At 32.3% G+C, this 144,179-nt stretch overlaps 1 protein-coding gene and 1 long non-coding RNA gene across 2 annotated transcripts; both read right to left on the minus strand.

Annotated features, from left to right (window-relative positions):
- Positions 1–18,445: 18,445 nt before the first annotated feature.
- On the minus strand, positions 18,446–99,652 carry LOC126892818 (uncharacterized). The gene is made up of 2 exons (XM_050662553.1): positions 98,849–99,652; positions 18,446–20,548 (listed from the first exon to the last, which is right to left on the minus strand). Exon 2 carries the CDS (start codon positions 19,700–19,702, stop codon positions 18,512–18,514), a length of 1,191 nt encoding a protein of 396 aa, XP_050518510.1. The 5' UTR covers positions 19,703–20,548; positions 98,849–99,652; the 3' UTR covers positions 18,446–18,511.
- A 6,986-nt stretch (positions 99,653–106,638) lies between these two features.
- LOC126892819 (uncharacterized) lies at positions 106,639–109,464 on the minus strand. Its single transcript, XR_007701012.1, has 3 exons — positions 108,997–109,464; positions 108,705–108,862; positions 106,639–107,461 (listed from the first exon to the last, which is right to left on the minus strand). It is a non-coding gene; the product is annotated as an uncharacterized LOC126892819 (long non-coding RNA).
- Between the last annotated feature and the right edge of the window lie 34,715 nt (positions 109,465–144,179).

The following is a 144,179-nucleotide window of genomic DNA, read 5'->3' on the forward strand; positions in this document are numbered from 1 at the left end:
TAAATCTACGCCCAACCTGAAAATGACAGTCTCAAGTTTTAATTCCCTAATTACTTTAGAGTAAGTAAGATAATGTTTATGAAAAAACAAAAGATGTAGATCTTTGAAACACACTCAGTGATCAAAAGATCCACAGGTACTGGTTTAACGACCACTCGTACGAAATCAAACAAATGAAATAGAGAATGTGGAAAAATCCCCTTACGAATAACTCACACATCCACTATTTCTGGCTGGGAAAAATTTTTCGAATAGAATCAAAGATCCAAACACCAGTTCTTAGAAATGTGTTTCGCCCTCTTCAACCTCCGTGGGCTCGTCGGTAAAGATGAGAGGTTGAATATCTTTAGACACATTCCATCAAAAAACAACATCCGAGACATAGACATAACAGGAGCGTAAATCTACGCCCAACCTGAAAATGACAGTCTCAAGTTTTAATTCCCTAATTACTTTAGAGTAAGTAAGATAATGTTTATGAAAAAACAAAAGATGTAGATCTTTGAAACACACTCAGTGATCAAAAGATCCACAGGTACTGGTTTAACGACCACTCGTACGAAATCAAACAAATGAAATAGAGAATGTGGAAAAATCCCCTTACGAATAACTCACACATCCACTATTTCTGGCTGGGAAAAATTTTTCGAATAGAATCAAAGATCCAAACACCAGTTCTTAGAAATGTGTTTCGCCCTCTTCAACCTCCGTGGGCTCGTCGGTAAAGATGATATATATATATATATATATATATATATATATATATATATATATATATGAAACCAGAACTGCTAAATCACCAATAATAAAAGGACAGCGTAAGCAAGCTTCACCTCGACCACACCTCGGCGTCACCGAGCTTATAAATAAACTTTTTGCATTGCATAGCGTCACTCTTATTTTGCATTTAACTGTAGTAAGTAGTCCCTTGTCAATAAAGTTCTTTTTAAAAACGTTGTTCTTTGACTTAGAAACTTCACTGGCGCAGTCAGTAGGATTTTTCGGGAATTACGTCGCAAAATTACGTTACAAAAATCGAACGATTTCGCGAGTAGTTTTTCGTTTTAACGATTTACCGGAAAACCGAACTTTTTGTGAAAGTGTCCAAGATCAGCTTTAGACAAGGTATCACCAAGACCTGGGGAGAGAACAAGAATCGTCGAACCCTAGAGGCAGTAGATTTAAGCAGTAGTTCAACGAGACCTAAGAGAAGAACAAAATCGTCGAATCCTATAGGCAGAAATGTTGAAATTCTACATTTTAATGTAAGTGTTTCCTATTTTTTCCATTTTATTATTCCATTTTATATTTTCCTATACATATTTGAGAATACTTATAGTCAGAGAGCTAACGACAGTAAATGATTTTCTTAAGATTTTATGATTTTACAAAGATTTTTATTTTAAATAAGAAAAAGAATATTATTATATTATATTATTATATTTTTGAAAATATTTGATTATATTGAAGTGAAACATATTTAATATTTTATAACCTGATATATTATTTGAATAAAAAGAATAAATATTTAATGAGTGAAACTGATAGTAAATTAGATTTAAGTAGCCTTGTAACAGAATTAAATTCAATTTTAGAACCAAATAGTAATCAAGATAACGAAATGGCTCAAACAAACTACCAATTGTTAAAACTATACTTAGATTCTATCCCAGCATATGATGGTAATCCACATACTTTAACCATATTTATTGAAAATTGTGAAAATTTAATAACTAATTTTGCTAGCCAAACAGATGGCACTTTGAATACATTTTTACTTCGAGCTATATTAGGTAAATTAAATGGAAGAGCTCAAATGTTAATAGGCTCTAGGACAGAATTAAATACATGGCAACTTGTAAAGGATGCCCTTAATCTTAGTTTTGGAGATCAGAGAGATCTCGATTGCCTTATCCAAGACCTGATAACGTTGAGGCCTTTCAAAAATGAAACCCCTTATAATTTTGGCATGCGTTGCCAAGAAACACGTAGTTTAGTAGCACAAAAATTAAATACCCTTAATATTAAAGCACCAGAAAAATTAATTAGAATACAAAGTTACGATGACTTATGTTTAAAAACTTACATTAGAGGCTTACCCTTATCGTTACAAACAAATATTAGATTGAGAAACCCAGACAGTTTACAGAAAGCTATGTGCTTCGTTATCGAAGAAGAGAATTTTCTATATTCGTTACAAAGCGGAAATAATTTAAACTCACAAAATTCTTTTAGACCCTCATCGAGACATACTCCTATGAGAAACAATAATACTAATTTAACTTTTATTCCTAGAAATAATTTTCAACAAAATCGCCCTAATATGAGATTTCCACCTTACCAATATCAAAATATCAGACCGCAATACCAGAATAATAATTTTAATCCTAACAATACTTTTCAACCACACCAAAATCATTTCCGAAATTTCAATAATTATAATACTAACTTCAACCCAAGAAATTTCGACAATAATAATTCTAATTTTCGACCAAGATACTTCCATAATAATAATCCTAATTTTCAACAAAGAAATGTTAATAATCAACCCCAAAATCAAAATCAATACCAGCCAGAACCGATGGATACAAATTCACGAAATACTTCTTTAAGATCTAAACCACATTTTACTTCCACGCAATTATTTAATCAACAAATAAATAACGATCAAATACAATTCGAAAATCCCTTTGAAAATAATAATATTCCCACTGATTACGAATATCCGACTCAAAGTTCATTACCCTATTCATTACCGCCTTACGAGAACAATTATGAAACTCAATCCAGTCCTTATCAAACTCAAGACAACACAAATAAAAGATCATATCACAGTCCAACTCAAAATGTTGAAAACGTAAATTTTTGCATGACCCAAGAAAATTACAATCCGACATAATATACTTAAATACAACGATAGCAGATTTACCACATATTATTATACCAGAACTCAATGCCAGATTTTTATTAGATACAGGGTCTTCCAAAAGTTTAATCTCTCCACAGTTAGCGCATAAATATTATAAAAATTTTATTTCTTATGAAAATTTTAATATACAGACGGCTCACGGAATTTCCATGCACAATGAAATAATTAATATTCCAGCTTTTAACATTTTTAAAGTAAACCAATATAATAAGTTTTATGTTTTTAAATTTAGCGAAAATTTTGATGGATTAATTGGTATAGATTTATTACAAAAATTAAAAGCTTCAATTAATGTCAACACGAGACAAATGAGAACGCCTTATGTAACTATACCCATAATTTTTGAACCCAGTAAAAAGAATATATTATATCCCAAACCAACTTTTAATCATACAATAATTATTCCCCCTAGAACTAAGCAAATAGTCAAAATACCGGTAAAATTAAAGGAAGGATTAGGTATACTAGAATATAAAAATTTCGGTAAAGGAATCGAAATGCCCAAAGCAGTAGTTAACGTAAAAAATAATTTTGCTATAACCACTATTACGAATATGAGCGAATATAAGACAACGTTAAGTAATATTGAACCCTTAGATATAGAACCATTAGATATAGTAAATACTAATTTTATAAGAAAGATGGAAACTGACGAAGAAACGTCTATTAATGATGATAATATGTTAAAAAGGAATTTAAAAAATATAAGGATAAATCATTGCAACAAAGAAGAAAAAGAATTACTAAAAAATCTTTGTTTCCAATATAGAGACATATTTTATTGTGAAGGCATACCCTTAAGTTTTACTAATAGTATTAAACATAAAATTAAAGTTACTGATGATTCTGCAATATATACAAAATCATATCGTTTCCCGGAAGTTCACCGAGAAGAAGTTAAATCCCAAATAAATAAGATGTTAGCAGAAGGTATAATAGAAGATAGCAATTCAGCGTTTTCGAGTCCCATTTGGGTGGTCCCGAAAAAACAAGATGCTACAGGAAAAAGAAAATGGCGTCTAGTAATAGATTACAGAAAATTAAACGAGAGAACCGTAGATGATAAATACCCATTACCAAACATAACAGAAATTTTAGATAAATTAGGAAGAGCAAATTATTTTTCGACACTAGATCTTGCAAGTGGCTTCCACCAAATAGAAGTAGACCCACAAGATGTTGAAAAAACAGCCTTTAGTACCCCACAAGGTCACTTTCAATTTAAAAGAATGCCTTTTGGTTTGAAAAATGCACCCTCAACTTTTCAGAGAGTAATAGACAATGTTTTAAGAGGATTAACAGACGAAACATGTATAGTATATTTAGACGATATTTTAATTTATAGCACATCTTTACAAGAGCACCTTGAAAAATTAAAAATAGTTTTTGAAAGACTTAGAAAGAGTAACTTAAAAGTACAATTAGACAAGTCAGAATTTTTACAAAAAACAGTTATGTATTTAGGTCATGTAATTACCCCTCAAGGCGTAAAACCAAACCCTGATAAAATCGCAGCTATAAAAAGATTTCCCATTCCAAAAACCCAAACTGAAATAAAAAGCTTTTTAGGATTACTAGGTTACTATAGACGATTTATAAAAGATTTTGCAAAAATTACTAAACCAATGACCAAATGTTTGAAAAAAGGTTCTAAAGTAAACCACGATAAAGATTTTATTGACTGTTTTGAAACTTGTAAACAAATATTAACAAATGACCCTATTTTACAATATCCAAATTTTAGCGAACCATTTATATTAACGACAGATGCTAGCAATTATGCAATTGGAGCCGTATTATCACAAGGAAATGTACCAAATGATCGACCCGTTGCATACGCCTCAAGAACACTAAATAAATCAGAGACAAATTATTCAACTATAGAAAAGGAGCTATTAGCAATTGTATGGGCCTGTAAACATTTTAGACCATACCTTTACGGAAGAAAATTTTTCATATACACGGATCACAAACCATTATCTTGGCTTTTTAGTCTAAAGGAGCCAAACTCAAAATTAATACGTTGGCGTCTAAAACTAGAAGAATACGATTATAAAATTATTTATAAAAAAGGAAAACATAATACAAACGCAGACTGTTTATCTCGAATTACAATTAACGCATTAGAAGATGAATCAATAGTAAATAATCCTGGAGACGTAGACGAAGATATTCTAAAGTACCTCCAAAATTTTGCAGAGAATCCATTAGACCAACAACCTTCAACAAGTAACAATAACGACTCAAGAAAAATTAACATTATTTCTGATATAAGAATACCTCCAGACAAAATAAATACACAAGACGAAAGCTCAGACGAATCTACACAACATACAACCGCAAACGAAACAACGAATCAAGGAATACCCATTTTAGACGAAATAATAAATAACAAAGTTCACCAAATCTTAGTATACCCTAACGTTTACCCAAAAACCGATATAACTCATGAAACTTATCAAAACCATAAAATAATTAAAGTAAAAATCCCTGAAACTGATAATGAAAAAGATATTTTTGAATTTCTTATGGCATACACAGACCTTAACACTACATTTTATTTGTACTTCAGTAAAGACAACCTGTATAATGATTTTAATAAATATTACCTAAAACATTTTTCTGAAAATGGTCCGAAACTAATTAAATGCACTAGATTAATTAATACAGTAGCAAACGAAGAGGAACAAATAATTTTATTAAAAAACTACCACGAAGGAAAAACTAACCATAGAGGAATTAACGAAACATTTGAAAAATTACGTCAAAATTATTACTGGAAAAATATGAAGACAACTATTACTAACTACATTAACGAATGTTCTATTTGCAAAAAAAATAAATATGGTAGACACACCCCTTATGTCCCACTAATGCTTACGGAAACCGCCAGCAAACCTTTTCAAATTATTCATATAGATATTTTTACATATGACGGTAACAAATATTTGACCCTCACAGACGCATTTACTAAATTTGCTCAAGCTTATTCTATTCCAGGTAAAAACGCAATTCACATTACGAAATCCTTAATAAAATACTTCACTTCTTTCGGCATTCCCCAATTAATAGTAGCAGACAAAGGTAGAGAATTTAATAATGAAGTAATAAAAGATTTATTAGCAATTCACAAAATCAAAGTTCATTTTACTACTCCTGGCCACCATGAATCGAATTCAATAGCTGAACGAATACACTCTACACTAATCGAACATTTAAGACTTCTAAAACAAACGTATCCTAACGAAGATGACCTAATGGACTATGCTCTTATAGCTTACAATAATTCTATTCATAGTTCCACAAAATTTACCCCATTTGAACTAACTTTCGGACATACAGACTCTAGAAACCCCAACGAACTATTTCTTTCTCAAAATTTCTATTCAGAGTATATAAATAATCATAAAGACAAATTAAAACACGTTTACCAAAATGTACATGAAAATCTAACACAAAATAAAACTAAAGTAATTGATAAACGAAACGATCAAGGAGAAATAAATTTAGAATTTAAAATTGGACTAGTAGTTTATAAAGTTAATACCCAGAAACGTAACAAAAAACATCAACCATACTTAGGTCCCTACAAAACAACCAAAATTATACATATTAAAGAACTAAAGAAACCTCCCGTTGCAGGTTCACCCTCTGGACAACAAACGTCGACGCAAGACGAGACACATCCAAATTCCATAACTTAAACGACAATCCCGGACTTTTACCCCTTCATTTAGGCACAGCCCGAATTCAGACAGATGTTTGGACTTTTATACATATCTATGACATTACAAACATTACTACAAATTTCCTTACTCTACAAAATCAATATAATTCCATGATAAATACCCTTTCAAATACTTCCCAAATTCTAAGCTTTAATAAAGAATTTCAAGACTCCTATCATTTAATCCAAATTTTAGAAAACAAAATTTATCTCGAATTAAGACAATTAAATCCCTTTTGGAATACCAGATCTAAAAGATCTCTATTTGATGGTGTAGGTTCCGCAATAAAATTTATAACCGGAAACCTAGACCAAAACGATGCAAAACGCTACGACGACGCTATATCAACTTTAACAAATAATCAAAATAATATTAAAACTATAGTTAAAAACCAAATCACCTTATTAAGATCTTCAATAAAGAATTTTGAAAATAATACAAAAATCTTAGCCCATAACCAGTTAATTTTAAGTTCACGAATAACAGAAGTTCAAAACTTAATTAAAGATATAAAGATAGAAAAAGTTGAGAAATTTCATTATTTTGCACTAAAAAGACTTGTATCGCAATTTTACAATAGTTTCCAAATTATTTATGATCTTCTAGAAAAAATCGAAGTTGCTATCAGCTTTTCAAAACTAAATACATTTCATAATTCGATAGCTGACCCAGATGAACTATTTCTCGAAATTTTAAACGTTAGTAAATTCCTTAAAAATAACAAACTCCCTTTTGAATTACCCACCCATACCAACCGCTACTTGCATGGCAACTCTCATCACCCACCTTCTCAAATTAATTCAGTCATTAATACTCTTGTCTCCAGATCAATCCGTCTTTCCGATGATGCAAGTAGATCTACTGAACTCTCTTCTTTAAAACAAGCCCTCATCCAAAACGGTTACCGCGAAAATCACATCGATAGGAGCATCCATAAACTTCAATCTCCCGCTCAATCACAACCCAAAGAGTCAGATCCTGATCATACGAAAGCTTTTCTTCCCTATATCAAAGGTGTTACTGACAAAATCGACAGAATTCTTAAACCACGAGGAATAAAAACAGTATTTACCCCCCAACAAAAACTTTCATCCCTTGTCCGATCCGTCAAAGACAACATTCCAAATGAACAACACGGAGTTTATGAAATTCCTTGTGCAGACTGCCCCCGATCTTACATAGGACAAACCAATCGTAGAATCCAAAATAGGATTTATGAACATTCCATATCTGTTCGCAATTCCGATTCAGTTTCAGCCCTAGGCCAACACCATCTTCATACAGGTCACAAAATTGACTTTGAACACTCCAGAACCATAGCCCCCATCCGCTTCTATAAACAAAGGATTATCCGAGAAGCCATAGAAATCGAAAAACGGCCAAATTGTCTCAATAAAAGAGATAACGGCATCCGTTTACCTTCGACTTGGAGACCCCTCCTAAAGAAAACATCGTCCGCTCCATCTACAAATACAATTCCCGCCGTCAAAAATCTTCGCGCCACTCCAAATAGTCTTCGCGCTAATTCCCACTCGGCCACGTCATCGACAGCCACGTCACTCACATCAGTCCACGGTATAAATGACCGCCCCAGCGTCAGCAACAACAGTATTGCAGTGAGTAGTGAAGTAGTGAGTAGTGAGTGTAGTGTCTGGAGCCTCAGGAGACTGAGACCCCGGAAGCCCTGAAGATGACGTCAGAGAGGACGTCGAAAGCTCGGCCTAGAAACCAACGACGCGGTTCAACCCGGAAGCCTGGTGAGTTTAATTTTAATATTAATTCTTTTGTTGATATTGATTTTAGCTTTAAGTTTCATATATATATATATATATATATATATATATATATATATATATATATATATATATATATATATATATATATATATATATATATATATATATCTGTACTTCGCAAGGATACAACACTATGTCCATTTTCGTAACTTTACAGGAGAGCAGTTTTAAACTTTTTTTCAACAAAAAGTGTTATTGCTGCAGCTATTTATTGAGATATTGAAACAATATTTTAATAGAACATTCTATCTATTATAGTTTACATAATACATATGTTATAATAAAAAAAAAAATTTTCTGTGTTTTTTAAACCTTTTGTGGACATGGTGTTGTATTCCTCTAACAAAGTTATTGTACTGTATGTCTTAGTATGGGGTATTCAATAACAACTACAATACTATTTGATTTACAAAATTTATTTAACCAAACAATTCACCTTTACAAAACTACAAATAATACATCTATGTATTTATAGTCCAGGGTAATAAGGTTTTTTCATGACACTCGAGCAGCCAGGGTACTGAAGCGTTTTTTCGACAGGTAATACCTATAAGAGCAAATTGTAACTATTTCCTGCGTAGGATCTGGCGGCCATTTTTATTTATAAACAATTAAGTGTCAAAAAATGGCATTTTTCCCTTGTTTTTCAAATCAATGGAAAACAGTGAAACTTATGGTTTTTTTAGTACAAATATCTTCGAGATTATGGAAAAAGCTTTAAAATGACGTATTACAAAGTTTGATATATTCATTTATTGTTAATATAATTGAGAAAAAAGGTCGGAATTGCAAAAAAAAATTAATTTCGCAATATCTATTATAAAAATTAGTGTACAGCTTTGAAATTTTTGTCACATAAGGGTTCTTTGGTGCTTAATATGTGATAAAAATTTCAAAGCGATTCATTCAATTGTTTAAATTTTATTCAAATTGTTTATCCCAGAGAGCATTTTTTTTTGCAATAACGTAAGTCAGAAAAAAATGACGTTAGAACCATTCCACAGGTGTCAAATGAAAGAGCATGAGCTATGTTTTCAACTTGGTTTAAAAAAAGCGAATAAAAAATGCATTTATTAGTAATAAATAATTATGCAAAAGTATCGTAAATCTTTCCTTATAAACTTTTTATTTTGTTATATAAGAAATTATATATATTTATTACAAATTTTAATCAATTATGATATAAATAACATTACTTGGTAGTTGTGCACTTAAAACAGGGTAAAAAAAGTTAATTTTTTTGGAAAAAGTTATTCAAAAAGTTTATAAGGGAAGATTTACATACTTTTGCATAATTATTTATTACTAATAAATGCATTTTTTATTCGCTTTCTCTAAACCAAGTTGAAAATATAGCTCATGCTCTTCCATTTGACACCTGTGGAATGGTTCTAACGTCATTTTTTTCTGACTTATGTTATTGCAAAAAAAATGCTTTCTGAGATAAACAATTCGAATAAAATTTAAACAATTGAATGAATCGCTTTGAAATTTTTATCACATATTAAGCACAAAAGAACCCTCATTTGACAAAAATTTCAGACCTGTACACTAATTTTTACAGCAGTTATTGCGAAAATAATTTTTTTTTGCAATTCCGACCTTTTTTCTCAATTATATTAACAATAAATGAGTATATCAAACTTTGTAATATGTCATTTTAAAGCTTTTTCCATAATCTCAAAGATATTTGTACTAAAGAAATCATAAGTTTCACTGTTTTCCATTGATTTGAAAAACAAGGGGAAAATGCCATTTTTTGACACTTGTTTATAAATAAAAATGGCCGCCAGATCCTACGCAGGAAATAGTTACAATTTGTTCCTATGGGTATTACTTGTCGAAAAAACGCTTCAGTACCCTGGCTGCTGAAGTGTCACGAACAGGGTATATTTTTGTCTTATTACCCTGGCCTATTAACGAAAATGGTATTTTAGGTACAAACCACTCAGTCGTCCTTAAGTGAGTCTCCTTCTGGATAGTCACTATTGGTACTATCACTAGTGTGCTTTAAGTTTTTATAAAAATCATGGCAAAACGTAGGTACATATGGCAGTAATGCCAATAAATATGCAGATCATTGTACTTTTGTTGTGATATAGGTATTGGAGTTTGTGATACCAGTTGCAAATCTTTTGGCAATGTAAGGTGTCGCCTTGGAAACCTAACAAAATCAATTTCCTGGTTTTCATCATTAAAATTACTTTTCAAAAATAGAGTTCCCATGCTGTTTTGTTTTACTTGCAGTTGAACACAGTTTGACAGAAGAACTTGTTGTTTATTGATGTCTCTCTTTCTATTAATAAAAGGAGGATTTTGAGATATTTTGATATGGTACAAAGACCTAAAATTTTTAAAATCTTCTAATTCCATATTATGTACGGTATATTTCATTGATGTTTGTCTGACTAACTGCTGCCAATCCCAGGGTGTTTAAATAGACATGTTGTTAAGTTTTTTTCTCTTTCGCTCTATCAGCGCATGGACAGTGTCCGCCTCCATGTGGGTGTGACCCTTTAGTAGAAACTTCTGGGTGATCATTTTTACTTGTGGATACTTATTGAGTATCCAAAAGAAACACATAATAAGGCTAACATTTTTATTCTGGCCGTAACAATTGTCTGACCATAGTATGATTTCTTCTATTTCACTGCCAGGAATGACGGTATCTGCCTTGCTTTTCAAATCATACCTTAATTTAGATTCATCCAGATGTCTATAATGTTCTTCTTCAACAGATTTTTTTTCATCTGGCGTCAAATTATTTTTTAGTTTTGCTTGAAAAAATTCACATGCGTCTATTTCTGGTGGTTTGAAAGTCAACTTAAATTTTTTGTTGAACACATCATAGTAGAACCATTGTTTAGCTCTTAACATAGGGTTGAAATCATTGTTATTACAATGCTCTATATACAGTTCATACATTTTCTCTACATTCAGGTGCGTACCCAAATACGTACCGTAAATAACTTTAAACACACCGTAAATGGCAAAAGTACTACCTATTAGATCACTAATAATCTACTACTTGTCATCATAAAGAAATGCAACCGTGTGCAACACTATGTGTGGCGGTAATTCAAATGCGTAGAGGGATAAAACATTAAGTCCACATGGTGTTCTATCCCTCTAAGTAAAAATGGACTTGATCTTGTTTTAAAGGTCGCTATCTCCGTTAGCAAATGGTTTAGACCATAGTGCTCTATTACTCTAAATAAAGTGATAAAAGTTGATTATTAATATGTGAAAATGTCAAAACTGAAAAAAATGGACTTAGTGTTGTATCCTTCCGAGGTACAGATATAAAATGATGTTAGATAATCGAGTACAAATATAAAAATAAATAAGTAAAATCATTGGCTAATACTCGTAAAGTGAATGTGAATTTAGTTGGAAATATATAAAATGATGAAGGGTCATCATTCCATACATTTCTGTGCAACTATATTATAGTATTATATATATATATATAGGGGAAATCTGCAAAGCAAAACTCAATGCGTATCAATTGTACGGCCTAACGTTTTCGTGAATGATTATTCACTTCTTCAGGGCTGACATAAAGAAAATGTTAATTAGCCATATATATTCCATGCAAAATGTTAGTTTTCATTACCAATACGTAGAATTGTAGAGTTACGGTGTTAAGTAATAAAAAAGACGATATGTATAAAAACATATCTCTTTTTGTTTGAAGTAAAAAGAAAACACAACACTTCAACTTGGAAAACTATGGCTATATGGTTACAATCAATGAATTATTTACTCAAGGAACCAATTACACTAGCATATAACTACATTTTATGTTGGAAGTAACTTTACATGTAGATGAGAACAATGAATGTTTAAATATGTCCTTCTTTTTTTGAACTTTCCCGTTCGGTGTTAACTATATTGAGCGCATGCTCATGAATAGACATGTAGGTTCATTTGACCTACGCATAGAAGTACCAAACACCCAATCGGTACGGACAAAAGGTATTATTAAACAAAAATATATTAAGGTTTATTTATCTAAATATTACAAGAGGATGTACCGCAACATAAGTGTCATGTTACATAATTACATATTCTATTTATTTAAAGGTTTTTTTTTAAATTTTTTAAAATTATTGTTGATTATTGGCAAACAAAAATTACTTTTTATTCTAAGAACTATTAATATTGACAATTACGTATTATCAGTCAAGTTGGAGTCATGCAAATTCGATCTATGGCTGGTATCTGATCTGAGTAAAAGATGATAAATATCACTCAGATTTTTGAAGTCACCTTTAACATTAATAGAGGAATCATTAAGGAAGATATAGGACATTTCAATAAATTCCCTTTTAAATTTATTGTTCTCTTGATGAAGAACGAGGGTGTTTTCAAAATCCATGGAATGACCTGTGGTATGGACGTGTTTAGCCAATGCACAACGGTCGGGCTGAAGACGTGAATCACTTTTGTGTAAAGTGATCCTAAATTTAAGAAGTTGAGAAGTTTGACCAATGTACGATTTGTTACAAGAAGAACAGGGAACTTTGTAGACAATATTACTAAGCTTACCTATTTCTGTTTTATCCTTAACTTTTGAAAAAAGGTTGTTAATTGTTAAAGCTGATCTGAAAGCCACATTGATTTTAAAATGATTATCATTGTTGTTATTGTTACTTTCTAAATTATTAAATATCCTAGTCAACCCCGGAGTAATATCTTTGATATAAGGTATTGAAAAATATCTATTTAAAGTTGGAGTATTAGAGACCCTGTCATTGCCTAAGCCATCAAGGTCAACATTGTTAGTCGCGGGGGAAGGTGTTAAGTCTTCATTATGGACTGTGTTAAACAAGATCTTATTTATTAGTGTGGTTGGATAAGAATTTGAGATGAACAATTTAGTTAGTATTTGCAGGTTTTTGTTATGGAAGGAAGGATCTGATAATTTGATGACTCTGCTTTTCATCTGTTTTACTAAATTAACTTTGGTGGAATGTTTGTGATATGAATGGTAGTTTAAATACCTGCCCGAATGAGTAGGTTTCTGATACCAATCAATTTTAATTATATTGTTTGCATCCCTTATCATTCTGATGTCTAGAAAGGGTACTGAAAAGTTAGTATCCTCTTTCTCTATAGTAAATTGGATATTTGGGATGAAACTGTTGAAGGTGTTTAATAATTCATCAGTTTTATCAGATGGCACAGCCAAGATTATGTCATCAACATATTTTTTGATGAAGGGAATGTTGAAGGATAAGACAGGAATGACAGTGTCTAACACATAATCCATAACATAAGCAGCAATAATAGGATATGTTATGGATTATGTGTTAGACACTGTCATTCCTGTCTTATCCTTCAACATTCCCTTCATCAAAAAATATGTTGATGACATAATCTTGGCTGTGCCATCTGATAAAACTGATGAATTATTAAACACCTTCAACAGTTTCATCCCAAATATCCAATTTACTATAGAGAAAGAGGATACTAACTTTTCAGTACCCTTTCTAGACATCAGAATGATAAGGGATGCAAACAATATAATTAAAATTGATTGGTATCAGAAACCTACTCATTCGGGCAGGTATTTAAACTACCATTCATATCACAAACATTCCACCAAAGTTAATTTAGTAAAACAGATGAAAAGCAGAGTCATCAAATTATCAGATCCTTCCTTCCATAACAAAAACCTGCAAATACTAACTAAATTGTTCATCTCAAATTCTTATCCAACCACACTAATAAATAAGATCTTGTTTAACACAGTCCATAATGAAGACTTAACACCTTCCCCCGCGACTAACAATGTTGACCTTGATGGCTTAGGCAATGACAGGGTCTCTAATACTCCAACTTTAAATAGATATTTTTCAATACCTTATATCAAAGATATTACTCCGGGGTTGACTAGGATATTTAATAATTTAGAAAGTAACAATAACAACAATGATAATCATTTTAAAATCAATGTGGCTTTCAGATCAGCTTTAACAATTAACAACCTTTTTTCAAAAGTTAAGGATAAAACAGAAATAGGTAAGCTTAGTAATATTGTCTACAAAGTTCCCTGTTCTTCTTGTAACAAATCGTACATTGGTCAAACTTCTCAACTTCTTAAATTTAGGATCACTTTACACAAAAGTGATTCACGTCTTCAGCCCGACCGTTGTGCATTGGCTAAACACGTCCATACCACAGGTCATTCCATGGATTTTGAAAACACCCTCGTTCTTCATCAAGAGAACAATAAATTTAAAAGGGAATTTATTGAAATGTCCTATATCTTCCTTAATGATTCCTCTATTAATGTTAAAGGTGACTTCAAAAATCTGAGTGATATTTATCATCTTTTACTCAGATCAGATACCAGCCATAGATCGAATTTGCATGACTCCAACTTGACTGATAATACGTAATTGTCAATATTAATAGTTCTTAGAATAAAAAGTAATTTTTCTTTGCCAATAATCAACAATAATTTTAAAAAATTTAAAAAAAAAACCTTTAAATAAATAGAATATGTAATTATGTAACATGACACTTATGTTGCGGTACATCCTCTTGTAATATTTAGATAAATAAACCTTAATATTTTTGTTTAATAATACCTTTTGTCCGTACCGATTGGGTGTTTGGTACTTCTATGCGTAGGTCAAATGAACCTACATGTCTATTCATGAGCATGCGCTCAATATAGTTAACACCGAACGGGAAAGTTCAAAAAAAGAAGGACATATTTAAACATTCATTGTTCTCATCTACATGTAAAGTTACTTCCAACATAAAATGTAGTTATATGCTAGTGTAATTGGTTCCTTGAGTAAATAATTCATTGATTGTAACCATATAGCCATAGTTTTCCAAGTTGAAGTGTTGTGTTTTCTTTTTACTTCAAACAAAAAGAGATATGTTTTTATACATATCGTCTTTTTTATTACTTAACACCGTAACTCTACAATTCTACGTATTGGTAATGAAAACTAACATTTTGCATGGAATATATATGGCTAATTAACATTTTCTTTATTTCAGCCCTGAAGAAGTGAATAATCATTCACGAAAACGTTAGGCCGTACAATTGATACGCATTGAGTTTTGCTTTGCAGATTTCCCCAATATTCAAAACTTTACTGTTTAACTTATCTGCAAAGATTAATCTTTCTTTCTTTTTCTTTATATATATATATATATATATATATATATATATATATATATATATATATATATATATATATATATATATATATATATATATATATATATATATATATATATGATATATATATATACATCCTACTATCAATTTGGCATCGATACATTATGCATTTACCATCGATTTGGCATCGTCTTGCAAAGTGGCATCTGTATATCGATGCCACTTTACACTACCTTAATAACTTTTTTCCTGCACTTGTTACCAGAAGTCTAATCAACTCAGTAGTTAGAGATTTGATTTCTTGATGTTACTTTAATATATCAGCTTTCTGTGTTTATCCCTTACTAAGTTATATAAGTTTATTCCATAAAATGTTTGAGTCCAAAATGATGGTACAGTGAAAATATTATATACATTTAGTTCAGTGTTTTACCGTTTTGTCGCTGCCGCTATATACATGAAAACGTATATCCCACTTTCATTATCAATCATTTTGGCATCAGAAATTTGGCATCACTGTTGAATACAATATTATCCACACCGAAAAATAGGCAATTTGAGAATGTATATATTATTTTCATCAACAAATCATTCTGGCATCATGTTGTTTTCACCCAATTTTGAAAAAATGTGAAAATTTTGTATTATCCACGTCCGTCTGTCTGTAATCACAACTCCTCCGTCAATATACCAGCTAGAATGACAAATGAGGTGTCAACGGAAAGCTGATAATACAAGGATGGTACTAAAGGTGAGATATTTGACCTTGGCGGTCTGTCCGACCGCGAATATACCTCCTCCATCATTATACCAGGTAGAATGACAAATGAGGTGTCAAATGAAAGCTTATATTCCAAGGATGGTACTAAAGGTGAGATATTTGACCTAGGCTGTCTTTCCGTCGGTCCGTACGACCGCGAATATAACTCCTCCGTCATTATACCAGGTAGAATGACAAATGAGGTGTCAAATGAAAGCTTATAATCCAAGGATGGTACTCAAGGTGAGATATTTGACCTAGGCTGTCTTTCCGTCGGTCCGTCCGACCGCGAATATATCTCCTCCATCATTATACCAGCTAGAATAATAAATGAGGCGTCAAATGAAAGCTTATGATCCAAGGATGGTACTAAAGGTGAGATATTTGACCTAGGCTGTCTTTCCGTCGGTCCGTACGACCGCGAATATAACTTCTCCGTCATTATACCAGGTAAAATGACAAATGAGGTGTCAAATGAAAGCTTATGATTCAAGGATGGTACTAAAGTTGAGATCTTTGACCTAGGTTGTTTTTCCGTCGGTCCGTACGACCGCGAATATAACTTCTCCGTCATTATACCAGGTAGAATGACAAATGAGGTGTCAAATGAAAGCTGATAATCCAAGGATGGTACTGAAGGTGAGATATTTGACCTAGGCTGTCTTTCCGTCGGTCCGTCCGACCGCGAATATAACTCCTCCATCATTATACCAGCTAAAATAATAAATGAGGCGTCAAATGAAAGCTTATGATCCAAGGATGGTACTAAAGATGAGATATTTGACCTAGGCTGTTTTTCCGTCGGTCCGTACGACCGCGAATATAACTCCTCCGTCATTATACCAGGTAGAATGACAAATGAGGTGTCAAATGAAAGCCTATAATCCAAGGATGGTACTCAAGGTGAGATATTTGACCTAGGCTGTCTTTCCGTCGGTCCGTCCGACCGCGAATATAACTCCTCCATCATTATACCAGCTAGAATAATAAATGAGGCGTCAAATGAAAGCTTATGATCCAAGGATGGTACTAAAGGTGAGATATTTGACCTAGGCTGTCTTTCCGTCGGTCCGTACGACCGCGAGTATAACTTCTCCGTCATTATACCAGGTAGAATGACAAATGAGGTGTCAAATGAAAGCTTATGATTCAAGGATGGTACTAAAGGTGAGATCTTTGACCTAGGTTGTTTTTCCGTCGGTCCGTACGACCGCGAATTTAACTTCTCCGTCATTATACCAGGTAGAATGACAAATGAGGTGTCAAATGAAAGCTGATAATCCAGGGATGGTACTGAAGGTGAGATATTTGACCTAGGCTGTCTTTCCGTCGGTCCGTCCGACCGCGAATATAACTCCTCCATCATTATACCAGCTAGAATAATAAATGAGGCGTCAAATGAAAGCTTATGATCCAAGGATGGTAATAAAGGTGAGATATTTGACCTAGGCTGTTTTTCCGTCGGTCCGTACGACCGCGAATATAACTTCTCCGTCATTATACCAGGTAGAATGACAAATGAGGTGTCAAATGAAAGCTTATGATTCAAGGATGGTACTAAAGGTGAGATCTTTGACCTAGGCTGTCTTTCCGTCGCACAGTGGTGAATTTCGCCGAAAACATGGCCAAAATCTTTTTCTCCATAACTACCAAACGGATTTTTAAAATTTATATACTGTTTGAAAGCTAATTTAATGCAGATTAAGTAAAGGTACGATGCATTGTGTTTTTGAAATATCTGCAGTATACAGAGCGTCCCAAACTTTTGTTCTTGTCTAATTACTGAATCTGTTTTTGTGTTTGCAAAGTATTATATTATATTATATATTATGTACCTATTATATATATATATATATATATATATATATATATATATATATATATATATATATATATATATATATATATATATAGTACCTACCTAGTATAGATATATACCTTCATAAAAGAATATTCTTTTAGTTTTGAAAATGTATATATACAGAATGTCCCGTTTTTATATTTCATTTGAAATTTACTTTGAACATAATATTATTATTACAGTTTTGTAGGGATTTTTAAATAATTAAAAATTACCTATTTTTAATGTATCAAATAAATTTTAATTTTTTGAAATTACAGTGTTAATATCATGCTCAAACAAATGTTTATTTACTGTGTGTCAGAAGTGGATGTTTCATCTGCAAGTTCCCGGTTAACATCAGGCTCTTCCAAGAAATGTATTACTTCAGCAGGATATTTACTAAATTCCTTGGGGATTAGTTTTCTTAAGTTAGAAATATAGGGATCTGAGGATATCAAAAGGCGATGGAAAACATCCTCCATATTTTTCTGTCTAGAAAATTTTCTAGAGAAGCTCTCTCGATACCTTTTAATATCCTTGTTGCGTGCTTCTTGGGCTTCCTCTCCAAATTGGCCAATCGGTAAAATGGCATATGAAATAATTTCAGCACTATGAATCAATATTTTGTGAACTGCGGTTGGCATATTATACCAGGGATACAGTTCCGTAAATCTTGTAGCAGTGTCCAGACAGTAAATTTTAAATGGTTCTACTTTTATCTTGTGCCTAGAAGAAATTGTTGCTAAAATCACTTTAAAACGGGAAATAAGATCCTTGTTGACCCCAGTGATTTTTGAAGAAGTTTCGGGATCACCAAAAAATCGTCGAGCAGTATTGCCATCATTTGAGCTGCCATATCCTGGTTTTGGTTTATCAACCAATAAACCCATTTCCTGTCTAAATGCTTCTTGAATCTTTTTCTTATTTTCAGCAACCTTTTGTTTATCTTCTTTGCCACGAGCTTGCCATTTACGAATGACAAGTTTGTAAGCCAAATGGAGAATACACTCGAAGAAGCGAATCCAAGCATGTAACGAGGATAATCCAAATTGTAGATGTTCTTTATTTATTACTTGAGTTTTCATAACTAACTCAATGTTATTAAAATTTTTTGATGAAAGACCACACAAATAACACTTTTGTGTTGATGAATTTTCAGATACTGCATTGCACACCTTCCCATCTATCATTGTAAATACTCGTTCATGGTTAACAATTATCTTACAGTTGTTGATCGTAACTGATGTGGGTTGTAGCCGCGATATTTGGTTTTCAATATATTTCATTTCTTGAATTGTAGAGTATGTCGTTTCATGAAGAAATTGCACGCGGATTGGCCTACAGTATCTTGGAGATGATGGACGAGGGTTGTGCCATAAAACAACATTTCCTTTTATTTTAGGATTACCTGATATTAATTGTATAGGAACAATAGAAGTGAGAAAAATATTACTATCAGATACATTGGGATCTGAAAATTTTTGCTTGTATTCACTCATACCAGAACTTCCATCACAACCCCATTTTGTGATAAGGTAAAGGGTTTTCAATACCTTAGGCTTAAATATTCAGTAACTTCCTCAATACTAAGAAATAGTCGAGACACTGTATGATCTAATAAGTTTTGCAAAGAAACTTCAGCAACGGATTCAGTGATATGTAGATTATCAGGATAGCACTTAGTTTTGGCTGATATAATTGCCTCATAATTGGGGTACATATTACTGTTGTGCTCTCTGGCGGTATTTCTAATGAGGTTATACTGAGATTTTGTTAATTTCCCCTCAACCACCATCGATAACGCCTCATCTGAAGTCAATATTTTAATGTTTTGTTTAGCATTACTGTAAGCTTCTTTATATTTCTTTGCCCGAGTTGGACTAGTAAAAGCAATATCTTTCATTACAATTGCTGTATCTACCTCACCTTTAGCTCTAAACTGCATTTGGGCTGCATATGTTAGTTCTTGGGAACTCAATTTGGAACGAACATTTTCTGTTTTCCTTCTTTTTGATCGTTCACTTGATGAAGAAAAATCTAGCTGTGGTCTCCCATGAGAAGTTTTACTGATATTCGCAGAGAATTCCAGAGTAGTTTCTAGCCAAGTTTGATTTTTTTTACAGAATCTCTGATAAGATCTCGATGATAAATCCCACTTAGTTTTATACTGCTTAATAAAATATTCCAATTTTTTCATCGAATCTTCAGATAGTTCGTCACTTTTCATGGATATATTCACTTTTTGGCACAGGTAATCATATTTGCCTTTAAAACTTTTAAATGGACAATTTCTTAGAAATTCAACCATTTCATTTCTGGTAAAAACAATATGCGTCATTTTAAACCTGCAATAAATAATTATAATTAATCGGATCCATTTACAAAAAATTAGATGTATTAAAAGTTGACCTAGCAATTTTTGGGTTCTTAATACAAAGTTTCGTTTATGCATGTAATTTTTTAAAAAAGTCTCACACGACCAAAATTATTAAAAAATAATATACATAAGAATGCAAACAGATAGGCCTATACATAACGGAAAATGACTGAAAGATTAAGAAAAAGGAGAAGAAAGCAAAAAAAAAACTAAAAAAAAACGGCGGCTCTTGTTTAAAAAGAACTGTACATTTACTGGATAAGATGCTTCATATTTTGTTCTTACTTTATTAACTAACCATAACATTAAAGTCTCTTAATGTAGAAAGTCTGAAGCATGTTATATTTTTTTTGAATGAAAAATTCCGCTAAGGTTGCAACTTGCTGCAGATGATTTTGTTGGGGATTATTTATATACATATTGAACTATTTATTACGCAAAAAATCTTTTCTGACCAAGGCTGACTTTTTTACTTTTCCCTTTTTAAAACTTGGAAAACAGAAAAATATTGAAAATTCTTGCCACTATTTTGTAAATACGTTGTAAATAAAGTTTACTTTAGGAAAAAAAATCTAAAAAGTATATTAAAATACTCCACTTACCCCCAGAAATAGTATCCACTATAAAATAACAAAATAATACACGTCTATAGTTTTAAATAAAATCCGAACAATACCTCAATTGTATAACACACTTAAATTTTATTCGGTCCGTTGTCGTTCAATCCCAACTTTGCACTAATGTAAATATGTGACTGCTTTTATTGTTCTACCGTAACGGCCGTTTATGATACTCAGAAACCTACTAAACAAGGTTCATATAAAATTTCCGGGAATATATAAACTTAAATTTTTGCATTTTGGCCAGGTTTTCGGCGAAATTCACCACTGTGCGTCGGTCCGTACGACCGCGAATATAACTTCTCCGTCATTATACCAGGTAGAATGACAAATAAGGTGTCAAATGAAAGCTTATAATCCAAGGATGGTACTAAAGGTGAGATATTTGACCTAGGCTGTCTTTCCGTCGGTCCAAACGACCGCGTATATAACTCCTCCATCATTATACCAGCTTGAATGATAAATGATGTGTCAAATGAAAGCTTATGATCCAAGGATGGTACTAAAGGTGAGATATTTGACCTAGGCTGTCTTTCCGTCGGTCCGTACGACCGCGAATATAACTTCTCTGTCATTATACCAGGTAGAATGACAAAGGAGGTGTCAAATGAAAGCTGATAATCCAAGGATGGTACTAAAGGTGAGATATTTGACCTAGGCGGTCTGTCCGTCGGTCCGTCCGACCGCGAATATAACTCCTCCATCATTATGCCAGCTAGAATGATAAATGAGGCGTCAAATGAAAGCTTATGATCCAAGGATGGTACTTAAGGTGAGATATTTGACCTAGGCTGTCTTTCCGTCGGTCCGTACGACCGCGAATATAACTTCTACGTCTTTATACCAGGTAGAATGACAAATGAGGTGTCAAATGAAAGCTTATAATCCAAGGATGGTACTAAAGGTGAAATATTTGACCTAGGCTGTCTTTCCGTCGGTCCGTACGACCGCGAATATAACTCCTCCATCATTATACCAGCTTCACTGATAAATGAGGTGTCAAATGAAAGCTGATGATCCAAGGATGGTACTAAAGGTGAGATATTTGACCTAGGCTGTCTTTCCGTCGGTCCGTACGACCACGAATATAACTTCTCTGTCATTATACCAGGTAGAATGACAAATGACGTTTCCAATGAAAGCTAAAAATCCAAGGATGGTACTAAAGGTGAGATCTTTGACCTTGGCGGTCTGTCCGTTGGTCTGTCCGACCGCGAATATAACTCCTCCATCATTATACCAGCTTGAATGATAAATGAGGTGTCAAATGAAAGCTTATGATCCAAGGATGGTACTAAAGGTGAGATATTTGACCTAGTCTGTCTTTCCGTCGGTCCGTACGACCGCGAATATAACTTCTCCGTCATTATACCAGGTAGAATGACAAATGAGGTGTCAAATGAAAGCTGATAATCCAAGGATGGTACTAAAGGTGAGATATTTGACCTAGGCGGTCTGTCCGTCGGTCCGTCCGACCGCGAATATAACTCTTCCATCATTATACCAGCTAGAATGATAAATGAGGTGTCAAATGAAAGCTTATAATCCAAGGATGGTACTAAAGGTGAGATATTTGACCTAGGCAATCTTTCTGTCGGTCCGTACGACCGCCAATATAACTCCTCCGCCATTATACCGGGTAGAATTACAAATGAGGTGACAAATGTGAAAGTTTAGTAAAAATGACTCAAAATTAGTAAATTCGTATATCAATCCACGCAAAGTTACACGTAAAATTCAAATATTGTCTTCCAGTTCTACTTTCTATTACTTTGGGTGAAAACCTAGGACTTACGAAGTCCAATTACTTGTTTTATTTAAAAATAAGGCATATCATAGACATGCCTTAGGCATCATAGAAGACAATGACACAGAAAAATCAAACACAGCAGCATGTCAAAAGGGCCTTGGTTATGTATATTCGGTCCTGTTAGTCCAATCGTGATGTATAGCACCTCAAATGATAGGATTTGACAAACAGAATACAATGACATAGAAAAATCAAATACAACAGCATGTAAAAAGGGCCTTAGTAGCGTATGTTCGATCCTATTAGTCCAATCGTGACGTATGGCATCTTAAGTAATAGGACTTGACCAATAGAATCAAATTTGACACAAACAAATCAAATACAGCAACAAGTCAAAAGGGCCTTTTTTATGTATCTTCGGTCCTATTGGTCCAATCGTGACATACAGCACCTCAAATGATAGGGTTTAACGAACAGAATACAATGACACAGAATAATCAAATACAGCAACATGCCAAAAGGGCCTTATTTACGTATCTTCGCTCCTATTGGTCCAATCGTGGAGTACAGCACCTCAAATAACTGGATTTGTCAAATAGAATACAATGACATAGAAAAATCAAGTACAGCAGCATGTCAAAAGGGCCTTAGTCTTGTATCTACGGTCCTATTGGTCCAATCTTGATGTACAGCACCTCAAATAATAGTATTTGACAAATAATATAAAATGGCACAGAAAAATAAAATACAGCAACATGTTAAAAGGGCCTTAGTCATGCAGCTTCGCTACAATTGATCCAATCGTGACGTACAGCGCCTCAAACGATGGGATTTAACGGGCAGAATGCGACTGTAGACAAATCAAAATGGCGGCATGTAATAGCACCTTAAAATTGTAGAAATAAAATGGATTAACGCACAGAGGTGTATGACATATTATGTGACAGTATTTAACAAATTGAATACGATTACATACGTCCAGTTTTTGACAGGTGACTTCTCTACATGATAAACGCGAAAAGGCCCCCTTCGTTCACTGTTCGACATAGGCCTCCCGTTCACTGCATATATCCACTTCTTCCTGAAGCCGTGACATAAGAGGATAGAATTTAACGAGTTAAACGACAAAGAAGACTAAACAAGGCAGCGTGCGGGAAAAACAGGACCATCCTTTGTATACTCCACAGGAAAGCATTATATATTCAACGTTAGAATTATGTTATAGTATAAGGGTATATATTTTTAAATGATAAATATATTTTTTTATTTAGTACATTCCGTACGTTTTTTAAACATGATCAGGAGAATTTGTTGCCTGAAGTCTATAAAAGAATTTCCTAACAATCCTTGCGTTATGGATTATTTTTGAGAATGTGTTTAAAAGGTAGCTTACAGGCTTATTGTTCAATGGTCTTATCACTTTTAAGCGCTTGTCTTTTTGTAGGGCTATTAATTGTGATTTCAACCATTCTTGCGGGACAATGCCTTTTCAGTAAATGAAGTGAATATTGTTATACATTTAATTTTTTTCACTCAATTAATTGGATGCCCCCTACTGGTGTTTAGTCTAAACTTACAGCTTTTCCCCATTTAAGCTATTTTATAACTAATTATAATTAGGGGTACGGAATTTTCGCAAATAAAAAACATGAATTTCGCATTTACTTTTTTTATAATTACAAAATTTCGCATTTATTTTTAACTACGAGTAAAACAACAGAAAACATTAATTAAAAGCTAACATCGTTGTAATTTCGACATTCGACTCTTTAAGAGCTGTTCTTCGATCTGTCACTGTCATTACAATATTATATGTGCTGAAGAATCGTTCTGCGTCTACGCTGTTCGTTGGACTCCAAATGCTTTGTAATGCTGCTTTAGCAAATGACGAAAAACTGGACTGTGTAGCAATTATGTCTTGTGTCACACAGATATAGGTCATCTGTTGCAAATTCTTTGACTCGATCACTCAAAATTGTTTTAGGGCGTCCCATTTTAGGGGATATTTTAAGTAACTTTATGTTACTATGAAAACTTTTTTGATAGACCATGTTCTTAGTAAAAATTGACGGAATGAGCACTGATTGTCCTGTTTGACTAATTTATATGTTTAGAAAATAATAATTAGCCGACTTTTATTCCTACTTAGATTTTTACCAATACAAAAGACCGAAATGCAGATAACAACAGTCGGATTATTTATATTTCTCAAAGAATCAACATTGAAAAATATCAATTCCTTATCTTATCTTTATCTATTTAATGATGAACAATGAAAGTTCCTTCTGTTTCAACACGTGTTAGAAAAATAAACACCTTTTAAAAATTATGTACAATAGAAAACTTTCCGACTTCCGTAAAATCTTTCCATACCTTATTTACTACGTGACTAAGTACCTACTTATTTACGGACGAGTTGAGCACCTGCAGGTACTTCGCGGAAATAAACAAAAACTCCATATTTCACATTTATCTCATTTTTGTTAAAAATTTCGCCGAAATTCGCATCTATTCCGTACCCCTAATTATAATAAAACAGTTGGTCCAGAATCATTATCTCGTTGACTTTTTCTTGTTTATCGTTGATAATTCTGCCGTTTGAACCTTCTGATAATCCATATATTTTCTCTATCTGCTCTTAAAGTGTGTTTATTATATTATTTTCTTTCTCATTTAATTTACACCGATCCAGAGTATAGCTCCATATAACAGTTCTAGTTCTGCAGTAACGAATCAATACTTTTATTTAGCACATTAATTTTTGTTTTTTTTTTGTCTTCGGGTCTTGCAGTGTTTCTCGCAATTTTTAATTATCCATTTATTACTCTACTTATCTTATTTTTTTGAATATACGACTTGAATAAAGACTTTAATGTTTTGCCAGTCGTTATTGTTTAGTAGACCGGAATATTGACATATTAATTCTTTACATTACATATTTGTCTTTCGGTGATTTTCTATTATTAATATGAAGCTGGAAGTGTTAGGTTACACTGGTTTATGATATTTGGTCCAGAGTTCCCTCTCAATTCTTTTGTCGGATTTCTCTTTAATATTATCGCAGCTGCATGTACTGGTACTAGGTTCTGAGTGCTCAGGTGACCTTTGAAGGACTCCCAATTACTCTATTTCGTCCACTTCTTCTGAGGTGGGTTCAGAAGTGGATATCAACTTCTATTCCATATCTATTTATATGCCATCTAATGATTTTACTTTAAATTTAGCTGCTTGATCTTCTTCATGAGTAATAAAATTTTTGTTATTTTTGCTATTTAGCAAACAGCATTAGAAAGTCTGTAAGCTTTTTTTATGAACTGCTGAAGTGTGTCCTATAAAAGTAGATATATTTTCATGAAAAACATGTTTTCATGAAAATTCCTTAATTTTATTCAATATGTTCAATACAGCGATTTTAACGGTTTTACAAATTTTTTATGTCGATGCCGTGCGCATAATACGATTCTGGAAACTCTGAAAAATAGTTATTTTTTTCTTCAATTATCTCAGCTGATTTTTTTATTTACGAGTCATTTCTTCAGATTTGGGAACACTTAATAATCGGAGGGGGCCAAGTCAGGAGAGTAAGCCGCATGAGAAAGTAATTCGAACCCCAACACGAATTTCTGCTACTGTCACAACGCTCTTGTGAGTCGATGTATTGCCTTAGGTTTTGAGAACACTTTAAAGAACACTTTTTTCTTCTGCTTATGGAGTCGTTTTTCATTCATCACATACTGGAACTCACCACATAAATTTTGAAGACCCTGACATCAAAACTGTATTAAATTATATGTGATCTAAGTAAGTTATAGAAAAAGTCAGAATAGATAGAGTAGAACACTTATAAAAAAATTGTAACAAGCAATTGGACATCGTAAGTTCTAATTTTTCACCCAAAGTGACCGGAAGTTGAACCGGCAGTCGATATTTGAACTCTTCGTGTAACTTTTTGTCAGTTGATATGACGGATGAATTTTGTTCACCGACAGACATGGACGAACAGACAGGCATGAAACCGGAAGTATGTATTTGTTCTGGTCTTTCTTAGTCGCGTTGAATAATAGTTTGTACTATTTCGACGAATTTAAAACAGTACTTTTGGTTGCAACTCTGGAACAGGCAGTCCGAGGTCAAACTTCTCACATGTAATATCATATTTTGGTTATAGGCTTTCATTTGACACCTTATTTGTCATTCTTTCTGTCCTACTAACAGAGGAGTTGTGTTTATTGACACACAGACATGGATAATTCTAGGTTTTCACATTTAATGATAAAAACAATAATTATATAATTCAGTTAACCTGACTATGTCATTGTGATAATGACTTCTTATCTAAAAGTGATAACGGCAATTATTCCATTCACTCACGGTAAAATATCGCAAAACCTCCAGATTTTAAAGAACCGCTTGGATTGACATGAAATTTGGCACACACGTAGCTAAAATGCCAAAGAAAAAAGTGAGATTATGCCGATATGTTCTCTTGTCCTGGATGTGACTTTCACCCCTTCTTGGGGGTGAAAAAACATACGTTCAAAATAAGTCCGGGAGTGGATAAACTAACTAATTCTAATTCTAAGCAAATTTTGTTCTATAAAAGTTTTAAACGGCTGAAAATGTTATAAGAATTTTTTGCTCTACATTGTGCTTTCTATCTGTACCTTTAAGGAACGCACTATTTTCGGGGACACCCTGTATATGATCTGTTAGTTGCATTGGTTAAAAATGCTTATTTTTGAAAGGGGGTTTGTTGAAAGGGCTCGTACGAATCACTAGTCACGAGTATGTATATGCAAATTTTAAACAGCCATATCTTAACCAATTTTTGTCTTCCAGAAAATCAAAAAATCCCAAATATTTAAAAAAGCAAAACCTACATTTTTTACTCTTTAAGATATTTGGTATCACTAATAATTTTTAAGTTATTTTGAAAAAAGTCTTTTTTTTCAAAATTAAAGATTTAAAATTTACTTTAAAACCAAATTTTTTCACAAATAAGCACTTTGAACTGATGAAACTTACAAACACAAACAATACATAAAGTTACTTGTGAAGTGGTAACGATTAATTCCATTTGGGCTGTTAATTAGAGGGAGATTTTTACGATATTTTTAACCAAAACAAAAGAAACAACTGTATTTTGAGCGTAACTTGCTTACTCTTGCTGCTAGAATCTTTTTAAAAAAATAAAAATAAACGTTTTCTTAAACACTTCAAAAAAGTTGTAATAAGTTTTCCTAGAAAAGTGTTTCATTTTTTTTATTTCACGTTAAAATATTCGATTTGGAATTTGACATATAAGAGGTTATTTTTAACTATAGTCTGTTTTTAAACTAAGAGTAATTCAAATTTCCCGCGCCGTAAACCTTGTTTGTAATTGGTACAACCTCAGGCAATTTTACTCATATCAAATTTTGACAATAATGACATTTATCAAATTTTAACACTATTGGCATTTCATAGGTTAGTTTATTTATTTTATCAGCGATTTTTGTATTTTCTGCGTTATTCCTTTTAGTTTTAGATTTTTAGTCAATATTACCGTCAAAGGCCGATATGATCAACCAAAAAAGAAGATGTATCTGAAGATATTTCTAGTGACTTTCTTGGGTGTGAATCTGTCTTTTTAGTTTACCTACTCCTCTTGGTTTTAAAACAAAGCTTAGCAATAACTCTGCTTCTACTGGGTCTACAGACCTGACACATATACCATTTTTTCACTTTTCTATAAGCTATATTTGCTATTTGCTAATTTTTTTTTCAATAAAGTAGGTACCTACTTTTTGAGTTATTTGCGAAAAACCGTCTAAAAACGTGTTTTTTTTTGTTGAAAAATGAACATATTCACTCGAAAATATCTCTAAAATTATTGACTTAGTGAAAAAACTCTATAAAATAGAAGTTGTTTAGAATTAGTCAGTTTATCCAATTCCGGACTTATTTGAACGTATTTGTTTTCATCCCCGATAACGGACGAAACTCACCTCCAGATCAAAAGCACATATCGGCACAATATCACTTTTTTTCTTTAACATATTAGCTATGCGTGTCCCAAATTTTATGTCAAACCAAGCGTTTCTTCAAAATTCTGAACAAAAACCGTAAGTAAATTAAACGAAAATGTAAAAGGTACATTCCATGTCAAATCACTCAGGCGAAAAAATTTGGATCTCCGATTTGTCTGAAAATTGGTATATAGCTTCTGCGGGACGTAAAAAGAAGATATTTAAGGTCAAAAAATCTTCTTCTTTTTTCTCAAAATGTTATTTTATGCGATTTTACAGTGATTTGGTGTTTATTTAAACAAATTTGCATTTTCTGTCGTAAAGTATCAATGAAAAACATAATATTTTAATAGAAATGACTCAAAAATGTCATTATATGGCATTATAACAAGTTATTTTGAATCAAAGCAAGTTTTTGATCAAATTATATAGTGTAAAAAACGTTAAAATACCGTTTTTTACATTTTCCTCCATTCCCAAAATACATCATCATCGATTTGGCTAAAAATTTGCCCGCAGATAGCTAAAAGATAGGACTTTAAGTGGTTAGAAGGATTTGAAATATATTATAATACCAAAAAAGTTACATGCAGTAATATCATACTCAAAAGTATATATTAGTCCAGTCGGGATAGCATTTGACCTTGAATGCCAAGCTGCACAAAAATTTATTTTTATGATCTTTAGGGGAGTCAATAGTAGCCTAAATTTAAAATCGCGAATGAATTCCTCCGTTACGTTAGCGGCCATCTTGATTTTAAAGGAGAACCTGTTTTGCTCAATATCTCCGCCATTTTTAACTTTTCGACAAAAATGGAAGGAACTGAAATTGTTCCAAATAAATCGTATTTACAATTATTACAATTTCTTTTTAACAATTTTTGTCGTGAGGTCGATATTTTCGAGTTAATTTTACTTACAGTAGACGCCTATATTTTTGACTATAATATTGCATGTAACTTTTTGGGTATTGTAATATAATTTAAATCCTTATGACCACTTAAAGTCCTATGTTTTGTCTATCTGTGGGCAAATTTTCAGCCAAATCGATTATGATGCATTTTGGGAATGGAGAAAAATGTAAAAAAAACGGTATGTTAACGTTTTCTATACTATAAAATTTGATCAAAAGCTTGTTTTGAATCAAAGTAACTTGTTATAATGCCATATAATGACATTTTTGAGTCCCTTCTATTAAAATATTATGTTTTCCATTGATACTTTACGAGAGAAAATGGAAATTTGTATAAATAAACACCAAATCACTGTAAAATCGAATAAAATAACATTTTGAGAAAAAAAGAAGAAGAAGATTTTTTGACCTTAAATATCTTATTTTTACGTCCCGCAGAAGCTATATACCAATTTTCAGACAAATCGGAGGTCCAAATTTTTTTTGCTCCAAAATTGAGTGATTTGAAATGGAATGACCCAAAATTAATTTTTCAAACAAATATTTTAAGTCGTTATGAGAAAATTATAATTTAGCAGATGAAATAAAATAAACACAATTCAACTCATAAAATATTTGGACCCTTATCAGCCGAACCAGCCGAACAGGTAAAGAACCCACCTTTTATGTAGTTTATAATATACCTTTTCTACCTGGCCTCAAACGATTGATATTTTTAACTCGTGGCAACATCGATTGACGGTAAATACACCGCAAATACACATTTTTATGTGGTGGAAGTCAAAATGGCTGTGAAGTGTAAAAATTTTTGTATATAATTTAAATTTTTAAAATCAACATTTTAGAAAACTGAGAACGATACAGGGCATTAAAAAATGCGCTCAACAAACATACACGAATTAAAATTCGAAAATTATAGTATTTCTTAGTGATGCCAAATGACTGCAACATGAAAAGATGACATAATGATAGCGGGATGTATATATATATATATATATATATATATATATATATATATATATATATATATATATATATATATATATATATATAAATATATATCAAACAAATGAAATAGAGAATGTGGAAAAATCCCCTTACGAACAATTCACACATCCACCATTTATTATTTATTATTATATATTATATATTATTTATTATGTTCGTAAGGGGATTTTTCCACATTCTCTATTTCATTTGTTTGATTTAGTTACGTTTGGTCGGTAAACCAATAACTTAGATCTTTTGATCACTGAGTGTGTTTCAAAGATTTACATCTTTTGTTTTTTTGTTTTTCATATATATATATATATATATATATATATATATATATATATATATATATATATATATATATATATATATATATATTTACATCCTACTATTCTTAATGACTCAATCCATACCGCAACCGTACAGCCTCTCCTATTTAGAGGTGTATATAATATTTTAATAATCGAATATATTGAATCTAGTGACAAAACATTCTTAATGCCCAAATTTCTATTTTGATAAGACGAAAATTAATATATACTTGTCTTTTTGGTTCCGTTATCATTATAAACTCATTACGATTTCTTACTTTTGCAGCCTCATGAGTATAATTTTAAACAGTATTGTGGTGTTGCGGCCTCATATACACAACATTATAGACTCAAACAGTGTTGTCAATTTGCTCACTGCGTATTTAGTTAATTTGGGGTTTCCCCTTTGTGATTTCAACGAAGTTATTTCCTATTTCGTGATTGTTTAAGTAATGGGATACATGAAATCGGAACATATGGTTTTAAAATCGACAAAAGTATAATAATTTAATAGTCTGTATTTTTAAACAAACGCTTATAACTTTACTGGTAAAATATTTTAATGACTTCTAAAAATAATCTGAACACGATAATATGTATTTAAAGAAATATAATAATTTTGGTTGGGTCAATGTAATACTTTTTTAATATTTAACGTTGTTCATTCGTTTAATTTCTCAACGATAATACATAAATATATAGAATCTAACTTTATATTAGATAATTAGGTAATATAGAACATAATTAGATTCGTAGTTAATATACACCTAGAAAGCAAATTTCTTGAATTTTTATTAAATTTATTTTTTATACAGGGTGTCCCAAAAAGATTGGTCATACATTATACCACAGATTCTGGGGTCAAAAATAGGTTGATTGAACCTCACTTACCTATATAAATAAAGCACACACAAAAAGTTACAGCCCTTTGAAGTTACAAAATGAAAATAAATTTTTTTTCATATATCGAAAACTCTTAGAGATTTTTCATTGAAAATGGACATGTGGCATTCTTATGGCAGCAGCATCTTAAATAAAAAAATATAGTAAAATTTGTGTACTCCATAAAAATTTTATGAGGGGTTTGTTCCCCTAAACCCCCCAAACTTTTGTGTACGTTCCAATTATTAGTGTGGAACCATTAGTTAAACAAACTGTTTTTAAAAAATTTTTGCCTCTTAAGACTTTTTTGATAATCCAGTGTTTATCGAGATATTTTGAATATTTATCGAATCCACCACATATTTGTATATGGCTAAGTACGATTATAGAGACCTGTTAATAATCTGAAAATTTGTTAGTAACCTATTTATAATTTACATTTTTAGGTATATTTTAAAAAAGAAGCCACATCTCGATAAAAGGTGACTTATCAAAAAAAGACTAAGGGCAAAAAAGTTTTAAAAACACTGTGTTTAACTAATGGTACCACAATAATAGTTTAATTGGAACGTACACAAACATTTGGGGGGTTTAAAGGTACAAAACTCCCATAAAATATTTATGTAAATACATTAAAAAGAAGCCGCATCTCGATAAAAACTCGCTTATCGAAAAAATACTAAGAGGCAAAAAACGTTTTAAAAACGTTGTGTTTAACTAATAATGAATTAATTGGAACGTACACAGAAGTTTGGGGGGCCGTTTAAGGGATCAAAACCCCCATAAAATTTTAATGGGGTGGACAAATCTCACTATAATTTTGTTTTAAGATGATCCTGCCATAAGAATGATACATGTCCACTTTCAATAAAAAATCTTTAATAGTTTTCGATATATTGAAAAAAATCGATTTTCATTTTGTAACTCGTACTTTGTAAAAACTCAAAACTTTTATTTACTTTTTTAAATTTTTCCTTTCTTATGACTAACACTTTTTAATATAATTTTTAAAAAAAGCATTTTTTTTCAACATTTCGAAGTTTGTTTTTTTATTTTATCAGTAACCACTTTCTTTTCAAAAATAAGCACTTTGAACCGGTGGGTGAAACTTAAAGATCATACATGTTTCGACGAGTAGTCAAATCTAAGTATTCAAGCTTAAATAACGGGAAAACGATGCAATGTATAAAATATACCTGCTAAATATTTGTCAAAGTACTTCGCAATACCTATCAAATGAGCTTAAGAATAAGTTAATAGCGTCAAAATTAAGCAAGTTATTATGAAAATAAGAGAACCCCTTGGAATTTAAAAAAAAAAATTCCATTTCCACAAAAATTAAAATTTATAATAATCCTTACAAGAACTTCTTTATATTAGCATAAGTAATGATTTCAATAATTTTGACCGGTTTAGAATGCATATTTTTGAAAAAAAGATATAATTTAAAAAAATCATAATTTTTCAAATTATTGTAATTTTCATATTCTTTTGATAATAACTCCAAAAATAATCAAAATACGTAAAAAATTATATAGAACCAAATTTTAGTTTTTTCTGTCAAATATTTTACTATTTCTATATGGTAAAAAATATTCGAGATAGAAACGTTTAAATCTTGTGTGTGTGTGTGTGTCATCGAATTTCCTGACTGTGGACTTAATCCATTAGCCGAACTTATTTTTGCTCTACAGATATTTATCTCACATATTACTATTAAAATAAGATTTTGTATTTTAAAGATATACCTAGATTCTATAACAATAAATGGATAATTTAATCTTTAGCTACAATCATACAATATTACACATTTATATACATATATCTATATCATAAATATATTCTAGTATTATTCAATATTATTCTTTATTATGTTTTTTTTTTATTATTATTTTCTTTTTTTTTTTTTTTATTTTTTATTTTTATATATATTTTTTTTCTTTCTTTTTTTCCTTTCTTTTTTTTTCTTTCTTTTTTTTTTCTCTTTTTTTATTATTATTTTTTTTTGTTTTTTTTTTAATTGTATTATAAGGAATGTCAACAAGGAGTACTTCTGCTCAGGGGTCTTTCAGAGCAATGCACACACACAAGACTAGACCACGGAAAGGTAGGTAGACAAATGGGATAAACACAGGTATTATAGTTTACAATTTTAATTTTATACTAAGTATGTGTTTAATTAGGATCTCATATACACGTTCGTCTAAACTAGATAATATTGTTATTAGATTAAAAGGTCTTGTAATATTGGTTTCTCTATATACTTGATTCATGAAATGATTTATTTCGATTATCTTTAGTCTACAGTTTAGTATCATGTGTTCTGCAGATCCTAACTCACCACATTCACAAAGATTACTATCACTAAGACCTATTTTAAATTTGTGTTCTGGAATTAGACAGTGTCCAAATCTAAGTCTGCATATATATGAAACAACGATTTTTTCGCCGTGATAATGATTAAACCAGGATTTAGCTGGAATATTTAATTGTATGTTTTTATAGAATAGCCCTTTTGTTGAGTTGTTATACCATTGTTGCCAGGTTTTGGTTTTATTGCTAGTAATATTAGCGTAAATATCATTTAATGTTAATTTATATTCACTTTCAATTTCTTGTTCGGTAGCCTTCTTAGCTAAAGTATCTACTATTTCATTGTGTTTAAGATTAGAGTGGGCTTTTACCCAACAAAATGATATTTGTTTGCCCTTATCCTTAAGTGCGATATATGCCTTAATAATATCAATATATATGTAGTTTGATATGTCCTTCAAACTTTCCAGTTTAAGTAAAGCACTTTTGCTGTCTGTAAGGATTAGGAATTTCTCTTCATTATTGTTTATACTGCTTATATACTGCAATGCTCTCAGTATTGCAATAAGTTCTGCTGAAAATGTTGTAAAATTTTCATTAAGTCGTATACCCTCTTTATACCTTGTCCTAGGGTCCCACACGGCAGCGGCCACCCTCGAATTCATTTTTGAGGCATCGGTATAAATTTGGTAATGTCCCGGAAATAAAGTTTATATATCCACATTAAACATGGCATTCCTTAAGTAGACTGGAAATTTCGAGTAATCTCTCATGTAGGTTGGTTGTATGTTTGGTATATTGTTTAGATTTATCTGAAACATAGATGGCAGAGTTGATGTATGTAGTTTATTTTTAAATTGTCTTAATCTATTGTAACTTTCAGCAAGTAGTAATGTTGTCTTTTTCCTCCAGTATTCTGTGGTTAGGTCATTTATACAAAGTTTGTGGCAGTTGTTACATATTATGCTTTCTTTAGTTATCATTTTAGTTATAAATTTTTCACACAGAATTTTCCTTCTTAACCATAACGGTGGTTCATTACATTCTACGCTTAGGTTTGATATTGGAGTACTCATCAAAGCTCCTATACATAATCTGAGACATTTATTTGAAAGGATGTCTATTTTTTGAAGATGGGTTTTGGCGGCTTGATTGTAAAAGTAACATCCGTAATCTAATATTGACCTTATATATGACCTATACATTAGTAATGCTATGTTGGGATCTGCTCCCCAGGTTGTATAGTTTACTGCTCGTAACGCATTGTACCCTTTGTCAGCTCTTGCTACGATATACTCAATATGATCTTTCCAAATCATTTTCCTATCCAGTATAATACCCAAATATTTAACTTTAGGTTGAACTTTAAACGAGACATTTTGCAACTCCACTACTTCTGGAATGTTTCGTTTTCGGGAGAATATACAAGCTTGTGTTTTTTTTGTTGATATGTTTAATGCTATTTGATCTAGGTCTTCTTGTAGATGTTTAAATACTGTATTTATTTTTCTACTGCCTTGTTCTATTTCCAATTGGTCTACATATATGCATATATCATCTGCGAATTGTAATATTTTACCTTGTTTGCTAGTAATTATGCTTTGACCTATATGCGCTGTATAAATAGTGTATAATATTGGACTTAAGATGCTCCCTTGGGGTAACCCGATGTTTGAAACTCTGGGTCCTATTAGTTTGTTATTGATTTGAAGATAAAGAGTTCTATTGATGTAAAGTTGATGAAGTTTCCAGCAGAGTGTATCTGGCAGTCCTATTTCCTTCATTTTGTGGTATAGACGTTGTAGGTTCACATTGTCATATGCGTTTTCTATGTCTATGAATGTAGCAAATACCGACTTGTTGGCGGAAAATGAGTTATATATATCCAGTATTAAGTGCGTTAAATTTTCCATCGTAGAACATGATTTTCTAAAGCCGAATTGTGTTGCAGGTATTTTAGAATTTTTTTCTAACCATAATTCTAGTCTACATTTAATCATTCTTTCCATTGTTTTTAACACACATGATGATAGTGAAATGCCTCTATACGAATCCGGACAGTTTGGTGATTTGTGTGGCTTAAGAATTGGAACTATGATGTACTCTTTCCATGCACGTGGTATATCCATACTCATCCAGATATTGTTTATTACGTTTAGTAGTTGAACTTTCTTATGTATGGGTAAATTATACAACATACTATAGTGTATACCATCTAATCCTGGAGCTGAATTATTATGTCTTTTTAGGCAGTTCTTTATTTCTTCCAGACTAAATGCTTCAGTGAGAAACATGTTGTCTTCGTTTGCTTCGTCATTGTCATGTCTATTATCCGTTGGGTTCCTGTGATTAATTTCTCCTTCTGTAACCCAAGGTCTAGCAATTTTATTAAAAAATATATCTGTCCACTCATTTTCAACTATCGGATTATTGGGAGGATTATAAACGTTTTTTAATTTTCTGATTTCATTCCATATTTTGCTAATAGGTGTATTTTTATTTAAACTACTACAAAAGTTTTTCCAAGAAGCTCTTTTGCTGCCTAAAATAATTCTTTTTTTATAAGCTTCTGCTTGTTGATATTTTAAGTAATTATCGTAATTAGATAGTCTTTTAAACTGCAAAAAAGCTTCTTTTTGTTGTCTTATAGCGTCCCTACAATCATCATTCCACCATGGTTTATTAAATTTTGCATTGGGCCCTCTCTTCCTCTCTGGAATAGAGCTTTTACTAGCTAAATTGATTGAGTCACAAAATGTGGAATATTCTTGCTCTGAACCATCTGATATATTATTATTCTTTTCATTGTTTAAGAGATAGGTAAAGAAAGCCCAGTCTGCCTTTTTAATATCCCATGTAATTCTAGATCTAGATATATCATTAGTGTCAATGACAGCATTACTATTAGTAACGTTACTATCAGTATTATGGTTAAATTCTATTACTATTGGGTAGTGATCAGAACCCAGACTCAAAGTTTCTGTGTGCCAATAAAATTTGTAATAAATATCCCTAGAGCAAATTGTTAAGTCTATAGCAGATCTATTTAAATGCATAGGTTTACGAATTAATGTTTCTGACCCATCATTTAGGAAATTAAGTCCACATTGCTCCATAGCCTCAAAAAGATAAATACCTTCTTGATCGGTGACATCACACCCCCACATTTTATTATGGCAGTTGAAATCTCCCCCTATTAAAAAAGGTTTGTGTAAACTATTGAAAAATTTAACCCATTCGTTTTTTGACACACATAATTTGGGTTTTGCATAAATGGAATATAAGTTTAAGTTTTTATTATTTATCTTAATCTGTACTGCAACGCACATGACATTATTTATTTTATAAAAATTTAAATTGTTCTGAAAATTGATATTTTTTCTTAATAATATCGCTACTCCTGCATAACCATCTGATCTATCTTCACGGAAGATGTTATATTGGGAAAAGCTTATCTTTGAATTTGGTTTTAACCAAGTTTCACTTAAAAGAATAGCTAAGAATTTATTTTCGAAAATGTACTTTTCAAAATGGCCTTTATTGTTCACTATTGATCGTGAATTCCATTGTAAAATCTTATTATTTACTAGGGCCATTTAAAACTTTTTCTATATTACTTTTAATGTCGTCTAAAATTTGTTTGTTTGCTATTGGAATTAAGTTTTTGTCTAAGAAATTTTTAAATATTGTTACTATATTATCAGTAATTTGTTTACTAGTTAGTGAGTTTTGTTGGACTATTTTTGTTTGATTTTGATATAATGGGTTGTTTATAACTGGTAGCGACGGGTAAGCAGAAGCGCTTGCAGTGTCCAGTATATTTTCGTGTTCTTTTGAATAAGGATAAACTGATTTATTTTGAGCTCCTTCGCTCCATTTTCTTTTGGTTGTCACTGTGTACCTATTTCCTGTGTTTGTTGAATTTAGGACTGTTCTATAGCTATTGCTGTATTTTAATTTTGCTTCTTCAAAAGGTAAATTTTCATTTGCCATTATATATTTAATACCCTTTTGTTTTTCAAACTCAGCGCATTTGTTTCGATCTAATGCTGAATGGTTTCCAAAACATAATATACAAGTGGGATCTGTTAAATCACATACATCTGAATCATGTTCCTGTCCGCACTTGCTGCATCTTTTCTTACCACGACATTGTGACGTAACGTGCCCGTACCTAATGCAATTAAGGCATTGTATTACTCTTGGAACATAAGGTTCCACTTGATATATCATTCGCTCAATGATTACTTGTTTTGGAATCATTTGGCCTCTGAAAGACACCACTATCGTACCCGTCTCCACCAGTTGATCATTTTCTTTTCGCTTTATTCTTTTAACGTTTATTACTTTAAAATTGCCGTATCTTGGAACAATAATACCTTTTAATTCGTTTTCTGAAATATTTTTGTCTACCCCTTTAATTACCCCACTCTTTTGAGTAAAAAAATTTGGAATATATAAATCGTAATTTCTTTCTATTAACTTTTTACATTCCACTAAAATATTAGCGCTTTTATATGTGTTACATTCAATTTTAATTTTATTTTTTCCTATAATATTAATATTAACAATATTATCTTTAATTGCAGGTACTGCACCTAAAATTAACCGAGCTGTCGCGATACGATGCAATCGGCCGATGTTCCCTTCCTTATTCTGCATAAAAACAAAATAAGGACCTTGGTCACCTTGACTGTATTTATTTTTCACCTCTGACATTATGGACTGGCCTATATTATTATTTGTTTTATTGCTTACCTGATAATCTGGTAAAAATTTTTTTGGATTTGTTATCGGTACCTGTTTTGATTGTGTATTAATATTAATATTTATAATTTCCTCAGACTGTTTTTGTTTTTCATTAACTTCATAATCCATATTACTAGCAACATCGTCAATCCTTCCTCTGTCAGGTGGATTTCCTCTGCCATCTGAATTTAATTCCATTTTTTGGTAAAAACAACAACAACTCTAATAATTAGCACTTCGATCACACAGAGAACTATTCGCTTCCGCTGCTACAATCGAACTGTCCGTTTAAATCTTGAATTAACCTTTTATTTTTAAAAAAGTAAGAGGTATAAAAGTTTAAGTTTTACGTGGTGAAATAGCCCTTCAAACTAACTTTCAAACGGTTTTTAGGTGAACATGATATCGTAAAAGTGGACGGAGGTATTAAAAAAAACAACATTTTTTGGAAACATTTTTAAAAGATAAATTTTGAAAAAATTTTGGAGCATAAATTTTAATGCCATCAACATGTTCGGGGCTCATTTGATAGATATTTTTAAGTACTTTGACAAATGTTTAATAAGTTTATGTTATAAAATGCATCATTTTTCCGTTATTTCAGCTTGAACACTTAGATTTTTTACTCGCCGAAAAAAATATACATTCAATTACCTATAACTCACTTTTAGTTAACACTAAAAGGTTTTTCTAGTAAGGAGTTTATTCCGTTTTTTATTAGCTTCAATATTGGTAATAATAACTTTTTTGTAAAATCTTATAGTTTTTGAGCTATTGATGAAAAATCGGTTAAAAACCTGTATTTTTCTCAAGAAAAATTAAAATCTATGATCTTTAATAACTCAAAAAGTTTACATTTATTTTAATAACTTTATATAACAAATCTTGCTTAGAATTTGTTCCTCTATCGAATTATGGGGTTATTTTGAATAAAACAATTTTCACCCCCGAGAACGGGTGACATCCACCCCAGGGTAAAAGCGCAAGTTGGCACCATGTCACCTTTGTTCCTTGAGATATCCTCTAACTACTCACAAATTTTCATACAAATCGATGGAGGTTCAACGAAATCGGAGGTAATAACTCATATCCACCTTCAGTGACTCCACTAAAAGGGAACAACTTTATTTTGAGCGTCGCGTCACTTGCTTAATTTTGGTGCTAAAAACTGTTATAAAAATCAAAAACAAAGCTTTTATTAAACACTTTAAAAAAATTTTGATGACTTTTCCCTGAAAAGTCCTTAATTTTTTGGTTATTTAACGTTGACATGTTCAATTTGGAATTTGACGACTAAGAACCTACTTTTCATAACTCTGCTTCTACGGGGTTTACAGACTTAATTCATATTCTATTTTTTCATGTTTTTATAAGCTACATTTTTGCTAAGAATATTTTTTTGGATAAAATACTTACTTTTTGAGTTATTTGTGAAAAACCGTCTATAAATTTGTGTTTTTTTTTGTTGAAACATGGACAGTTTCACTCGCAAATAACTCAAAAAGTATTATCTTAAACGTGAAAAGATCCAATAAAACAAAAGTTGCTTAGAATTAGTCAGTTTATCCATTTTTGAGAAGGGGTGGCTTTCACCCTTCAAGTAAAAGCAACGCTGGGCTCACGTCCAAAACTGAAGTAAAGGGGAAAAGGAACCTAAATCCATATTTTCAAGCAAATCCGTCATTTACCTAATAGGCAAAATGCCTGTTTTTCTTCGGCTGTGCCTCCTACTCAAATGAAATATTATCATCTCGTCTCTTTCGTGGTAGATATGTGCTTCTTTTTGAAATGCTATTTATCCCGTATTATTCTAACTATTCTGTCTTCTTACATTTTACTGGTAAGCCTATTCCATTCTCTTCTTCTTTTTTGCCCTCATTCTTTGATGTTGTTTATTCTGCATATGTGTCTAATCTCATTACTCATTTATCTGTCCAATAGTGTTTTTGCGATTATTCTTCTTACTATTCAAAACAAGTAATTGGAATTCGTAAATCCTAGGTTTTCATCCAAAGTGACCGAAAGTAGAACCGGAAGTCGATATTTGAACTATTCGTGTAACTTTGCGTCCGTCGATTGATATACGATTTCACTAATTTTGAGTAATTTTTACTAAACTTTCGGTCATAACTGTTTAACCTGAAATGACTTCCAAACCTGAACTAAAAATTCATGCTCGACTTTTCAATAAGCTTCGATTGCTATGTCACAATGTACTATTTCTGCAACTATAATATGGCACTTTCCGGTTAGAATTATTTAATCGGAAACGATGTAAGAATCAAAAATATACATTTCTTTTCATCTTGCTAAGGCACGCCGAATAATATATCGCTTATACTATTTAGGTGACTTTAAAATGGTACTTCCGCTTGCAACTCTAAATCCGAAAGTCGGGCGTCAAATTTCTCATCTTTAATACCACCCTTGGGTTACAAGCTTTCATTCGATATCTCATTTGTCATTCTATCGGTATTAATAACGGAAGAGTTATATTCGCGGACAGAGAGTCACGAAACCGGAAATATATATTTGTTCTCGTCTTACTAAGGCGCGTCGAATAATATATCGCTTGTACTATTCTGACGATGTTAAAGTAGTATTTTCGGTTTCATTTCTAAAACCAGAAATCCTTGGTCAAATTTCTACCCCCTTTAGTACCTTCCTTGGTTATAAACTTTCTTTTGACACCTCATTTGTCATTCTACCTAGTATAATGACGAAGAAGTTGTGTTTACGGACGGACAAACATGCATGAAACCGGACGTATATATTAGTTTTCGTCTTGCTAAGGCCTGTCAACTAATATTTCGCTTGTACTATTTCAGCGATTTTAAAACAATATTTCCGGTTTCGACTGTAAAACCGGAAGTCGGAAATCAAATTTCTAATATACCTCTAATAAAATTTTTGGGTTAGAAATTCCCATTCGACACCTCATTTGTCACTCTATTTATTTTAATAACGGAGGAGTTATATTCGCCGACAGACAGACTGACGGACGGACAGGCATGAAACCGGAAGTATATATTCATTTGTTCTCATCTTGCTAAGGTGCGTCGAATAATATATCGCGTGGACTATTTCGGCGACTTTATAACAGTACTTCCGGTTGTAACTATAAAACCGGAAGTGCAAGGGCAAATTTACCACGTTTAATACTATCCACACAGAGGCGATTAGGCCTTACATGGGCAGCATTTTGCAAAGTAAGCCATATTCTAAAAAGCTCAATTCCTAGGTGTATTAAGCGAAAGGTTTATAACCAATGTGTTTTGCCAGTACAAACTTATGAAGCAGAGACTTTAGCACTGACGCAAAAATCAGCAAATAACATCAGAGTCACACAACGAGCCATGGAACGTGCAATGCTGAACGTGAGCCTTCGAGACCACATAACAAACCAACAAATCAGGCAAAGATCAGGAGTTCAAGACGTCATCGAAAACGATACGACGCTTAAGTGGAACTGGGCAGGGCACTTAGCTAGAACACAAGATGGACGGTGGACACAACGAATCATGGAATGGAGGCACAGAAACTATAAAAGAAGCCGAGGACGACCACCGACTAGATGGACCGACGACATAGCAGGAAACTGGCTACAAGAGGCCCAGTGTAGAGAATACTGTAAAGAACTGAGGGAGGCCTACGTCCAGCAGTGGACGCGATTGGCTGATTGATTGATTGATTGATTAATACCATCCTTAGGTTATAAGCTTTCATTAAACATTGCATTTAGCCTCATTTATTATCCTTCTATCTGGTCTAATGACGGGAAGAAGTTGTGTTTATAGACAGACAGACAGACATGCATAAATTCAACGTTTTCACATTTTTTTAGAATGGGCGAAAACAATATTTATTTTTATTTATGTAACAGCGATAGTTATATTCTGAATTACAAACATATATACATACCTACCTTAATACATGTGTTAATGAAAATTTAAAGAATTGTGGAAAATTACAAAATATCCTCGCGTATGACTATTAATAAAATATACCTAATGCAATTCAATACATTTTCTAACACATAAAAATGAACAATACCAGTAAATCACCTGTAAGCAAGACGATTGTAAAATATGCGGGATAGAATGATTCAATATTCGAGCAACAGTGTTGCCAGCTAAGTCGAGGCCATAATGTCGTATTATAGTTTAACACATGAAGGATATACACACTGAATATACACATAAAAGCGACCTCCAACGGCAAATGGCTGAACTATAAGCGACGTTACGGACTCATTTTGTTTTAAGATTTACAGGAATTCTAAGACACCAACAAGATTTGTAACATTTTTGTTTGGTAGGTAGAGGTCTCTAGTTTCTCATTCAACAAAACTTTGGTAGAAAATGACAACCAGTTAAAAGAAATACATGAAAAAAATTACGGACTCCGTATATTGAGGCCGTAAATCGCTCGAGTCCGTTGTGTATGGTCAAAACCTTAATACCGAGTCCGCAATGTTAAGAGGATATATATATATATATATATATATATATATATATATATATATATATATATATATATATATAGAACAAAGGAGGAGGAGAAAGAACAAAGTGTGCCCTTTTTAGACACTAAGGTGATAAGAACCACAGAGAACAAGATAATTTTGGATTGGTATCAGAAACCAACTGACTCTGGAAGATATATAAATTATTTCTCTCAGCACTCAAAAAGCCAAAAACACAACACTGTTGTGGCAATGAAAAACAGAATTTTACACATCAGCAATGACCTGTTCACACAAAAGAATTTAAAAATACTCTATAACGTATTCTTGAACAACGGCTATCCAAGTAAAATTCTTAAGCAACTGATATATAACTCAGACTTATACGACGGGCAACGTGACAACAGACCATCAGATCCCGTGATTTACAAAAAGTTGCCCTTCATAAATGGCTTAACCAACAATATAATCAAGCTGCTGAACGGAATTCCGAAAATCAAAATAGCGAAATACAATAGCATATCCAACTATAGCTTATTTTCGAAGCTTAAAAACCAGACACCGCTTCTAAATCAGAGTCATATCATCTATCAACTTTCTTGTCTCGAATGTGATGGGCAATATATAGGACAAACATCGCAATGGTTGAAACAAAGAATAACGCAGCACAAAAGTGATTGCAAAACACACAAAAATACTTGTGCAGCAGCACACCATTCCATAACAACAGGACACCAATTTAATTTGTCAGATATCAAGATCCTAGATTCAGAAAGCAATTATAAGAAAAGATTGTTCCTCGAGATGTACCACATAAACAGTAATAAACGTTCAATTAATTACAAATCAGACACAAGTAGATTAAGCGAAATTTACTGCAATGTTTTAAAATTCTAAAAATAGCAGAATATTAAACAGATGGCTCGATATTGGAACTTTTGGCCCTTAACACATGTGAGAAAAGATACCTGATTCAGTGCCGCCCTCGACGTTCTCGTGAAACGACATGCATAGCTTTAAGTTAAATTGCTTTATATAACATACCTACAACAATTCGTAAGTTATATCATTGTAATATTATGTTTGTACCTAACTGTTAGTTAATTTTGTAGTTTGTTCCTGATGAAGATGAAAAATTAATAAATACTCATCGAAATATCGAATTCAACAGAATTAAATGTAGTTTCAATCTAAGCCACAGACCGCATTTCCCGATAATTTCAACACTGTTTTATAGTGTTATAGAATATACTTGCACGGTCGATAAATACATCGGATTTCGAATCCAGTTCTGTATATATATATATATATATATATATATATATATATATATATATATATATATATATATATATATATATATATATATATATATATATATATATATTGATACATGTATCCATGTGACTTCCAAAGTAGATTCTCGTAATACGTTGTTACTTCATATATACCGTTATGACTTCCGATTTCGGAAGTCACAACGTTTTGCCTATATTTTTACGAATTTGGCTACTAGATGGTATCAGAAGGCTTATATTAAAAATTTCGCTGGAAGTCATATCGTATCTAACATACTCATAAGATCAGATTTTAGTTCGACGGTATATCACCAGCGCTAGTTTCGCTCCCGTGCTACTATACAGGTTATGTACACAACGCGTAGCGTCTTCCGTATACCACACCGCTCGGTGTGACTTCCGTTTTTTGGCAACTCTGTGTAACGGTTTCCAGACATTTATCTGTTGTAGATTCGCGGTCCTAATCGTACTTAGTGTTTTGTGTGCCTTTTGTTTTTAAACATGAATAATAGCAGATCTGCTTTACTTTTAAAGTTAGCCTTAAATGAAGGTACAATAAGTGATTATATATCTCTATAATTATATATTTTCTGTACTTATTTTAATCTATAATATTTACTTACCTATTTACTTATATAAATTCATTTTTCTCGTGTTTTTGTTTACTTCCTTTTTTACAATGAACTTCTAATTTAATCTACACTCACCGGCACGAAAAACGGGCACCCCAAAAAAATGGGTAATTTTTGATGGCTCGTATCTCCCAAACCTGTTGTCCGATTTAAGTAATTTTTTTAATATGTTATAGCCTTATTCTTTAACAATATAGCTATGATAATATTGTTGATAGACAGGTAAATTTTCATTGTATACCGGGTGTACCAATCAAACTGGGGTTTTTTCTCAATTTTCACAACACCCTGTGGAATATTCTAGCCTTTATAAAATATTTAAATTAAAGCCTAACTATAGCTCCAGGTTTTATTAACATTCTGTTTTTTTATTCATTCCCTTACGTTGGATAATAAAAAAGTTAAGGACTTTAACAACTAGCCATGTTCTTTATCGATATAGGTGTTTCTAAATATAAGTGCGACAAACTTTAAGGGGTAATTTCTGCATGAAAAAATAATGATCGTTTGGCAAAATAATTTTATATTTGCAAGCATTTGCGGACATAGCTTTATCAAGTAAACGATCATTATTTTTTCATGCAGAATTACCCCTTAAAGTTTGTCGCACTTATTTAGAAACACCATGTATTGATAAAGAACAGATAAAGAACATGTTTAGTTGTTAAAGTCCCTAACTTTTTTATTATCCAACATAAGCGAATGAATAACAAACAGAACGTTAAGAAAACCTATAGTTGGGTTTTAATTTCAATATTGTATAAAGGCTAGAATATTCCACAGGGTGTTGTGAACATTTAAAAAAAAAACCAGTTTGATTGGTACGCCCAGTATACAATGATAATTTACCTGTCTAGAAACAATATTATTACAGCGATATAGTTAAAGAATAAGGCTATAACATATTAAAGAAATACTTAAATCGGAGAATAGGTTTAGGAGATACGAGCCATCAAAAATGACCCATTTTTTGGGGTGCCCGTTTTTCGTGCCGGTGAATGTATCTATTAAATAATCTAAATTATTTTTAAAAATCTTATTAAAAGCTTAAATACAAGAAATGTAGGTAAATGTTCTCATTTAACGAAATTTCCGAAAATTGCGTATTTTTTTGACCCAAGTAGGCTGAAAAATCGATTTTATAGTTATTGTTATTTCGAAAGTAATAAAACGTGTAAAAATATACAAAAAAATTGAATGTACAATTACAATATAATGGAATTAAATACACGAAAAAAGAGCGATAAAAAGTTTAAAGTAATAAATTCTAGTAATAATATGAAATACAGTAAACTCTCTCTTAAGGGGGTAGGCGCAAAATCTCGGTCCAATGCTATTTAAATGCATTCATTTTTTACGAATTCTGAGAAAACTAATAAATACTTTTTAAAACTTACACCCAGAATAAAAGATTATTATTCCGGAGGACCGAAAGTCCCTTAGAATAAACAAAAAGTTTCTTGATAATGAAATATTCGAAATTAAAAATCACACTAACTTTTCTCTTGTTTTTTTATCCCGTTATCTTATTAAAATAAACATTATATAAGTTTTCAGGGACTTTCGGCCCTCGGTAATAATGTAATATTCAATTCTGCGTTTAAATTTTTCAAAAATACTTATTAGTCTTCTCAGAATTCGAAAAAAATTAGTGCATTTAATTAGCATTTTACCAAGATTTTGCGCCTATCTCCTTAACGGACACCTCCTCTATACGGACGGTATTTAAGACAAAACTCATTTGCCGATAATATTGAACCTGTACTCTTCAACGGACACTCCCTTAAAATGATGTGTAAATGAAAAAAAATACATAGGTATTTTTTCCAAATATTTTAGAATACAAAACTACATATATTTTATTATTTAAAATTAATACAGAGATGTCAACGAGTGATATTTGATACTGTTTAATTTATCAGCATTGATGTTTCTACTACATTCTCAACTGTTTAGCAAAATGTGGGATCCGTAATTAAAATATAATATGTGTGTCGGTCATTAAAAGAAACGTGACACCGTACCATTCATATGTTGTGACTAAAAATTCTGCTTGAACGGAAATGTCTGCTTGAACATATCCAATTAAAATTTTATTTTCTTTTAAAAATGTTTGGGATTCAAGGGCGACTTTATGATAAAACAATAAATATACAAACAAAACTTGTAATTATCAAGATTTTTGCTGTAAACTCGTGGAGAAATACATCAAATACTTAAAAAGACCTTAAATTATACAAAAAACAGTTGAATAATTGAAATATGCACTAAAATATTATGCTTTTATACATTTATAAAAAACGCAATGATTATTGGTGTATTGAAAGTAGGTATTTTATTTTACCTAGTCCAGGTTGTATCTTAGTCGATAGGAAAAATATTCTGATTCGTTTTTTACGATCTTACCGAAATACATTCGAACCCGCTTATCTTATTGGAATAGCCTTCGTGCCAATCAAAAGTATTCCTATAACCGGGATATTTTAATAACCGATCATTGGTCGCTAGTAGAAACGTTTCCGGACCGCAAATTTCTATTCCTTAAACCGGGATATTCCTTTAAAAGGTATTCTAATAAGCGGGTTTGACTGCAGTATAGTTCATTAACGGTTTTTGCTCCAAATTTTAAAGAACGGATTGACGTGAAATTTAGCATACACATAGGTAACATGTCAAAGAAAAAAGTGAAAAGAAAACTTTGCCCTGGGGGTTGAGTTTCTCCTCTTCTCGGAGGGGAAAAATATACGTTCAAAATAAGTTCGGAAATGGATAAACTGACTAATTCTAAGCAACTTTTGTTATATAGAATTTTTGTTATATAGAGTTATTTGCGAGTCAATATGGCAATTTATCATCAAAAAAACACTTTTATACGGTTTTTTTGCCAATAACTCACTCAAAAAGTAAGTATGTTATCGGGAAAAACATTAAAAATATAGCTTATAAAGTAAAAAAATTGATGTACGTATGAACTTTTTAGAATCAGTAGAAGCAAAGTTGTAGCTAATGTAAAACAGGAAACAGGTTCATATTCGTCAAATCTAAAAACGAATAATTTCACGTGAAATAACCAAAAAATGATAGCAACCAAAAAATGATGCACTGTTCTGAGACAACTTATTACAACTTTTAGTTAAAGTAGGTCCTATTTTTGTTAAAAAAATTCGAAACAGCACCCCTTAATTGGAATCTCATATGAAATTAATACTTACCGCTTCACAAGTTACTTAACTTATATAATATTTATATGATCTGTATATCTTATATGATCGGCTCAAAGGGCTAATTTTTGAAAAAAATTGGTTTTAAAGTAAAATTTTTTGCAGAAAAAAATGCTGTTTCAAAATGACATAAAATTTATTAGTGACACTAAAAATTACGAATAGTAAAAAATGTAGGTTTTGCTTTTCTAAATATTTAGGATTATGTGTTTTTCTTTGAGACAAATATTGGTTAAGATATGGCTGTTCAAAATTGGCTTACACAGTTGGTTAGTGACTAGTTCAATCCCTTTCAATTACATCCCCTTAAAATAAGCATTTTGAACCGATGAAGCTTACAGATCATATTTATAAACAATACATACACGAGTAAATCAACTTCTGAAGTGGTGACTATTCATTTCATTTCGGATGCTAATTAGGGGGTGAATTTTATAATTTTTTACAAAAAAAAAGGATCTTCATTTTGAGCGTAACTTCCTTAATTTAATGCTAAAACTGTTTTAACCTTTTTTTAAACACTACAAAAAAGTTGTAATGAGTGTTCCTCATAAGTGCTTTAGTTTTTGACAGTTCACGTTGAAATATTCAATTTGGAATTTGGCGTGTATGAACCTATTTTTCATTAGTTACAACTCTTCTCTTACTGGGTCTAGGGATCTCATTCATAAGCACACCATTTTTTTTTACTTTTTTATGGGCTATATTTTTCCTAAGAATGGTTTTTTCGATAAAATACTTACTTTTTGAGTTAATTGCCAAAAAAAACCGTTAAAAAATGTTTTTTTTTGTTGAAAAATAAACATATTTACTCGCAAATAACTCGAAAAGTAACTAAGTGAAAAAATGCTATAGAACAAAAGTTGCCTAGAATTAGTCAGTTAATCCATTTCCGGACTTATTTTGAACGTATATTTTTTCATCCCGAGACGAGGTAAAAGTCACCCCCATGGCAAAAGCACACATCGGCACAATATCAATGTGTTTCTTTGACATGTTACCTATGTGTATGCCAAATTTCATGTCAATCTAAGCGGTTTCTTAAAATTTATGGGTTTAGCAATATTTTACCGTCAGCGAACGGACTAATAGTAGAGAATCCGATATAAGGCCGATCTGCATCGATCTATTTAATGGATAACGTGTGCGTGAAGTAACAATGTATTTTAAACGGGATTTACTTTTTCGCACTGTTTTTGACACACTTTCATATAATCAAATATCCTTAACTTTAGCGTTGTCATGGTGATGACATAATGAGCAATAAATTACAAAAAAAAATTTGACAGTTTTGTGGTTTGAAAGAAATTAGAATGTTTAAATAAGTTCTAAAAATTGTAGAATAGGAATGAATTCCAGTGATGGAGAGTTACAGTTATTTTATTTGTTTATCGTAGATAAAATATTGTATGAAACTGTGCGTGAAGTACTTTTTGCGAACTTACGCGATGTATAGCACTCGCTCCATATAGCACTCGCTCCGTTGTCGCTCGTGCTCTAAACATCACGTGCATTCATAAAAAGCATACTTCACGAACTGTTTCATAAATAACTATTTTCATATATTAAAAAAAATGTTTCGACCCGGGTAGATATTATTCCAGATTTTCAGATTTCAGCACAGTGTTAGATGGTTGGGGCATATATGGAGAGCAGGTAGCGTAACAACTATAAACTCAATTTTACAATGGAAACCCGGAGTTAGAAGGAGACGCGGAGGAACTAGAATAAATGGTTACAGGAAGTAAAGGAAAATTTATATAGGGCAGGAATTAGAGACTAGCAGAAAAAGACAGAGGATAGAAAGAAATGGAGAAGCACAGTCAATAGTATCGAGTAGCAGACTGGGACTAATCTGCTCTAAAAAGATGGATCTAGATAGCTTTTTAGCGGCTCAACCCCACCTGGTGTATTTAGCCATTTAATTTTCTTATTACACATTATTATTGGTCCATCAAAAATTAAAAGGACGGTGCCTGTAATAAAATCTAAAATTCAAAATTTAATCAAGAAAAATAATAAATATTAAAATTTCCTATAAGTTCAAATTTATTTATTAAAATTTTTGATATAATTTTCATAAATAAATTACTTACTAATAACACTTTTTTAATTAATTCCAAAAAATCCATTTTGCAACAATAATAAAATATTAGTATTTGTAAAATAAATATCAATCATATCATAAATAACACAGGTTTACAAAAAAAAACTAAATTTCGGACTATTTGAAGAAACCATATTACAAGGGGTTTTTTGGGGTGGCTGATCACGAATCCGGGGTCCGCTCACCCCTTTCACGCCAGGTAAAGGTCATTTCAAGGTCAAATCAAGATAAATCAACAGTCGCTCTGAGAAAGTATATTAGGGCGTTTTTGGTGTCGCTGATGACGAATCAGGAGTCCGCTGACCTCTATCACGTCTAGTTCAAGGTCAAATCAACATAAATCGACACAATCGCTCTGAAAATATAGGGGTTTTGGAGTCACTGATCATGAAAACTGCGGTCCGTTGAGCTCTACCACGTAAGGTAAAGGTCATTTCAAGGCCAAATCAGGACAAGTCCACAAAACTGATTTGACCTTGAAATGACCTTTACCTTACGTGGTAGAGCTCAACGGACCCCAGTTTTGTGATCAGCGACCCCAAAAACCCCCTAATATACTTTTTCAGAGCGATCGTGTCGATTTATCTTGATTTGACCTCGAAATGACCTTGAGCTAGACGTGATAGAGGTCAGCGGACACAAAATTCGTCATCAGCGACCACAAAAACCCCCTAATATACTTTTTCAGAGCGACTGTCGGTTTATCTTGATTTGACCTTGAGATGACCATTACCTGACGTGATAGAGGTCAGCGGACCCCGGATTCGTGACCAGCGAACCCAAAAACCCCCTAGTCACATGGTTTCGTCAAATATTCCGAAATGTATTTTTTTTGTAAACATGTTTAATCAAAAGAATATCAATCTTTTAAATTAAATAGACAACTGTAAAACATAGAACTGCATTCACAACTGTATTCACAGTAAAAGTTTCAAAATATCACACATTACGCTTAAAGTAAGAGGTAAATCAGCAGACGAGTCGTTGTGACTTCCAAAATATGACAACACCGCTGGAAGTGACAACGCACCTTGAACTACCCTATATATGGAAGCCATAACGTATGCTGTACGCTTCGGTATATACATATATATATACAAAATTTATTTTGGTAAATCCTTTCCCCTCAATAGGTAGACCCATTTTATAAGCCCCCCTTTTGCCAAATACACAATTTATAAAAAATAATTCCTAGTAGAAAAGGTGGAAGTCGGACAGCCTCTTCTGTATACCGGAAGTCACAACTTAACGTGCATCAATATATATATATATATATATATATATATATATATATATATATATATATATATATATATATATATATATATATATATATATATATATATTGATACATGTATCCATGTGACTTCCAAAGTAGATTCTCGTAATACGTTGTTACTTCATATATACCGTTATGACTTCCGATTTCGGAAGTCACAACGTTTTGCCTATATTTTTACGAATTTGGCTACTAGATGGTATCAGAAGGCTTATATTAAAAATTTCGCTGGAAGTCATATCGTATCTAACATACTCATAAGATCAGATTTTAGTTCGACGGTATTATATCACCAGCGCTAGTGTCCCTCCCGTGCTACTATACAGGTTATGTACACAACGCGTAGCGTCTTCCGTATACCACACCGCTCGGTGTGACTTCCGTTTTTTGGCAACCCTGTGTAACGGTTTCCAGACATTTATCTGTTGTAGATTCGCGGTCCTAATCGTACTTAGTGTTTTGTGTGCCTTTTGTTTTTAAACATGAATAATAGCAGATCTGCTTTACTTTTAAAGTTAGCCTTAAATGAAGGTACAATAAGTGATTATATATCTCTATAATTATATATTTTCTGTACTTATTTCAATCTATAATATTTACTTACCTATTTACTTATATAAATTCATTTTTCTCGTGTTTTTGTTTACTTCCTTTTTTACAATGAACTTCTAATTTAATCTACACTCACCGGCACGAAAAACGGGCACCCTAAAAAATGGGTAATTTTTGATGTCTCGTATCTCCCAAACCTTTGGTCCGATTTAAGTAATGTTTTTAATATGTTATAGCCTTATTATTTAACAATATAGCTATGATAACATTGTTGATAGACAGGTAAATTTTCATTGTATACCGGGTGTACCAATCAAACTGGGTTTTTTTCTCAATTTTCACAACACCCTGTGGAATATTCTAGCCTTTATAAAATATTTAAATTAAAGCCTAACTATAGCTCCAGGCTTTATTAACATTCTGTTTTTTTATTCATTCGCTTACGTTGGATAATAAAAAAGTTAAGGACTTTAACAACTAGCCATGTTCTTTATCGATACAGGTGTTTCTAAATATAAGTGCGACAAATTTTAAGGGGTAATTTCTGCATGAAAAAATAATGATCGTGTGGCAAAATAATTTTATATTTGCAAGCATTTGCGGACATACCTTTATCAAGTAAACGATCATTATTTTTTCATGCAGAATTACCCCTTAAAGTTTGTCGCACTTATTTAGAAACACCATGTATTGATAAAGAACATATTTAATTGTTAAAGTCCCTAACATTTTTATTATCCAACATAAGCGAATGAATAACAAACAGAACATTAAGAAAACCTGGGGCTATAGTTGGGTTTTAATTTCAATATTGTATAAAGGCTAGAATATTCCACAGAGTGTTGTGAAAATTGAAAAAAAAAACCAGTTTGATTGGTACGCCCAGTATACAATGATAATTTACCTGTCTAGAAACAATATTATTACAGCGATATAGTTAAAGAATAAGGCTATAACATATTAAAGAAATACTTAAATCGGAGAATAGGTTTAGGAGATACGAGCCATCAAAAATGACCCATTTTTTGGGGTGCCCGTTTTTCGTGCCGGTGAATGTATCTATTAAATAATCTAAATTATTTTTAAAAATCTTATTAAAAGCTTAAATACAAGAAATGTAAGTAAATGTTCTCATTTAACGAAATTTCCGAAAATTGTGTATTTTTTTGACCCAAGTAGGCTGAAAAATCGATTTTATAGTTATTGTTATTTCGAAAGTAATAAAACGTGTAAAAATTACAAAAAAATTGAATGTACAATTACAATTGAATGGAATTAAATACACGATAAAATGAATCAAGAGCGATAAAAAGTTTAAAGTAATAAATTCTAGTAATAATATAAAATGCAGTAAACTCTCTCTTAAGGGGGTAGGCGCAAAATCTCTGTCCAATGCTATTTAAATACATTTATTTTTTTCGAATCCTGAGAAAACTAATAAATATTTTTTAAAACATACACCCAGAATGAAAGATAACATTATTACGGGGGACCGAAAGTCCCTTAGAATAAAAAAAAGTTTCTTTTGAATGAAATATTCGAAATTAAAAATCACACTAACTTTTCTCTTGTTTTTTCATCCCATTATCTTTATTAAAATAAACATATATTAGGTATATAAGTTATTAAAATAAACATTATATAAGTTTTCAGGGACTTTCTGCCCTCGGTAATAATGTAAGCTTCCATTCTGCGTTTAAATTTTTCAAAAATACTTATTAGTTTTCTCAGAATTCGAAAAAAATTAATGCATTTAATTAGCACTGGACTAAGATTTTGCGCCTATCCCCAACGAGCACCTCCTCTATACGGACGGTATTTAAAACAAAATTCATTTGCCGATATATTGAGCCTGTACTCTTCCGGACAATCCCTTAAAATGATGTGTACCTAAATGAAAAAAAAAATACATAGATATTTTTTCCAAATATTTTAGAATACAAAACTACAATATTTATATTTTATTATTTCAAATTAACACAGAGATGACAACGAGTGATATTTAATAACTCTTTACCTTATCAGCAGTAGGTAATAAAAATCTGGTTCTAGTGTGGGATCCGCCATTAAAATATTTTGTGTGTCGGTCATTAAAAGAAATGTGACACCATAACGCGTTGCTCTAATAATACTTTAACATTGCTATTATGTTGTGACTAAAAATGTTAACGGAATGTCTGCTTGGCAAAAGAAAACATCGGCACAATATCAATTTTCTTCTTTGATATGTTACCTATGTGTATGCCAAATTTCATGTCAATCTTAAGTGGTTTTTTAAAATTTATGGGTTTTGCAATATTTTACCGTCAGCGAACGGACTAATAGAAGAGGATCCGATATAAGGCCGATCTGCATCGATCTATTTAATGGATAACAATAATTATTGGATATGTAATTTAGTATGTTAACAATTATAAAAAACAAGGGGTGCATGATCTAATTTTCTTCTGACTATAATCAATTAATAATTAATAAATGACTTTTATCTACTCTATGTCATATTATAATTGATAAATTTTTAGTTCGTGAAAACTGTCATTATAGATAGCAGTGCTTTAAAGTAAGCATGAAGTAACAATGTATTTTAAATGGGATTTACTTTTTCTCACTGTTTTTGACACACTTTCATATAATTAAATATTCTTTCTTAACTTTCGCGTTTCATGGTGATGACATCTTCTTTTTCTTCAAGTGCCATCTCCGCGAAGGAGGTCGGCAATCATCATAGCTATTCGGACCTTGGAGACGGCTGCTCTGAAAAGTTCGTTTGATGTACATCCGTACCATTCTCTCAGGTTGCGCAACCACGATATTCTGCGTCTCCCTATGCTTCTTTTTCCTTGAATCTTTCCCTGCATAATGAGTTGGAGCAAGTTGTATCTCTCTCCACGTGTAATATGACCGAGATATTCCAATTTTCTGGTTTTAATTGTATTTAAGACTTCCATTTCTTTATTCACCTTTCTCAGAACCTCTTTGTTTGTGACGTGTTCTGTCCATGATATTTTTAGAATTCTTCTATATACCCACATCTCGAATGATTCCAGTTTTTTCATTGATGCCGCATTCAAGGTCCAAGCTTCCATTCCGTAAAACAGAGTCGAGAAAACGTAGTACCTAGCCCACCTTATTCTTAGCTCTAACCTTAGATCTCTTGTGCAGAGCACAAGAGAGGTGATGACATAATGAGCAATAAATTACAAAAAAAAATTTGACAGTTTTGTGGTTGGAAAGAAATTAGAATTTTTATATGTCACAGTTCTAAGAATTGTAGAATAGAAATGAATTCCAGTGACGAAGAGTTACAGTATTTTTATTTGTTTATCGTAGATAAAATATTGTATGAAATTGTGCGTGAAGTACTTTTTGCGAACTTACGCGATGTATAGCACTCACTCCGTTTCATAAATAACTATTTTCATATATTAAAAAAAAATGTTTCGACCCGGGTAGATATTATTCCAGATTTTCTGATTTGGGCACAGAGTTGGATTGTTGGGGCATATATGGAGAGCAGGTAGCGCAACAACTATAAACTCAATTTTACAATGGAGACCAGGAGTTAGAAGGAGACGCGGAGGAACTAGAATAAATGGTTACAGGAATTAAAGGAAGATTTATATAGGGCAGGAATTAGAGACTAGCAGAAAAACAAAAGAGGATAGAAAGAAATGGAGAAGCATAGTCAATAGTATCGAGTAGCAGATTGGGAAAAATCTGCTCGAAAAAGATGGATCTAGATAGCTTTTTAGCGGGTAATCCCCACCTGGAGGGTTTAGCCATTTAATTTTTTATTACATATTATTATTGGTACATCAAAAATTAAAAGGACGGTGCCTGTAATAAAATCTAAAATATTAAAATTTTCTATAAGTTCAAATTTATTTATTAACATTTTTGATATAATTTTCGTAAATAAATGACTTACTATTAACACTTTTTTAATTAATTCCAATAAATCCATTTTACAGCAATAATAATATATTAGTATTTTTGTAAAATAAATATCAATTGTCCTTCACATAACATTTCGAACATTTGTACTTATGGTAGTGGTCTTTTCGGGCCGCTGATCACAGTTTAAAGAAGCAGAAGAAGAAAAAGAAGATTATTAAGCTTCTTGACAAGTGACGTCCGCGCATCACTGTTTTTTTTCTGTGCGTGTACTGATCACAAGTGCTTTCCAAATAGTTTTATAAAAATTATTAGACAGTGTTTAAAATACCACAAAAGTCATCAGAGAATAATTGTGTATCCCGAAAGAGGCGGAAATATGAAAATTTGCAACATAAACTGGTAGAGTTAAGGTATTTATATGATATTTTTGGGTTTTATCCCAAAAGACCGATTTATTTATAAGATATTTTTGAATCATTTTATGTTAGATAAATTAAATTATGTGTGAATAGATCGAACTATAAATATTTAATATTTACGAAATGACAATTTTAACCAAATTCAAACTTGGGGTCCTTTTTTGTTGTTATCAATATATTTTCTCTGTTGTCATAGTTACTATATCTCGCCTTCTTCCCTATTCGAAATACTCAAAACGTCAATAGTATTTGTCAAAACATTTAATGGACTTGCTTACTTGGCACCTACCTTTCACTCAGAAGATCGGGGTTCAAATCCTGGCGCGGAAAATTCTTTTCAGAACAAAATAAAGGGTTTACCAATAAAATTAGAGCAGGGGTGCTTTTAAGCAGCCCAAAAAATCTTTATGATTATTTGACCTGCCTCTATTTTTCAGAGGTACTCTACAGTAGTCCAGAAGTTTAGAATAGAACAAAATATATTAGTTTAACTGCTTTTGTAAATTTTACTTCGATTTCACGTTACAAGCAAGTTTACTTGCACTAAATTATTTGTTTGGTTTTGTGTTCAAACAATAAAACTAGAGCAGAGGTATTTTTTAGTAGCCTAGACAATCTTTATGATCATTTTATCTGCTTCTATTTCTCAGAGGTATTTTTACAGTAGCCCAGCAGTTTGGAATACAATAGAATTATATTTATTTCACTACTTTTGTAAATTCTACTTCGATTTAAGATTACAAGCAAGTTTAATTACATCAAGCTTTTTGTTTGGTTTGTCTTCAAACAATAAAATTACAGCAGAGGGTACTTTTTAGCAGCCCAGACAATCTTTATGATTATTTTATCTGCTTCTATTTCTCCGAGGTACTTTAATGTAGCCCAGAAGTTTAGAATACAATAAAATGTATTTATTCAACTACTTTGTGCACATTTTGCCTAGATTTCATATTACGAGGGTAGTAAGTTTACTGCTTACATTAAATGTTTGTTTGGTTTGTCCTCAAACAATAAAACTAGAAGAGGGTACTTTTTTTAGTAGCCCAGAAAATCTTTATTTTGAGCTACTCCTATTTCGCAGAGTTACTTATAGTAGCCCAGAAGTTTAGAATAGAATAAAATATATTTAACTATTTTGCACATTCTGCATTGATTTTTATCGTCTACCTTAATATTACAAAGTTAGTAAGTGTACGTACAATAATTTTTTGTTTGGTTTTGTCAAAAATATTAAACAAAGATACAAAATCAGCTTTATTAAGTCATCTCGAAGTCATTACGAAGCCACAAAAGACCACTGTTTATCCAAAGACTATACCACAAAGCCAAGCTGCTGTTTCCACTCAGCATCCATCAAGAGTTCTTTCAGAATCTAGCAACTTTAATCAGCAGCGTTTGAACTTCAATCCAACCTTGAGCAGACCAATAATTGGACAAAGTCAGTACTCAAATCACCCTCTACTAGCATCGAGATGCAAACAATCGAACAGACAGCAGTACCAAAAGCAAATGAGGACAACCAGGATGTCATACTAAATGTCAATAAAAATTAATAGGGTAATATGGCTAACTGTATTAAAATATGGAAAGGGATTACTTCAGATAAGAAATTTTTAAGTTTGGTCTAAGGTTTTAATATTTTATTTAAAACAACGCCCTCTGAAGAGAGAGCACCAAAAGTTCTCATAGACCCAAACTGGTCGTATGACAAAAAAAAAAAAAAAAAATTACTTGAAAAGTAATTAAAAATTACTATTTCTCCTTCTTCACATACAAAAGGACAATTTATTTTTCGTAGTTTTTTGTGCATAAAAAGACGGAAATCAGAGATTTTGTTTTGAATTTAAAACAATTGAATTGCTTTATAGAAGCCACATATTTTAAGCTGGAAGACTATAATAGGTCAGTCCTCAAGCTCATTTTCAAGGGTTATGGCAAAAATAGATTTAAAAGTTGTCTATTTTGCTATTCCTGTTCATTAAAATTCTAAAAAATATTTAAAATTGAAGTACAGAACTTTTTTATATTAATTAAACTGTTTACCGTTTGGTTTGAATAATATCTCGGCTTTTATATTTACAAAAACTTTAAAACCAGCCCTAAATAATCTAATAACAGGAGGCTTTACTTTTGTCAATTTTTTAGAGGACCATTTACCAATTTCAAAATCATATTTAAAATGTAAAGAAAATATTGTTTAAACATTTTCTATGTTTCTTCTGCTTGGGATTTACTATAAATAAAAAAAAAGGAAAAGTATACTTTCACCCCCACAAAATATAACTTTTCTTGGTTTTACGTTTGATTCGAACCTGATATATTTTGCACCTGCTGACAAAAAAAAATCTAATAGTATTCAGAACATCAAAAATAAAAGTACATGTAAAATAAGATCATTTGCAGCCTTAATCGGTCAGTTTGTAACAGTTCGTCCATTTATGGAAGTTAAATATGGAAAATTATACTAAAAAAAAAACAATATATAAATAAATACAAAAGAAAAGTAGCCTCTTTCTTAAACTAATAGTTATAACACTAAAATGACCATACCTAAATACTTAAAAATGATTACAATTGGTGGTTAAATAACATACCAATTAGTGAGCAAAATATAAAATAATCCAATTATGTACTTGAAATATTTTGCGATGCATATATCTTTTAGCATGGCGGGTATGCTGCATTGATAACAAAACTCATAGTTTTTGGAGTCATGAACAACAACTACATATAAATGTACTTCAATTACTAGCAGCATATAGTGGCTTGAAATCCTTTTTCAACGAATATAGGAATTGTAACATTTTGCTAGGAATAAATAACGCAACAGCTGTGTCTTGCATTAACAAGATGGGTAGGGTACAGTACTCAACATTTGCAGATAAGTTTAATAATTCTGTGAAAATAGGAATTTAAAAATTATTTTTGCATCTGTAACAGTAAAAAAAAATGCTTTTGCCTGACTCGGAATCAAGATCTTTAAAAATAGAAACAGAATAGGTATTCTTTAAGTGATAATTGTGTTACTATAATTTTTGAGCAGCTTCTTATTCCAGAAATCGATATGTTTGCCACATATCCTAAAAAAAAATGTGCAAGGTATGTAATTTTGAACCCTGACCCCGGATCAGAGAAAGCCAATGCCTTTACTCTAGATTGGCATGGATTTAAATTTTATATTTTTCAGCCTTGGTACACAACCTTTGACCACCATACCGTACACAACCAAAAAGATAATTATGGACCTGATAAAAATTTAATCTATAATTTTTTTTGGGGTTTTATATCCAGGACATCCTTTGGGTTTCCATATTCTTGTCAGGCAAGCTTTTTAAGAAAAGGCATTCCTGAGGATTCCATCCCATCTATTACAACAAATCACTAAATCTGTATGATACAGTTTTCAAGAGATGGTGACGGTTTAGTATAAAATAATAACCATTTTGCTTATGAATTATCAAATTTTAATTTTATTAAATCTATCGTAGAACAGGATTATAATTATAGCTCGTATTAACATTCACAGTGCTGCATTGGCGTTGATAGAAGATATCCTAGAATATTATAAAAACATTTTTAAATTTTTTTTTACAAATGTATATATAACCTCAAACCTTAATTGCCCAAATATTAATTAACTTGGGACCCTCTACCAGTATTACTTTATTTAGAAACATTATTTCGTCTCACAAGCCTTTCCCTGAAAGATCTTACTTACAAACTTTTAATGTTGATTGCACTCACTTCAGTTCAGAGGTTGCAAACCCTGTACCTAATAAAAATTCAGAATATTTTCATGGATTAAGATAAAATTGACATTTTGATATAACATAGGATAAAGACTTCCCCAAAAAATAATAATAATAATAATAAATAAACAAATATCAACCTATTTAAAACAAAAAACACAGTTGAGAGTGTTTAGAGATTTCTAAAACATTCGTCCTCAATGGGAAGACAATTTGTTTATAACTAAAAACAAAAAAAAAAAGAGACGTATAAAGCAACATCTACCCAGGCGTTGAGTAGATAGATATAACATTTTTTTAAATTAAAAATATAGACACTAATATTTTTAAAGTGTATAGTGTCAGACATGCATCTACCTCAGCGGGAGTTAGAACTGGATTATAGAAGATATTAGAGAGACGGCGAGATGGACAGAAAATTCTCAAGTATTCAATATTTTTTATAATAAACCTCTAGCAAAAGATTACGGACTCTTTGCAAAACCGTATTGTCTGGTGAGTCCATGTAATTGTATGTAATTGTAATTATATTACATGTGTAGGTTACTAATATTAGTAAGAACATTAATTTTCTTATTATGTTTATTTGTACCTGGTTGAAAGTACACATCTCATATAATTAAAATATAAACATGAATCTTAATTAATAATTGCTCTAATATATTAGTTAGGTATACATATGTATATATTTTGTGTAAAGTTTCTAAAAAAAAAAAATTGCTAAGTACTATTCATTTTTGGATTGCAATGTACTTTTGTTTATTTATCGCACAATATTGTTTAATCTTCAGCCTACCATAAGTACAAATGTTCGAAATGTTATGTGAAGGACAATTAATTGATTGGTTGACTTACCTGTTAAGGAGGGACAATCATAATTGTCCTATCTTACATTTCGAACATTTGTACGCTCCCCCCCATTGAGTCTTTTGAACCCACCCATGTCTTGTGCGATAAAAATAAAATAAAAAAAAAAACAGTGATGCGCGGACGTCACTTGTCAAGAAGCTTAATAATCTTCTTTTTCTTCTTCTGCTTCTTTAAACTGTGATCAGCGGCCCGAAAAGACCACTACCATAAGTACAAATGTTCGAAATGTAAGATAGGACAATTATGATTGTCCCTCCTTAACAGGTAAGTCAACCAATCAATTAATGATATTATCATAAATAACACAGGTTTACAAAAAAAACTAAATTTCGGACAATTTGACGAAACCATATGACAAGGGGATTTTTGGAGTGGCTGATCACAAATCCGGGGTCTGCTCACCTCTATCGCGTCAGGTAAAGGTCATTTCAAGGTCAAATAAGGATAAATCGACAGTCGCTCTGAAAAAGTATATTAGGGGGTTCTTGGGGTCGCTGAAGATGAATCCGGAGTCCGCTGACCTCTATCTCGTCTAGTTCAACGTCATTTTAAGGTCAAATCAACATAAATTGACACAATTGCTCTGAAAGTATAGGGAGTTTTGCGGTCGCTGATCATGAAAACTGCGGTCCGTTGAGCTCTACTACGTCATGTAAAGGTCATTTCAAGTTCAAATCAGGAGGAGTTAACAAAATTGATTTGACCTTAAATGGCCTTTACCTGACGTGGTTGAGCTCAACGGGCCCCAGTTTTGTGATCAGAGACCCCAAAAACACCCTAATATACTTTTTCACAGCGATTGTGTTGATTTATCTTGATTTGACCTCGAAATGACCTTCAGCTAGACGTGATAGAGGTCAGTGGATCCTGGATTCGTTATAAGCGACCCCAAAACCCTCCTAATATACTTTTTCAGAGCGACTGTCGATTTATCTTGGTTTGTCCTTGAAATAACCTTTACCTGACGTGATAGAGGTTAGCGAACCTCGGATTCGTAACCAGCGACCCCAAAAACCCCCCTAGTCATATGGTTTCGTCAAATAGTCCGAAATGTATTTTTTTGTAAACCTGTATAATCAAAAGAATATCAATATTTTAATTTAAATAGACAACTTTAAAACACAGACAACTGTATTCACAGTAAAAGTTTCAAAAGATCACACATTACGCTCAAAATAGGAGGTACATCTAGCAGACGAGTCGTTGTGACTTCCAAAATATGACAACACCGCTGGAAGTGACAACGCGCCTTGAACTACCCTATATATGGAAGCCATAACGTATGCTGTACGCTTCGGTATATACGTATATATATACAAAATTTATTTTGGTAAATCCTTTCCCCTCAATAGGTAGACCCATTTTATAAGCCCCCCTTTTACCAAATACACAATTTTTAAAAAATAATTCCTAGTAGAAAAGGTGGACGTCGGACAGCCTCTTCTGTATACCGGAAGTCACAACTTAACGTGCATCAATATATATATATATATATATATATATATATATATATATATATATATATATATATATATATATAGTGGTTTGAAGTTTCAGCAATTCGGTCATGTGAAATAAAAGTCTATTTGTTATTTCTCAATATTTCGTCACACTTTTATGACTTCTTCAGGAGAAAACTGTAAATTTATTAAGATTAGAAATTAACAAAAGCTAAATATTTAATTACTTACAACTATAAGAGTATTAATTTAGATTTTTTTAACATATCGTAAGGGACATTGACTTAATTTTGATTTTGACATTTATTATTTCGGAGTTATGGTAACTGCAATAAACTTTATATTCATAGAATATTGTCTGATATTTAAAATTCTTTTTTTAATAATAAATAGGTCAAAGTAAACCAAAGAAAATATTAAGATTAGATTTAGATTTTTTTAACATATCGTAAGGGACATTGACTTAATTTTGATTTTGACATTTATTATTTCGGAGTTATGGTAACTGCAATAAACTTTATATTCATAGAATATTGTCTGATATTTAAAATTCTTTTTTTAATAATAAATAGGTCAAAGTAAACCAAAGAAAATATTAACGGAATTTTAAGGTGGAAAGGTATGATTAATAGTAGAAAAATTTTAGAAAGAGACTAGAGTATATTAAATTGATCTATAAAATGTAAGTGATGGTACATAGTGAGTTAGTATAAGGCTGATATTTTTCGAAATTAAATAAAAATTAAGATGGATTAATTATTAGGTGAATAATTGAGTAATTTGTTTGAATTTTTACACTTTTTGAAAATATTTTAATATTTTATATCCGTTAATATTTTCTTTGGTTTACTTTGACCTATTTATTATTAAAAAAAGAATTTTAAATATCAGACAATATTCTATGAATATAAAGTTTATTGCAGTTACCATAACTCCGAAATAATAAATGTCAAAATCAAAATTAAGTCAATGTCCCTTACGATATGTTAAAAAAATCTAAATCTAATCTTAATATTTTCTTTGGTTTACTTTGACCTATTTATTATTAAAAAAAGAATTTTAAATATCAGACAATATTCTATGAATATAAAGTTTATTGCAGTTACCATAACTCCGAAATAATAAATGTCAAAATCAAAATTAAGTCAATGTCCCTTACGATATGTTAAAAAAATCTAAATTAATACTCTTATAGTTGTAAGTAATTAAATATTTAGCTTTTGTTAATTTCTAATCTTAATAAATTTACAGTTTTCTCCTGAAGAAGTCATAAAAGTGTGACGAAATATTGAGAAATAACAAATAGACTTTTATTTCACATGACCGAATTGCTGAAACTTCAAACCACTATAACACAGTAAGGTCGAAAATATTTGTACAAATATATATATATATATATATATATATATATATATATATATATATATATATTGTTATATTTCTATTTGATATGAAAATTAAATTTTGATAATTATAAACAGAATTCAATTTAATATAAAATATTTTCAATTTTCTCAACCACGGGCATATAAATTTAGAACAACCTGTATACAACAAATTGTTATGTTTAATTTTAAGAAGTGATTAAATAAGACTCAAGTGAAATCGATAATAGGCCATTATCGTTGTTCGCGGAAGGATCGGTCATTAGCCGATGCTAAATAAGACTAAGTGGAAATAGAGAATAGGTCATTAAAATTTGTATATAGTAGAAAGTAATTTTAGAATGGGAATTAACTATTTTCTTTGAAATCCATTAAGCATATTTAGAAAGTTTAAAAATTGGTTTTGAGGAATACTGCGAATGAGAGTTGGTGGTGGAAGTTTGATTTGTGAATCTGGAAGGGATATTTAGAAAGTAGGGGAATGAATGACAAATAGAGATCAGAATGTTTTGAGCTGTCGAGAAGTGAAGTCGAGTAGTAGACGGTAGTGTACGGAGAGTGAGAAAGCCGGTAGTTCCGTGAGTGTGGAGTATCTATCATGGAACGAGAAGTAGGCCAGGTCGAGAGTAAAAGAACCTCCTTGAGCCAAGAGTGTCCCGGTAGCTGATAGCAGTTTCGAAAAAGGTAGAACACAGCATCACGACAAAAGCAGGAACGAGAGCTATTCGAGCTAGTTTTTCAAAGGAAAACATTACTGGAAGCCAGGACGAGGTTTGATCGCAGCCAAGGATAGCAGGAAACGGGTCTTGTGTGAGGACATTTTCAGTTCACCAGGAAAAGGTCAGTCTCATTTGTTTGGACATGAATGTATGGGTTTTTCGTATTAAATTCCACATAAAAAATTGAATAACATAATCAATAATATCAGAAAAGCTTCATCAAAGTTAAATAGAGTTGTTCCTAATAACTCCTAATAGTTAAATGTTAATAAAAACTTTCAATTGAAAACCAAAAGGAAATAAGATTCCCATTTGTAAATGTTATGTTTAAGAATAATAAGAAATAGCAAATATTAAGCATTGATTGCCTTTTAAATAAAATAAAAAAATATTTTGATTATAATTGTAACCCATATGTGTATTTTTTTTACTCTTTTCTTTTCTATCCCGATTAGGAACCATTAAGAAATATTTGAAGCCACGAAAGTAAGTAATTAATTTATAATTCGCCCTGAGATTGAAAACATATTGATATGTGATCTGGTTAATTAATTAGATTAGTATTAATACATTGATTAAATTAAGTGACATATAAGAATATTATCTCATATCAATAATCAAGATCACAACAACTGTCGTCCAACGTGGAAAGCATTGAAAAGTATTTCTAGTGGCAAATTTGAAGGATAGAAAGAGTAAAGCCGGTATTTGAAAATTTATATGCCTGTGGTAAAAAGTGAGATACTTACATTTGATAACATAAAATTTTAGATCTCTTTAGGTACAAATTTTACATAACTGATTTAATATTTTATTTTTACGATATTTACATTTGATATATTTATTGACAATTTATAATATTTGGGTGAGAAAAAGTCGTCTTGGTAACATACTAGTAAAATTTCATATTTGGCGGGGATAGTACTTTTTGAAAACAAATGTCTGTGACAAGAAGCCAAAGCAAAGACAACAAAAAACAAAAAGAACATTCAGACCAAGAAGAGATTTTAGACACGACAATCATGGCATCAGAACAGCAAGAATTATCAGGAATAGATAAACTATTACAACTGATGCAACTCCAGTCACAAAAACTGGATGACAATCAACGAAAAGTGGATCGAAAAATGGATGAAACACAACAAAAATTGGATCAAAAAATGGATGAAACACAACAAAAAATGGATGAAACACAACAAAAATTGGATCAAAAAATGGATGAAACACAACAAAAAATGAAACAAGCAATTGAAGAGAACAACAAGAAAATGGAGGAACGCATAGGAAAGTATGAAAAGGAAATAAAAGGATGTTTGACAACAATGAAAAACGAGATAGAGCAGCAAGAAATGAAAATTAAAGATCACATGCAAGAACAAGAAATTAGAATGAAGGACCACATGAAAGAACAAGAAATGATAATTCAAAACAAAATGGAGGAGTTAACGAATGGCCAGAAAAAGGAACTAGAAAATTTGGAAAATAAGTTAGAAAATGCTATTCAAGTAGACAGAGAAGAAGTGGAAAAAAGAATCACAGAAATAGAAAAACAAGTCACCGAAAACAGGACGCAACAGAATGTCGGAGAAAGAAGAGAAATGGTTATACATAGCACAGATGACGTGAAGATAAGGTTTGGCGGGGATGTAAGAAGATTACACCCAGTGCCGTTCATAAATAGCCTGAAAAAGAAAATACAGCACATCGGAAATTTCGAAACAGCAAAAGAAACTATCAGAAACCATCTCAAATATGAAGCAAGCCTATGGTTCGATAGCAAAGAAGAAGAATTCGGCAATTGGCAACAATTTGAACAAAAATTTTTGAATTATTTCTGGGGAAAAGTCCAACAATTGGAAATTAACAAGGAATTGCAAAATGGGAAATACAATGATAGGATGGGTGTATCAGAAAGGACATATGCTTTGCAAATTTACAATAATGCAAAACATTTACAATATAATTACTCATCGGAACAATTAGTCGAACTGATTGCAAGACATTTCGAGGAAACGCTGGAAGACCATATCACATTGCAAAATTACAAAGACATAGATAGTTTATGCCAATTCCTACAAATAAGAGAATCACGTCTAAGAGAAAGAAAATCAAGAAGGTCGCGAGAAGATTACAGGCCCCGAGAAACACAAGATTACAGAGATAGAAATCAAAATAGGAGGGACTATACAAGACGAGATTTTAATCCCAGAAGGGAAAACGAAAATAGAGACAACTGAAGAGGAAATTATGAACAAAGAAATAGGCAATGGAATGAGGATAGAAATCGAGAATACCAGAATAGAAACACCACACGCTCAAATCAAGAAAACAGAAATAATGGTAGACAAAATGAACAGGGATATCGAGAAAACCGAAACAGATCCGACAGACCAAGAGAAAATAGAAGAGAAGTAAATAATACCCAGACAGATGAATATGACGGAGAGAGACAGTATGACGAAAATATAAACAACGATGAGCAACCGGCGTCTTTTCACGACGGCGCTCACTAAAAACCAAAAATCAAACAGGAATCTTTTGTCACCCCAAGGAGTTTATTAAATTGGCAGGAAACAACGAAAAGAAAAATGGAGTTAATTTAAAATATGTGGATGGATTTATCAACGAGAAACCAATTAAAATTATGATAGACACTGGATCTGAAATAACATTGGTCAACAGAAAACTAATAGAAGAAGTTAACTTAACAAATTTAATTTACAAAATACCTAGGGTAAATTTAGTGGGCGCAAACAAACGGACATTGGCAACTATAAATGAAGGCATACGAGTAATGGTACGACTGGGTAAGAATATGTATGCACTACAATGTGTAATAATGCCAAATATGTCACATGACATGATAGTAGGAGTTGACGAATTGGCAGAAAAACATGTAGTGATAGATTTTAAAAATAATACGATGAAGCTAACAGAAGAAAAAGAAAAAGAACAGGACAAGGAACATGAGAAACAAAATACGGACGAATCAGGTAAAGAACAAACAGTGGAAATGAATTTGGCAGCGAAGCAAGGACAAAGAAAAAAAAGGAGAAAAGGTCGGAAAAGGATAAAAGAAAATGAAACCTGTGGCTCCTCAAAAGAAGAGTTGAGCCCAGAAGAAGAAAGTTTGAGAGTATCAGAAACAAAGGAAACCTGGGATTCCTCAAAAGAAGAGACGAGCTCAGGAGAAGAAGAAATAAAGCTAAAAAATGAAAGTGAAAAGAATATGATTGAAACAGTAGTATTTGAAGAGGAGGTATATGCAAACGAGGATGCAGAATGCACGGTAAACATGTGTGAAGAATCTGAAAAAAAAGACAGAAAATTGATATGTGGAGAAGGGAAAGAAAAAGAATTGCGGTTGATGTTAAGAAACTACGAAAATTTGATCAATGAGGAAAACAGAGTGGCGAAAAAGTACGAACATTCATTTGAGGTGAAAAACTTGGGAAATTTTCGATCAAAGACTTACCCGATTCCATACAAGTATCGACAAGAGGTGAAAGAAGAAATAAATAAAATGTTGGAAGATCAAATCATCGAAAGATGTGATTCACCGTATGTTAACCCGATTGTGATAGTAAAGAAAAGCAATGGAGAATTGAGATTATGTTTAGATGCCAGGAATATCAACCAGCACACTGTATCACAATATGAATCACCTCTAAACATCGAGGCCATTTTTGGAAGAATCACCGGGTCACACATATTTTCGAAAATTGACTTAAAACACAGTTTTTGGTTGATACCGTTAGCTGAAAAGTGTAGAAACTACACCGCTTTTTCTATTGATGGTATTGTCTACCGGTTTAAGGTAGTGCCATTTGGATTGCAGAGTGCTTGTGCTGCACTCGTCCGAGCTCTACATACCATTTTGAATCGCCATGAAGATTTCATAGTTCATTATATCGATGATTTATTAATTTTTTCACAAGATACTCAGAGTCATCTGGAACACATAGAAATAATTCTGAAAGAATTGGACACAGCGGGATTGAAATTAAACATTGAAAAATGTCAATTTTTTCAAAAAGAAGTCATTTATTTGGGTTTTCAATTGGACACCAAAACAGTAAGATTAGCCGAAGACAGAGTCAAGCTCATAGATGAATACCCAAGACCAACGAATTTGAAAACATTGAGAGGTTTTCTTGGCACGATAAATTATTTTAAAAAGCTGATTCCCGATTTGAGCCAAAAGGAAATCCCTCTGATAAAATTGCTTAAAAAAGGAATAAAATGGAATTGGAAAGAAGAACAGGAAGAAGCTTTCGAAACATTAAAACGAGAATTCGCAAAAGGAACGAAAATATACCACCCCATTTACAATTTACCTTTTATACTCCGAACTGATGCGTCCATACAAAAATTTGCAGGAGTTCTGTCTCAAATACAAAACGACCAAGAAGTGCCGATATGTTTTATATCTCGAGTGACTAAAACACATGAGAGAAAATATAGTGTTACAGAATTGGAGTTTGCCAGTGTACTATATTGCGTAAACAAATTGAGGTTTTACTTATTGGGAGCAAAATTCACAATCGAAACAGACCATGCAGCTTTAGTACATATCATGAAGAATAGATTAGTAAATAATAGAATACATAGAGGCATTCTATTATTACAGGAGTATGATTTTGAGTTCCGATATATAAAAGGGAAAGACAACATAATAGCCGACGCTCTAACACGGGATGAGGACACCGGAAAAAAGGAAACAATTACTCTACAGGTGGGACTAAATAGATTAATACGAGAAGAAGGGATATATTCGTTAAATGAGATAAGGACAAACCAGGAAGACCTAGAGGAAAGAGAAAAAAGAAGAGCGGAAGTAGAAAATAACATATATTTTAAGAGAATAGACGGAAAGGAACTATATTTAGTGACACAGACATTGGCCGAAAAGATAATAAAGAAATTACATGAGGACAATGGGCATATCGGTAGCAGAAAAGTTTGGCTCGTTTTTAGGGAAAATTACATAAGCCGACAGGATTACCGCATTGCAAAGGAAATTACCCAGAAGTGCGATGTATGTCAAAAATATAAGAGTCGGAATTTCAAAAACGAAAATGTTGCCAAAAATATTGAAGCCCGAAACAAACTAGACATTGTAGCAATAGATATGTTAAGCGATCTAATTATGACCACTAAAAGGAACAAACATATTCTGGTAATGGTGGATGTGTTTTCAAAATACGTAAAATTATATAGTTGCCGCACCACAAAGGGGGAAGAAATATTAAGAAAAATAGACAATTTTATAGCCATAGTAGGAACACCAAAAAAGATTCTACTGGACAATGCAACGTATTTCCGAAATGATCGTTTCAAGGGACAACTTCGAGAACGAGGAATAGAGACAAATTTTGTCAGCATCAGGCATCCACAGAGTAATCCTTCGGAACGATTCATACAGGAAGTGACGAAATTTCTTCGCATTGCAACAGATGGTCAACATCGCCACTGGGACAGGAAAATGGTGGAAATAGAAAGGTATCTAAATACAATTCCGAGCACAGTAACAAAAGAGACCCCAGAATACATCATGAAGGGTGTACTGCCGATAAGGCCATGGGAAGACCAAGATCCAAAAGAATATCAACAGGTGATTGAAACCGTACAGAGAAGATTACGGCGAAGCAACGAAAAATATATCCAAAGACAGGAACAAAATAGAAAAAGAAGACCAGTGACTTTCCAAAAGGGTGAAAAAGTACTCGTGAGGGCATTACGAGTATCAAATCTTCCTGGGGGCATTTGCGCAAAGTTGATGCCTGTTTTCGAAGGCCCGTATATCGTGAATAATGAAAATGGGATAAATAGTTATGAGTTGAGGCACAGGAACTCGGAAAAGATCCGAGGAATTTATAATATTCACGATGTATACAAATATCACGAATAAAAGACAGAATTACATGAAGTAGATAGTAAGTTAGGATATAAGACGTAGATTAAAGTAAGGAAATATACAGGGAGTTGGTTTTGCCTCGAGAAAATTTATTTAAAAATGCAGATAAATTTTATCGAATACAAGGCGGGAATTTGTTATATTTCTATTTGATATGAAAATTTAATTTTGATAATTATAAACAGAATTCAATTTAATATAAAATATTTTCAATTTTCTCAACCACGGGCATATAAATTTAGAACAACCTGTATACAACAAATTGTTATATTTAATTTTAAGAAGTGATTAAATAAGACTCAAGTGAAATCGATAATAGGCCATTATCGTTGTTCGCGGAAGGATCGGTCATTAGCCGATGCTAAATAAGACTAAGTGGAAATAGAGAATAGGTCATTAAAATTTGTATATAGTAGAAAGTAATTTTAGAATGGGAATTAACTATTTTCTTTGAAATCCATTAAGCATATTTAGAAAGTTTAAAAATTGGTTTTGAGGAATACTGCGAATGAGAGTTGGTGGTGGAAGTTTGATTTGTGAATCTGGAAGGGATATTTAGAAAGTAGGGGAATGAATGACAAATAGAGATCAGAATGTTTTGAGCTGTCGAGAAGTGAAGTCGAGTAGTAGACGGTAGTGTACGGAGAGTGAGAAAGCCGGTAGTTCCGTGAGTGTGGAGTATCTATCGTGGAACGAGAAGTAGGCCAGGTCGAGAGTAAAAGAACCTCCTTGAGCCAAGAGTGTCCCGGTAGCTGATAGCAGTTTCGAAAAAGGTAGAACACAGCATCACGACAAAAGCAGGAACGAGAGCTATTCGAGCTAGTTTTTCAAAGGAGAACATTACTGGAAGCCAGGACGAGGTTTGATCGCAGCCAAGGATAGCAGGAAACGGGTCTTGTGTGAGGACATTTTCAGTTCACCAGGAAAAGGTCAGTCTCATTTGTTTGGACATGAATGTATGGGTTTTTCGTATTAAATTCCACATAAAAAATTGAATAACATAATCAATAATATCAGAAAAGCTTCATCAAAGTTAAATAGAGTTGTTCCTAATAACTCCTAATAGTTAAATGTTAATAAAAACTTTCAATTGAAAACCAAAAGGAAATAAGATTCCCATTTGTAAATGTTATGTTTAAGAATAATAAGAAATAGCAAATATTAAGCATTGATTGCCTTTTAAATAAAATAAAAAAATATTTTGATTATAATTGTAACCCATATGTGTATTTTTTTTACTCTTTTCTTTTCTATCCCGATTAGGAACCATTAAGAAATATTTGAAGCCACGAAAGTAAGTAATTAATTTATAATTCGCCCTGAGATTGAAAACATATTGATATGTGATCTGGTTAATTAATTAGATTAGTATTAATACATTGATTAAATTAAGTGACATATAAGAATATTATCTCATATCAATAATCAAGATCACAACAATATATATATATATATATATATATATATATATATATATATATATATAAATTTGACAATGCTCTATCCTTCAAATTTCATATCTCAGAGATTTTTTCTAGAGACCTTAAAATGGTTGGCTTTGTCAAGAGATGTACAGGGTTATTCACTATATTTTGACCCCCCTCTAAACTGCTTTATTTACAGAATTAGAAAAAAATGTAAAATACAAAAGTTATTCGATTTTTAAATTATGATTTTTTGACATATATCATACTAGTGCCGTCATCCATCTGGGCGTGATGGCGTAATCGACTATTTTTTTAAATGGGAATAGGGGTCGAGTGCTAGCTCATTTGAAAGGTTATTCAATTCCCTATTCAGTAATATAAACATTAACATGATTAATTATACAGGGTGTCCAAAAATAATTTTTTTAATTAAATTAATTGACACAAAAAGAAGAATGTATGTAATTTATTGAATTCAAAATACATTATACTGCTGTCAGAAAACAGAAATAAATATTTATTGAACAAATAAACATTACTTTTCACTTAAATCAATGTTCAAGCTGTCTCCCATCTGCCTCTTGGAAGTTTGAACATTCAATTTAAGCAAAAATCAATGTTTATTTGTGCAATAAACTTTTATTTCTGTTTTCTAACAGCAGTAAAATGTATTTTAAATTAAATAAACTACATACATTCTTCTTTTTGTGTCAATTAATTTAATTTAAAAAATGTTTTTATTACTGAATAGAGAATTGATATTAAATATTAAATAAAGAATTACCTTTCAAATGAGCTAGCACACGACCCCTATTCTAATTTAATTAAATAGTCGATTACGTCATCACGCCCAGATGGATGACGTCACTAATATGTTATATATGTCAAAAGATCATATTTTAAAAATCGAATAACTTTTGTATTTACCATTTTTTTTCTATTTCTGTACAAGAGATTTCACAAATCTCTCAGCAATCCGCCTATTGTATTGTTCATTGGTCAGACCCTTTTTGGAATTATTCTTCTTCCAGGCTTCTTCAGTCTGGCATCCTCTCTGTACATGCCATGTACACAAATTAGAGCAAGTGCAAAGAAGATTTTTGCGGTACTTGGCCTTTGAAGTTGGATTGGATCCCCCTGATAACTACTATTACAACTATGATTCACTTCACACGAGATTTTCTTTCTCCTCTTCAGATTCGTAGGCAATGTAGGGGCTTAAGAATATTTACAAAAATTTTAATGGTATTGCTGATTGGCCAGATCTACTGTACTCTATTGGTTTGGCAGTTTTGTCAAGGAATACTAGATTTCACCTAACGTTTCATCAACCTTTATGTAGAACTAATGTAAAGCATAATAGTTTTAATTCAAGGTCTGTAAGGACAGCTAATAACTTATCTCCAAACATTGAATTCAGTGTAAATCAAAGATGCTTTATGTGCTTTATTAAGGATTATAACGCTTAGGGTAGAACACTAATTTATAAATTTATAGGTATATTTATAGGTAGTTAGGTTATTTAGTGTTAAGTGGCCAAATAATTGTCAATGTTTAATATTGTCTGTGATATGTTATCATTTTGTGATTTAATTAAGTGTATTTACTTATTTTTTATAATTTATTTTGATGTTATAATGTATAATTTAGCTTTTAAATTATTTTGTAATAATGGGTAAGATCCGTAAATACATAAATATAGGCATTATGTTCAAAATAAGAGAGCTAAAGGAACTACAACGTTAACGGGATTTTATTGTCTCATATGGTCAATGGACCTTTAAATTTGAAAAAACCGCTGAGTGCTACCATTTAGATGGGTGCGTTTTTGAGAAAGGGGTGAATTAGTCCCTAGGCACAGGGTGAATTAGGGTGAGTTCTATGCACTTTTGGTACACACAGGTCTAACAGAAAATTGTTCCAGGTTAAATTTACTATCGAAATATCACATTTTAAAGTAAAAAGTATTTTTTTACAAAAATATATTCAAAAGAAACGCAAGAAAAAAACACGAAAGAAAGCAATTTTGTTTTTGTCCCATAACTTTTTTCTACAGGGATACTTATAGGTATAGACATTGCTTCAGCGAAAAATAACTTCTATCCTTCCTCTTTAAAATGAAGTTTGGTAAAAGTCTCTAGGATTTATAGTTTCCGAAACAGGAATTTTCAAAGTTTTTTTTACTGCAACCTTGCCAACAACATTATTTTCTGAATATACCTGCATCCAGAACTCTTCTTGGCTTCCTTCACAGTATTTGAGTTTTAAACTGCTATCTTCGCTGATCTCAAGTAGATTTTAAAAAACTTCATTTGTCATTCCGACAGGTTTATTTTTTGGATCACACAAAAACGGGTCCATCATCCAGCTATATAAGTCATCTGAGTAAATGTCAGGAAAACAGTTTACAATACTTTCTTCCAAACCTTGCAAATGAGCAATAACAATTTCAAAGAAGTTCGTTTAAGGATTGATTTCAATTGTTACATCAAATTCCTATAATCGAGATAAAGTACAAATAGTCAACATGTTTCGATTGGTCAGTGGCGCAGCTGCCAGTTGTTCGACTTTTCTTAAATGTTCCATGTCACCCTTGGCAAATGCTTGAGGCACCCCAGGGTGCCGCGTCACCCACTTTGAGAACCTCTGCCTAAAGCTACGTAGGAAAAGGTTACAGAACAATGTTTGAGAAGTAACAAGGAAAATGGACCAAAATTGATGTGAGTGGCAAACTTTGAAAAATCATATTTTGAAAACTGTAAATCGTAGAGACTTCTACCGAACGTCGTTGTAAAGAGGAAGGATGGAAGTTTTTTTCTGTGGAGCAATACCTATACCTATATCCCCGTGGAAAAAAGTTATGGGGCACAAAACACAATTGCTATCTTTCGTGTTTTTTTCTTGCTTTTCTTTTGAATATAGTTTTGTAAAAAAAAATATTTTTGACTTTAAAATGTGATGTTTCGATAGTAAATTTAACCTGGAACAATTTTCCTGTAGACATGTTTGTACCAAAAGTGCATAGAACTCACCATAATTCGCCCTTTGCCTAGGGACTAATTCACCCCTTTCTCAAAAACACACCCCTTTAAACGGTAGCACTCCGCGGGTTTTTCATATATACAGGGTGTCCCAGACTAATTTAGCCAGGCTATATCTCTTAAACGAATAGATTTTCGAATGGGACAAAAACTGATCTATTGCATTTGTAATAAACTGTAATATGGAGTAGAAAAAATCATCCCCTAAATATTCATCCCTTAGTTACAACCCCTAACTTTAATTTTTTTAATAGCACCCTGTACATTTTTTATAGTTTTGGATGTGGTTTTCGATCGTATATTCAACACATTTTTTTAAATAAAATCGGTTAGTAAGTAATCAAGAAAAATATCAGTTTATTTTTGATAATTATGTGTCCCAGACTAATTTATCCAGGCTATATTTCTTAAACGAATAAAGATTTTCGAATGGGACAAAAACTAATATATTCCATTTGTAATACACTTTAATATGGCGTAGAAAAAAATCATCCCCTAAATATGCATCCCTTACTTACAACCCCTAACTTTAATTTTTTTTAATAGCACCCTGTAACTAAGGGATCAATATGCAGGGGATAATTTTTTTCTACACCATATGAAAGTGTAATACAAATGGAATAGATCAGTTTTTGTCCCATTCGAAAATCTTTATTCATTTAAGAAATATAGCCTGGATAAATTAGTCTGTGACATATAATTAACAAAAATAAACTGATATTTTGTTGATTATTTACGAACCGATTTTATTTTTGTAAAATGTGTTGAATAGACGATCGAAGACCACATCCAAAACTATAAAAAAATGTACAGGGTGCTATTAAAAAAATTAAAGTTAGGGGTTGTAACTAAGGGATGAATATTTAGGGATGATTTTTTCTACGCCATATTACAGTGTATTACAAATGGAATAGATCAGTTTTTGTCCCATTCGAAAATATCTATTCGTTTGAGAGATATAGTCTGGCTAAATTAGTCTGGGACATCCTGTAGAGGTCCATTGACTATATAAAACAATAAAACCCCGTTAACGCTGTAGTTCCTTTCTAAAATACATAATCAATAGCCTAATAAATAAATAAATAAAATTGTACGGCTGGCATCCAATGTCGCCTACAGTCCATAAAATCTTAATGCATGGAGAGCAGGTGATCGAACAGGCAATTTTGCCAATAGGGCAATTATTATCCGAAGAGGCCGCTGAAGTACATAATAAGGTAATAAGGCACGATTATTGCATTTTCGCAATAATCGGGTGGAATTTTCGCGAAAATTTTCGATAATTGAGTATAACAAAGACATTTTAAATAGACTATTTCTGACCTCTGATCCTCTTATCAGCTGTACTCGACCAAAGATTAAGAAGAAAATCTTGTCATATTCTGACAAAGCAAAGGCAATTTTAATTGCAGCAAAACCTAACCTAAACAGTTTGGACAACAATACTATCAAAGATGATGATGATGAAGAGGGTTGTAATGTTATCAGTGAATCAGATTGCACTGATTCCGAATAAAAATTTATTTGTTTGAATAACCTTATTTTTTGAACTTAAAAAATTGTACTTTTATGTTATTTTTTATGTATTTTTATGAAAAATGCAAAATGATAATGAAATATTGTTTTTCATCATATTTTGAGATAATATAGGCTATATAATATAGGATAATATAATCTTAAATAATTATGACCGGTTTTTTGCTTCAAATAGCCCTGAGTGGAATGTATGGATTGAGAAGCATGGGCCATTTCCAAGATCATTGTCTATCTCAAGCCAATATGAAGCAGGAGAGTTTCATAAAGATTCCGAAATGCTTTCTTTATGAGTTTTATGTTGAGGATAGTTCCTTGCCATCACTAGAATAAACAATTAAGGCCATTTACTATATTTAATGGGAATTGGCCATAATTTTAATGAAAAATATGTTTAATTTGATGTTGTCATTTCCGCTTCGAAAATTGTTCTGGGAAATAATGACGTATCGAAAATTATATGAAATAATCGACTTCTATCTTTACTCAGATTTGAGTACTAGGAACTTTCTTTCGGACTAACTTTTCCTAGGCGAATGAAAGCGGAATGCGACTGCTTATCGTAGAGTCCTTTTCGCTTTCTTTATTCGTCGTCTGTTGTACCGAGTGTCCACTTATATTTTCCACCAATTTAACTGCCTACAACTTTTAAACGGCTCAAAATAGAAATATGCGGTTTTCGCTGAAATGTTTTATTTTAGTAAGTTTTGTTTGAATGGATTGAATTTTTTATATCGCTTTTAAATAAAAAATGAGGGATTTTTGAAAAATAAACGTTGTTGAGTTTTTTAAATGAAGTATATTTTTTTGTAAATTGAAAAAACGGTCATTTCCCTATCCAGCGATATAAAATTTTTTAAAATCGGTTGTCAAATGACTGAGCATTTAATTTTTAAAATGAGAGATGCAATGTGGAAATCACAACACAATATCAATTTGCTTAGTTATGTTATTTAGGTATGTGATATCCACGTTGCACCTCTCATTTTAAAAATTAATTACTCAGTCATTTGACAACCGATTTTGAAAAACTTTATATCGCTGGATAGGTGAATGAACTTTCTTTCAATTAACAAAAAAATATACTGGGTGTTCCATTAAAAAAAGTCAAAAACTTTTTTTTTCAAAAATCCGCCTTTTTTCGTATTTGAAAGCGATAAGTATATAAAATTCAATCCATTCAGACAAAACTTTTACTAAAATAAAATATTTCAGCGAAAACCGCATATTTCTATCTTAAGCCGTTTAGAAGTTATAGGCAGTTAAAATGGGGGAAAATATAAGTGGACACCCGGTATTATAAATTGTAAACGTCATATATTAAGGATGTACCAGAAAGAAGTTGCACCAAGAAAAGTTTTCAGGTTTAAATAATTATATACCATTTTAATTTTTATTATAATGGTGAATTATGTATCTGAGACTTTTCGCTTTTAGTTAAGAGATGCCAAAGTGAATTTTAAAGTTTGGTTTCATTTCGCTTCAGAGGCATGCATGCAACTCCACCGAAGACGTCGTAAGACAGAAACAGCTGTCTGGAGAGAGTGCATCGCCTCTGAATCGAAAAGAAACATAAACCGTCTTTTTGACTTCTATTTTTACTCAGATTTGAGTACTAGGAACTTTCTTTAAGATGGTATTTTCCTAGACGAATGAAAGCGGAATGTGACTGCATATCGTCCTTTTCGCTTTCTTTATTCATCCTTGTTGTCATATAAATTGTAAAAGTCACAGATTAAGGATGTACCAGAATGAAGTTTCAACAAGAAAAGTTTTCAGATCTAAATAATTATTTACCATATTAATTTTTGTTATAATGATAAATTCTATATCACAGACTTTTCACTTTTAATATATGAAATAAATCACATAGAATATGAAGTGAAAATCAAAACGTCAAATTAAATGTATTTTTAAATGATAAATCCTGACCAACCTATATGACCCTTCATCATCGTATTCAAATATTTTATATTAAGCCTTTTTATTTTACAATAAATACAGGTCTACTTGTGTTTAATTATGGTTTAATAATGATGACAGCATCGTAAGTATTTACTACCTAACTTATAAAATATTTCACTCTTGAACTCACAAAAAGAAACGAGAGGACCGATCAGTTCTCTAGTTAAGCTTTGTTTTTATGTATATGTTACCGGCCAAACCCAATTTCAGGGCAAACTAGTTTGGCCTAGGCCAAACTAGTTTGTCCGAAGCACGATAGGATAAACTAGTATGGCCTAGGCCACTAGGATAAACTAGTTTATCCTATCTCGCGTATATATATCCTATACAAACTAGTTTGTCCTAGGCCAAACTAGTTTATCCTGATATAAAGACGCACATTCAGGCCAAACTAGTTTATCCTGAAGTGTATGTTTTTATATCAGGGTAAACTAGTTTAGCCTAGTCTAAATCAATTTAATCTAGTCGAAAGTAATTGATTACAGATTGGTTGCTGATTTAAATGTATTAAGTTTAGAAGACACTATTAAGAGTTGTAAGACTTTTAAGCATTTAGGGTAAATGATAAACCGAGATGGCACTTGTATGAAAGATATAGAAATGAAAATAGTACGGTGAAAACAAGCCACGAAAACACTCCATGGAGTAATATGAAGAACACTCGAACTAAAGAAAACAAAAAAGGATTTTTCTGGGCATAGTGCTGAATATTACCCTACAAGAGCGGAAGAATGGCCAGTGACAAAAATAATACGAAATAAAATACGAACAGTTGAATTGGAGTTTATGAGAAGGTGTCTACAAATTACCAGGTAGGATAGAATGCTCAATTACAAAAAAGTTGTGGTAGTAAAAGTAGAGCCCTGAAATGGTACGGGCATGTACAAAGAATGCCGGAGCACAGGTGGCCGAAAAGATAACTGGTCTGGGACCCGCGCGGAGGAAGACCTGCTGTGAGATGGAAAACTCACATGGGAAATACTATGACAGATAGAGACCTCAGAGATGGCGACTGGGAGAATAGAGTGCTATGGAAGACGAAAACGGCAAACTCATAATGGGAAAAAGCCAAGAAGAAAGTAATTCAGCAAACTAGTACAGCTTAATATAAATAATAAATTGAATAAAATACTTTGATCTTGGAAAAATAATCATTTTTATTAAAATTATAATTAGGGGAGTGCATTTAGATTTTCACTTCGGAAAAAATCAAACAAGATAAAACTTTTTGTAATTTCATTAAGAAATGTTTAATAAACAACATATCAAAAAGTTCTACTCGAGAAGTGGGTGCTTCATTTTTTATTAAACAAATGAACAGCGAAGTTAGATGTTTTTTTAAATAACTCCGAAAATAAAATTTTTAGAAAAAAACTGACTTGACCATTGAAAAATTCAGAAAATTTTACAAAAAAAATCTTATATAAAGATTTTTCTAAAATTAAATCTAGCTTCTGTAATTTTTTATTTATAACGCTAAAGTCACCCTTCTCACACACATTGGCGCAATGTAAACTAGCGTTGGAAGAAGTGCACGGTTGAGTTTTTTTAATGTAATTCTTTAACTAATGGATCAAAAGAAATTTTACAAATTGGACATGAAAGAAGATCAAATAAGCTATCTTATGGTTGTAATAAAAAGAAATAAAATGTATGGACATAAGTACGGTGTGGGCGGAAAATGAGACTTACATGAATTTTGTTTAAAAATGATTTAAAAATGTGTAACTAATACAATTTTACTTACAAAGCTCTAAAATTTGCACAACTTACCTCCCAATCATGTTGCTAAACGATGTTTCATTCAAAAAAAATCTCAAAAATTTAATTCAAATAATACGCTGTCTCAAAAAATGTAATTTTTGAAAACTTCGTAGTTCTACAGAATTCCCACCACTTTAAGACGGTATTAGACTCAAGTTTGAATAAATCTAATACAATTTTTTTAATATTTTTTAAAGCCTAGGATATAATCTTTAAAAAACACTGAATTATTTTAGATTAAAAATGAAATAAACAATTTCTTTTTGAGAAAACTAAGAAAGATAACAAAAATGTAATACAAAAACCGAAAATTACCAGCTGAAAAAATGTATATACAGAGTGATCAAAACTTTTTTCTGTAAAACTTACCTAAAATTAATTTAATAATAAGCTTCAAAAATAATAAATATTCAACAAAAAAATTTTTTTTAGCTCTTATACAGTATGTCTGCGTAACTTGGAACCTATTGATAACTTTTTTAATATCAGTTTTACGAAAAATGTTATTCTTTATAAAATACTCTGCATCGTATATAACATAAGATACAACCATCAAATATCAAATTTTGTTAGTTTTGTACGAGGTATGTCAAAAAATATGAATTTCACTCAAGAGTAAAGTACCTTTATATTTCACAATATCGAAAATTTTTATAAAGAAAAGTTGTTTGGAATTAAAAACTATATTCCAATATGTAATTATATCCTTCTAATCGAAAATTTGTTTTTTTTTTAGTATTGTTTCAAATTAATTATAACAAACATCATTAAATTTTCACTTATTATTTATGATAACTGATTTATTATTAATTTTATGAAGAAAGTTATTCGTCATAAATAGCTGTGCATGGTCTAACACTTAATATGCAAATATAAAATAATACATTTTATCAATATTATACGAGGTATTATGTAAAAAAATTGCATAAAAGTGTAATTGCATATTGACACATCGTTTTTAATTCTGAACAACTTTCCATAATAACAATTTTCAGTATTATGAAAAATATAGGTATTTTACTCCTAACTGAAATTTTTATTTATTGACATATCTTGTACAAAATTGATAAAAATTGATATTTTATGATTGCATTTAAAGTTTTAGAATATGCAGAGCTTTTTACTAAGAATAACTTTTTATTTATGATTCCATTGCAACAATTTTTTTGAATACTGAAGAGATAGATTTTGAATAATTGGTTCTTTCTTTCTAATACATTTTAATTTTTAATATTTTTGTGAAAATTATTTGTTTATCTTTTTTTTTAAGAATGAAATTCCATATTTGTTTGATTGGATTCTACTTGTTTTTCATTTAAATATCCGCCATTTTGGATCCGCCATTTTGATATTTAAATTTTTAATCTTTAATTCAGATTCAACAACCTGTTAAAAATAAAGACAATAACTGTTTTAGAAAAATGTTCTTTTTTATGTTCTTTTTAGAAAATCCGCATTTTGGATCCGCCATTTTATAGTTTATAATGTTAACATTTAAGTTAGGTTTATCAAAGCTCTCAAAAATAAATATATGTAGAAATAAATACATTTTGTAAAGAAATTATGATTTTACAACTATTTTTTAAGTTATCCGCCATTTTATAATTTAAATAATCAAAATTTGATTCAGGTTCAGCAACCTCTCAAAAATATCCACATATATGTAAACAAACACGTTTTATAAAAAAAATTCGGATTTTACAACTGCTTGTTAAGGAATTTTAGGAAAAAATCCGCCATTTTGAATCCACCATTTTGAATTTGCAAATTGTAATGTCAGATTCGGGTTAAGCATAATCAAAACTATAATAAAAACATCTTTTATCAAAATAAAATGTTGAATTCACCCATATTCTTAACATTATTTATACAAAACAATTGTTATTGTTTAAACAATTAATAAACAATTAGCGGCGAAATTTGTGAGTAGAACTTTTTACTTTAACATATTTATAAACTAACAAAAAAAGTTTTAGAAAAATATAACCTTGTTTGATTTTTTCCGAAACATTGTATCTTCTCGTTCTAATTGCACTCCCCTAAATTATTCGTAACAAACCAGTGATGTGGGAGTGAGTGGATGCGGCATACAGTGAAGTAGATGGGCTCGGTTTCACTCGCAAAAACGCTCTATCCGATATGGCGGAACAACTCTTTGGTAGATATTCTGCTCTATATAAAATATATAATTATAAAATTATATTATGTTATATAAATAATTAATAATTTTAATAACTAATTAATAACATATTTCATATAGGACGTATAAAAACCTGCCCGTCGCCATATTGGATGTAGCAGAAAAGTGTCAAATCAGGTGGTCCCATCTAGTAAATACAAAACCATCCCTTATGTCGTATCCCCTCTCTCCCACATCACTGTAACAAACAAACAATAATATTGAGTTATATTCGCGGTCGGACGGACAGACAGCCTAGGTCAAATGTCTCACCTTTAGTACCATCCTTGGATTATGCTTTCATTTGACACCTCGTTTGTCATTCCACCTGGTATAATGACGGAGGAGTTAAGTTCATGGATAGACAGACAGACGGAAGTACGGACGGAGAGACGGACGTGGATAATTCAACGTTTCACATTTTTTCAGAATTGGTGAAAACAATATTAATTTGTACTCGATTTTATTCTTAAGTGTATCCTTTCTTTTAATTTTTTGAGAAAACCTCATCCTTTTATTTATTATTTTTTATATTATTTAATTATACAATAATATATTGATTTATAGCATGTATCAATATATTCATTCGATGTATCATATGATACAATATATCGATGTATAATTTTTTTTGCCATTCCTGTTGGGAAATGATTTGGGAATTCCCTGCATGTAAAAGTTCTTACATGTTCGCTAAATGATTACTTTCGACTCGGCTAAATCGGTTTAGACTAGGCCATACTAGTTTATCCTGAAGTGTGAGTCTTTATTATATCAGGATAAACTAGTTTGGCCTAGGACAAACTGGTTTGGCTTACGCGCGATAGCACAAACTAGTTTAGCCTAGGCCATACTAGTTTATCCTAACGCGCTTAGGACAAACTAGTTTGGCCTAGGCCAAACTAGTTTGTCCTGAAATCGGATTTGGCCGGTAACATATATATATATACTCACGGATAAAAATATGGAATATTTTGAAGTTATGTGAAGTAAAATTTTTTGTGCTACAATCCTAGCCGCCAGTGTTATAGGAACAGGATTTTATTTTGGAGTGCGATGTTTTAAAGTGTAATATAAAGGCTCGATCGGAATTAAATCTTATGAGCTATATGCTGGCAATATAGCTGGCAAAAGGTAAGACATGATCTTCTAAAATGTTTTTAATGTACCGGGTTTCCCAATAAGAATGGCTCACGGCCATATATCTCACTGACCGTTTATAGTACAGCTTTGGCAAAAAAAATATAACAAAAGTTGCCTCGGGAAAAGCCTGGAAATTATTTTCATAACTGTAGGTTCACCGCTAGAGGGCGTATTAGAATATCAAAAAATTTTAAAACAAAATTTTACAAAATTTGCCTAATTAAAGGGCACTGGAAATCCAATCATCGTATTTTTCATAAAATTCTGCGCATATTTGATTTTATAAGTTTAAGTCTACCTTTGCAAATAAGAGGTGAGGGTGAGTGGGAACTTTGTTATGGAAAAATGGCTGTAGGTCCGTTTCTGCTAAATGGATTTTTGCAAACTTGATCCTGTTGAAAACAGCTCTTTTTCGTCAATGTAAGGAGTTATAATTTCGAAACAGCGTAATAAGTAATTTGCCCGCTAGGAGGCGCTATTTAATTTTTCTCAAAACTAATTTTTGGGACAATATTAAATAAGAGTACTTATGCATTTTTAATCGTGTATTACAAAATTAGACAAAATTAACAACAGAATAGTGAAAACCACTAGTAGATACCTTTTTTGTATTTTGAGATATCTTAAGAAACGTAAACTTTAAACAAGTGTTACTGTCACCAGTAGACGAAGTTAAGGAAATCAAAGTGGAAATATATAGAAACAAGTAGTGTGCTGGCCAAGAAAGAAAACTTGTTATTTGGTCAGATAGATGTGTCGGCCAAAATAACACTTGGAAAGCCATAACAATACTTCGACTACTACTGTTAGAAAAATACTTCACCCAAATTGAGCAAAAGTTTCTAACTAGTGGGCACAGCTTTCTGCTCTCTGATTGAGACTTTGTCCTCATAGAACGCAACAAGAAACTTGTATCAGTTTATATCCCATTTCAGTGGACAGATAGATGTAATTGCAAATGCTAGAGTTAAAAACCCATTTAAAGTTATCTACATGCATCAAACATATTTAAAAAAAATTATTAATGCAGAAAATATAGTATGGAAAGATATAAAGTGCAAAATAACTCAGTCAGTGTGGATATAAATTAGCTCAGATGATCCAAATACTATATGGTTAAGAAAATCCCACAACACTATTCAACCATGGTCATCTTCTTCTTTAAAGTCAACTAAAACGGCTACAACTGAAGTCACTTGTGCTGACCTTACAGAAGCCTATGAAGAGCCAATACCAATTAAGAAAGAAAATCATGCCAATTGATTTAAAAAATCTTAAGAGTGAATATTATTTTGAAGTATATTCAAATGGGAAATAACTTCAGAACAATATTATTTTGGTGTGTACGTCATATATATTTATTTATTTATTTATTATTTATTGACGGACCGAAGTCCATTAGTACATGATATAATTAAAATGTCACACAAATTAAAAAAATAATTCAAAATAAGATCTAGTAGGTACAAAATTGGTAAATACATAACAAACAATAATAAAATAAAAAAAAAAATTACTTGCTCTAAATATCTACAACATTTTGCAATTGACAAATACAACTTATCTTAGAACAAAGACAATAACAGTAATTGACAAATCAGTCTTGAAATTAGAACATTAAGTTAAATATAAATGTAATTATGTGGAAAACGCAGAAGTCGTTCATAAAGAAATCAATATGGTGAGATAATGTGTTTGCTAATTTAATAGTTTTACAGAGATAGGAACTTGAAACATAGTTTGTACGGTTAATGACTTCGTGAAAGGTGGTCACAGAACGGGTGGTTCTTGAAGGTACACGTAGACCAATTTTATTTAAGAGTGAGATACAGAATTTATGACCATGAATTAATTTATATAAGAAGCAAAGATCTTTATGTTGACGACGACTCTGTAATGAGTCAAGTCGAATAATTTGCAGTAAAGACGCATAACTTTAACCAGTGAGATGCATCTTATAAGCATAATAACGTAAGAATTTACGCTGAACTTGTTCGATTTTATTAATGTCACAATTATATTGAGGTGACCAAACACACGATGCATAATCTAAATGTGGTCTAACCAAAGAACAATAAAGAAGTTTTAAAGAACGACCAGTCGTAAAGTCATAGCTACATCTTTTAACAAAGCCAAGCATCTTTAATGACTTAGAAACCATGCTATTAATGTGTAGGTTGACATTCAAGTTAGTGTCAAGAATAACACCTAGATCTATAACTGAGTCAACTAATAGGGAACTTGCATAAATTTTTAAATTCGAAAAAAATGTTATAAATCACAACAGAACATAATTTAAAACATGTATCAAAGATAAAAAAGTTTTGTTTGTCTTTCGTTTGGCCCCTAAAGACGATTAAAAGTTCAAATTAAAACAGGTGCTCCAAAACGCATCGTGACGTCACTTGGTTTTACATTTACATTTTTCCAATAAAGTAAACAGAATTTTAAATTAGACGTTATAAACGTCAGTAGAAAATACATTTATGTGACGTTACAAGTGTTTTTGATCGTTTGACCTATTCATAGAAAATTTGTACTTTTACAAAATGGTTTTATTTTCAATAGTAAACCTTCGTTCCTTTCCTTCAAAAACAGTATAAAACTACAATTTTAACAAACTGGTATATATTATTACAATGACATACGATAAATGTCATTAGAATATAAATATTTTTGACTTATTCCACGACGATGAGCTTGCCAAATACCCAAGTAGGTGGAGGCCAATAAACTAAAGAATGAGAAGAAGAATATACCTAAATATAAGGTTGTGTCTAGGTATACGCTAACGTGTACGCAAATAAAAAAGTTAGAGTGTCAGTGATTTCTTATTTTTTATTTGTTTAGTGTTTGTTTTTAAATTAACTACGGAATGCGGACAATTATTTAGTTCTTTTAATGGGTTTAAGAACATTTTAAAACAGTACGCAAAAGATAAGAGACTATAAATTAATATATATTTTTTTAGTTATAAATGAAATAGTATTACCGTAAAAGATTAAAATAAAAGGAAGACCTAATGCTTTTACAATAATAATTAACTTGTTTTGAAGCTATTATCCTTGTGGCATTTTTGTAATCAACTATTCTAAATGGGAACTAAGCCACAATTTAACTAAAAAATTGATGTTATTAACGTTTCGACTTCTAAACCGGATGTCGTTGTCAAAATACAAAATATTATTAAATTAAACAAAAATGTTGTTGCTTAGTAAAAAATTTTTTCTAATAATTTATTTAATCTGACTAATTTTTGTATTTTGACAATGACATCCGATTTGGACGTCTAAACGTTAATAAAATATTTTTTTTGGTTAAATTGTGGCTTATTTTGCATTTAGAATAGTTGATATTAATAATTCACTTACGTATAAAAATTATTTTAACAATATTTTGTACCTACATGTCATGTCAACTAAATACATATAATTATTTTGCTAACCTAAATATATACTTTTATATATACACATTGATTTATTATAATTAAGTTTGAAACATCTGAATAGTTCTGCTTCCCTTCCCTTAACAAATATGTTTCCATCAAACAAACACTAAACATATCAAAATAGCATGTACCAAAATATCGTCGGCATACTGCAAAAACTGATCAAGTCAAAAATTATTGTATTCGAGAAATTAAAGTTTAACTTGAAAGTTGTTTATAAAATCGGATATTAGCTATGTATGGCTGCAATTTTGATATCCTGTGTATTAGAAATTTTAGTTTTTAACAACGATATTTAAACATTGTGGACTTTGAACAATTCAAAAAAAAATTGTACTTGGTCACTTTTTGTTGTCGAAAAAAATTAGAAATTTGACTTGGTCAATATAAGCAAAACCGTATTAGGAAATTATATTTTTTAACTACGGTCTGTACATAAAAAAAATTAAAATCTAATCAGTTTCTGTGTCGTCGCTTTCAAAAACTTTTTTTGACTACTGGAATCGATTTATACCACTCATGGAACTCTTGCGGAATAATTGTGTTTCTACGCAAGGAGGCTGTTTTTATTTTGCTCTGGTATAGACAAAAGTCTTTTGTATAACATTGGAATGTTCTTAGGAATAACAACTGGTCTGACCTTGCCACATACTCTAAGAGTAACGCATAAATTTTAATTTTAATCACGATATTTTGTTTCCATTTTAACCGTAGTCTCTTTTTTTAAGAACAGCTGTGCTTAAGATTGAAAAAGTCTGAAAACCGTAAAATTCTTCAACTCTGTAGGCACCGCTCTTTTTGTTGCGTCTTGTAGAACGGGCTAGCTTGAAAATATTCAACAGACCGTTCATTGTAAAAATGGCAACATTTTTATTAACAGACTATATGGCACAGTGCATTGAGTTTACCTCCATGTGCGAATTTCCTTTCTCCATAAAATTATGCTGCAAAATCTTAATGTGTATGTTATAACAACATACAAATTAATGCGGCACTAAACGAATATAAAAATCTCTGATAACTCAGAATATAAACTGATCTCTGTGATGCATTTTGATCATGTTATTGCAGAGTTTTTATCTACTTGATCAATGCTATTCCAATTTCAGAGTTTCCGCGTTGACCATTAATCTCTGTCCAAGTATAACATTGCGCATTATTTGGAGGTGCCGCTTCATACATTGTAAAGTTGTAAACACACAATTTACAATAATAGTATAGTTGTGACACATCTGAGGATGGTATTTGCAATATACTTTATAAATCTTACTGTTAAAGTATAAAATGTCGTACTCTTTTTAAAGTCTAAACAGTTCTGAATCATAAAATAACGATACGCAATAAACGGACAAGTGCAATCTGCTGACAGCCAAAAGTGACTAAGTTGACTTAGTCAGTTTTGTATGTAACAAAAAATTGTCTTATGCACATAGTCATTATAGACGAGTTTTGTTTGACGGTTGTATTACGTTTAAACGACTTGGTCAATTTTTCTGGTAAAACTAACAACGTTTCTTAGTGACTTAGTCAAGTTAACTCAAAACTGACAAAATTTGACTTGGTCAGTTTTTGAAGTATACCGACGATATATAGTCACTGCGCAAGCTAAATAATGACGTCACTGGCTTGATGAAGTTTAATTCACATCTACCTAACTTTTTTATTTGCGTACACGTTAGCGTGTACCTAGACACAGAGAAATATAACCATAATAAAAACTAATGCAAAACTATGTGACCTCACGTGCCGTTTGAACTATTTTATACCGCTGAAGACTTTAAATATGTATTTCTAAGTTATTACGAGTTTTTGAAGCGTGAAATTTTGGAAATCTCATTTTTAAACAAAACTGAACATTATTATCTAATAAAAAAAAAATGTGCAAGTTCCCTATTGTAACCTAGTGTCCCGTATATAGTAAGAATTATTCTCAAAGTTTCTTAGTCGAGTAAAAGTTATAGCATGGCATTTGTTTGCATTTAAGTCCATACCATTAAGTGAGCACCATTCCACAAGGCCATTAAGATCTGATTGCAAATTGTAATGATCCAAATCAGAGGTAATTATATGAAATAATTTAAGGTCATCAGCAAATAGAAGAAATTGAGCAAAATTGAAACTTTTATTTATGTCATTTATAAATAAATTAAAAAGAATAGGTCCTAAGTGGGAGCCTTGAGGTACCCCCGATTTAACTATAATTTCATTAGAGAAATAATTCTTAATATTATATATTCTTCTATCTAATAGATAATTTCGAATCCAACTAAGCAGAGGATCAGAGAAACCTAACTGTTCGATATTATGTAACAATAACGTATGGTTGACCCTATCGAATGCCTTGGAAAAATCTGTATAAATCGCATCTACCTGTTGTTTGCTTTCCAATGCTTCATTTAAGAACGAGGTATAATTTAACAAGTTAATTTCAGTTGATCTCCCCATAACAAAACCATACTGTTGTTCAATGATTACATTTTGTATAGTAGGCTTAATTTTGTCACAATGTCATATTAAACTCTCGAACAGTTTAGGTATAGTATTAAGGATACTAATAGGTAACCCTGCTTCTATCGCCATTCTTGAATATCAGTGATATAAAACTAACCTTCCAAAATGGAGGGAATTCACTCGTTTGTAATGATTTTTGAAAAATAAAGAATAAGGGACAAGCAAGATTAAAACTACAGTATTTCAGTAACTTGGGTGGGATTTCATCAGGCCCTAGACCCTTATGTATGTTTAGCTGGGATAATTTGGTATATACCTCTGAAATAGATAAGTCACAACCAGTAATGTTGAAACTAGTGTTAGTCCTTGCACTAGTTGGAATAGGACATTCGTCCTCACTATACACTGCAGCAAAGTACTGAGCAAACTTTTTTTCTATGGTAGGACCATCGGGACTGGTTTGGCCATTATGGTTTAAAGTGTTCGGAATGCTCCGATGCTCCTAAATGCTAATGCTGTTCGAATTGTTCCTTTTAGAATTTACAAACATCCAGAAGCTTTTAATGTTACTGGGAAGTGTATGTTCAACATTTGCTACAAACTGATTGTATGCTTGACCTGATAAGGACTTGCATATCGACCTTAATCTAGAAAATTCATTATAGTCTTATGGTAACCTGGTCACTTTAAATTTCTTATGAGCTTTCTTTTTAGCAATTATGCAGTTTCTTAACTCTCGGGTATACCATTTAGGAAAATTGCTGGTATAAAACTTTTTCATTGGTACATAAACATCGATAGCGCCATATAAGACATCATAAAGTATATTGACCATATCATCTAAACTTTTGTCTCTGAAAATTTCATCCCAGTATATTGTGTCTAAGTAATCAGAAATACCTTGAAAATTTGCTGATTTAAAGTCGTAGAAAAAGCCTTCAGCTTTCATTTCATCAGTTAAAACATCTCCGCAGTTTAAATTAAAGCATAAAGGAGGGTGGAAACTATCGGGGTCAACTAATCCCTCATCAGCTTCTGCGACAATGCAATTTTCATCATGAACCAAAACTAGATCAAGTAATGAGTTTACATTATTATAGATGTTATTGCGTTGAAAAAGATTTTGATAGGAACATATATGATTCATAATATTTATAGCATCTTCTTCGATTAAAGGAATGCCTGGAGCAGAAATTGCCGTAGAACAAAAATTATCATGAGACCAAGAACAGTGTAGGTTGAAGTCCCCTGCAATACAGGGAAATACTTGGAAGTCCGGTCTTGTAGTTGCGTCTTCATATTTTTCTCATAAGCTTGCTGTTTTGGAGTTAGATCAGGAGTTATGAATACATGCGAACCTTTTAATGCTGAACGGCCTTTTAATATAGTTTGGACATCATAATTACTGGGTAAGACAACTTTAAGGCTTCTGTTACCAGACTTATTCTTCTTTACTACTCTAACAGCCTTTTGAATAGGTATGGGCTCATTGGTAATTTTCATAAAAACTGACTTTACTGCTTCCATATCGTTGTTGGATTCAGGCATATTAAAGACCATCAAATTATTTGAGCGTTGTTGACGTTCATAAATTTCTTCAAGAGTATTTTCATCCGACAAACTATTCCCTTTTAAATTGCTTTTTATTATTTCAAGTTCATTTTTTAGTTCCTTGGTTTCCTTATCTTTTTCTTTCCTCAACTGCTTAATATCATTTTTGATGGTATTCACTTCTATGTTTAGTTTGTCAATCGGTTGCAATAAAACAGGTATTTTCTTAAATGCTGATCAACATTCAAGACAAAAATATACTAGAGTCTTTTTCTGGATTACTACGGCTCTCAATTCTGATGCACATAGACCAGTGCAATTATCGGTGGCATGCATTGTTAAATGACAGCTATCGCAAGTAGCGGTTTTGTCTTCATCCTCCAAAGAATTTTTATAAGTTAAACATTTACTGACCATAATTGTTACTGTTTAATTATATTCAAATACTGGCCTATGAAACTTGAATAAATCGAGTTTTTGTCTGCTAATGAGGTTTTACAGTTTTTGTTATATGTTTATAAATTCTACAGGAAGTAATGACATAAAATTGATGACCAGAAGACACAATTTGGAAAATTCAACAATGGATCTTGTACAGAATTTCATACAGTTTCCTTTGATATAAAAATCAATGTTTATTTTGAAGTATTTACCAACAGAAGACAGGATTTTGAGGAGCACTTTTTACACATCAACTCACTTCAACTTATCAAGTAAAACTAATTTGTTAATAATATGTATGTTTCTTAATTTCACATGTACTTTATTTTTTATTTCTAAAACAATGTTTTAACCGCCTTATTTCCACACAACAACGTTTTAACCAACTGGGATTTAACACATTGTTTTATTATACATACAGTCAGAAAAATGAATACCCATGAACGATCATATCAAGCAAATATTTTGGATTTGCTGCCTTTTTCTATAATTAACAAACGAGAGATAGATTATTAAGTGTTGTCTACAAAGCAAAAACGTTATCCAAGACATAATATGCAGTTACATATTTATAAATGACAGAGTGAGACCGTGATACAATTGTTCAACGTAGTTATATTAATTTAGTAGAAAATTTAAACTCACACTTGACTATTTCTGTACTTCCAATGTCATTCTTAGAAAAACATTTAACATGAGTAGAGGTAATGATTGCATAAACTACTATTCGAGTAATCGTGCTGGTCAACTATAATCTGACTGATTTGATTTCTGTCACTTTGACAGTGAAACTGGGTTAGGTTCGGTAGAGTTTATAAATTTTAATAATCAGTGGTATTTACTTGAACAAATTCAGTTCTTTTAAGAGCCATTTTGATATTATATTGTATTTTTGGTTTGGTATTTATTTAATTAAAATATGTCAATAAAATTTTGTAAGTAATCATCTGTCAATATGGTTAACTTCTGTCTATGAGTTCGCCAAATGTGTACCTATTACTCTGACTTTTCAATCATATTGTACGAAATTACACATTAGTATATTTTTACGCAGGGTTGGCAGGTTTAAACCAACATGCTTAAAACCTTGGTTTTAAACTAACTGGTTTTTTTAAGAAAAAAAACTGGTTTTTTTATTGAGCCTCCAAACTGGTGTTTTTGCTTAAAGTTTTTAATACAGCTGCCGAAAATGAAGAAAATTAAGATAAATAAATTCTATTTTTTTTTTTTACTTTTGAACTTAGTTATTTTGCAAACTTGCAATGAATTCCTGGAAGTGATGAAAACAAAACATGTAGAAACTTTTGACGCTGTAAATGCTTTACTTAAAAACTATGGATCCATCAAACATATTTTTCCAGTTAAGCAATAATAGAGACAAAAAATCAGCAGTTAGAAGTGAAGCCAAGGCACTGCATAATAAAATGAATACCTTTGAGACAGGTTAACTTGGATAATCTACTGACACTGATTTGGGCAAGGATTTTAAATCGAGTGAATGCAACAAGCAAAATGTTAGAAACTGTAGACTTGAACGTGTCAATTGGAGTAGAATTAATGACATTTGAGCTTTGTTGGAGATGTAAGAAATAAATTAAGCGAAATTGAACTAGAAGCCAAAAATATTTTTTTGTGAAGGCAATAATCTCAAACATATTCTATAGCAGGCAGGGCCCCCGCAAGGTTGAGCGGCGCCCGCGTGCGGCATATATTTTAGCGCACTTGCCCTTAAATCTACTATATCCACTTATGAATCAAATCTATAATTTTTTATTTTTTACTTGTAATAAAACAACAGAAATTGCAAGAACTTAAATTTTATTTTTCTTGTAACTGATTTGCTGATGATGGCAAACAACAAGTAAAGCATTAATATATTAATTAAGAGCGTAGGCGCAAAATTCCGGGCCAATGCTTTTTAAATGTATTCATTTTTTTCGAAGCCTGAGAAGACTAATATGTACTTAAGTATTTTTGAAAAATGTAAACGCAGAACGAAAGATTATATTATTGCCGAGGGCCGAAAGTCACTGAAAACTTCTATAATGTTTATTTTAATAAGTTACAGGGGTGAAAAATAGAGAAAATTTAGTATAATCTTTAATTTTAAATATTTCACTAAAAAAAACTTTTTGTTTATTCTAATTGACTTTCGGCCCTTGGTAATAATGTAATCTTTCATTCTGCGTTTAAATTTTTCAAAAATATTATTTATTATAGTTTTCTCAGCATTCGAAAAAATGAGTACATTTAAAAAACTTTGGTCCGAAATTTTGGGACTACGCTTTTAAATCTAGAAAGCGATAGCTTAAATTTAAATGGGTGTTTTTCTAGATTTGATGAAATATAACCAAACATCATATCAAATCTACTATTTAACGAACTTACGACTTGATCAATTATTCTAATACTGTCTAATTTCTATGTTAAAGGTACCATTATCTGCTATATTCGTAAGATTCTCACAAATTTTAGTTATATGAAATTTTAATGGCTTTATAGCTTCTATCCTACATACTTGACCATCTTATATCACTTAGGGGTTTTAGATTTAACTCAGGAACATGTAGTTTTATAATATCCCATCTTTTTGTGGAGGAAGAGAAAAATACGCAAAGTTCTTGTACTATGTATATTAAACAAGTTTACTATTTTATTTGACACTTTAGGAGCATCATTCATTGCTAAATTTAAGCTATGTGTAGCGCGTGGAACAAAAAAAGCTCGAGGATTATCATACTCTTATCATACACGCATATTGGCATCGTTATCATACCCTTGATCTCACATGCCTTGTATATTTAAATTTTTTAATAGTTCAACTACAAAATGAAATAACCCTTCCCCTTTGGTGTCAAATATTATTCGCGAAGCTACAAAACTCTCTTGTATTTGAACTTTTTTAGAATTATCATTTAATACAACATAACGCAAACTTAGGCTTATTTGTTTTGTATGACTTGAATCTGGGATACAGTCCATAATTATTGAATAATATTTGAAACTGTGCACCATACTACCATACCATAAATATTATTTTTTACTTTAGAAAACAATAATACTAAAAAACAGATATTCGGATATTATATTGTTTTTAAAAATTCAATAATAGTAGTAATTGTGTATTAACACCAAATTTAAAATAATATTTTAATTATTTTTTGAGTAATAACACAATATTTGATTTATATAGGAGTCCATGAAAAAATTAAAATTAAGATTGTATAAAAAAAATGATCTCATTTAAAATAAATATTTCTCATTTACCAAACCTTCGGTTTGGCGCCCTTTCGGGGTTGCGCCCGCGTGCGTCGCACGTGTTGCACGCCCGGTTACGGGGGCCCTGATAGCAGGGGTCACCAATTAGTTTCCCTGAGGATCCGTTTCGAAAACCTATGACACTTCCGGGGTCCGGATTTATGCTGCCTGTGTCTGACTGTTCTGATTCGGCTTCTTTGTGGATTCTTGCTAAAAAATATCCCCTATAAACAAATCAGAAGGGTACCGGGCGAAATTTTTGGGTAGACATTGTTTAATATTTTTTTAACAAATTCAAAACATTACCTTTTTTGCACAAGAAAATGTGTTTTGGGTGATCTTAAATAAAAAAAGATCTATCATTTTATTAAAACAAGTGTTTTCAAGCATCGCAAATGCATATTTTCGCATTTTTTACATTATAAATCGCTTATAACTCGAAAACTATCAACTTTTCAGAAATATGACAGGAGACCTTTATTGTTTATAATTACCCAATGAACCTAAAAATACATTTTTCGAGGCAAAAAAAAGTAATTTTGAATTTGCTTGAAAAATTGTTTCACCCGGCACCCTTCTGATTTGTTTAAAGGGGACATTTTTGAACAGGAATCCACAAAGAAATCGAGTCAGTAACATTGTTCATACGAAAGTGGCCTCACACATGGACTAATATGGAAAGGAAAACTAATAATATCTGATTGTTTTTTGGTTACTGTATACTTTTCTGTAAGTTTTCCTGGTACCATAAATAAAATATAAATTCATTGTGTATTATTTTGATGTTATTATCAGTATATTTTGAAAACAGCAGTATGTATTGTTAATTGTTACTAAGAATATTTTAAAAATTAGGAATTTATATTTTGAATACTAATGAAGTTTATAGACATCTTCAATTTTGAAGAAAGGAAACTGAGGAATTTAAATAAATGATCATAGTACAAAATGCTAATTAACATGTTATCTTTTCTACATTAGTTTTAATGCAAGGTGTTTGTTGCAAACTTATTAAATCTGAAAATTATTTTAATTGAATGCACATCTGAAAAGTGCTCCTACTTAACATATAGTAGAGAGGAAATGAATTTAAAAAAATTCACATGACAATTTTATATTACAGCTTACTTAATTTCAAAATTAATTATTAGTAAGTATAACAATAAGGGGGAAAACTCTTTACAAAATTAAATTATCAGAGAGAAAAATTACATTTTTTATGTACAACCTGTCTGAAGTTTGGAGTGAGTTTAGTGCAACTGAGTCTCATTAGGGATTTGAGATAGTCATCTGTTAAGTGAGATCTCTACCGATTTTTAATAAAGTTCATTATTGATAAAGCGGCTTCGCACACATAAGTTGAGCCAAACATAGTACACAATTTCATGACCAAACATTTTCAAAATTGCCAAACACTAGGTATTTCTGAATTTATTTACGGTCCACACAAAACTAGCTTACGGTCAGGATGCGGACCGAGGTCCGCTAATTGGTGACCCCTGTTCTATAGAAATGGCCTTCAAACAACAAAGAAAAAAAAACATTTTTCGATGAATCAGTGAAACAATTTTAAAGGGACAAGAGATATTCAGAATTGAAGTACATACCCATTTAATGTTATATGCCACAATATTTCTCAAGATCTTTTAAAGAGAATATAATGCTACAAAGATGTTACATCAGCTGTTATATGTTTTTTACGCTAAATAAAGAAGAAGTCAAAAAGTGAATTAATATTTTATGCGAGGAATATCAAAAAGATGTTGATGAAACCAAAGAGAACTTGCATAATGAAATTATTCATTTTATAACGTTATGCCAAAATGTGAATAAACATTTGAAAATTTGGTGTCATCCAGGATGTGCCAAGTTTATTTGAGGATACCAATTTCTAATGTGTCAGGCGATCAGTCTTTTTTGGTTTTAAAAAGAATAAAGATACATATATTGAAGGTCAAAGGCTCAAGAAAACCTAGATGCATTGACTGCGTTCACCAGATGTAAACACTTTCACAACAGTTTGCGTTTTGATTCTTAAACTTGTTGACAGTGAGCTGAACGGTTTATTGTTTAGGTTAAAATTTGACATTTTGCTTGTTTGGTTTGAACGTAACCTAAAATAATTTTATCAATTAATAAGTTTTTGAAATTATTCTTTTTATTAAGAGAAAGAAGAAAATGGATTTAATAGATAATAACGTAGCTGAATGTCTTCAGTAGCCGTTATTTTATATATATAAAACCATTATAAATATATTCTATAATATACCTATACAATTTGAATTCCCGCCATATTTTTTCAATTGTCAACAAGTTTGCAAAGTTCAACATAAATATTTTATGATTGCAAAAATGGTGACCGCTTTCCAAACATGTTTGACGTTAGCAAGTCGTTCAGAAGCATAAAGCGCAAACTGATTGCCAACGTTTGCATCTGGTGAACGCGCCCATTATCACTATCTTATTATAAAAAATGAAGAAGTGGAGCAACTGAATTTTGAGAGTATTAATATGGCAGTTTGCTAATGCCTAGTCAAGAAAAAAAGTGAGCTAATTTTTGTCTTATATATTTTTTAGAATGTTTTTTGTTTGTCATATGTTGTTCTGTAGACCTTTCTGTTTTTTTTTGTATTTTTTTGAATATTTTTTGAAGTTGAAGTTTGCTATTGTTCTCGTTTGTTTTAAAAATCTTTTTTTAAATTTTTAAAAATGTATGGGTTTTTACAATAAACGTTTATTGGGACCATGCAAGTTCGGCAAAGCGACACCTATTGCTACGCTCTGCAACTTTATTCTTACTTTAATTATATTGGCCAATTATATTAGTCCTGGTTACTGGATAATTGTCAAAGCCATAGTCCAAAAAAATAATAAAAAAAAATAAGATTCAGGTTATGTTATTAAAACGTAAACAATTGTATGTAGTAAATAAAATTAGTTTTACTAAAATGCAGTACTGCAAGCAAAATACAATTACCTAATAAAATTTACCTTTATGTAATAAGCGCATATCATATCAATATTGTGGAGCAACATATAATTTTTCTTCTTCAATGACAGTAGATATGAAATGTACGTCAATTTGACAATTTCAATTGACAATATGAATTATTTAAGAAAGTTGCAATATTTCTCTGCTATTCGAGAACAGTCGTTTCTCAATTCCCTTCCAAGTACTTGAACACCGCGAATAGTTAATGCATGTGTTTTTTTGTTAAAAAAATTGACAACGAATAGCAAAGAAGGGGGCCCCTAAATCTCTAGTGCCCAGGGCCCGAAGTTAGGTTAAACCCGCACTGTGCACAAAGGGTGTGGTTCCATATAAATATGATGCAAAATTTAATAAGTGGGTCTTAATAAATAATATGAAGTGGCCTCTACAAAGAGGCTTGGGATTTTGATATTGTGCTTGTGCATTATAATTTTATGGCAACCTTCATTGGCCATAATTTTTTATGTGGAAATGTATGCAATTAAGAATAGGATTAATGTTAAAAAATACAAAGAAAAAATTATGAATATATGAATGAGTAGTTATGAACTAAATAACATATTACTTACATTTTCAAAATCATAAGAGCAGCACCCACGCCATTACATTATTACAAATTTAAGGTTGTAATTCCGAACAAGGGTAGACGGTTTAACGGATATGAAATTTATATCAATGAATTCTGTTTCACTTACTGATGATTGTACAATAGTTTTTTATTGGGGGCGAGCGTTGTTTTTCATGTAATTACCATTTATTAAAATATCATCGATTGTCATTTGTTTCGAGTTTCGCCAGTTTCGGTTTTAGACAGTGTTGCCAGGTCAAATCTATAAAAGTTACTAGATTTCACTGAAAAAAATCACTAGAATTTCACTAGATTATGCGCATGCGCAATAACGTATAATTATGCGCAGTAACACATTTTTCGTTACTGCGCATACTCGTAACCATAGGGCTTTCATAAAATTTTCAGGGGATTTCCCTATTTTTGACTTATCCAGGTTCGTTAAAACGCAAAAAGACCTTACAATTTTATGCTGAAGTAATGATTCCGAACAACCATAATTTAAAATTAATTTATAAATAAAGAGCTAAGTGATTTTTACAAAGGTAGCCATTATGATGAAACATTTTATTTTGGGGAATAGCGGGAATCGGTAACTAGGACATGGATGGAGATCATAATACTTATTAAAAGTTTATTTATTCATCTCCTTGAAATAAATAAGACATACGTGATTTTCTTATTAGTTGGGCTAATGGATTGTCAAAGAAAACCGCACAACTAGACAACTATTATCTTTTATTTATGTCCTTCTCTTGACACTTGAAACTCTTGAGTTGAGGAGAGTGTCGTCATCATGAATTGACTCATCACAGTCATCACTTTTTAAGGATTGCCATGTTTATTGTTTATGTTAATTGTTAATGTTATGGTATGTTATGACTAGGTATTAAATTGCCATCACAAATTTCTGGGGATTTTTCTTTCTTTGCAAAGAAATTTTTAAACAATACAGGGAAGTATTAAATGAATTTTAATACAAACGTATTAAAAATACTACTGAAAATATCTTTTTTGGTATAATGTAGTAAAAATATTCAGTATAATGGAAATTTCCAAAAATCACTAGAATTGTGCCTATTTTGAAAAGTTATCACTATTTCACTAGATTCTTAAAAAATCACTAGATCTAGTGAAATTTCACTAGACCTGGTAACACTGGTTTTAGAGTAGCCTTATGGCACTCTATTTCGAGCTTCTGTCAAATGTCGTATAATCCGTGTAGACGTGTAGATCCGGGTATACGTATACCCAAAATTAAATTCCGACAGAGGGTGCTCAAAATTACAAAGATGAACGATAACTCTAGGAAAACAATTCATTTTGTCATTTGACCTCACAGTTCTAAAACGTTAAATCAAAATCATTTACACGAGTGATTTGCCAAAGTAACTACAGTCCGTCTAATTTACTTACCGTTGCACGTCATTATCTACGTTAGAGATCTAAGTTGACATTGTTGCCCAATTACAAAAAATTCTTGAATTCATTTTAAATCAAATACATAACACAATTTTTACGGAAGTAGATTACACAGCAAAACAAATTAATATTCAATGTAAATAAATAAAAACTTTAGAAATAGAAAACAAGAATTAAGTTATAATCTTACGTTAAAGTACATAATAAAAACCCATAAGGAAAAATTTCCCGTAACTGGCTGTATACCATTAACCTTCGGAGTACGGAGATTATTTGACTTACTTAGATTACGATGATGGGTCAAGCGTGACCCATTCTCATTTTATTTATAAGGATGTTTTAAATAGTCAGTATTATTAAACAGTATCTTTAATTCAACAAAAAACAAAGAAAATCCTAAATTATTGTATTTAAATTTTTTAAGATGGTTACTTATGGGCATATACTAGTTCGCTCCGGCGGCCAGATTTTAAGACCTTACAGAAAACGGGCATAGGTAAGTTTGCTCCGGCCATATATTTGAATACAGTGGAACCTCGATAAGTCGGATTAATCGAGACTGCGGCCGATCCGAGTTATCGAAAATCCGAGTTAACCGGAGAATATAGTAAAAATTAATAAAACACGGTATACTTACAGATAAACTCCATTATAATTGCAAAAACATGAAGTACATAAAATATGCACAATACATCTAAATTACGTACAGTTGTATACAGTCAGTATTGTTTATTTCTTGGTAAAAAACTTGGTCAAAGTGAAAAAATGTTTGTTTTGTCTGATGAAAATCGGTTCGGGTTAGCCGGACTTCCGGTTATCGGAGGCCGACTTATCGGGGTTCCACTGTACGTATACCCGTAAACAGAGACGGCTGCGATTTACGTGTACCTACAAACATATTGAAAATATTCTTCGAAATCCGAAGACCGGGTCAGGACTGACCCGGCACCATAGATGTTACGTAGACGAAAAACTGTAATTTGCATGTTCACGAATTATATACGAAAAAATAGATTGAAACAAATAAGGAGAACTTCCCATCAATCGGATTTGTAAAAAAATTATTTCATAAAATATTAAGAAATAACTGAATTTCGGGTCACGCTTGACCCAGTCTTCGTACTCCGAAGGTTAATTACAAAAATTGAAGAAAGACTTCTGTGTAAAAGGTATATTTATTAAAACCCCAATAAAGGGCTACATTAAAAGACAGAACGTGTTCGCTCTAAAGAGAGCATCATCAGTGTTCTAAGCCTAAAATAAGTACAACCATAATTAGTGAAGACAAGAGTAAAACAATTTAAAGGTTGACCAAGATAAAAAATTAGGTTATACTTACAAGCTCTACATGCTAAGCCACCAAAAATGTATGTATTTTTAGTATAGTTAACCTATGTATTTTTGGTGGCTTAGCATGTAGAGCTTGTAAGTATAACCTAATTTTTTATCTTGGTCAACCTTTAATTTTTGAAGTTATACTTCTTTACCGGCGATAGAGGGTGAATTTTTATATGGTAAATCCTAGCGACCGGGCTCATGCGCATTATAACTTTGTTCTGATTGGATGTTCAAATGACATGTCAAAAATTATTCAATATGGCGGCTGTGGCACAGCTGTAGTTAGATTATTTATGGTTGTTGCGTTTTAAAATTTGTGTGAAAAGAAACAACAAACAAAAGTTAGTTAATAGTTATACTGCCTTTTTAAATAGTTTTCATATACCTATATTTTTGGACTTTTGGACTATTTTGGACAAGGAAAACTCATTCTAATTTGGTAAGTAGTTTTTATTATAATCATATTGTAATTATACATTTGGATTAGGTTGAAATACATACATTTATTTTCTCAAGAATGCGGATTTTAGAGAGAAATCCCAAATTAGGTTCGATTTTTATTTTTAAATTATGATTTTTTGGCGTAGATTTATTTATCTAGTAGGTATGTAATGCTTTGATTTACATACTTAATTTGATTACCAACAAAAGTTCTACCAATCTTCATCTAATATATTGTTTTCTTACTGTTTTGTTATATTTTTATATTTTCTTCCACAAAATTTAAACTACATAATTTAATTTTCAAAACAACTGTCAAACAGTAAATCGCTCAGTTACCGTATTTTTCCACATGATAAATAATGTGGGATTGGACGAGTGAGTCTACACTTCGATTACGAATCAAAGCGCCACGAAATTCACGGGTTCAATTCCCGATGCAAGTTTTATTTTTTATGCATGTTATGATTGTAAGTATATTTGTTATATAATTTTTTTTTTCAGAAAATGCGTATTTAAAATTTTTGCCAACAATTATTATCGTTCAGAAATCATTTTTTCTTTGTGGCATTTTTCAATGTGTTTGTGTGCGTTTTATTCTTTTATTTTTTAAATTTTTGGTATTGTCTTAAAAATCACATAATATGTAGTAGAAGTATAACTTCTTACGTGCGTACAAAGTACACACACATTCTTGTTTTTACTCTTGTCTTCACTAATTATGGTTGTACTTATAGTCGGAAAAATGAAAGAATACCCATGAACAAACATATAAAACACGTTGTATTTTCCTGTCACCGTGTCACAAAGAAAATTGTCCAGTGCAAGTACATGTAACAATAATTATTACATGTACTTGTGCTGGCCAATTTTTTGTGTGACACGGTGACAGGAAAATACAGCGTGTTTTATATGTTCGTTCATGGGTATTCTTTCATTTTTCCTACTGTATTTTAGGCTTAGAACACGGATGATGCTCTCTTTAGAGCGAAAACGTTCTGTCTTTTAATGTAGCCCTTTATTGGGGTTTTAATAAATATACCTTTTACACAGAAGTCTTTCTTCAATTTTTATAATAAAAACAGTAAATATAATGAAACAAATACTTATAGTAAAGAATATAAACAAATATGAAGTGTCATCACCGCAACTGTCAAATAAATGTTACCAATTTATGCCAAAATATCACCTTCGTTCGATTATAGTTACAGTGTATTCCGAACAAAGGTGCTTCGTAAAAACGCTTTATAATCCATTTATACAAATTAAATGAAACATATTATTGTGCATTTCTTTAAGTTAACATTAATAGAAATCTTTAAATATTATTTCTACGCGTATATAATAAAATATGTCTAGTGGCTGTAATGCCAGTGTACTCGGCAAAGTGATTCCAAAAAAGAACACACCTACCGCCTAAATTTTTCTTGTTGGTACCATGTGACGTCACGGGCTATGACGCGGATGACGTACAACGGTAAGTAAATTAGATGGAGTATACTAAGTTTTGCCACTAAGACATCTTATAAATTAAAGTTGACTCAAAATTATGCTTCATCTGTATGCATTCGTTAAAGTTTTATGCTAACTACTAATTTGTTTTTACCTTTTTTTTTATAAAAAAATCTGGCCCGATCCCGATAATCACACAGCGTTTTAAAAATTAATCTACCTTAGGATTTCTAATTTTGTGTTTAATTTAACTAATAGGTACACTACAATTTATTTTACACCAACAGATATAGTTATTTTCCTAACTAGTGCGGAAAGTGATACTTTCCCGCACGAGACTGCCGTTGACCCGAATGACGCGATAGCGGAGATCGGGCAAGCAGTCGAGTGCGGGGAAGACACTTTCCGCATGAGTTAGGAACAATATTTTTTCTAGGGCCGTACGTTTGGAAAAAAGCCACAAAAAATAGAGTCATATTAATTTTTATTTAGCAGTGAAAATACACAAATTAATTATTTGACAAAGTTGTCAAAACCAAACTTTCAATATAATGGGTTACCACGACGACGACATTGGTTTCCATGACGACGATTTAAAACCTGTAATTGTCTACTGTTTTGACTTTTAAATATTATGTTAAAATAATTTTATTTCATCGAATTATTGCGCAAATTTCATTAAAATATTAACACAATAAGATACTTTTTTGAAATAAATTAGTAAATAATATCTACATATTAGTTTATTGCATGTATTATAGTATAGTATAATATAATGCCATATTAGAAGGTATTCTACTGCTTTACTTTCAGACACGCCGTGCGGGAAAGTGCAACTTTCGGAAACGAAATGCGCGCGGGAAAGTGGCTGTTTAAGCACCGCCGTAGAAAAACAATTTTTAATTAATTAAAAACTGGAAACTAAGTAGGTGAATTTAAAACAAAAATGAATAACCATTTTCAATGGTTCCGCTAGGGCATCTATGCCATTTCGTTCGTTGCAATTCGGGACTGCACGCTGGGGTTTGTTTTGGTTGGATCAGGGAGAGCAGCATATGTGCCTCCTGATGAGAGACTAATAAGTTTCGAAACCGGTAGAGGTGCTTGCAGCACTCTCTGATTGGACTGGAATATGGTTCGGCTGTATTTTCGTTTTGCAACGAAATTGAAAATAGTTATTCATTTTTGATTTACATTTACTCTGTGTGGAGTATGAAGGGAACCAGTCTCGTTGGAACTTTACCGCGCTGAGCAGATGTGACGTGAATTGTAAATTGTAGAATTCCCTCATCTTCCTTAGTCTCAGCATCCGTATGGCTTGCAAATTGTAGAAGCCTCGGAGGTGTAACCAGAGAAGGTTCCCATTGTTTTCATTCTGGTGGGATATGTTATATGCCATTAGAGTGAAAACTTAGTCTTTAGGTGAATTTATTTTATAATAATTGTGTTCTGGAAATTACGAGGTGGTCGGAATATTTTGCATAACAATGTACATTCTATGTACAGAATATATACTACATTTTATTTATTTATTTAATTTTGCAGTCGCTTGAACCAAAAAAATACTTCATTCTGCGTTTAAATTTTTCAAAAATATGTGTACATATTAGTTTTCTCAGGATTCGAAAAAAATGAATACATTGAAAACACATTCAAAATTTTGACAGGTAGTTTTGCGCCTTTCTCTTTAAAGGGAGTTTCAAACTTTTTGCAGGAATTGATCGTATTAATTGGTTATTCAAATTATCCTGGTGGAGACGCCGGCACTGGCACTGGACTCCCAAAGAGTAACGTTTAACAAACGTTAAATTAACAAAATATGTGATTTGGCATTGGTTAGTTTAGGTCATTACCCCTAATAGCACAAGGACATCCGAAGGACGTCCTTAGGACGTCCTTCACGGACTTTAAGGACGTTCCTTGGACGTCCGTTTTGGTCCGAGGAACGTCCTTTATACGTCCTATTTTGGTCCAAATGTCGCGCTACCGAACGTCCGTTGGACGTCCATCTAAGGCCCGAGGGGACGTGAACTGGACCTTAATCGGACGTCCTAGGGGACGCAAATTGGACCTTAACAGGACGTCCTAGTTTAGTCCAAATGCCACGTTGCCAAACGTCCAATGGACGTCCACCTAACGTCCAATAGACGTCCACCTAACGTCCATCTAACGTCCAATGGACGTCCATCTAACGTCCGAGGGGACGTTCGGTGGACGTCAATTGGACCTTCTTATGAGGTTCCAGTTTGGTCCAATGTCGTGCTGCCGAACGTCCATCTAACGTCCTGAGAGGACGTTATTTGGACGTTTATCGGATGTCCAAAAAATACCTTCGGTGGCCTTCAATGAAGAATGTATTTTGAATGTTGGGAAATAAAAATAAAAAATGTTAAAGAACTTTTATTACAAATTACGTTAAATTACATTATAATATATTAATTTATTGATATTTATTTATTAATAACAAACGGGACAAACAAACTTTCAAAATTATACATGAATGCAGCATTAAAGAAATACAATTATTACCTATTACTATCTATATAAAATTATAAATAAAAATAAAATAATAAATTAATACAATAAAGTACACATTTATTTAAGCAATGTAACATTTTGCATTTTAGTGCTTCAAATAGTAACTAAAGCTTTTGTAAAATAACACTATGTAAAAATTCGAATATTTCGAGTAACTGTGCAATAGAGTACTTTGAATGCTATAGAAATCTGATATATTTCAATTGTTTGAAAGACAACGTGTCCATATTTCAATGATAGTAAATATATAAAAAATTTGAATAATCCAACTAAAAAAATAATTGGATTAAACGTATTCAAAACAACACCATGTCGACATAATGTACCTACATTGTTTAAAATAGTATTTTTTAAACAATGGTACCTAATTTATTATACCTCCGAGTTACAGAAATAAGAGGACCCTCTTGCAAATTTCTATACCTACATAAATAACAGTTAACACCGATGATATCGTATCGTATGAACGATGGTGGATTGACCATCAGAAATACGGAGAAATGTTTTGAATTTTGCACTTGAAGACAATAAAAACGGTTTCAGGTAAAAAGATTTAGTGACAAATAAGTCAGAAAATAGGAAAACATTGTGAGATGTATAACCCTAATAACACAAAACATTCCATGAATGTTCCTAGAATGTACACACAGGACATTGAAAACATTCCTGGAATGTCCCCAAATGCACACGAATGTCCCTGGAAAGTCCCAGGAAAGTGCTGTGTCAGCATTTTAAATATTCTTAGAATGTTCTGTTGGAACATTCCATGAATGTCTACGAATGTTCTTTGGACATTCACAGTCTATTTGTTAGACTGAATGTCTTGTTGGAACATTCCATGAATGTTCTTTGGACATTCACAGTATATTTTTAGACTGAATGTCTTGTTAGAACATTCCATGAATGTCTACGAACGTTCTTTGAACATTCACAGTATATTTTTTAGACATTCACTGAAATATATCGTCAGTAATGTGACAATACCTCCTATATGTTTTTTCATGAGGTTTGCAGGAGACGAAAAACATTTTTTAAGGTCACTTTCTGTTTTCGTACGTATTCTGACTTTTTTGTAGTAAATAGATAGTTGAATTTACTGCAAAACAAGTCAAAAAATATATGAAAACAGGAGGTGGCCGAAACAAGTTTTTAGTCTATCTTACAAATCTCTTGAAAAAAACAGATAGGAGGTATTGTCACATCACTGACGATATGTGGCCATACCAAATAATACATCCTTGATAAATATAAACATTTTTATTGCAAAAAATCTTTACATACATTTTTTAATGTAATTTACTGACATTCCTAAATATTATAAAAAAATGTGTCACATTTGCTTTGTAAACCTTTCTTTTGCTTTTCGTAGCCACATATTCCGTTTCCTTTCTGGTTTTTTGTAGACCACTTCTCTCAGCTGATTCTAAAAGAAAATAAAATAAAAGGTAATTTTTCTATCCTCTACAATTAACAATCAGAAGAAATATTATTTAAAGGTAATAATACGCATAAATAATAATAATAAAAAAATAAATATTAAATAATATTTAAATAAATAATAAATAATATTTAATAAATAAAATAATAATAATGAACATTTTGTATTTTGACAACGACATCCGACGTGGAAGTAGAAACCTTAATAAAATTATTTTTTCAAGTAAATTGTGGCTTATTTCCTCATTAGAATAGTTAATTACAAAAAAGCCACAAAGAAATAGATTTTTCACAAACAAATAAGTATTTAGTATTCATTATATTTATTGTTTTTATTATTTACTTTAATGTCCTACTGGTACATTATTTGACAAATAATGACATTTCGAAGTCTGTTAAGTATGATATAACGCCCTTGGGCATTAAATTTAAATAACGACTTAGATATTGTCAAGTTGACAAATATCAACCTAAGTAAAACTATGGTTACCACAATTATGTTACTACTGTTACTGGTAAATGTACTTATTTAAAAACTAATCAATTCAAAATTCATTCAAATTTTTCGCATATAAAGAATAATTTAGTCAGACATTAAACGTTGAAGGCACCACAGGTATTATAATAATAACGCTTTCAGTCAACGTATATCCCTCAGGCCCTTGTTAAAAACACCATTGACCTCAAGCGTTATTATCCTTATAATACCCTTGGTACCTTAATAACTGTAACATAAGATTATACCTTAATTCTTGTTTTCTATTTCTGATGTTTTTATTTATTTACATTGAATATTAATCTGTTTTGTTGTATAATCTACTTCGCAATAATTATGTGATATATTTGACTTAAAATGAATTCAAAAATTTTTTGCAGTTGGGCAACAATGTCAACTTAGATCTCCGATGTAGATAATGAATTACAACAGTATCTATATTGTACAGACTGTATTATTAATTAGGTTATTTATTTATTTATTTATTGAAATATACATCCACCAGGTATAAACCCATAAAGGTGTACATAAGAAAACTACATACATTGACTGAACACTTGATGACAAAATATAAAATAAAATAAAGAATAACCAAAAATGTTTCTGTTGTTAATACACATACACAATAATAAACAAAGACCTTAATAAAGAAAAATAACATGGCATCAATTCGATAAGCTATTGCGTATTTCGCGTTTAAAGATGTTAAAACCAAGAAAAAAAATGCATATACCTGTGTGACATAAGCTATTGGAACAGCACAGTCTCTTAAACGAACAGATGAAAGTGAAGTTCTGTCAATATCTTTTTCTAAAAAGTGTTTTGAACATACTCCTCTATTAACAAATCTGATCTATACTTCATGTCTTCTTCGCAGGATCTTCTGGAAAGCTAAAAATACAAAATATATGCATTACTAAGCATTATTAACAAATTGCGCGAAATGCGTAATGTTGCGCGAAAGTGTCGGAGGTTATATTTCAGCTAATATTTGAAATACTTCTTATGTATGACTTTCTACTCACTTTATGATGTTTTAGAAATGTCGGTTGCTGCTTTTTAACCAATTTCAAAGCATACTTTTTTTATAATTCTTATTTAAAAATTTCCTGTTTTGACATTAATTTTCATCTTCCATTTTGATTGTGCTGTCCGTAATGTCATGTCACTTTTCAACCAATGTTGCCATATTTTCAAAAATACGGTTTCTTGCAATTTTTTAAACATAGGTACCATAGTACATAATAAAAAAATATGGAAGGAATCACGATTTTGCATGTTTTGCAATAGCTTTTTTATGGCAGTTTAGATTGCATTAAAGTTGGTTTGATTACGTTATGGTCGCTCGTTTTTGCATGTATTCCAATAGCTTTTTTATGGCAGTTTAGATTGCATTAAAGTTGGTTTGATTACGTTATGGTCGCTCGCTTTTGCATGTGTTCCAATAGCTTTTTTATGGCAGTTTAGATTGCATTAAAGTTGGCTTGATTACGTTATGGTCGCTCGTTTTTGCATGTGTTCCAATAGCTTTTTTATGGCAGTTTAGATTGCATTAAAGTTGGTTTGATTAGGTTATAAACTTGCCGTTAGTAGAAATGGCCGATTTTAACAGGTGGCCGTTAACACAGGTTTTATAGTATTTATTATAAATGGCTTAAAAAATCTACTGATGGCTACTGATTTTTTGAAAGTAAAATTACTGACGACATCAAAACTGATCTGGCAACCCTACATAAACATTTTACATAAAGTTGAAGGTCTGAAGGAATTTTTTCTTAGTTTGTCTGTCTTTTGAATAGTAAAGTTGTGTTTCTATCGAGATAAAATGGCCGGTTGCGTTTCGTGTGAAATTGGTTATAATGAAAGTTGCCGTATGGAAATTAATAAAGACGTTATAATGAACTTTTTTTATTCACACGGGGTGCTGAAGTATAATAGACGTTGTCCTACTTGCGGCACTGTAATGAAAGTGGATGGTCAAGGACGATTTAGGTGTTACAAACGTATAAGCAAAAATAAAAAAGCGCTAAAACGCTGCGGATTTGCTGTATCGGCAAGGAAGGGGACATTTTTTGAGTCAACTAAATTGCCGATAGAAAAATTATTTATGTTTGTTTCTATTTTGTTACATCTACGTCCTCCTAGATATACCTTTATTCGGGACGAGTTAAAAATTGCGTCTCATAGTATTGCAGACTGGTATTCCTTCTCTCGCGAAGTCTTTATTAGTTTCGCTTTGAATAATTCACAGAAATTGGGAGGGAAGGATGTCGTAGTCGAAATTGATGAATGTAAATTCGGACGGCGAAAATATAATAAAGGCCGTTTGTATGAAGGTGTTTGGGTTTTCGGAGGCTTAGAACGAAACTCCAAGAAGTTCTTCTTAGTACCGGTTGAAAAAAGGGACACAGACACTTTGCTTGGACTGATTAAGGAATGGATTCTTCCTGGAACAACAGTCTATTCGGATTGTTGGAAATCCTACGATTGCTTGTCCCAAGAAGGATTTATTCATCAAACAGTAAATCATTCCAAGCATTTTGTGGACCCTGATACCGGTACCCACACTAACAACGTAGAACGGCTTTGGAGGGATGTTCGAGCTACTATACCCAAATACGGCATACGGCGAGACCACTTTGTAGGTTACCTGGCCGAATTTATGTTTAAGAGAACTTTTCCGACTCGTGCCGAAAGGTTACACCACTTTTTCGTCGCTGCCGCTAAATTATATCCACCGCCCGAATAAATGTACAATACAAAAAGTACAAATATAAAGACTATTGCATACTATTATTTCATATTTTTATATACCTATTAGTATTTTAAATATAACATTTTTTTTGCTTTTTTGGGTTTTTTTTTTGTAGAAACATAAAAAAATCCAAAGAAGACTCAAAAAAGGTAAAAATTCATGGAAAAATTGAAAATTACAACAAAAAGTGTTATAACGATATAAAACTGCTTCGAAAATCATATAAAATGTGTATAATATGTATAATAATATATAAATTTTCCATTTTCACTACGTAAAAAAAATTTTAAATCTGGCAACAGTGTCAGTGAATGTCACATTCCAATTATTGCGCATATGTGCGAGAGTTTGTTTACAGTTTACAGTTCCAATAAGTTGTGGCTTTCTTGTAATTATTTTTACTTTTTCATGGTTTAACAGCATCAATATAGTATTTATATTATTTTAATGTGATTTTGTAAGTAGTTTTCTATTTTTATAGCACTTTTTGTTGTAATTTTTAAGTTTTTCCATGAATTTTTTCATTTTTTGAGTCTTTTTTTGGATTTTTTAATGTTCCGACAAAAAAAAACACAAAAAAGCCTCTTTTTTCACTTTTTTGGCTAAGTCCAAAAAAAATTGCAAAAAATAGGGTTCCTACAATATCTGCATTTTTACCTTAGTTTTAAATAAAAAATATGATTAATGGACTCACAAAATATTATAAAACAGCTTAGAAATTGTTTATTAGTATAGTCAGTTCCCCAAACTCTGACACAACTGGCTAGTGATTTTAGTAGGTAATTTTTTTTGTTTTTGGCCAATTTTGCCAAAATTACAGTAATTATTAACTATTTAGTTATTATTTTTTTTTGCCAATTTTACCAAATTGGCAAAATTATTTACTAAAATCACTAGCCAGTTGTGTCTGAGACTCAGTAGTACCTACTGAGACTGAGTTTAGCAAATCGACTATAATATTCTGTGTATTCATTAGTTGGTACTGCATATTATAGTGTGTGGTCTACTGTTTAGGCAATACGTAAAGTATCCTTAACAATAGTAACCTATACTTATTGTACGGTTATAGAGTATATTCCCATAGGTAAGCTGGTTAAGAGTAGATAACGATTTTTCATATGTAATTTAAAGTATTATCTGCATAAATGGCACAAAGAATATTTGCTACGAGAGGTATATGGTTCAAAATGCATACAGTATCACGACTAATAAGTTATGTTCACATACATGTAGAGTACTTACAGTTTTATTCCTTGATGACGTGTCACATCAGAGCTCTGATTGAATTCCATAATCCATTTGGTTCATTTGTAAGGCACTCACTAATACGCTAAATAAATCATCGTCGATAATACTGAGCAGATTGAATTATCTGAGCGGTATAAAACGATAGCAAAAAAAGCCGGTAAAATGCGGCCTTTTTACGAATAGCGGGAGCGTCGATAGATTAGAGATGATTCTCGTTAGGAAGCTTTTGACGATCTGCCCCGGCGAGGGGTTCAAATGCGAGTCTCAACAATAACCTGGAGTTTCCAGAAAGGTTACATAAATACTACTTGAATTTTAAGTAATCAGTAGTACAGGGGCGTAACTAATTATTTTAGTGAGCCGTGTATAATATATTTATTGTACATATTGCCGGGGGCGACAGGCGAGAGAGATGGCCTATATCACCTCGAAGAGAGGGGATTGGCAAAGATGTGCACAACGATAAGAAATGTTTGAAGAAATTAGAGTTTATATACACAAGGGGTAACAACGATAAAATGGAGGAAAACGATAAGTTTTCCCCCTAGGGATAGATTTTAATCTTCCAGGGGAATCACAGCGATTTTCGTAATACCACGAAGAAAATCACCGTGAGTAGTGTGAATCTTGACAGTACGAACTAGACCATCCTTACCAGGCAATACATCTATTACCCTGGCAGTTGGCCATAAGAGTGGAGGAGTACCATCCTCCTTCAACAGAACCAAATCCCCGATCTTGACAGGGTCAGTAGGGTCGGTCCATTTATTTCTTTGCTGCAGGAGGCAAAGATAGTCTTTTTTCCACAATTTCCAAAATTGCTGTTGAATTTTACTAATACGCTGAAAAAGATTCAACCTATTTTCAGGTATCTCTGAAACACTTGGTTCAGGGGGCGCGGTTAAACTTCTTTGAACTAAGAAGTGAGCTGGAGATAGGAAAGCGAAGTCATTGGCGTCAGACGACATCCTAGTGATGGGTCTCGAATTTAGAATAGCCTCGATTTGGCATAATACTGTGTTAAACACTTCAAAGGTGAAGTGGGAATTTCCTATAATTCGATAGAGGTGATACTTCACACTCTTTATTCCTACCTCATGGAGGCCGAATTGATGGGGGTTGCGGGGAACACCCATCTTGAAAGTTATGGAGTTTTGAGTACAGAATTCCTTAATCTGTTCCGAATTATTTTGATTTAAGAAAAAATCATAGAATTCGCGCATTTCATTTTTTGCCCCATGGAAATTTGTGGCATTGTCGCTCCAAATAATACTGGGCGTGGATCTTCTGGCAATAAACCTTTTCAGAGTAAGAATATAGGCTTCTGCGCTTAATCCTGTGACGAGTTCGATATGAACACATTTAGTGCTCATGCAAATGAAATAGGCTACGTATGCTTTGTAAAGCGGTGCCTTCCTCAAATGTGAGGACTTAATTAAGAAGAACCCCCCATAGTCCACTGAGACGACTTGGAAGGGTCTAGTGGGGAGTACACGATCGGGATGCATATCTGCCATCTGTTGAACAGAATTGGGTGTCATGAATCGGAAACAGTTTACACACTTACGAATTAAGCGTTTAATCTGTCTTAATCCGTCAATTGGCCAGTACTTCATTTTGACATACGAAAGTACTGTTTGCGCGCCTGAATGTAATAACTTATGATGAGCTTGAGTCAAGATTAGTTCTACAACTCGACATTTAGAAGGAAGTAGAATGGGGTGTTTTTGATTATACGATATGGGGGCGTGTCGGAGACGTCCTCCCACACGAATCAGCCCATCATTATGTTGTAGGAAGGGGTTGAGTTTACGAATGGCTTTATTGGTCACGAGTTTAGCATTTTTCAATTCAAGAATCTCTTTTTTAAAGTAGATACTTTGGATATACCTGATGATCGCGTGATCAGCGATCTCCATTTCGGGTGGCGTCAATATATCCGTATCTCGTGGAGAGTTATTTATTTTCTTTTTAATATTACTGATGAATCTAAAAAGATAAGCGACAATTCTTTGAATTTTACGAAAAGAAGAAGATTTAGCGAATATATTTTCAAAGGTGTCGTTGAGTTCGTGATTTGTTGCTATGTTTGAGACAACTAACTTCCTTAATTCAGGAAGATCATCCTGAAAATGAGGAATTTGATGAAGAGAAAAATCGATGGGATTGTCTCTAATAAAGCTAGGTCCGCATAACCAGTCTTCGGTGGTCTGGGGATTATCAAAGACATTTATCCCTCTGGAAGCGGGGTCAGCGATGTTTTCGTGACTTCTGACGAAATGGAAATCACAAGGAAAAGTTTCCAACAAGGAATTGACCTTTTGAATTCTGTTTTGTACAAAAATGTTCCAAATGTGTTTTTTAGAAAGTATCCAAGACAAGGCAATTGTAGAGTCAGCAAAGAGATGAGATGAAGATATACTCAAATTTTTCTTGAAGATGTGAAAAAGTCTATGAGCCAGAGTGACTCCCAACACTATTCCACAAAGTTCCAATTTGGGGATGGTGAGTTTATTTTTTAGCGGAGAAATTTTGTTTTTAGAAGCGATAAGCCGCGACGATACAGAAAAGTCTGAGTATGTCGCTTTGAGATACACACAAGTGCTGTATATTTTTTCCGATGCGTCGGTGAAAATAATTAATTGAACATCAACAACTTTCTTTTGTAAAAGTAAGCATCGAGGTACCTTGACCTCTTCTATAGTTTTGAATGTCGATAAGAGGTTTTGCCAATTTTTCATAATGATGGGTGAGTCAATGGGTTGATCCCAGTCCAATTTCTGGGACCATATTTCCTGTATCAAGAGCTTAGCGTTCACAAGGACAGGGGATAACCATCCTAGCGGGTCATACAAAGTAGCAATGTAGGAGAGAATAGTACGTTTAGTAACAACATTAGCCAATTTGAAGATAGGAGTTTTAAACGAAAAGTGGTCGCGTTCTGAATCCCAGAATATGCCTAAGACTTTATCAGATCCCGTGAAGTTAAGACTGACTTCAGAGACGGGATTTAAATTGTGTTGAGACAGAAATTCTGAAGAACTGCAGTTCCACTTGTGGAGGAGGAAACCATGGGTTTCTAGCAAAGAAGTTAATTGTTCGAAAAGACAACTTAATTCATGAAGACTGTCAGCACCGCTGATCAGGTCATCCATATAGATAGATTCTTGCAGAACACTAGTAGCAAGTTCGTGGGTATGTTTGTTGTTGTCAGCGATGTGCTTGATAACTCTTTGAGCGATAAATGGGCTACTTGGGAGCCCGAAGGGTAATCTTTGAAATTGATAGCACCGTAAAGGCTGCTGAATATTGTCCCTAAAGAGAAAATTTAACAGAAATGTTTCAGTGGGACAAATGGCGATTTGTAGGAACATAGCCTTGATGTCGCCTACTAGTGCGAATTTAAACTGACGAAACTTAGCGAGAATGTCAAAAAGTTCATGTTGGACGACATAACCTTTGTCTATGACGTCACTGAGGGAGATTCCCGTAGACGATTTATTGTTTGGATCGAAAACTATACGAGTGGAAGTAGTAGAGTTGGATTTGAAAACGGGAAAGTGAGGGAGAAAGTAATTAGGTTTACCTGAGTCATTTAGCATTTTTAACGGCACTTGAATTATTTGTCCGTTATTGAGATATTCCGATATAATGTCCTGATATTTTTCCAATAAATCAGGGTTGAGTTGAAAACGTTTCTCGAGACTGAGAAAACGTCTTTTTGCCGAGAGAAACGAATTTCCCATGTCTATATCTTCGATAGGGAGTTTGAGATTGAGTGTGGACTCATATCGTCCATTGGGGAGAACATTAACATGTTTTACAAAATTAATTTCAGCGGGGTGATCATTAATGAGATCGGTGTTCTGAGGAGCGGCTTCTTCCAGCTCCCAGAATTTTTGTAAATGATCGGATAGTTCCTCGTTGGACACTACCGGCTCATTTACGGCGGAAGGAGTGTTATGAGAACAACAAGTAACGAGAGAGTTTGAATAAAATTCCAAAGCCTTTTTAGTATTTTTCGACTTAAGAGCAAAGTCTGGAACTGACCCTGATATCGTGTACCCGAGTAGAGTGCGTTGAAGAACGGGAAGACCTTTTCCCAAACGAATTATTTCAGGTTGAATGATATCGTTATACAGGTCTGCACCGAGCAGGATACCAATTGGGGATGTTACATGGAACATCGGATCACCTAATGGTATCTCTGAGGGTATGTTTAGTTTGCTCGCCGAAATAGAAATTTGAGGAAGCGGATTTGTTATCTTTGGGAGTACAGAGCACGAGATGTCAAAAGGAACGTCGTTAGCGACAGCGAAAATTGTTGTATCTACAATAGATTGAGACGAGGATGAGGTGGAGTTAATTCCATTGATCCGTAATTTTCCATCTCTAGTGGTGAGTGACAGTTCCTTTACGAGGTCAGCACTAATAAATGAAACCTGTGAGGCCGAGTCTAAAAGTGCCTTTGCGAAGACCCTCTTGCCGCTAGGAGCGACAAGATAGACCTGGAGTGTGCTTAATAACACCAAATGATTATCAAGCGAGGCTGCAGATAGAGCCATTGAATGTGGAGTCGAATTTTGAAGATTAACTTCCGTTTCAGGAGCTCTAACATGTGAGGGCCCCTGTTGTGAATTACCCTGTGTATGGGAGTTATTTGAGATAGCGGTTTTATTATGATTATTTGAGTTGTGTTGGCCAACAGCCGCGGAAGGGTTACTATGACCCGTTTTGTCGAAATGGAGCAACGTGTGATGACGAGATTTACAAACTATGCAAGAGAATTTGGATTTACACTGATCGAGCATGTGAGACCCAAGACAATTAATACAAAATTTATTTTGTTTGACAAAACTAAAACGTTCTTTAGAATTCAACTGCTTGAACTGAGGACAAGAGTAGATCGAGTGAGAGTCGTTGCAATAGGAACATTTCTTAGGACCTAAGCGAGGCGAAAGGTTACTGGTAGAAGTGTCTGAGGCTAGGTGTAAAGAGTGTCTGGAAGTAGTAGTCGATTTTGGTTTTGATTGAGATTGAATATTCTCAAGATGAACAACGCGTGTCTCGATTTCCCCTAGAAAATGGACAAAATCAGGGGTAGCTTGGCTACCACCGGATTGGAACTCAAGAGCCCTAATGGTAGGTGCGTCGAGTTTCTGAGTAGCGATATGTATGAGAAGTAAATGCAAGAGATCTGAAGGGGGCCTATTCAAGTTCAATAGGGCCTTGAAATTATTTGACATGACCGTATGAAAATTTCTTAATTGTGAGTGATTTGCGTTTCCAGAAATAGGAGGCGCATCAAGAATTTGAGAGATGAGAGTTTTGATAAGCGATTTAGAGTTGGCGTACCTTTGTGTCAGGTTATCCCGGGCTATTTTGTAATTGTCACCTGTGAGTGGGATATGCTCGAGAAGCGTCAAAGGCTCGGAAGTTAGAAAACTTTTGAGGTAAATGAGTTTTTCCAGATCACTTAATGTAGTATCAGATCCTATTATTGTATCAAAGGTCTCAATGAATGAATTGTATTCAGTAACTAAGCCACTAAATGGTTTTAACTGAATACGAGGGAGGTTTACTGTTCGTTGCCTAGCCATAGACTGTGAGGTTAGAGAAGAATTAGGGTCAAATTGGAGGGAGGGGGTAGCAGTCACATTAGAACTTTCAATGACCTCTAACCTTTCTTCCAATAGAGAAATTGTATCCAAATATTTATCAAAAACCACAGAGGAATCAGTAGAGGGGGTAGGTTCCTCGGGGATCGTCTCCAGCACATTTTGAGCATCGCGGAAAAGTCCGTAAGAATGTTTGAGTTGTGAAATTATTTCACGAATTTTATATTTGTTTAGAGAATTAAGAGTTGTGGGAACCGAATCAGCCAACTTGGTTATATCAAGTTTTGCGGTGAGCCTCTGTCGGTTATATTTTGATCGGTCAGCCATGTTGCGAGAATGTGAGATTAGATAGATTATTTGCAAATGTCTAAACCTATAAATCGATGCGAAAATGAGAGAATATGTACAATATATTATATATTACACGTTTAATAGTGTGAGATTGGCTTAATAGTATCACCCTGTATGAGCGCAGATTAGTATATGAAATGCAAAACTATAAAATTTCAAAATATATGCAATTTTCCAAAATGGGTATTTTTCAGCAAGTGTGAGACACCCTTAACAAGTATTTAAATTAATTAAATTGAAGGAAAAAACAATTATTTATTTTCTATAGTTTTCTAGAAGTGTAAAATGAGCTTAAGCGAAGCTAAATGTAGCAAAAACTTACAATTTATGCAAGAAAACAAAATTATTTTTAATAATTTTTGTAACCTGTGAACCAGGCTTAATCGGATTCAAAATTATAAATTTAATTTAAATCAAAAGGTTGAACAAACAATGTTAAAATTATAACACCCGTACTATCAGCCAGGAAATGAGTACACTTTTTGTATACTATAAACAGAAAAATATATTTACGAAAATAAAATAATGTAATATATGCAAATATTTTTTCATACAAACAAAACGACTCCTTTATTTGAACAAAGCAAGTAGTTTCTGAAATTGCACGTGTAGACCGGGCTTAACAACCTACCAGCTATTGTAGAGACGTGCTGGGTTAAATACTGAGAATTTGAGTGCAGAAAGAGAGGAATATTTTATTTTTGTGCCGGGGCGGCGTGGCTTGGAAATTTCCAAATGCAACAGAAAGACACTATAAATGAAAAACCGTTATTCTCAGAATAGAGATTATCAAAATATGCAAATACGAAGGACCTTGAGGATTTAATTAATAAATAATTAATATGATACGGCTCGATGGAACAGAAATGTTTAGGCAATACGTAAAGTATCCTTAACAATAGTAACCTATACTTATTGTACGGTTATAGAGTATATTCCCATAGGTAAGCTGGTTAAGAGTAGATAACGATTTTTCATATGTAATTTAAAGTATTATCTGCATAAATGGCACAAAGAATATTTGCTACGAGAGGTATATGGTTCAAAATGCATACAGTATCACGACTAATAAGTTATGTTCACATACATGTAGAGTACTTACAGTTTTATTCCTTGATGACGTGTCACATCAGAGCTCTGATTGAATTCCATAATCCATTTGGTTCATTTGTAAGGCACTCACTAATACGCTAAATAAATCATCGTCGATAATACTGAGCAGATTGAATTATCTGAGCGGTATAAAACGATAGCAAAAAAAGCCGGTAAAATGCGGCCTTTTTACGAATAGCGGGAGCGTCGATAGATTAGAGATGATTCTCGTTAGGAAGCTTTTGACGATCTGCCCCGGCGAGGGGTTCAAATGCGAGTCTCAACAATAACCTGGAGTTTCCAGAAAGGTTACATAAATACTACTTGAATTTTAAGTAATCAGTAGTACAGGGGCGTAACTAATTATTTTAGTGAGCCGTGTATAATATATTTATTTTAGTGAGCCTAAACATCCTATTTATAAAGGCATACATTAGCAAAAACGCAAAAAGAATTACTTTAGTTTTACAAATCCTATTGTTATTATCTCTATTTACTATTTTAGTTAGGAATAAGCGAAGTTTGTGGCTTATTCACAATTATTATTAAAATAATAAATGGATATGACCAATTATTAACTTATAAAATAAAATAATAATTCTTCTGATTTATGCCTTTTATTCACTTTGTTATATCTAGGTTACTTAAAAGATTTTTTATGAATAGTATTATTAGGGTATTAATAGTATTAATTTATTTTCTGAAATACAGGGCATGCCTTCGTTTACATATTTGCATACTAACCTTTTAATAGGGCTTTTCATTCACAGTCATTTGTTTGGAGCTTCTGTCATAATTGAAACGTTATTCCTGCAGATTTTTTTATCTACATTTGTTTCTGCTACTCCAACTGCGTTAAAAACAGGACACCATTTTATTCACTATGTTAATAATACTATTAAAGCTATTATAAAAGTATCCGAATTAAAAAAATATTCTTAAAAAGCACAAATAATACAAACGATCCACCCACGGCAAAGCAAGGTGGCCATGATGAAGATGCCAAGATGGCCGAAGCGAGGTCGTTGGTTGGTCGTTTTTAGTCACGTGATGCCCTCTCAAGCGCCATGCACAAAAATATATGCACGGAGAATTTGAAAATGAACGCAAAAGAAATAAATATAAATGCCTCTCTTGGGTTTTGCATAAGTTATAAGTATTTTTTTTATTAACAAAATCGCATTCCAAATTGAATATTCGCGAACAATAATTTTTATTACATTTGTATGTTTATAATATTGTATTAATTGAACTTGGGAAACTCTTTAAATTTGACATATTATTGCACTGTAGGCCTAAAGTGTCACTTAGTTTGTCTGGTATGTTATAAGTAATGTTGTATCTGTTACACGTATGTATTATTTCGCAACTTAAAATATAGGAACATTGGTAGTATGTTCACAGAATGTCTTATGGTAACATTCCAGGAATAATTTAAACAGATGTTCACCGAATGTTCCCTAAATGTCCAGGACATTCAAATATTGATAGAACTTTGGTAGTACATTCCTGGAATGTTGTGTGTTGTTAGGGAATAATATCGAACTAAATTAAAAATTCAACGAAACTGCGTAGAAGATCGTAAATCATCAAAAAATATATAAAATTGGATAGAAAATATACATGAGGTATAAAAAAGTATCCAATAATCGAAAAATGAGCTAAAGTGCAAATATGTATATGATAAAGTAAAGAAATTTTTTGTTTATTGAAATAAGTTTCGACAACACAACACAAAAATTAAAAATCTCACTGTTTAAAATGTTTGGATGTCATCCTCCTCAGCGTTTGTCCTCCTCTGGGCCATCGAGAATCCATAGGCTATGTCCAGACGGTGGTAGCAGAGTCTGAATTCTTCTTCTTCGGCGTTCAGTTACCAGAAAGTGACTGGCTACCCCGGGAAACTCCATGAGCTGTATGGGGTTGATGACTTCCAAAACTCCTCATCCGGTCGAGAAATCAGCAACAGACTGCTTCGGCACTTCAGAAAAACTCCAGGAACAGGAATCCTCAGCGTAGTTGATTAAAATTTTGGGGTACTATGTCACAGGGGCATATGTATTATAATCCATTGGATGGACCTATGCATTGATGCTCTAAATGGCCCGATGAGGCAGCCGGACGCTGTTTTATGCTGTGAAACAGCGTCTTCATTTCTTTATATAATAAGATATTTAGTATATTTATAATATTATACAATTCGTATAAATATAATATAATTTCTTAAATTATGAAAATAAGTGGTTGATGAATAACCACTAGGAGGGAACAATAACGACGACAACGACTGAGAGATCAGTTCTCGAACTTCGAACTGATATCGGTGAATCAAAAATCTATCGCCTATCTTTATAGTTTTTTGAACAGAGAATCCAGGTAGTGAGGGCGATTTTCAGACGTCCAGAAAACGTCCGTATTTCGTCCAGTACGGACGTCCAAAGAACGTTCATATTTATTCCACCCGGAGGACGTCCAACATCGGACGTCCGAAGGACGTACATATTTAGTCCACCGAAGGACGTCCAACGTCGGACGTCCGAATGACATCCATTTATAGTCCATAGACATTAGGATTAATACTGGACCTATTTCGGGCACGTATCTTCAACTTCAAAAAGATGCTCTCAAGATTCATCTGTAGTATGGATACATTGATAAAAATTATATTTTTGCTTATTAGAATTAGATAATTAGCAAACTTATGTTATCTTGGTAACTAGAATAATAAAACATTTTAACAAATAATTTACAAATAAGATTTTCACACTTTACAAAAAAACAAACACATGTTTTGGATATTAAACTGTACAATTTTGAATTAAATATGATTATCTTTTCGATTTAAACTATTTTATTAACATAATTAAGTTAATATTTTATTGAATTATTTTGCTATTTGATCCCGTAATTCGTATAATATGACCAATATGGACGATGAGAAAACGTTCGTATTTCGTCCAAAGGACGTTCATATTTATTCCACCCGAAGGACGTCCAACATCGGACGTCCGAAGGACGTACATATTTAGTCCACCGAAGGACGTCCAACGTCGGACGTCCGAAGGACGTCCCTTTTTAGTCCATGGACGTTAGTACGAAAAATGGACCTATTTTGGACGTCCAGAGGACGTCGTGTGCTATTAGCGACGTAGAGTATAATAGGAATGAATACTGAGGAACACTGCAATAGTTTTTTTAAGTCGAAGTCATTGTTAATTACAACATAAACTGACCGCAAATATGTACACAAATTAATGGCAAATTCAAAGTTTTCCTAGAGTTGATGCTTTTCAAATTCGCCACCAAGCGTCGCCCACTTTGCGGTTCCTCGCCAATACGCATTATACAATATATGTATGACAGAAGCTCGAAACAAATGACTGTGAATGAAAAGCCCTATTATCCGCATCCGCGATTTAACCCGCTTTACACTAATAATAAGTTGAACAAGGAATTGACCAATTTATTCAAGGCCAAAGGCTATTGGCTGTGAGTTTCGACGGTAGCGATCTCTCGCGGTTTGAAACTTGTACTTTTCTGATAAAATTGGTGTATGTAAAATATACAAAACGAGAAAAATAGATATTTATCTAGAAAAACACAAATTATGAACTGAAATATTATTCTAACCTGCTTACTGAACTAATACACAGAATCAATAGTAAAAGTAATTATGTTTTTTTTTATTTTATTCATTATAATTTTAATATTTAATATATAAATTCGTGCGACAGGATGACTGCTTACGCAAGAGGCCATTGAGAAAAAGAAGAAGTTTATGTGAAATTTAGAGGTCACCTTTGTTTTTATTGGCTGTGAGTTTCGTCGGCAGCGCTCTCTCGCGGTTTGAAACTTACACTGTTCTTGTAAAATTGTTCAAATTCAATGCACAAAACTGCCACTAACAGCGCTGGCGAAAACTGTCAAATCTGCTCTACTCATCGGCTCACAGCCAGTAGCGGGATAATATGGTCAGAAATGCCCCCGCACCGATCAGCCCCGCTACTTACATATGTTTTCGATAAAGAATATAAAATTATGCCCTCGTGCAAATTTTTAGATTCCCAGAGGTCCTAAATAGAACGTCTTAAATCGAAAAAAGAAGAATTTTTAGGTTTTATTTTTTTGTGAGGGCAATTTTATTTTAAAAAATCTTAAACAATTTAAGAGGATGTATCTATTGAAACAAAACAGCCACATTTTTTACAGATTTTTGTAATAAAAAAATGAGCCCAGGAAAATTTTTTGAAATTTTGAAAAAATTTTTAGGTTATGATAATATTATTTGGCCAACACTTAAATACTATTTTTTTGTATATTTTCTGTCGTTCTTTTAAACGACAGAAACAGAATTTTCAATATCTGAGCGGAAAGAACAAAAAAATTGGAAAACCCGTTTTTTTATTGTCTCGAGATGCATCTCGGGACAGCCAATTTTAGGATTTAGGATCCTGACTACAAAAACTAAAAAAAACTAAAAGTGTGAATTTTGTCATAGAATTTGGTATATTGGGTTATAATAATATTTGGAACATCTTTTCCAAATACCTTTTTTCGATATCTCTAACGCGAGGCAAATCGAATCGTATATAGTCCAGAAAGCCACTGCGCATCCGCTAGGAAAAATATTCCGATTCGGATTTATTTTTTGCACAATCTTACTCAAAAAGGACCCCTTTTAACAAATTTGCATGTTGCCAGGACCAAAAGTGGGTCAAAAATTTTTTAAACGTTTTTTTTTTGTTTTTTTTCCTAAAATTATTATTTTTTTGTATGGAACAAAGTTTTTTTAGATTTTTTGGATCATTCCAGACAGAAAAGGTCTGTAGTGACTTTTCTCTAAAGTTGATAGTTTTTGACATATAAGCGATTAAAAATTGAAGAATTGCGAAATCGGCCATTTTTAACCTTCAAAAACTTTGTGAAAAACTTAAAATTTGAATGTTGCCAAAGTAGGTAGATATTCTTTAAACATCGATTGATGAAATCCCGAAGAGTTTTTTGCAATACATTATTCAAAACTCCTTTGTTTTTTAATTTCTAATCACGCGTGCGAGACACTATTTTCCACCATTGCATGTGTATACAGTATGGTGCAAATGAAAGGAATAAATCCGTTATTTCGTAAACCGGCGACTTTAAGGAAAAAACCCGAAACAGGTCGATTTTTATTTTTAAGTTATGATATTGTGGCATATATGGTATACTAATGATATCCGTCTGGGCGTGATGACGTAATCGATAATTTTTTTAAATCAGAATAGGGGTCGTGTGGTAGCTCATTTGAAAGGTTCTTCAATTCTGTAATGTAAACATTTACATAATTATTTATACAGGGTGTCCAAAAAAATTTTTAATAAATTAAATTATTTGACAAAAAAAGGACGGTAGAAGGACACCCTGTATAAATAATTATATAAATGTTTATATTACTGAATAGAGAATTGAAGAACCTTTCAAATGAGCTAGCATACGACCCTATTCTCATTTAAAAAAGATCATCGATTGAAACGGGCTGTTCTTTTCTAATTTCTTGGGGTTGAGAGCGGACTGTGTTTCTAATCGGTTGGAACAGCCACGGTGAGCAGACCTAGAATCACTATTCGTGTAGGTATCTGCTCGTTTGGGGTAGAATTAAAAGGATGGCTAAATATTATGCCGTTTAATCAAGCGAAGAAAATTATGACAATAAAAAAAATTTACACCGCGTCGGCCAAGGTTTTTGTTTGTATTGAGCGTTGCTATGGGACTAAAGCCGCGTTCGCTCAGCATGTAGGGAAAACCCATTAACCATACCGCCGCCCTTGAAATAATCTTGGATTATTTAAATACATTAAGTTATTAAAATAATAGATTGGACAAAGTCTTGGCTGAGGCTATGCATATCAACTATAAAATAAATAGAACAAATTGGTTATAAGCATAAAAAACAATGTACCTTTACAAAGGAAACAAAAATGAATAAAATGAATAAAAAGGTTGATATAATTTAGTTATTAGAGAGTTTCAGTGTCCATTTCGATGGGTAGAGGACAAACTTTAGTTACACTGCGTTTAACTATTCCATTTAAAGTTAATACACTAACAACGCGCACAACACCGTCCTTGCCAGGATGAAGTTCACAAATACGGCCTCGAGTCCATTGATATACAGGAGAATGTTCGTCTTTTAGAAGAACCATGTTGCCTAGCAGATTGGGTGTGTCTTTCTCAAAGCGCCATTTGTAGCGTTGCTGTAGTGTATGTAGGTATTCTGTTTTCCATCTAGACCAGAAGTGCTGGAGCATGAGCTGCAAGTGCTGGTAGCGGGATAATCGGTTTATGGATCCTTCTAACTTTAGATCAGAGACCATGTTTATAGGATGCCCAATTAAAAAATGTCCGGGCGTCAAGGCTTCCATATCGTTAGGATCATTGCTCAGAGGAAACAGAGGCCGGGAGTTCAGTACTCCTTCAATTTGTACCAACAAGGTATACAATTCCTCGTAAGACAATGGATTAATATCAGTTAGGATTCTACGTAAATGAGTTTTTATTGACTTTACAGCACTTTCCCATATACCGCCAAAATGAGGAGATTTTGGGGGAATGAAGTGCCAATTAATTTTGCTTTCTTGGGAGAAATTTTTAATATTGGAATTTGTTAAAATATCATGAATCTTTAGTAGCTCGTTGTTGGCTCCAACAAAATTACTACCGTTATCAGAATAAATATCGGTGCAAAACCCGCGTCTAGAAGTAAAACGCCTTAGAACACTAATGAAACATTCAGAGGTTAATTCGCTAGCTAGCTCGATGTGCACCGCTTTTGTAGCCATGCACACGAACACACAAATATATGCTTTACTCAAGCGACGATTACGAAACTTTGATTCTCTCAAGAGAAAGGGTCCAGCATAGTCTACGCCAGAGCGGGTAAAGGGATGAGACATAGTGATGCGAGAAGGGGGTAAATCTCCCATTAGGTTTTTGATAGTTTTAGGGCTGGACTTAAAACAAGGAATGCATTTATGTAAAACCTTTCGAACGGCATTTCTTCCATTCAGGGGCCAAAATTTTTGACGAACAAATGATAACGTTGCTTGAGCTCCTGAATGAAGGTTTCGTTTATGCTCTTGGGAAATAATGAGTTCAGTAAAGTGGGATTTGTCCGGAAGTAAAATCGGGTGTTTGGAAAAGTATTGCAGATCGGCATTTCGCAGTCTTCCACCAACTCTTATAATATCATTTTTGTGGATAAAAACATGCAAGGAGCTAAGTTTACTGGAAGGCATCACTTGACCTTGCTTTTTTAGGATTTGAATATCTTCAAGAAAATTGCGAGATTGAATGTGTTTTATAAGAAGTATTTTTCGCTTTTCGATTTCATGATCGGTCAGATCACCAAACATTCGAGACTCTTTGGCAAACTTGAGGTTTGATATAAATCTTAGACAATATGCGGTTACATTGATGAGCTTAGAATAGCTGGAGAATCTTTCGATAAGAAGGGAAACTGCATCAGATTTGATTTCCTGGGTGGACAATATAATAGATTTTGGATTTATTTCTGGTAAATCCTGATCTAAATTTTTTGTAAAGTTAGAAATGTGATTAGCTGTGGACCAGGTCACATTTGGTTGAGATAAGAACGTGGGCCCATGCCACCATAATTCAGAATTATGTAAATCAGTGGGAGTGGCTCCTCTGGATAAGATATCAGCGGGATTAGAATCGGAGCGTGTATGATACCAATTGTCAATGCTTGATAATTGTTGTATCTCTGATACACGGTTACAAAGGTTTTTAAAATACGAGATTCAAGAGATAACCAATTTAAAACAATTGTGGAGTCGGTATAAAGGTAAGTTCTTTTAATATTGAAATCCAAAAGATCAGTTATCTTTTTAGCAAGACGAGCAAGAACAAGAGCGCCACAAAGCTCAAGTCGAGGTAATGAAATCACCTTTAAAGGAGCTACGCGTGATTTAGCGCAGAGTAAATTGCTGAGTATATAGCCTTGTGGACTAACGGATCTTATGTAGATGCAAGCGCCATATGCGTTAATCGAACTATCTGAAAACCCATGAAGCTCAAAGTTTGAGGAATTTTTTGAAACAACTTGTCTTGGAATATTATATGCATTTACAAGTGAAAGATTATCGATAAAATGTTTCCAAGTCTTATAAATCTCTGAGGGAACCGGATCATCCCATGCAATCTTAAGGATCCATAATTTTTGCATTAAAACTTTTACTTGGATAATCATGGGTCCAAGGAACCCCAGAGGATAAAAAATTGATGAAATGGTTGATAAAATCGTTCTTTTTGTTACTAGAGTTGAAGGAGGTTTTATTTTAGATTTAAAATTAAACGAATCGGCTTGAGAGTTCCAAGATATGCCAAGAGCCTTATTATTGGGTGAGTCTGATATAATATATTCAGCGTTAGAGTTTTCTAACTTTAGATTGGGCAATATAGCGTCACTATTGGAGACAAATTTCCGTAAAACGAAACCAAATGAACCTAAAATGGAGGTTAGATTTTTACGAATTAAGATTAATTCCTCCTCGGTGGAGGCACCAGCCACTACATCGTCAACATAAGTATCGAGTTCGAATATGTTACTTTCAATTGGAAAATCGTCTTTTACCAAAATTGATATTTCTTTGAGACACCTTGTTGATAGGTAGGATGAACATGCCATGCCGTAAGTTACGGTATTTAGCTGATAAGTGGAAAGTGTTTCCGTAGGAGTATTTCGCCATATTATGCGTTGAAGATTACGTTGTTCAGGATCAATCAGTATTTGGCGATACATTTTCTCAATATCGCTTGTTAAAACAAAATTATGTTGTCTAAAACGCAGTATTATAGAAAATAGATCGCTTTGTACAGTAGGTCCTATCTTGAGTACATTGTTCAAGGATAACCCTGTTGAGGTGGGAGATGATGCGTCAAACACGATACGGGTTTTGGTAGTTAAACTTTCTTGCTTCTCGACAGCATGATGTGGTAAATAATAAGATATTATCGAACTCGATTTGTCCGTCTGTAGACCAATGGGAGACATATGTCCCAAAGTGATGTATTCTGACATAAAATCGTTATATGCTTTATTTAGCAAAGGGTTTCTTTGAAGTTTCCTTTCGATTGACAAAAATCGTTTTACAGCGGAATTATATGATTCACCAAGTTGAGTAATCTGAGGTTTAGTGGGCAGGCGCACTTGAAAACGACCCGTGTTGTCACGTATTGTGGTAGATTTGAAGTAATTTTCACACTCTTCCTCTTCCTGAGTATACTTAGAAGAAGAAGACAAGTTATAGTTTTCTTCTATTTTCCAGAAGTTTTCAATGCTAGATTGGAGCTGGTCATTAGATGTTAATAAGCAAGAGTCAATAGTTGTGTTCAAAGAATAAGCACTCGGAGGGACGGGACCGCTAACAATCCATCCTAATTTGGTTTGTTGCAAAATTGGTTGATTTTTATTACCCCTGATTTGACCTGAGCTTAAGATATTAAAAAACAATCCTGCTCCTATGAGAATATGTACTTCAGAGGGGTCATAAAAATTGGGATCAGCAAGAACAATATTGTCAGGTATATTTAAATGAGTAGTGTTGATATAATGTTGAGGCGTTAAATCGGTAATACGATCGATAACAAGAGCAGGCATTTTAAATGTATAATCATCGTTTAAGGATTTTACTTCCAAATTTACTTTTTTGGTTAAGGAAGTAGTTGATAAATTAATTCCCGAGATTGGCAAGTCAACATGTTCGAAAGTAAGATTTAATTTTTCAAAAAGTTCCTGCGTTATAAAGTTGGATTGACTACCGCTATCTAGAACTGCTCTGGTTAGTATAGGTTGGCGATTTTTGTTAAGTGTTTTCACAACGGCGGTTGATAACAATATAAACGAATTAGGGCTTTGATTGGTTGAGTGCAAGTTACAAGAGGATTGGGAAGATGTGGAATTATTTGGTTGGATAATTGCATTTTGCGAGGTGGATGCAGAACCATTAAAGTTGTGGGTTGGCGAGGTTTCACTCGTGTTACTGATGACTTTATTTCTTTGCAAAAGGCTGTGATGTTTACCCTGGCAGGTTTTACAAAGGTGGGTAGATTTGCATTCACTAGATTTATGACAAGATCGTAAACAGTTGGTACATAAAAAGCCTTTTTGGCCTCAGAAAATCGATCAAGTACAGACATGCTATGAAACTTGGTGCAAGAATAAATGAAATGGTTATCTGCACATAAAGGACATTTATTTTTGTTTTGAGCTAAAAGTGAATGGCTATTCGATTTAAATGACTGTTTAGGAATTTGATCGTATCTTTTATCATTTCCCCTTGAGTTTAGCTTACATTCAATAGACTCCAAAAATTTACATCTATCACTTAAAAATTCAGTGAATTGACTAATAGTAGGTGATTGAATATTTTTGGTAACCTTTTCCCATTCTTTACGAGAGGTTAAATCTAGCTTTGAGGTTAAAAGGTAAATCAAAATAGCATTCCATTCGGAGACTTTTTCTCCTAGGTTCTCTAATGATTTGTAGTGATTTATAAACGTGTCTGCAAATTTTCTTAGAGCGTGGGATGATTCATTCTTAACAAGGTTTAATTCAACAATGGCCTTGATATGAGCATGAGTAATGGCTTTATTGTTCTCGTAGCGCTCAGTTAGTAATTTCCAAGCGACATCGTAGTTTTCTGAAGTAGCAGAAAGGGACTTTATGATTTGAGCGGCTTCGCCTTTTAAACTACCTTTGAGATAATAGAATTTTTCAATATTCTGAATATTAGAATTTTTATCGATTAATTCTTCAAAGGTTTGTTTATAGGTTACCCAAGTTTCATAGCTTCCTTGAAATTCAGGTAAAGGAATTGGGGGTAAATATTTGGGTAAAGGATTTGGGGAGTGATTGAAGAAGGCTGTGCTAATGGTGTAGCTGGGGACTCAAGAATGAATTTTGCTTTGGCCATAGAAGCATAATATCTGGTTTCGAATTCATTTCTTTCATCTTCCTGAAGATTAATTTCAGGAAGATCACCTGTTAAACAAAGCTGTTCAATATCACCTTGTATTTTTTTAAATTCTAGAGGAAGATTTTTTAGAGTATCCAAACGAATTTGTAAGTCAATACGACTGGTGCATGATAACGGAGTAACGCATTTTTTTACAAAGTTATCAAATCTGGTTAAGGAGGCTTTAATTATACCACGACGAGCTACTAAATATTTAAGCTTATCGTTAAGGTCTTCTTCTGCCATGGTTTGACTAATTTAAAAACGTTAAACAGTAAGCGTTAAGTCGTAATATAACTTGATGACCCTGTTTATACAAATCAGGTACGCCAATGGCAAATACAGTTTTTATTAGAATGGTTTGGAATTAAAATTAAAATATTTTTACTAACCTTGGGAAAGTTTGGTTGCGCCTATGGTGAGGCAAAATGAATTAAAATACTTTAATAAATTTTAAAGGAGGTTGGTTGCGCCTATGGTGAGGCAAAATAAAATTTAAATATTTTAATTAGCTTTAAAAGCGTTTGGGTGCGCCTATGGTGAGGCAAACTAAATTTAAAATATTTTAATTAGTTTAAAATAATTTGGTTGCGCCTATGGTGAGGCAAAATAAAATTAAATATTTTAATTAGCTTTAAAAGCGTTTGGGTGCGCCTATGGTGAGGCAAACTAAATGTAAAATATTTTAATTAACTTTAAAATAATTTAGTTGCGCCTATGGTGAGGCAAAAAAAATTAAAATATTTTAATTAGCTTTAAAAGCGTTTGGCTGCGCCTATGGGAAGGCAAAATAAAATTTAAAATATTTTAATTAGTTTTAAATGAAATTGGTCGCGCCTATGGTAAGGCAAAATTAGATATTTTAATTATTTTTAAAGAATTTGGTTGCGCCTATGGTGAGGCAAATGAATGTTTAACACATTCACGGACACGCTGTCATTGTATACACGTATTGTTATGGAGTAAATGACTTCATATGCAGTCATGACCGTGAATGTGTTAAACGAGTTGTAACTTTAAAATTATGTTATCCACGCCAACGGTAGGCTTGAAAAGCTTAAGTATAAGCTCAGAATGGGTAAAAAAGGCTTTATTGAAATTTGACGATTATTTTTCAGTTAAAATATATGTCAGGAACTCGAACTGTCATCCATTGACTTTAAAAAATGTGTATTTCACGCTAATGCAAATTAAAGTTATACAATGTGAGGAACTGACCTGTATTCTTCGCTCTGAGTTTACCTGACGTGGTGATAACTGGGTATCCTCTTCGTAGTCTAATGGACTGGGAATTCGGTTCGAAGATGACCATGAAACGGGCTGTTCTTTTCTAATTTCTTGGGGTTGAGAGCGGACTGTATTTCTAATCAGTTGGAATAGCCACGGTGAGCAGACCTAGAATCACTATTCGTGTAGGTATCTGCTCGTTTGGGGTAGAATTAAAAGGATGGCGAAATATTATGCCGTTTAATCAAGCGAAGAAAATTATGACAATAAAAAAAATTTACACCGCGTCGGCCAACGTTTTTGTTTGTATTGAGCGTTGCTATGGGACTAAAGCCGCGTTCGCTCAGCATGTAGGGACAACGCATTAACCATCGATTACGTCATCACGCCCAGATGGATGATGTCACTAGTATACCATATATGCCACAATATCATAACTTAAAAATAAAAATCGACCTGTTTCGGAATTTTTCCTTAAAGTCGCCTTTTTACGAAATAACGAATTTATTCCTTTCATTTGCACCATACTGTCGCATGTCGGTGGAAAATACTGTCGCGCACGCTTGATTAGCAATTAAAAAACAAAGGAGTTTTGAATATTGTATTGCAAAAAACTCTTCGGGATTTCATCAATCGATGTTTAAAGAATATCTACCTACCTTGGCAACATTCAAATTTTCAGTTTTTCACATAATTTTTGAGGGTTAAAAATGGCCGATTTCGCAATTTTTCAATTTTTAATCGCTTATATGCCAAAAACTATCAACTTTAGAGAAATGTCACTAAACACCTTTTCTGTTTGGAATGATCCAAAAAACCGAAAAAAACTTTGTTCAATGCAAAAAAAATAATTTTAGGAAAAAACAAAGAAAAACGTTTAAAAAATTTTTGACCCACTTTTGGTCCTGGCAACATGCAAATTTGTTAAAAGGGGTCCTTTTTGAGTAAGATTGTGCAAAAAATCCGAATCGGAATATTTTTCCTAGCGGATGCGCAGTGGCTTTCTGGACTAATATCGGAAATTCACCCTATTTGTGGATTCGTAGTAGGCCACGTTTAAAATTTAAATTTCAGTTGACCATTTTTAAAATTGTGAATATCAATCTGTATGACTGTGCCAAATTTCAAATCTGTATATTTTTTGATAGCCGAAATATAGGGGTGTCTTTATCTTAAATACGACACAAAATATATTATTATCAATTTGATAATTTATTGCAACTAATATATTCGTATTTTTTATACCTAGATTAGATTCAAAATATACATTCAAAATTACTGACTTATTTACTAATTTTATCATAAACCGTTTAAATTGATTGCATTGAATATTTGAACCAACTAATATAATTATTATTATAATTATAATATACAGAGTGAGTTTTATATATAGAAACCCTCAATTATCTCGGAAAGGGCTTGCACGATTTTTATAGATTTTGGTGGGTAGGGGTTTTCTAATGCAGCCGATAATATAGTGATAATTACATTGTTGTCAGATCTTCCGTTTTTCTGGAAATATAATGAACTGTCTTATTTGAAATGGAATACCCTATATATTATTTCGTTTTGAAGTCCCTAAGAAATACTGATTATTTTTCATGCTATATTCCCTATCCTAAATGCCATAGTTTCGGAGTTATTGCTACATTTATTAAAAAATTTTAAACAAATTATAAAAACCAATGTTTTCGGCCCGTGTAGACATTATTTTACGTTCTATGGATCATTGGGAACAAAAAGGTCTTGTATAATTTTTCTCTAAAGTTAATCGTCTTCAAGTTATAAACAATTTAAAACTGAAAAAAATCAAATAATGACGATTTTCAAGGTTTAAAAACACAAATAAAAATATTATTTTTGAAACAGAGTACCCAAATTCAAGCTAAAGCCTTCTTCTAGGGGCTAGCTATAAAATTTTTGGCAAGTTTTATTGTAAAACATTGCTTTTTAATAATTGTTAATGAAGCGCATATGAGAGGACGGGCGATCGGGCTGCATTAACAACTAAAAAACAATATTTTGGAATGGAACAAGCTCAAATTATTTATTGGTAGCTGTTAAAGGCCTTACCTTGAATTTGTGTGCTAGGCACTTTCAAAAATATTATTTTTTATTCGTGTTTCTGAACCTTGAAGACAGTCATTATTCGATTTTTTTCAGTTTTAAATTGTTTATAGCTCGAAAACGATTAACTTCAGAGAAAAATTACAAAAGAACTTTTTTGTTTTCAATGGTCCAAAGAACGCAAAATAATGTATACACGGGCCGAAAACATTGAGTTTTATAATTTGTTTAATTTTTTTTTTTTTAAATCAATGTGGCAATAACTCCGAAATTATGTCGTTTAGGTGTAGGGAATATAACATCAAAAATAATCAGTATTTCTTAAGGATTTCAAAACGCAAAGAATATATAGGGTATTCCATTTGAAATAAGAAATTTAATTAGATTTTCAAAAAAAAACGGAATATCTGGCAACAATGTAATTATCACTATAATATCGGCCACATTAGTAAACCCCTACCCACCAAAATCTATAAAAATCGTGCAAGCCGTTTCCGAGATAATTGAGGTTTTTCATACATAAAACTCAGCCTGTATATTTTATTATGTATATTTTAACAGTCCGTCTAATTTACTTACCGTTGCACGTCATTATCTACGCCACAGATCTAAGTGGGCATAGTTGCCAAAGTATAAAAAAATCCTGAATCCATTTTAAATCAAATAGATCACATAATTATTGTAAACTTGGATTATACATCAAAACAAATTAATATTCAATGTGTATAAATAAAAACTTTAGAAATAGAAAACAAGAATTAAGTTATAATCTTACGTTAAAGTAAATAATAAAAACAGTAAATATAATAAAACAAATACTTACAGTAAAGAATATAAACAAATATGAAGTATCATCACCGCAACTGTCAAATAAATGTTACCAATTTATTCTAAAAATGTCACCTTCGTTCGATTACACTTCCAGTGCGTTCCGAGCAAATGTGCTTCTTAAAAACGCTTTATAATCCGTTTATACAAATTAAATAAAACATATTTTTGTGTATTTCTTTAGGTTAACATTAATAGAAATCTTCAAATATTATTTCTACGCGTATATAATAAAATATGTCTAGTGGCTGTAATTCCAGTGTACTAGGCAAAATGATTCTAAAAAAGAACACACCTACCGCCTAAATATTTCGTGTTGGTATCATGTGACGTCACAATCTATTACGCGGATGACGTGCAACGGTAAGTAAATTAGATGAAGTATACACATTAATTATTGGTTCAATACTTCAATGCAATCAATTTGAACTGTTTATGATAAAATTAGTGAATTAGTCAGTATGTTGAATGTATATTTTGAATCAAGCTATAAAAAATACGACTATATTAGTTGCAATAAATTATCAAATTAATCATATACAGTGTGTCGTATTTAATAGAAAGACACCCCTATATTTCGGCTATCAAAATATAAACAGATTTGAAATTCGGCACAGTGATACAGATTGATGGTTCGCAATTTTTCAAATAGTCAACTGAAACTTAATTTTAAACGTGGCCTACTGCGAATTAACAAACAGGGTGCATTTCCGCTATGCGATTAGATTTGCCTCGCGTTAGAGATATCGAAAAAAAAAAAGTTATTTGGACAAGCTGTTCCGAATATTATAGGTTTGTTCCAACACAACGGAAACCGTCCATGTAACGATCACCGCCCTGCGCAGTAAACAAATTAACCCATGGAACGCACGATTTACAGACACAGATCGCATGAAACGTATTATTTTATAGTATTAATGTGATAGTTACATGACTTCTTCGTTGTGTTGGTACAAACCTTATTATAACCCCATATACCAAATTCTATGATAAAATTCACACTTAAAAAAAACTAAGTTTTCAATCTAATGGCACATAAAAAACATCCAAAAATGTTACTCTACATCCCACTAGATTGAAAACAATGGGAACCTTCTCTGGTAACACCTCCGAGGCTTCTACAATTTGCAAGCCATAACGGATGCTGAGACTAAGGAAGATGAGGGAATTTTACAGTTTATAATTCACGTCCTATCTGCTCAGTGCGGTAAAGTTCCAACGAGAATGGTTCCATTCGTACTCCAATCAGAGTAAACATGTAAATCAAAAATGAATAACCATTTTCAATTTAGTTGCAACACGAAACTACCATGATACAATAACCCAAGATACGACACGCAGCGTTCCTAATTTCGTTCAGGTCGCGCATGACGTCACGTTGTGAGTAGATCCTTTACATTTCGAATGCATTGCCATTAGGATTTTGGGATTTTAGCTTTTAATATCAATTGTGAAATTTTCGAGAAGTGCTGTTTTGTTTAGTATGATTAAATATAATTATTGAGGACATAATCTAATAATAGAAATCAATTATAGACATGATTTTTTATTATTAGGCAAGATACGTCTCATTATTATACTGTATAATACACAGCGTTGCTCTCTACCTGTCGTTCTGAAGCTATTTTCTTGTGGAATTTTTATAATTAACTATTTTTAGTGGGAAATAAGCCGCAGTTTTACCAAAAAAATGATTTTATTAACGTTTCGACGTCCAAATCGGATGCCGTTCTCAAAATACAAAAAATATTAATGAATTAAACAAAAATGTCGTTGCTTAGTAAAAAATTCTTCTAATAATTTATTTAATATGACTCATTTATATCGACAATTTAGACATATATTATACATTTTAAAGTAGAAGACTTTAAAATGATATTGCCAATTGTTCATTCGATTACATGAAATCAACCCCAACTCAAGAATATCCGTCACAAAAAAATCATAGCATGTGATATAGCTTTAAAAAGACAACCACATGCAACAGTGACAGTAAAATTCTCGCGTAAGAGATTCCGTAGTAAATCACGAGGGAAAACCAGCAAAAAACCTCATAATACTATCATGACATCGTAAGTATTAGGTCTTACTATTATTATCGTAAGTATTATATTAGAATCTGGTATTAGTTTTGAGAGTAAACTAAAGTAAGACCTAATACTGACGATGTCGGGATAGTATCACGAGGTTTCTTCCTGGTTTTCCCTCGTGATTTACTATGGAATCTCTAAAGTTGTGCTCACTACGGAGAGCAATGGATTGTATCCTCGCTACGACCCTTGCTCCCTGGTATTTATATTCAATATATTTGTGAATTCTCGCATTTATAGCGATCGATAATATAGTTTCGATCGCTATGTAAAATAAATACATTATTTTAAATGCGAGAATTCACGAATATAAATACCAGGGAGCAAGGGTCGGAGCGAGGATAAAATCCATTGCTCTCCGTAGTGAGCAAACCCTAACGCGAGAATTTTACTGTCACCGTTGCATGTGGTTGTATTTTAAAGGCAGACCACATGCTATGATTTTTTTCTGTGACAGATATTCTTGAGTTTGGGTTGATTTCATGTAATCGAATTAACAATTGGCAATATCATTTTAAAATCTTCTCCTTTAAAATGTATAATATATGTCTGAATTACCGATATAAATGAGTCAGATTTAATAAATTATTAGAAGAATTTTTTACTAAGCAACAACATTTTTGTTTAATTCATTAGTATTTTTTTTATTTTGACAACGGAATCCGATTTGGATGTCGAAACGTTAATAAAATAATTTTTTAATAAAATTGTGGCTTATTTCCCATTAAAAATAGTTAGTTGCTCTCTACCAGAATCCACTTTGCCTTTTCCCGCTTTGGCTAAATTTTGGGATGGAATAGCTTCTTTTTTAAGGCATCGAAAATTTTTAGGAGAATATCCAAGCAGCTCGTGCTTCAGATTGCGTTCATAATCGTCGCTGTTACAATGTGTAGTATAGTTAGGACAATCTATAGAAAATATGTTTTAAGTAGTAAATAACGTTATCAAAATATAATATAGGGTATTAGCCCGGCACGAAGACAATGACTCCTGACCGTGAATTATAAACGTGATGTTTACATATTATGTCGGGTATAAAAATGCAGTATAGGTGAATTTAAGGAGATAGTTATTATTAGATACTTGATATGTACCAATGTAGTGGTATAGGTAATGAGTTGTATTTGTAAACAATTATGGTTGAATCAATGTTTATACGATGTAAATATAATGTTAGTAGAACAACAGAGTTTTAATTAATATGGACCAGAAAGACGTTATGGAACATATTTATGACATGGCTCATCCTGCAGACTAGGAAGGTCTTCTGAAAGGAACAAAGATGGTATCGCCAGCTTGGAAGTGGAGACGGCGAAAATGGGAGTTGGACCAGGACCCAGGAACCGGACAGAAAACCCAGTGAAAAAAGACACAAGTGTTAAAATGTAAGTAAGAAATTTAGTCTATCTTTATTGAAAATGCTTCCCTCGTTTTTTATATATACATATTATTACTGAACATTGAATATTTATCTTTGCTGATTTTTTAATAATTTATGAAGTATCGTTTTTTTAAAAATATCTATGAATTTTGAAACATGAAGTGCTTTTGAATTGAATATTTTTATCGAAGTTTATTATATATGCTATTATTGAATTTTTATTGAATTTATTTGAGAAATCTCTATCCGATTTCGATTTTTAGTACGCTTATTTTTGAGTATTTTATGGAATATCGAATTTTGAAATATGAAATGATTTTGAATAGTTTTATCTAACTTTTGCATATGCTATTTTTGAATTTTGAATTAAATTTGTGTCGAATATGTATACTATTATTGAATTTTTATTAGGCAGTTGTTTTTATTATTGATATTTATTGAGTATATAGATACATTTTCATCGATTTTGTGTTAAATTTTGTATATGAACCTGAATTAATAATTTTTGTGTGATAAATGATATATAAATGATTTTTTTAATGAATAATGATTAATGATGACATACGTTGATATAAGAGCTTTAAGACAATCATTGCTATAAGCAAGAGATATATTTTTAACGAACCGACCTGATGAGTCGAGATAAGGAATTTGGAGAAGAACTATATAGATAAGAAGAAGAACTAACAATATTATAAGTTGCATATTATGAGGAAATTTGAGACAATAAGAAATCCACTACTCTTGTCAAATTAGGAAGGTACTAAGTGATTTATAGAAGCTTGAAAGCTTATTAGAGACCCACTCTGTGTTTTGAAGGGTACCTATTTTATTCATGATTATTCATGATTAAACAATAGATTTAAAGCAAGGGATTGAGGTCGTGAAATATGTACAAGAATTTGATCTATGCAACGGAGTTATACCCGCTTTTATTTAGGTAAAATGCAGAGGTTTCGTGGCTAGTATTGAGTATTATGATTGTTATATGGAATATGTAGAAGAATTGGAACTTTCCTCTCGAGTAAAGCCGCTTTGATTAGTCGAACGTAGGCATTGAGGGATAAGTAAAGGAAGTGATTATTATGATGATATATTATGAAATGATAAATTGATGATTAAATGACAAATGACTGTTATATGAAATATGTATATGAAGATGAATTATGTACACTGTATAAGTGTTATTATGTGGAGAAAAATGAAGAAATATAGTTATAGTACCAGACAAGAAGAAGAAGAAAGAGAATTTTATTAAAATATGTGGAAAAAATGAAAGAAGAGACATACAATTTGTCAGAAATGTCAAAATAAAGAAGCAGAATTAAGAATAATATCAAATAAGTAGCTAATCATTGAATTATATTTAAGAATTAAGCTTAAATTTTTTTTGAAATCTCTAAAATAACGTAAATTATAAATAACTTATTTTTAAATGTAGATAATGAATTCAGGTTAAATTTTCGCGGAAAATGGAAGTGTTTGAATTAAGGATAGGCAATATCTTACAACAGTGTTAGTAGATATTATTAAGCAAAGAGACACACAAAAAGTGAAATGTTTAGACATTCAGTAACAGAGATTAGATTTTTATTATAGATACGTTATTTTATAGTTAGTAAGGCAAATAGTAACTAATGGAAAGAAGACTGAAATAGGAAGAAATAGAGTAAAGGTTACATTTTTATCAACTGATTCGAGTAATATTAGCTTAGCTTAGGACGTATTAGTTAGATACGAGAGCTTTTTTATAATTATTTAAGTCGATTAGATTATTCCTCTGCTTATATGAGATGCTTATAGGCACCAAAAGACTATGTTAAAAATCCGGATGAGTTTATTCACTGTTTTTATGTGGACACTGCTTTTATGAAATAAATTTGTGAATGGAGAAAAGACTAAAAGGCAAGACGGTATATAAAGTGAATTAGTGATAATAATAAATAGCATTTTTTAGTATAAGAAAAAACCGGTTTAGAATAGGAAAAAGAATATACATGTTTAGGGTATTAGGATATTAGGATAGTTAGGAAATTAAATTTTTTAAAATAGTATTAGGTAACCGTAAATATTTTGTAAAAGGGAAAGAGGAATATTTCGTCAGATATTCTTTTTCTCTTCCTAGGATTGTCTTTAAAAAACGGAGGGCATGTAGTATAGTTAGGACAATCTATAGAAAATATGTTTTAAGTGGTAAATAACGTTATCAAAATATAATATAGGGTATTAGCCTGGCACGAAGACAATGACTCCTGACCGTGAGTTATAAACGCGATGCTTACATATTATGTCGGGTATAAAAATGCAGTATAGGTGAATTTAAGGAGATAGTTATTATTAGATAGTTGGTATGTACAAATGTAGTGGTATAGGTAATGAGTTGTATTTGTAAACAATTATGGTTCAATCACCGTTTATACGATGTAAATTTAATGTTAGTAGAACAACAAAGTTTTAATTAATATGGACCAGAAAGACGTTATGTTAAACAGATACGAGCGTTGTTAAAGTTCAAATTGTCTGCACGTTTACGTTTACATAATTGTTTTCACACACATCGCACTTTTTTGTCTTTTGGGAAACTAAAAAACTTGATATTCGTATCGAAACCTTGTGACTGACTGTCCACATTACAACCAAACACGGCACACCTCATTTTTAATAATAGTTTAACAAATTATAAGTAAAATTCACCTTAAACAAAAAAATAAACACCGTTTACTATACGACAACACTGAATATAATGATGTTCTACTCACAGAGTGACGTAGATACGTAGGCCCCGCCCACCGACTCCATGTCATATCTTCAGTTATTGTATCATGCGAAACTACAGCAGCACCATTATTCCAGTTCAATCAGAGAGTGCAGCAAGCACCTCTACCGGGTTCTAAACTTATTAATCTCTAATCAGGAGACACATATGCCGCTCTCTCTGACCCAACTAGGACAAACCTCGTGCAGTCACGGATTGCAACGAACGAAATGGCAGGAATAGAGGCAACTGCTAGCAAAAACTAAGTTTTCAATCTAATGGCACATAAAACAACATACAAAAATGTTACTCTACATCCCACCAGATTGAAAACAATGGGAATGTTCTCTGGTAACACCTCCGAGGCTTCTACAATTTGTAAGCCATAACGGATATTGAGACTAAGGAAGATGAGGGAATTTTAAAATTTATAATTCACGTCCCATCTCCTCAGGGCGGTAAAGTTCCAACGAGAATGGTTCCCTTCGTACTCCGAGGTTTATCCTAGTTGGGTCAGAGAGAGCAGCATATGTGTCTCCTGATGAGAGACTAATAAGTTTCGAAACCGATAAAGGTGCTTGATGCAATTTCTGATTGAACTGGAATAATGATGCGGCTGTAGTTTCGTGTTGCAACGAAATTTAAAATGGTTATTCATCTTTGATTTACATGTTTACTCTGATTGGAGTACGAAAGGAACCATTTTAGTTGGAACTTTACCGCTATGAGCAGATGGGACGTGAATTATAAATTGTAAAATTCCCTCATCTTCCTTAGTCTCAGCATCCGTTATGGCTTGCAAATTGTAGAAGAATCGGAGGTGTTACCAGAGAAGGTTCCCATTGTTTTCAATCTGATGGGAAGTAGAGTAACATTTTTGGATGTTGTTTTATGTGCCATTAGATTGAAAACTTAGTTTTTGTTATCAGTTGCCTCCAGGGTATCCCTACCATTTCATTCGTTGCAATCCGTAACTGCACGCCAAGGTTTGTCCTAGTTGGGTCAGAGAGAGCAGCATATGTGTCTCCTGATGAAAGACTAATAAGTTTCGAAACCGGTAAAGGTGCTTGATGCACTTTCTGATTCTTCTTCTTCTTCTTGACTGGCTTTACAACTCGGGGTGAGTCCTCGCCGCATCCACTATGGCCCTCCATCGTCTGCGATCTTGCGCTTCGATTTGCCATTGTTGTACCCCAATCCTAGATAGATCGGTTTCAACATCATCCTTCCATCTTTTTCTGGGACGACCCACTGATCTTCTACCGTCTGGTCTCTCGAAGAACACTGTCTTTAGCACTATGTCTTCCTCTGATCTTACTACATGACCTGCCCATCTTATTCGATTAGCTTTTATATGTCTGACGATGTTTTCAGTACCATATAGAGTCACCAATTCAGCATTGCGGCGCCTTCTCCACTCTCCTGTCAATTCATCTCTTTGAGGACCAAATATCATTCTGAGGACTTTCCTTTCAAATATCAGCAATTTATTTATTTCTCGCTGATGTAGAGTCCATGTTTCACTCCCACCTGTAATAACTGGGCGAATAATTGACATGTACAGTCTTAATTTAGATTGTCTTTTCAGCAGTTTAGATCTTAATAATGATGATAGGGAGTATAATGCTCTATTTCCCGCAGCTATTCTTGCTGAGACCTCTTTTTCTATGTCATTGTCCTCTGTGATTACTGCTCCCAGATATTTAAACTCTTTTACTACTTCAAAGTTGTGGTCATTAATAGTTACGTTCTGCCTAACTCTTGGTCTTGGATTTTTGGTCACCAGCATATATTTCGTCTTCTCTTCATTTATTCGAAGGCCCAGGTTACGTGTTTCCTCCTCGAGCTGTGAAAACACCTCTCTTACGTCTCTTGTAGAATGAGCGACTGCATCTAGATCATCGGCAAAGGCCAACAATAGTTTTGATCCTCGATTTGCGAATCCCCCTGTTAGTTCAGACGATATTTTACTTATTGCGTATTCTAAAGCCAAATTGAATAGCAATGGTGATAAAGGGTCTCCTTGTCTAAGCCCTGATGTTATACTAAATGGCATCGATGTTCTGTTTCCTATCTTTACCTGTGCATATGAGTCTGCCACGCACATTTGAGTGAGCTGCACTAATTTTCTTGGTATTCCCATTTCTAGAATTGCTAGCCATAGTCTGCTTCTTTTTATCGAGTCATATGCTTGCTGAAAATCTACGAAGATTTGGTGTACATCTCGGTGGAATTCCCAGTTTTTTTCTAATATTTGTCGGATGGTAAATATTTGATCTATTGTTGACCTTCCACTTCGAAAGCCGCATTGGTAGTCGCCTAGAATATCTTCCGAATACGGAGTGAGTCTCTTTAGTAAGATAATTGATAGAATCTTATACGCTGTACTAATAAGCGATATGCCTCTGTAGTTTCGGAATTGCTCTTTATTTCCCTTCTTATGTATGGGTATTATAACGCTTCCATTCCATTCTCTAGGCATTTTCTGCTGTTGCCATACTCTGAGAATAATATCATACAATTTTTGATGTAAAACGTTTCCTCCTTTTTTTATCAATTCTCCATTTATACCATCATTTCCTGGTGCTTTGTGATCTTTAAGAGATGCTATTGCATTCTTTACTTCTTGGAGTGTTGGTGGTGGTATTTCCACATCTGCAGAATGAAATGTAGTCTCTGATTCCTCCATCTCACTTTCAATATTTAGCAAAACACTTTCTGATTGAACTGGAATAATGATGCGGCTGTAGTTTCGTGTTGCAACGAAATTGAAAATGGTTATTCATCTTTGATTTACATGTTTACTCTGATTGGAGTACGAAAGGAACCATTTTAGTTGGAACTTTGCCGCTCTGAGCAGATGGGACCTGAATTATAAATTGTAAAATTCCCTCATCTTCCTTAGTCTCAGCATCCGTTATGGCTTGCAAATTGTAGAAGAATCGGAGGTGTTACCAGAGAAGGTTCCCATTGTTTTCAATCTGATGGGAAGTAGAGTAACATTTTTGGATGTTGTTTTATGTGCCATTAGATTGAAAACTTAGTTTTTGGTAGCAGTTGCCTCCAGGGTATCCCTACCATTTCATTCGTTGCAATCCGTAACTGCACGCCAAGGTTTGTCCTAGTTGGGTCAGAGAGAGCAGCATATGTGTCTCCTGATGAAAGACTAATAATTTTCGAAACCGGTAGAGGTGCTTGCTGTACTTTCTGATTGAACTGGAATAATGATGCATCTGTAGTTTCGTGTTGCCACGAAACTTAAAATGGTTATTCATTTTTGATTCACACTTTTAGTGTTTTTAGTTGTTGTAGGCAGGATCCTAAATCCTAAAATTGGCTGTCCCGAGATGCATCTCGAGACAGTAAGAACACGGTTTTTTCAATTTTTTGTTTTTTCCGCTGAGATAGTGAAAATTCTGTTTTTGCCGTTCAAAAGAACGACAAAAAATACAAAATAAAATACTATTTAAGAGTGGGCCAAATCATACTATTATATTGTTTTGTATTCAAAAGATACATCCTCTTGAATTTTTTCAAATTTTTTAAAGTAAAATTGCGCTCAGAAACAAATAAAACCTAAAAATTCTTCTTTTCTCGATTTAATAGGTTCTAGGACCTCTGGGAACCTAAAAATTTGCACCAGGGCATAATTTTATATCATTTATCGAAAATATAAGTAGCGGGGCTGATCGGTGCGGGGGCATTTTTGACCATCTTATCCCGCTGTAGCCTTTGACGTGTTCTCAAAGCACAATTTGACATCCAATTTTGTTCGTTATTA

Source organism: Diabrotica virgifera, chromosome 9 (genome assembly GCF_917563875.1).
Source record: "Diabrotica virgifera virgifera chromosome 9, PGI_DIABVI_V3a".
Taxonomy (NCBI): domain Eukaryota; kingdom Metazoa; phylum Arthropoda; class Insecta; order Coleoptera; family Chrysomelidae; genus Diabrotica; species Diabrotica virgifera.

Bases quoted from the DNA above. Each gene is read 5' to 3' on its own strand.
- LOC126892818 (XM_050662553.1), bottom strand. From the start codon at position 19,702: ATGAGTGAATACAAGCAAAAATTTTCAGATCCCAATGTATCTGATAGT.